Here is a 144,179-nt window from a genome sequence, read left to right on the forward strand (position 1 = left end):
TGGTGAATCACAGTCCGATTTGTTTTATAGGAGCAATTAAAGCAGTCGATTTTAGGGGGTCATCGTGCCCCTTCTTGGGAAAGGGGATGGAGAGCATGTTATTTTCTGACAGTGGATGGATTTTTGGTAGTATTTTAAGTGAATGATTTGCTGTGAATAGTCCATATTAATACACATTTTAGAAAGGGGGCAGAAGAAAGGTTAGGCCTATACATTTTGACCTGACGAGCATTATAATAGAGAAAGTAAAATGTTTAATATATATATGCGATATCAAGGTTATAGAGCATGCAAGACAAAAAAAAACTTCCATAACCCTATGAGTATTTCTTATACGGTTAAGCAAACGAAGCGAGCAATAAAAATAACTATTTAAAATAGAAAAATTGGAACAAACACTATGTTAAATAGTTTCCATCTTGCAAGCAAGTGAAGTGAGCGCCGTGAAAATCATAATGTTACTAGTACTTGCTATATATAACGAAAAGCAAAATGGACCAATCAAGTTAGTGTACTGGGGAGCGTTTCATCAACCATTAAGACTAGTGGTCACATCAGGGTCCTGTCTTACAAAGATTTATGATTGATCCAATCAATCTCAAGTATCATGGAAATCCATTTTTTCCTTTGAAAATTTCCTCAATCATTGTCCTTTGAAAACTAAAAGAACTTCTGAATTGTCAAGAAAACAGTGTATGAATATAAGTCATGTCTAGAAAATATTGTTAATAATGTATTTTACATGTTGACGTTGCTGGCTTTCCATAGTTGTGATTGATCGGATCACTCACAACTCTTTGTAATATGGGACCACTAGCGTACCTACGGAGGGGGGCACGAGTCACAACCCATGCAAGGGACGCATCTTTGCCCCCCCCCCCTCCCCTGACGATTTTTTTTTATGGTACGAAGTCCTTGTGGTTGAAGACCTTTTTTTTGCTTGTCAAATTTTTTGGCGGACAAATCCCCCCCCCCTGTGGAAAATCCTAGGTACGCCACTGGATGGGACCCTGCAGATAAATTTCCTTGATTTTGATCGGATGAGGATCAGTTCTTTTGTGGTAACTGTGGCAGACTTTGTCGGATTAAACATCCGACAAGTCCTTTCATGAAAGCATCCCCCGATATATACATGGAGGCATATTCAGGGAAGTTGTGTGTCCTGGTGCCCGTTGCTGCAGAAAGAGTTGCAATCAATCGCAACTCTAAAAATCATGCGAAACTTGATTTTTTTTTACCAATCAACAGCGCGCATTTGGGACTTGCATGCGATTGATTTTTTGCCTTGCGTTTAAACGCAACTCTTTCTGCAACGGGCCCCAATGACTTTGCTGTCATCAGCGTCTTTTGGTGACAATCTTTCATCTGCCTCTCAACCTCCCGACCACAAACGATCCAAGGAAAATGATTTTCAATCAGTACTCCAAATTGGATGGATATTTTTTTCCATTTGAGAACGAGACAAAAAGAATCATTAGAACTAACCGTTCAATCAGTAGCAAAGAATGATGAACGAATGTCAAGCAAGAATTTATCTTTCTTTTCCTTATTTCTGTCAATGTGACTTTAATTTGACATCTTATTCTGATCCGAATCCATACTGTTATAGATGATACGAGTGAGTGAAGCGAGAGAGAAAACCCGCTAATAACCAATTGTTTTTTTTTCGGTTACAGTAATTCATTGCCATAGGATGCATTCTATCTGTCTCTATCTGGGCGATTCCACACGTGTCGTACGAGACATTTTGACAACAATTATTTCTCGTCTCTTTGCTGATCGCTTGAGCAATATATAATTTTCTGTCAGTAATAAAGTTATAGTAGGTAGTCATCTGAAAAAATGATTACTAACAAAAAAATGTTTGATTATGGGTGAATTAAAGGTGAGAATGTTGTGTGTCGTACGAGACTCAGAAATGTCCCGTACGCAACATTTTCACCTCTAATTCACCCATGGACAATGTATTTTTGTCGGTTGTCATTTTTCGCATGACTTTCCAGTATACTGTATTATTACAACAAACAAACTTAAGTTCTTCGTTTGTTTGGACAGTAGGTTTAAAAATGTTGCGAAAATGGCTGATTTTTTTTTTCTAGCAATTAGGGAATCGCCAATTTGCTGCACTAAGTCACAGACATTCACTGTACGTACAAGACCTTATAAGCACTTCTATGGAATTGAGTTTTGAACACAATGAATTACTTCAAAATATGAGCGAGCAAAGGGAGTAAGCTACAACTATTGGCAAATAAAAACATAACCTGTTGATTTGTATATAGGTGTAAAAAAATAAAATAAGGTAGATACTATAAAAAAAATATTTTTCAAAAAAAAATATGGTGTTGACAAATTAATTATGTATATCAGACAGCTAATGCCCGAAAATATCCAAATGGATTGCTGCAATTTCTTTTTAAAAATCCCACATGGATGCGAACTCATATCGAAGGAAAGGTATATGTGGGGTCTTCAAAACACGAGGACTTTGTCTAATTATCTCCTAACTCATTTGTCGACTATGCATGGATCTAATTTTAAAATATTTAGGGGAATATTGGATGCACAGATTATGACCATCTTACATAATCATAATGGCGAGACGCAAGACTCTGTTTCACTTTTCCTTCTTTTTTTTTATAGTTTTTTAAATATTTGTTTGGAAGTGAATCTCGGTTTTTAAAGTGTCCATCTCGTGAAAAATCGGAATCTCCAGGGCCCCGTTTCATTCTTATGAGGGGGTGATAGAGCCCCCCCCCCCCCCCGACAGAATTTTAATGATCTTCATTAGATTTGAATATTATTATATTTTACTTTTGCTTTTCGGAAAATTGTGGAAGGAATTAAGGGCGCTTTCGAAAGTGGTAGTCATTTTATTTATTTATTTATTTATTTCGGTATAAAAAAACATTGAACATAGCAGCCTTACGGCTGATTTGGGTACAATTTACAAAGATACAAAACACAAACAATAGTTGATAGAAATATAAGATATTGAAATAAGACATACATAATTAAACTCTGATCTATAATCAATAAATCTATGATTTAACAAATGAATTTACTAATGAATATTTTATGATATAATTCGAAATGGTTGCTTTGGGATGTATATGTCAAATAAATATGCCATCTTTGATATAATTCATGTACCCATTAATGCAAACCAATCACATCTGTTGCAATGATTATATTATATGAAGCCAACTGGTCTGCGTGTGTTATACGGCCATTTTTCGGTGCAAGTATAGGATTTTGGGATACAAAGTTTAAGGTAATATAATTCATACAATATGAGTGTAAATGAAAATATCAACAAAACACTGTTGAATTGCATTGGCAAACATAATAACGACTTGCGATATATCCAGCTTGAGATGTATAGAAGGGGGAAAAACTGTGTCCAAGAATATTAAGATTTCTCGTTTGAGCATAATTTAAAATATAACCTCTTCAAGTAGTGTAAGACACTAATATAGATTGAACCTTGTGGAAAGCTGCTTTGCCGAGTTCGAGAGTTAGTCTACGCAATATGAATTACAACAAAAATATCAAATAATAACAAATACTATTCGAATTCTCAATTAAAAAAAATGTCTTTACTTATACGCAGACATCATAACATGACGCAAATATCGTACAACGAAAACAGCGCTTATGCTAAATACGTATTTAAAAATCCTAAAAAAAAACCCAAAATAAATGCATTCACTTGGAATATAAAGTTGATATGGTGCATGTAAGCAGATCATCAGTTACTATAGATACATGTATACATTCAAAATAACCGACTCAGGGAGGAGGCTAAAATGATGATAAAAGTTTTCAACCTTTGTTGAATATGTCTATTAGAATACGGCGAAATGGAATGTTACTGTGTGTTAGAGTGATATTTTTTTAAAGAAACCCTGTCTGACAGATACACGATATGAAAATGATTTAGTGCAAGTTCACTCTCCTCAAGAGTTAAAACAACTTAAAAGGTGTATTAGTAGTTGAACTGTTTTGTATATACTCTTCAGGGTTTTATTTCTCAAGATTATATTTCTGCTACTATGTTCAATGTGGGGGGTTGTGTTTTAAGGGCACCGCCGTCCATTAAAAAATACGAGGGAACGTAATGACCAAGGAGAAAAATTTCAAAGGTGAAACTTGGTATCTTGGCATTTGGAGCACTAAATATAGACCGACAATATTTACAAACTCCTGACTTGGATATTCATCATGTGAAAAGGGACATGTCTAGGGTAATGCCGCCCTAAAATACTCGAGAAAATATTTTGTAGAAGATAATTAAAACAACTTTTGCATTGGTCAGTAAGAATAAAGCGACCGTTAAGTTAAAGGATAATTAAAATAACTTAAGTCTAGGTCAGTAAGAATACAGCAAAAGTTCCGTTTTAACAGAGAAACTACGCGCATTGCAACGATTCAGAGCGCTTTTCATGATCAAATTATAGACATGGTTGACAAATTACGACACATATAGTCAAGATTTTCACGGTTTGGAAGAGAAGGATTATACATTTAAAACAAGAAAGGTTTGCTCCTTATTGTATTGCTGACCCTAGACCATATCCCAACAGGGTGTTTGCACCGCATTAAATCGATAAAACATGCACTTAATGACGTTCAAGGGGTATAAAGGGAATATACATAATAATTAATAGGAAATAAATAAGTACGTAGAAATTTTTAGTAATTTTAGACATATGTTTACAGAAAAAAATCCAAGTCAACAATAACATCAAATACATAAATCAATACCAAAAAAATCACACTATAGGCATGATAGGAAGACTTTCTTCCTGGCATTGCAATGATTACAAAATATTACTCCTAATATACAAACGCTTCATAGGTTCTTCTTCTTATTTCAAAGAACTCATTGAGCAGTATGAATATCCACAGGGACTAAAATAGCAAATCTTATATAGCAACTTCTAAACTCAGTTCTGTGACACTTATTCTTTGAAAATTAGCCTTACAATACATGTTAGTGATTGCCAAAGCTAGTACACAATTTTATATTTATTTCACTCTTCAAGTGTCGAAATGGAAGCTGACTTTGGAGTGCAACTTTTTACCCTGAAAAGCTTTTTGAACCATCAGGGTACATTTTGTAACCTATTATAGGCAAGGTGAGATCTAATCGCCATCTGAATACAAAAAGTCCCGGACCTTTAAAGTGCAAACTTCTACGATTTGGGATGTATATCAAAAGCAATCAAAACAATGTGGAGTGCACGAGATCATCCGAAAAGATGCTATACTAGTATTTTAACAGGAGATCCCTAATTTCATCTTGGAAAAATGGAATGGTCCTGCATGGAGGTTTAAACTATATACACTGCGGGCACAGACCCTAATTGACAGTAGTTCAACAATAGGGGGTCTTGAGACAAGATTACCAGAAGTACGACTTGCTGTAGTGTCAATTTTTGAATGATAGTGCTCATACACAGATCGGAAGAGACCTTAGCTTGCACATTCAGACCAATTTCCTCGAGAAGGGGTCTCTCACAGCGAACACGAGTAAAGGCTTAAACAGTGACATCATCTTCTTTACCGGTGTCGCTGTTGGCGCCATCTTGGTCGCCAAAGATGGCATCTAGGTCAGGGCAACCTATGGATCTCCAGTATACGGCATCTGAATAGCGAAAACGAAAGCTAGGTAAATTACAAAATATATTGTTCTCGAATACTACAAGGCAAAAATTCATTGCAAGGAATTTTGTCTGTACCCTGAAAATAAAGATAATAGGTAGAAAGATGAGAAATTTTACCCCGCCGCCCCCTTCCCATTAAAAGAAAAACACATTGATTCCCATTCCATCACCTCTCTGCTTTTCCTTCCTTTTCTACCATTTCCTTTCATTTTCCCTTTCTTATTATTCTATTCTTTTTATTTTTCCCCTACCCTTCTTCTTAATAACTTCTTTTCCATTATTCTAAACTTACCAGCATGTCATTCTCCTTCCACCTTCTCTTTCCATGTTAGTGCTCTTTCTTTTACCCCATTCCACCATGAAAAGAATGGTGGAAAGGGTAGAATGAAGACCCCCTTATTACTCCTTAGATTCAGGGGAAAGAAACGAATGGCCGATTTCACTCGTTTTTTGCTTGGGAGAATTACCAATGTGCCCTTGCTGACCCCCCCCCCCCCACAAAAAAAATATATTTATTCCCACCTATGAAACGAAGCTTACCTTTGGCAGTTGTTTCGAGGGTGATACCGCACATATCGGATGAACACTTCGGACCGGCTCCATCATAAAACTCCCCATATCTCACCTGCAAGTTAAATGAAATGACGATCTGATTTCGTATATAGGAACTTGACATTATAAACAGAGAAGGCATTAGTATTTCGGGATTTGTGGAATGATGCTATAGACAGGGCAATATAGTTTTCCCGCAAACATGATTAATGGTCAAGTCCAACCCAGAAAAATGTTGATTTGAATAAATAGAGAAAAATCAAACTAGCATAACGCTGAAAATTTAATCAAATCGGATGTAAAAGTTATGGCATTTTTAAGTTTCGCTTATTTTTCACAAAACAGTGATAATTATGCACAATGCAGTGACATGCAAATGAGACAGTCGATGATGTCCTTCACTCACTATTTCTTTTGTTTTTTATTGTTTGAATTATACAATTTTTCATTTTTTACAGATTTGAAAATAAGGACCATCTTGACTGAACCATATAGTATTAAACAATGCTAACTACATATATTCAGAGAGGAATTGATCGTTGTTTCACTTGACAATGAGGAGAAAATTAGAATATTTCATATTTCACATAAAAAAGTACAAAAGAAATATAGTAGTGAGTGGATGACGTCATCAGTCCCCTCATTTGCATACCGACCAGGATGTGAATAGAACTGTTTTTGTGAAATTAAGCGAAAGTTTAAAATGTCATATTTGTTGGGGTGGACTTGTCCTTTAAGGGGGTCATCTTTGATCTTGAAATTAAGGTACCAATATATCTCTATTTATTTCTTACTTGGACAATAATAAACACCTTTTACACAAAGCGATTCCTGTAAGCAATAAAATCATTTATTTTATTTATATTCGAATATCTATATCCCCGCTCTATTATCAATGATTATCTGTGCTTGCGAACGTGCGATTTGGCTGAGTGGGAGAAACTGTTTCGGCCAAATTCAATTAAAACAATAATCCAATCTTCTAAATCGATTTACTTTTATTTACAAACAAAGGTTTAGTTTTATTTTTCAATTTTTTTTTCACAATTTTATCATTACTATCATTTTTTTTACTTTATGATGACCTACAGTATTCACTCCCAATAGGGCTTTTAATGATTCGATGTTTCGGGTTATGGCTATGATCTTTTGTTCCATTGCCAAGAATTCGACAAATAAATAGCTTACATAAGAATGAAAGGGGAATGAAAGGCTATTATTATTTTCATTATTAACTCAGCTCCAACATGTTCCGCTCATTCACATAACTCCACATTGACTCACCACTTTGTCGGGTGGTACCAACGTGACATAACCGGTATCCCTACCGACATCTACCATGTCTACTGCGTTGTAAACCTCCCAGTCACAGGGCAGATGGGGTCCTGTAAACCTGTTAACCGATATCGACAAAAAAAAAACGTGATACTTCTTTTATTAAAACGTTAAAATGAATATTTTCCTCTTTACATATAGGCCTGTAATTGTGATGCCCTGTGTTCCGTTTCATGAAGAAGTTGCGATTAAGGGAAATGTGGTAACTATATAGGTACTATGGTTACATATTTCATCATACAATAAAAAATCAAGGTTTTATTGGTCATAATCATAATGGTTATTTCATCATAATTATTAGGTTTGTATAAAAGACCACAATTCATTTGCATATTTCAGTGGGGCAAAGTTTCAATGTATATAGTGAGTACATGAGATTTGAGAAACTTGTGAGCGGGAGCTAGATGCCATAGCCTACAGGGCTGTGATATTTTACTTTGTTTGTTTTAGAGTGATAGGGAGAGAGGAATGTGTACTGAACAACTACTATCATGGTTGCAATGACCATGCTGGATAATGTTTTAAAGTTAGCCGTTATACAGTAGAAAAAATATCACGCTGTTTAAACCCCTCATTCTAACAAGTTGTTTCAACTTTTACACAATTGTTTAAACTTTTTTAAAATTCTTTAAACTTTTCAACATATTGTTAAAAAATCAAGCTTTAAAGAATTGATGTTTGAGTGACGGGCTTAAACAACCTGCTTGGAGGGCGTATTTACAGTGCAGGTCTAACTGGAATACATAGATCATAATTTATGTTAAGGACGTTCCACAGTTAAAATGAAGTCCCATGTCCATGTCATTTTCACAAAATTTTAGAGAGTTACTTTGCTATCTGTGCATTATGAAAATGCAAAAAATAAAATAGGTTCATGTGCTTATTTTTCTACGGGACTTCAGTGATTAACGTATTTGAATGATATGAAATGTTGCACAATCAAGAGATTTATGCCTCTCTTAGACGTCATGAATTCACCAAATCTCTGCTCCGTCGATATCGCATCAAACTTCATCAAACTTTCAGGATATGTATCTCAGTAGATACCAAAGCATAGGGGAATATCTTTTTATTGGCAAACTATATCTATTTGGAGTCAGCAGCGCGCTCATCAAGAATAGTGCATAAACTTAAAAAAATCCTGAAAAAGACGTGAATCTACTCGAAATTAAAAAATACATATAAAGCTTAAGCTGCACTTTATTCAAAATCCATGTCATTTCATCAAATTCTGCAAAATTGTAGAGGAGTGCATTACGAAGGTGTAGGGAAGTTAAAAATATGGGGTCCAAAGTGTTGCGAGTTGGCTTGAAAATCGCCTAAAACGCGTCGAAAACATGCAAACATCTCTACCGTCCAAAATGTCTAATGTGCGAATGATTCCGTAGCTCAGCTCACAAACATTAAAAATCCATGTCATTTTCATCATACTCTCTAGATTTGTAGAGGAATAATTTCAAAGACGTAAAAATATCATAAATATGGGGTCCATGTGCTCTTTTTAAACTATCAGTGCCTAAAATGTTCGAGTTGGCTTGAAACAGCCCAAAATCCGCCGACTAAAACGTGCAAAAGTCTGATACCGTCTAAAATGTCTAAAATGTCTAGAATACGAATGGTTCCGTATTTCCGAGCCCAAACATTTAAAACCCATGTCATATTCATCATACTCTCTAGATTTGTAGAGGAATATATTCTGAAGACGCTAAAACATTAAACATATGGGGTTCATGTGCTCGTTTTCACATCATCAGTGTCCAAAACAATGCGAGTTGGCTTGAAACAGCCCAAAACAAGCAAAAGTCTGTCTGATACCGTCTAAATGCGAATGGTTCCGTAGTCTTGCTCCCAATCCAAGTCATTTTCATCATACTTTGCATATGGATACCTCAGCACCAGAATATTCAAATTAGGCAAAAATCAACATGGGTCCATGTGCTTTCTTTTTTGCTAAAGAGCTTCAAAGTTCACCCAAATGGATGTTCTTAAGAATTGCGCATTCACAAGAATTAGACCTCACGAGATCACAGCAATTAGTTAAAAGTTCTATTACTCAGTCAAAATCCATGAAAATTACATCAAAGTTTGCAATATAAATTAATAATTGTATCGTTGAGATGGATAATCTACTTACATTGCTATTAATTGTTTGCTCTTTTAAGTCTAACAGCACTCTCAGTTCTTAGAAATTGAAAGATAACAAACACTCAATCTCAAAAATGTGAAATTTCAATACCAAACTTAAGTACAATAACTGCTGCACTTTATTCAAAACCCATGTCATTTTCACCAAAATTTGCAAAGTTGTAGAGGAAGGTATACCTAAGAGGTGCAAACATTAAAAAATATGGGTTTATGTGCTTGTTTTCAAACTATTCAGCACTCTTATTAGAGCGAATGTGCTTTTTAAAACACCCCCAAAACGCACCTAAAGCTATGTATCTATGTGAGGAAAAATTCCAAGCCACTTTATACTAGTTATTCAAACTTGGGATCATATTCGTCATACATTACAGCACTACAGAGTAAAGTATTTTAAAATTGTAGAGGTATTTTAAAAATGGTAAATAGAATAATTCCAGTTAAAAGAGGAGCTTATCACCTTAACGAAAACTCCCCAGACGAGCCATATGCAGAGGACGCCATCCCAAGCACCTTCAATGCCGCCTCTTTGGTGAGTTGTAACAAGGAAAGATCAATGGTAGACAACTGGTCGTGATTCACACACGCATCGGCAAAGGCACCCATTGCTTCCAGCCCGACTGGTTCAGTTTGGAACTTCATTTGGTACGGATGAACCCCAAGAAAAGTCAGCTTGGTCCAGACAGGCAGAGCAAGGGCTAGGGTTTGAAGCAATGTGTCATGTAACAAATGAACTCGGAAGACGAGGTGTTCAAGTGATGGGAGGCTGGCAATTGCTTCAACTACCTTTCCAACATTCTCCGTGATGCCAGAGTCAATCCCAAGGACAAGAAGCCGGAGATCATTTCGTTCGCGGATTGAGTCGCTCAAGTCGCCAATGATCCCATCATTGACAGAGAATGGCACTTGACATGACACCAAGTTTGGGAAACTGTCGAAAAACTGACGAAGTCCACTGGCGCACTGTAGAAAGAATCCAAGTAGCTGGAGGTGACGAACGGTTGGCATTTTCGGACATTCTCCTAGATTTAGTGTCCGGAATGGAAGATTGATGAGAGAAAGTGAAGTTAGGTTCTGAAATGATGAAAGGAACGAGAGGGTGGTAGTTACTGAATTCTGCACGCAATTCAGCGTCACTAGGTGGTTTGCCATTGTGTCCGAGAATTCTGTAATTGAACAATTCACTTCTAGTTGTGTCGCTTTCATTGCAAGCACTTCGGTAATCAGGCTCCCGGTGCTACTGCGGTAAGGCTCACATTTGATCATTTTCAATGACTTGACATTGGGAATGTACAGTAGGATTTGCCTGAGGTCTTCTCTATTCTTGCAGATATTTCTCAGGGTTGCATGTTCGACCATATGATTGATTGATGATACTGACACTTCCGCAGCCGTCTTGACAGGTCTAAATTCTAAAGAAGTATCAAGTGTGAGGTCCTGCAGGAATGGCGCGTATGATGCAATCATGGTCATCAGGTCGTCGGAGGAGAGTGGGTTGGACACGTACTTCAGGTCTAGGCCTAAGCATCTAAGCTGTTTCATGATCTTTCCACCACCATGACTTTCTAGATGAATAAGTTTGTCTCCAACATGTCCAACGCTCACTTTCAATTCCTTGAGAATTGGGCAAGTTTGAGAAATGAGGTCGAAAAATATGCTCATAGGCGAATGTTCACATTTTAAGTTCTTGATGGATAGCCTCATCAATGATGCAAGGTTTATAGCATGCATTGTTGTCTTCGGCCATATTTCCAATGATGCCCCCTCAATTTTAAGGTCTTCAACATTAGGAAATCGATCACATGCAAATGATAGATTTCCAACCAGCGAATCCGTGGAATGATTTTGTAATGTCAAATCTTGGATGGATGAATAGATATATGAACCCAGAGCTTTGTTCAGCTTGCTGACGTGGGTTGATTCGTTTACTGACAAAGACAACCTACGGAGATGGTGGAAGGATTGCAGACATGTCAAGAAACGCAGATAGTCTTCCTCTTTGAGATGGGCCACATCGAGCTTGAGTCCAGTAAGAGAGGTTGCATTCTTGTAGGACATGAAGTCAAAGAAGATGTGGAGGTTTGTCTCTTTAGAGATGCACAGGTCACAATCCTCCAATGGCAAGGACTGTCCAGAGGACAGCACATATTTGTATGCGACAGCAATGTGTGGCTCATGCTGAAACGGTGACACCCATATTTTCAGGTTACTAGACTGCAAGAATCTCTTCAGCTGGGCATTCAGTTCACCGTCACTTTTGCTCTCTAAATTGCACAGCAAAGCGATATCAGGTGTGTTGTTATTGGTGTCCCAAAGGTACACCCACTTTTCTTGTAGAGCAATAAGATGATCAAGAATCAAACGAGCAGAATGGATTCCCTCACCGCAGGTAAAAAGTAGAACATTCTTATACTCTAACAGTTGGGTACGGCTGCATATTTGTCGGATATATTGCAAGAATGCCATTTCGTCTGTTCTTGCTAAGTGCGACAAATAAACGCCCGCACAGTATTCCTGGCTTAGTTTGTGGAAGAATGATACAGCATGTGACTTTGTTACAGTTCTCTGTCTTAACTTTGTCTTTAGTTGCACTTGCCGTCGATGCTTCGAGAGGATGCCGATCTTGCACGCCAATTCCTCTACCTCTTGATCGTACGATTTTTCGTCTTCGTGTCCTTCTGAGAGTATGAAATCCGAAGAATCAAACAATAATTTCTTCTCTGGACTGAAAAGACCATCAAGACCTACTCTTCCTAGATGCAAGAGTAATCTGGTCAAGGTCTTCTCACTTTCTTCTTGAGATCTTGAAGTATTTGATTTCGTATCGTAGTGGCCCCACAGGTAACTCGTGAAATACCTGAACAGATCACTCAATGTGTCAAATTCGTCAAGGTCGTCAACAGTGGTCTGAATTTCATTGGTCAACTCGCAGAGCATAGCAGTGAATAACGGTATTCCTGACAGAAATTCAGATACAAGAGGATGCTGTCGAATATACTTTAAGACATGCTCTGCCTTTTCATCCTGTTCCTTGAAAAAGAACTTAACATACTTGTCCGTTTCTTCTTTCTGAAACCCTTCAATTTCAATCCTCGTGTAAGTACGGAGACAGCTTTTGAAATCCACCACTCTCCAAGGTCTGGTAGTAACTAAGATCTGGTTTTGACGCAGCTCCTCGTTTCGAAGAATGCATCCAATGCGACCAGAAGCTTTTGCGTCTGCAATGCTGAACTTAGCCTCATCGTATCCTTCTAGGACAACCTTTGCGGCTCCAGGGTTTGATTTCATGTAGTGATCGATCTGCCTCGCTGTTATTTTACTGTCCGAAGCAAGGAGACACTTACGGACAGCATTACCAATAGACCATTCAGGATTCCACTTTCTGAACGGGATTGCAAGGAACAATGGGATGTCTTTCAGCGGCGAAGAATCAGTTTTTATTGCCCAATCATAGGCCAATTTAGCAACTAAAGTTGTTTTTCCCATACCTGCTTCACCCTCTAAAAGCAATCTCATCGGTTGCCGATCGTTGCCATTACTAGAAGAAAAGATGCCATCATGGGAATCTTGAAGGGGTAGGAAGGTCTTCGGTCCGTTCAGAAAGGTGCTTGCATTCTGCATGACGAGGGACAACCGGACATAGAACTTTTGGAGATCAACGTAAGATTCTTCATCCCAAGGGATAAACTTGATCTTGCACATGTCTGAGAGGTAGAAATTGACCAGTTCCTTTCTTAACTGCTCCAAATCTAAATCGAGTGAGTGTGACGTGACAACTCCTGTGAAAGATAAATTAAACAGTTTTATATATATATATATTTATATTATTTATACAGATTACGACATAATTAAACATTTTTGAACGTCTGATACCCATCACCAAGTCCCCAACCAATGTTTTCTTTATTTCATAATACTTAAGCCACAAATATTACCCATTACCCAAATGAGCTTTCTAGAAATAAAAGCAGAAGCGAACTGAATCAGAACGTACAGCAACCCTTTTATCATTTTCGAAAAGTCTTTCCAGGTGCGAAGGGTTGGACGTATAATAACCCCAAGATAAACTCATTTTGGTGGAACCTATAAAGATAGTATAGACACCCAAGATTGTGTATCATAGGTATATTTAAACATAATTTTATTTGTTTAAAAAAATACAATCACCAATTCGGCTAGAGGCTTGGGTTGGCACCAAAATTGCAAACATTGGCTATATCAGATTGATACACGTCTGTTAAACCCAAACTATCATACATTCTCCCGATTTTCAAATTGTGTGTGTGAATTTTTTTTTAGATACAAGTAATAGCGTAATTACGTATAAATATTCACCATCGTCTATAGTTTCTGCAATTTCCTTTAACCGTGTATCAAGTAGGGCTTGCAACAGCGCCTCTCGCAGCGTCTCCCCTGAGTGATTCCGTCGCCATTGATGCAACATGTCATATATCGCCCTCTGCGGTGGTTCATGTTTATTGTTATGACGGATGCATTCGAGTTGCACACCATCGAACCCAAGACGAAGGCCTAACTCTTCCCAGCGATGTCGGGGGATCTTTTGCGAGATTAAATTGAGTTCCAGATCTGAGAGGGTTTCCGATGGACTGTCATCCCGGGTATCTTCGCTGCTGAAGTTAAACGGAGAGGAGGGATAAATATATGCTCACGAATACAAAAAGTTTATATGTATTCAAGAAGTCGATTTAAAAACTCCACTTGATCATTATCATTGATTGATTGATTCATTCATTCATTGGTATTAGTTGTTGAGTTGGTTGGTTGATTGATTGGTTGATTGATTGATTGATTGACTCATTCATTTATTCATTGGTAGATTGGCTGGTTTGTTGGTTGTTTGGTTGGTTGATTGATTGATTGATTACTGATTGATTACTGATGGATTGGTTAATAGATTGATTAATTGATTGATTGATAGATATACAATTGGGCACTCGCCCCCTCCAAAAAGACCGAGATAATAATAATAAATAATAATAGACAGTTCTTGCATAGCGCATAACACATTATAAATAACGTCTCTATGCGCTTCCAAAGGACTTGGATATTATTACCCTGGCTTTAGCCAGGGTGATGATGAGATGATGAGAAATGAGTGAAAAACTAAGAAAAAAAAGGGAACGGTTAAAATATGTTTTTAAATTGATGTTAAAATCTGTCAAAAGATAAAAAATATTCATTTAAAAAGGTCGTATAGTTTGCTCACTTCACTCGTACGACTATCAAGACCCCCCCCCCCCCCCTCTTAACACTTTTCCAAAACTTGAGATGGGCTTTAAAATAATTGAAATGATTCATCATTGCATAACAAAAATTAGGGTGATAATTGAAAGAAATCAATAAAAAAAAGATGCTCTTCAGGGGGGGGGGGCGTGTCAACATCCCTCGAATGGTGTGGGGTCGTCTCACACGGCTAGCACAGCCTGCATAATTATCTCATTATTCTGACATTTATAAAAATCAAAGGAATAATCAAACGAAATTTAACATGTTAAATGAAACTCAAATTTTCAAGGTTTTTTTTTATTCCTTTTAAGAAGGATAGTAAATCATTTCAGAGGGAAGATATTCCACTCAGGACTCGTATTTATGGAAAAAAATGTTTTGTTAATGCTTACCATGATGGCGCCGAGATATCAGAATTTGATTCGTCAGGATTTAAGTTAGCCATTCCTGTTAATCCAGTTACTTCAGCACAATGACCTGTTTAAGATCCCCATGTCTTGCTCTGTTTAAATCGATCATTGATATAACTATATGTTAACATTCATAATTCAAAGCAAAATATGGAATTTGTACCAAGATGTTGGTCGTAAACCCTCCCTCCCCAAATTGTTTGATCAAAATAATACACCAACTCTCATTAAAAAAATAAGATTCACTTATTTTTGTAAGATTAGAATGCTATATAGATGATCCTCAACGAGTACAATTCACACTACCGAATTTATCAACACTTTAGGCCCGAGATACACATGCGTCAGGTTCAAAGCCGCCTCCAATGCCGGCCTCGAGCCGGCATCAAGCCTGCAATTTTGGTGCTGTTGACAAAATGGGTCAGATGCATAGAAAATAGTAATTGCTTTTGCTAGGCTTATATGCTTGGCTCAGTGGCGTAACCACGGGGGGGGGCATGGGGGCGTGCCCCCCCCCCTCAATCAGCTGGCAAAAAAACCCCGGGAAAATGAGAAAAAGAGGAAGAAAAGTAGTGGGGAAAGAAGAAAATTATGATGTTATATCACATTAAAAAAAATATCTTTATAAAACATAATTTGCGCATATCCTATGTATTCATTGTTCCTGCTGCTCGCATTGTCTGTTTAACAAGATATATAATCCTAAAAACCTCCCTTTTTCAAGTCAATATACATAAAATATATTTCCTCGCATTTCGAATTATTGTTTCATGTAGTGGCATATGCTTCTATTTCATGACTATTTTTAAAATGATTGCCCCCATTTTAAGGTCGATATAAACCATTTCCTGTCCGTGCTTACGTTCGCATTCGTGAATTGGTGAGATATATTTGTTCTTCATGAATTCCTAAAATCAGTCCTTAAAATGTCCCTTTTCTGATCTGAATATCAAAAATTTCCAGCTTGCGCTCGCATCATTTGGTTAGTGAAATGCGTATATTGATAATCATGATTACAATGACTAAAAAACTGCTTAATGTGTCAGTTAGATGTAATTCTAGCAAAATCAGCATGCGCTTGGCCCTCGCATCAGATAGCTATGGTGAGGTATGTGAACTCGTAATGGATTCCTTAATAAGAATAGTCATTATATCCATGCTTGGGGTCAATATATGCGAAACTTTAAGCTTGCGCTTCGCGCTCGCATATTTTTGTTAGTGAAATACGTATAATCTTCGTGGATTCCTACAAACTAGCCTTAAAATGACCCTCTTCAGGTATAAATTTTCAGCTCGCACTTCGCGCCCGCAATATTTGATTATAGTGAGATGCGTAAGTTAATCATTACAATGACTCCAAAAAGTGCTTCATGTGTTTAGATGTATATTGATTATTCTAACAATATCAGCAAGCGATAAGCACTCGCATTAGAAGACTATGGTGAGATATTTATACTCTTAATGGATTCCTAACATATAGTCCTTAAAATGTCCCTCTTTGGGGTCAATACATACAAAAAAATTTAGCTCGCACTTCGCTCTCGTATTGTTTGTTTAGCGAGGCAGGTTTGTATTATGATTACAAAAAATTGCTTTTAATGTCCCTTTTAGGTCCGAATTTCAAAAAATTTTAGCTCGCGCTTCGCGCTCGCATTAAGTGATCAGTGAGATATATATCCGTTTAATGGCACTGTCCTAAAATGTCAGTATACAAGTCCTGGCGACTGAGCTCGTTTCGCGCACTCTTTAAGTGACTCAAAATTTTTGCTGGTGCCCCCCAATGCTGTGACCCACTGGCTTGGGTCACACTAATATTGTACATTACTAATATTGTACATTAAACATTAAGAAAATCTGACACTATAAACCCCAGTAATTTTTATACGGCCTGTGTTTGAGCTGAAAATGAAATCAAAATTATACCTTGTGATCCATGCTGTGTGTTTACATCAGTTCTGCAAGGTTGGAAAAATTATAGTTCTCAAGCCACGTCAAGGATCTAAAAATGAAGAGTATCAAAAGATTGTGTTTTATTAAACAGATGCTAGCTAGTTACATAAATACATGCGTATAGAGGAAACAGAACACAGATAATAAAGAATAGCCATTGGTAACATAGTGTGTCTTTATAACGTGTAATTATAGGCAGGGAAGTGGGAGTAATTCCCTGATAGGCATAGACCTGTTGTATAAGATCTACCATATCTACCAATCTATATAGTAACTACCAGGCGCGGATCCATGGGGGGGGGCCGAGGGGGCCTTGGCCCCCCCCCTTCGGCTAAAAAAAAGAGAGAGGGAAAGAAAGAGAAAAAAGGGGAAGAGGGGAAAGAAAAGAAGAAAAAGAAGAAGGGAAGAAAAAAAGAGAGGAAAAGGGGGGAAAGAAAAAAGGAAAAAAGAGAGGGGAAAAAGAAGAGGGTAAAAGAGAAAGGAAGAGGGGAAAAAGAGAGAGGAGAGGGGGAAAGAAAATAAGAAAAAGGGAAGAGGGGGAAGGAAGGGAAGGAAAAGAGGGAGGGGGAGGGAGAAGAAAAAAAGAGGAAGAGGGGGGAAGAGAGAGGAAAAGGAGAAAGAAGGAAAGAGGGAGAGGGAAGAGAAGAAAAAGAGAGAGAGGAAAAAGAGGAAAGAAAAGGAGGAAGAGAAGAAAAGAAAGGGGGAGGGAGAGGGGGGAAAAAGAGAAGAAAAAAGAGAGGGGAAAGAAAAGAAGAAGGGAAAGAAAAAGGAGAGAAGAAGAGGGGAAAGAAAGAGAAAAAAAGAAGAGGGGGAAGGAAGAGAAGAAAAAGGGAGGGGGAGGGAGAAGAAAAAAAGAGGAAGAGGGGGGAAGAGAGAGGAAAAGGAGAAAGAAGGAAAGAGGGAGAGGGAAGAAAGAAGAGGGGAAAAAGGAAAGGGGAAAGAAAAGAGGAAAAGAAGAGGGGAAAGAAAGAGGAATGGGGGAAAGAAGAAAAGAAAACGGAGGGGGAGAAAAAAAGAGGAAGAGGATGAAAAGAGAGAGGAAGAGGGGAAAAGGAGAAAGAGGAAGAGGGGAGAAAGAAGAGAAGAAAAAAGAAAGAGAGAAAGGGGAAAGAAGAGAAGAAAAGGGGAGAAGAAAAGGGGAGAGGAAGAGGGGAATGACGAGAAGAAAAAAAAGAGGAAGAGGAGGAAAGAAAATGATGTTTGAACCAAAAGGGCGCTGAAATGATGTTCGAAGGAATGTCAAAATGCTGTTCGAACTGGGGGCAGAATTGATGTTTGAATCGGGGGGGGGGGGGGGGCGAACTGATGTTCGACGTAGGGGCGCCAAATTGATGTTGGAACTAGGGGCGCCAAATTGATACTCGAGCTAGGGGGGGGCAAATGGTATTCGAACTAGGGGCGCCAAATTGATGATCGACCTACATGTAGGGGCGCCGAATTGATATTCGAACTAGGGGCGCCAAATATATGTTAGACCTACATGTAGGGGCGCCGAATAGATATTCGAACTAGGAGGGCGCCGAAATGATGTTCGAAGGGATGTTAAAATGATGTTCGAACTAGGGGCGCCAAATTAATACTCGAACTGTGGAGGGGGGCGCCACTTGATACTCAAACTAGGGGGGGCGCCGAATTGATGTTTCCAACTAGGGGGGCGCAAAATTGATACTCGAGCTAGGGGGGATGATATTCGAACTAGGGAAGGCAAATTGAGTTCGAAGGGATGCCAAAATGATGTTCGAACTGGGGGCCGAATTTATGTTCGAACGGGGGGGGGGGGCGAATTGATGATCAACCTACATGTAGGGGCGCCAAATTGATGTTGGACCTACATGTAGGGGCGCCGAATTCATATTCGAACTAGGAGGGCGCCGAAATGATGTTCGAAGTGGGGGCGCCAAATTCATACTCGAACTAGGGAGGGGGGCCGAATCGATGTTCGAGGTAGGGGGGCGCCAAATTGATACTCATACTAGGGGCGCCGAATTGATGTTCAAACTAGGGGGCGCAAAATTGATACTCGAGCTAGGGGGGCGAAATAATATTCGAACTAGGAAAGGCATATTGAGTTCGAAGGAATGCCGAAATGATGTTCGAAGTGGGAGCGCTACATTGATACTCGAACTACATGAACTAGGGGGCGCCGAATCGATGTTCAAACTTGGGGGGCGCAAAATTGATACTCGAGCTAGGGAGGCGAAATGATATTCGAACTAGGGAAGGCAAATTGAGTTCGAAGGGATGCTAAAATGATGTTCGAACTGGGGGCCGAATTGATGTCCGAAGGGGGGGGGTGGGGGCAAATTGATGATCGACCTACATGTAGGGGCGCCGAACTGATATTCGAACTGCCGCCTTGTTGTTGGCTCATTGTTCCATATATTGAAAGTTTGAAATGCCTTGGCCTTGAGGTTTTTAGGCCTTGGGTTTCCATGACTTGGCCTTGGCCTTGGGGATTAAAGCCTTGGTCTTGGGTATTAAAGCCTTGGCCTTGGAGGTTTGAGCCTTGACTTACAACACTGATGGATATATAGACAGATATTATTTACAGAAATTTCGAAGTTTACTTGCACACACTAAGAAATAAATGTTCAGAATTGAACCCCGATAGGTTGATGCAAAATCAGCACCCTATGGGTTAAAAAATTGAACCCCTGATTTTGGGTTCAAAAGTTGAACCCTGCGGTTGGGGTTCATTTTTGCACCCTGCGGGTTCAAAATTACACCCCTAGGGGTTCAATCTGAAATTTAGGGGTGCAGATTTGAACCCCAACCGCAGTGTTCAATTTTTAAACATAATCAGGGCCTACTCTGATGAGAATTTAAACGAAATTGAAAGCATCAAATGGTTAAAATAGAAATCGATCGAGTTTCCCGCTCGCATTGATTATTTTTTAAAGTGATATTACATTTATTCATGAACACATCATTTTAAAACCATTATTCAATTGCCTCTTCTTCATGCATAGGCGGATCAAGGTGGGGACCCGAGGGGCCCGGACCCCCCTATGGGTAGAGCAAAAAAAAGTGGGAAAGAAAGAAAAAGGAAGGAAAAGAAGAGAGAAAAAAGGAAAGGAGGAAGACGAATTAATAAAATAAGATGAGAGGAAGACTTGGACAAAATATTTTATGTCACTATATAAATTTTCGCTCGCGCTTAGCGCTCGCATTGCCTGTTAAGGTATCCACATATCTTGTTCAACACGGAGCTTAAATATCAAGTTAGGAAGTCAGTATACAAAACATATTTCTCCTTGGAAATCGAACTTTCATTAATTTTTGTGATTTATATATTGATTTTTAAAAAGTGCTCTGTAAAAATGTCAGTTTTATCGTCTGAATATTAACATTTTCCAATTGCGCTTCGCGTTCGCGAATTGTGATGTATCAGGTACCTATTATTTTCATGTATTCCATAAAGTTTTCAAAATATCCCTTTTTAGGTCTGATTGTCAAAACGCACCAGCTAGCGCTGCTATGCTTGCATTTCTGATTGGCGGGTTATGTATGTCTCAAATTGATTGTATAACAAACTACTTAAAATCCCCTTTTCATGACAGTTTATCAAACATTTCGGCTCGCGGTTTGCGCTCGCATTAATGGTTAAAAATATATCAACTAATTAATGATGCATCCTCTTCATAAATAAAAAAGGTGCTTGAAATGTTCAGTGTTCAGGCCATAATATCATCAGATTCCGCGCCCTCATTATGCATTAATACTAATATATCAATTTAATAATTAAATTGTCACTTTTGTTTTATCTCGCGCTTTGCAAGATGAATAGGAAGATATACAGTGCGTATCAAAAAAAAGTTTACACTTTGAAAAAATCCTGTAAAATTATACATTTGTAATATCCAGAAGAATTATCCACATTTTAACATTGGTACAGATCATTTTCAGCAAATGTCAATATAACTATCGAAAAATATTTCCGCTTGAGTGAGCACCACTTACTGTTGAAAAGTTAGTGAAAAATGATTTGCGCAGAACTTTGAAATAGCTATGCGAATAAAAGTAAACCTTTATCATGAAGAACACGTAGAATTTAGCAAGTAAAATTGATTTGAAGATATCTTGGACCTCTTTTAACTTTCCTTGCCCAATACACTTTGAAGAGTGCATTGTGCCCCGCCCCACTCCCCCACTCACCAAGGCCATCAAGACGATATTTGATTTACACTGAGCTGTGATTTGCATAAAATGAATTAGGCTTGATTTTCATTATGTTAATCATTGTCAAGCCTTTGAAAAGTGTGGATAAACAGTATTAAATGAAAAATTTAATGTCAACCCACTTTCAATAAAAAAAACTTAGTGAAAAGGTGCTGGAGATGTCTGATGTAAACTTTTGTTCAGATTCAGTTATGTCATCAGATCCAGCTGGCACAAAAAGGGTAAAAGTTGTGCTTACTAAGTGTTGTAATTTCAATTTGGGTAGCAAATTTGTTTAAAAATGCTTGAATGTATCTGTTTTATCTTAATTGACTAAAAGTGCAAGGGAAATGTAGGAAAATGTATCGCAGGGTAAGTTTGATTTCACCCTTTCCCCTTAACACTGCGTGAAAACGAGCATTTCTGCGCAAACAGATTTCTGTGAGCTTTACAAAAATGGACAGTGCTCACTCCAGTGTAACATTCTGTCAAAACTTTTTACTTTCATTGAATAGATGAGACCCAATCCCAAGATTATATGTGAAAAAATTACCCACATGTTGTATATTTTTAAATTCCCAGAGCTTTTTCAAAGTGTAAACTTTTTTTTTGATACGCACTGTATAGTCATCATATTCATATGATAACATGTCCTAAGGATGTCAAGGTCCTATGTCTCAAAATTAAAGTAATAATGAAACATATCAGCTCTTTATCAAGTGCGATTTATATCCACCTTACAAGTTTCCTACAAAGTGTTTGAAATATCAGATCGGAATATCAAATATTTTAAGCTCGCGCTTCGCGCTCGCTTTTATTTTCATGATAAAACATTGTTTAGAATGCCTAGATTCTAGGTCTAAATCTGAAACACGCGCGCGCATTTTCATTCAGTTATCCAGTTTCAGATCACAATATCAAAAAATTCTGCTCGCGCTTTGTGCTCGCATTATTAATGTAGGAAGATCCCCTTTATCACCCCTTTCATGATTTACAAAACATGAATAGAGTATCCCATTCAAGGTCGAAATCTCGATTTTTTTTACGCTCGCGCTTCGCGCTTGCATAATTTGATTGTGAAATATGTAATGTCTTCGTGGCTGCAAGCAGTCCTTAAAAGGCACTTTTCGATCAGTTCAAAACGTATATAAACATTTTCTGCTCGCGCTTTGCGCTCGCATTATTAATGTAGGAAGATCCCCTCTTTTTCATGATTTAGGAAACACGAATAGAGCGTCCCGTTCTAGGTTTAAAACTAGAATTTTTCCAATCGCACTTCGCGCTCGCATCAATCGTTTAGTTATATAGCTTACTTGTTCATGATTACAAAAACTGATTAAATTTTTCCATTCTTTATGTAGAAATGTCAAAAATTTTCAGCTCGCGCTTCGCGCTCGCATTATTTGATTGATGAAATATGTCATGCCTTCATGGCTAAATGCAAGCAGTCCATAAAAGGCACTTTTCGATCAGTTAAAACGTATACAAACATTTTCTGTTCGCGTTTTGCGCTCGCATTATTAATGTGGGAAGATCCCCTCTTTTTCATGATTTACGAAACATGAATAGAGTGTCCCGTTCTAGGTCTAAATCTAGAATTTTTGCGCTCGCATAAAATTGTTTAGTTATACTGTATAGCTATCCTGTTCATGATTACAAAAACTGATTAAAGTTTTCCATTCTTTATGTAGAAATGTCAAAATTTTTCAGCTCGCGCTTCGCGCTCGCATTATTTCATTGTTGAAATATATAACGTCTTCATGGCTAACTGTATGCAATCTTTAACAGGACTGTTAGGCCTAGCTTTCCGATCAGTTCAAAACGTTTATCAAAAATTTCTACTCGCGCTTCGCGTTCGCAGTAATTATTGCAGGCACATCTTTTTTCAGAATGTTCAAATTTTAAGAAAAAATAACTACAATTTCAAAAAAAAAATTGCTCGCGCTTCGCGCAGGCATTATAAAATAAGGATAATGATAGTATACATTTATGTTGATTTAAAGAATAAAGCTAAGAAGTGACTTATAGGACTACCCCCTTCAAAGAAACAAACGAAAAAAAAAACATCTTCGAGCGGCCGATCGGAGAATATGGCTGAAAAAAAATTCAGAAGGCTGGATCCGCCCCTGATTCATGTGCCTATGAAATAAGATAATTTAACATGCATTTAAGGCACTTATGATTGCCTGGGGGAGGGAGGGGCCGCCAATTTCCCGAAAATTACACAGGGGCGCCAAAATCAGGTCGAATTTGGGCCCCCCTCCCTACGAAATCCTGGATAGGAAGTAGCCGCGCCTGAACTAACTACTGAGGAACATTATAAAGAAGAGTAGTACAGTTTTGGGTCGGTCGCGTACACAAAAGAGGTACAGAAAAGAGGAGAACATGCTTATAAAAAAAACGGAGTAAAGAGAAAGTAAAATATACACGATATACGGAATATTTAAAACGCGAGACTGAGGCTAGCTGTGAGCTGTACGATCGTCTGTGCGGCCTGTGTGCACTGAGCATGCTGAGGGGAGATGTGTGGTGATGCGTGCATGTGATTGAGCGGAGGGATATTGGGTCAAGGGCTATGGCCGGGTCGGGGTGAAGCTTAAAGGTCAAGTCCACCCCCACAAAAAATGTTGATTTGAATCAATATAGAAAAATCAGGCAAGCAAGATGCTGAAAATTTCATCAAAATCGGATGTAAAATAAGAAAGTTATGACATTTCAAAGTTTCGCTTATTTTTCACAAAATCACATCCGATTTTGATCAAATATTTATAGTCACGTGCAAATTAATGAGAGAATCGATGACGTCCCTCCGACTCACTTTTTTTTATTGTTTGAATTATACAATATTTCAATTTTTTTTTCTTTCTTATTTCACATCCGATTGTGATCAAATTTTCAGCGTTATGCTTGTTGGATTTTTCTCTTTTTATTCAAATCCGTTGGAGTGGACTTGTCCTGTAAAATGATCCATTATAATTTGTTCTGATTTTGAAAAATTATGGCTTTGGTTCTTAAAAATTATGGGCTAAACGTTATAGGCTTATAGGGTAAAAAAATACCCCCGGAGTGTTAAATACATGTAGGTATTGTACAGACAAGTCATGTGTGATAAACCCCCCCCCCCCCCGCTTTTTCAGTTTTGGACGCGGGCCAACACCAATTTCACGAAAAGGGGTGGTGTTAAAAGACTGGTCAATGGTCAATCGCGGGGTCAAACGTATTTAGGGTATGTTTTTTTCTCCAAATTAGCCAAACGTGTTCTTAGGGTATGTTTTTCCCCGAGTTTGAAGGGGAGTCCAGCCTTGGTCATAAAATATTGTGTTGAAAAAGAGAAAAATAAATAAAACAGAATGGTTTGAAAGAAATCGGACAAGCAATAAGATATATATATATGGCTGCTTTAAAATTGACATCCTAATACTTTGTTGATTTCATATTGGCAACTTGGTAAGTAAATTATGACAAGAGGCATCCGCATGCAAGGGCAACTTGAATTTCCATAGGCCATGTAATTAATTAACAGGGATTTGTGGTTTTCTCTTAAGTACCTATTCCACTGCATGGGGCAGCAATATACCAAGGTAGTATATTGCTTTATGTCCTCACGAAAGAAATTTATTATTAAAAACTTTTGAATAATATGACATTTTAGCCATTTTATGTATACATGGAAGAATGGTCCTTATTAGTATAATTATACATCTCTATGACCTTGCCTATAATATGTTCAGCCTATTTGAAGTCTCCAAAATGGGTATATAAATGATAACCAATTTTTACAACTTCTTAAATTCATAACAGCACTTTCTTATTGTTTGTCCGATATTTTTCAATCTTTCACCTATCAACTTGTCTGATTATTCTCTTTCGTCTAAAAACAAGTTTTTATATGGATTGGATTCGGGTTATTGGGAAATCTTCGCCCGTAATTGCATTTAGGAACTTCCTTCCCTCTCTGACAAGTCTGTGTGTGGAGTATCTCTTCGAAGGACATTAATCGAAGCTGGATTGTTCCGTATTTTCATGTTGTTCTTTTTGTTTGGGGTCCCCGGAAAAGACTATAGCATGTGACGGAGTGTGCGTTCACGTGACATGTCAACTACAGGGGTGGGCCGGGTCTGGGAAGTTTTTTTTTAGATCTTGTGATTGTTGTAGAGTTTATGAACTCTACCTATAGGTGCTTGATGATTTTGCGAAAGTTGGGTATGTCGGGACCGTAATGACCAATATAGGATTCGTTCATATTTGGGGTTTCCTTTTTTCTTCAGAAGATTCTCTCGGGCAACTTTGCGGGTAAGCTGCAGGTACAGACCCGGATTGAAACTTTGATCAACGAGTGTGTCTCCACATACAAAACTTGCTAGAGAGCGAGTGCCTTCAGCACAGAAGGCATGAGTAGGCTGCACATTCAGACCCTTAACTCGACTGAAGGGTTTGCCCATGCAGCAGGTACGGTCGATTTCATGTTTGGTGAGTTTAATTCGGATTGCTTGACTGTGTGGGTTGCTCCAGAATATAAGGTGGGTGGCGGGAGGCGATGGGGAGGGGAAATATATTATGTGGGAATCTGTTTCTTTGCTGTATATAATAGACAAGAGATATGTAGGGAAAATGTGCATCGTAGAGACGTTTTGGGGTAAAAGTGGGGAACAGTTTTATTGCTCACATTGCAAAAACTCCGGTGTTGATTTAACACTAGCCCGGAATCCCGGGGGGCCACTTACATTGACGAGTGGATACCATGCGCGACCAAAAAAACACGTAAAAAGGATGTCTTTTTCACGATAGGGCACGTTACGTACGTAACGTGATAAGGGTGTCAAAAACACAAAAATAATGAAAAAAGGATTTCGCTAGGAAAATTACGTGTTAAGGGTCAAATTTGCGGGGATGATAAAACAAAATTAAAATGTTTTGTAAAGGATGTCCTTTTTGCCCCAACACTTCGTGTTTAGAGTCCGATTTGCGCGAGGTGTAGAAGGTGGGGTCGTGCTAAACCAAATAAGGCAAAGCCGACGACCGAAGGACCCATAACAATAAAACATTCCTGTACTTGTAGGGGGTTCATTTCAGGGAATATTTGCCAAGAGTCTCGTCGTTTCCCATAGGCCTACTTGTTAAGGGTAGGGCTTCACACGCCAATACTTGTTAAGGGGTGCATTTTCAGAATATGGAAATTACGTGTTTAGGGTGCTTTTCGAGACCCCATGGTCGCGCATGGTATCCACTCGTGAATGGAAGTGCCCCCCCCCCCCGGGCCCGGAATCTATATAGTGCTATCAAAAAAAGTTTCCACTTTGAAAAAGACCTGGGAATTAAAGAATATACAATATGTGGGTAATTTGACATATCCCACATATGATCATATAACATTTCACATATCTTGGGTTTGGGTCTCATCTATCTAATGAAAGTAAACGTTTTGACAGAATGTTACACTTGAGTGAGCACTGTCCATTTTTGTAAAGCTCGCAGAAATCTGTTTGCGCAGAAATGCTCGTTTTCACGCTGTGTAAAGGGAAAGGGCGAAATCAAACTTACCGTGCGAAACATTTCTCATCCGTTTTCCTAGCACTTTTAGTCAATTGAAATAAAACTGATACATTCAAGTATTTTTTAAAACAATTTTGCCACCAAAGTTGAAATTTCAACACTTAATATGCACAACCTTTACCCTTTTTTGTGCCAACTGGGTCCGAGGACATAACTGAATCTGTAAAAAACTCAGTATGTTAAAACATCTCCAGCACTTTTTCACTATAAGTCTGTATCATTTAAAGTGGGTTTACATTTCATTTTTCATTTAATACTTGTTTCTCCATACTTTTCCCAAGCTTGACAATGATTAACAAAATGAAAATGAAGCCATTTAATGTAAATAACTGCTCAGTGTAAAGCAAATATCGTCACGATGGCCTCGGTGTGTGGGGGAGTGGGATGGGATGCAATGCACTCCTCGAAGTGGCTTGGGCAAGGAAACAAGTTAAAAAAGGTAAAAGATATCTTCAAATCAATTTTACTAGCTAAATTCTACGTGTTATTCATGATTAAGGTCTACCTTTATTCGAATTACTATTTCAAAGTTCTGCGCAAATCATTTTTTTCAATATATCACTTTTAAATTAAAAGTACACTGAAAGTGGTGCTCACTCAAGCACAAATATTTTTCGACTGTTATATATTCATTTGCGTAAATGGATCTGTACCAATGATAAAATGTGGAAAAATCTTCAGGATATTACAAAATGTATAATTTTACAGGATTTTTTTTTCTAACTATAAACTTTATTGGGATCCGCATTGTAGTGTGATTTTTATAGTATATTGGTGTTATGTATTTGATGTGTTGACTTGCAAATGTGTCTGTAAACATTTCTGAAATTATTAAAAATGTCTACGTACTTATTAATTTCCTATTAATTATTATTTTGTTGTATATTCTCTTTATACCCCTTAAACGTCATTAAATGCATGTTTCATCGATTGAATGCGGTTTTTCGAAGTGTTTTGAGCAAGGAAACAAGTGAAAGGTAAAAGATATCATCAAATCAATTTTACTATATAGCTAAATTCCACATGTTCTTCACGATTAAGATCTACTTTTATTCGCATAAATATTTCAACGTTCTGAGCAAATCATTTTTCACTAACTTTTCTAACTCAAGTTAGTGGTGCTCATTAAATTTATGCGGAAATATTTCTCAACAGTTATACCGTCAATTGCTTAAATGGATCTGCACCAATGTTAAAATGTTGAGAAAAAAACTTCTAGATATTACAAATATTTAATTTTACAGGATTTTTTCTAAGTGTACATTTTTTTTATACGCACTGTCCACACCAGAGATAATAATAATAATAATTATATTTGCTTATATAGCGCTTAATACTTATACTTTGTCAGAAGTCTCTAAGCGCTCTACAGTATATGCAGCATAATTACCCTGGCTTTAGCAGTGCAGCTGTGGATCAATTTCTTGCTGAAGGAAATTACGCCATGGCTGGGATTCGAACCCACGACCCTCTGTTTCAGAGTCCGGAGACTAATCCACTGGGTCACAACGCTCCATGGAGATGTGTTAAACAACACCGGTTTTGGTATTATAGTCTAACACCAGATAGGTGTTTTAACAACACCAATTAGTTTTAAAACAGCATCGGTTTGATTCCAAACTGGTGTTATTTCAATACTTCTCTTGTGTGGACATATAGATTCAGAGCTGGTGTTAAATCAACACCGGAGTTTTTGCAGTGTGCTGTTATGAGACCTGTCCCCAAGACGATTTCCGTAGTTTTGACCCTCTAATTTGCATTAACAAAATGGCTGCTAAATTGACCATTTAACATTTGTTTTCACAGACATGGAAAATGCAAAATCTTACATGAACCATGCAGAAAAATTGGTTGTTCTATTTGTGGTTGATTAATTTATGCGCATTTTGCAATGTTTTGCTATGATTTGGTAACTTATGCTCAAAATTATGCTATTTTTGGTATAATATATAGCATTCGCATCATTATACTGCCTTTGAAATATAATGCCTCTTACAGTCAGTGCTTATGTATTTTATTGTTCTTCGAATTTATTATGTATTTCTTTGTATTTTCTGCCATTTGTTGTGTACATTTTTTGTTACGAGATCTTCCGACAACTGCTTAACAATGGCAGGCAAATATTAAGCTTCAGTTATTAAATGAGTTGATAATCGTTTCTACCAAAATTTATAATTTTTATTCAGGAATAAACAATGACACACGCACATCCACACCCATCTGTATACAATGTATGCTTGCAATGTGCATTAGGCATGCTGAAGGTCTAAGCACATGCACTGATGCTGATCCTATATCACGACAATGTTCAAATTCCATAAACATACAACAAAGAAAATAAATACATATTGATAAACTAATCATGCGGATATTTGATTTCTTGAATGTGAAATATTCAGTTATTTCATATTATCATGTCCATAGATAATAGATAGGCCTTCTTTAGTAATTATGATAAACGTTTCAATTTCAATTCAATTCAACTCTTTTATTTCATTTCCATTCGTTTGACTTATGGAATGTATAATTTCCTTGTCTTTATTAAAGGTTGCTTCCGTTCTCATCAGACCGCAATCATTGCAGCTAACTATACAAAGTAAAATTAAGCCAGTTCGTAGTTCCTTAATGCGCATGATCAAAAGATTCTACGCATGATCAGAAGAAGGTCATTTGTACTAAAGTGACATGGTGCTTTAAAATCTAATGAGATAAGCACTTTGATGTCTTGATTATTCATATATTCTTTTGAAATGTTTTCATTTACATCCACAAATTTAAAACAACAATGCTTCCACGAACGACTGGTATTTCACAGTTTGTCAAGTACATTGTGCAACATGCTAAGATATGCATTCAAAGTAGGAATGCAACAAAATACCTTCATTAAGTGTTCATTGGTGTGCTATTCTAGTCACCTTGTCTATTCAATTTCTTCATCCTGCTATGTAAGGCAAGCTTACGTAATATTTTGCTTTGAATCTGCCTATCATGATGAAAGAAATGAAATGATATTGCAGAAAATGGACTCTGGATCTACTACAGCAATGGTCCTATTAGATCTGTCTTCGGTAATAGTCTTCTCCTTAATATACCTAACTCCAAAATTACCCGACTTCAAAAACTTCAGAATTCAGCAGCTCGCATCGTTTCTCTGTCAAATAAACGCGATCACATCACTCCTGTTCTTAAAGACCTCCATTGGTTGCCCATAAAGGATCGCATAGTTTTCAAAATTCTACTTTTGGTCCATCATATCATCAATGGATCCGCACCCGATTACAACAAATCTCTTATACACCACTATCTACCTGCACGCACACTGCGATCATCCCAATCTACTAGTCTCTTGCATATCCCACTATCTAAAAAATCCTGGGGCGATCGAGCCTTTGCTCATGCCGGACCAGCCCTGTGGAATTCACTACCACAGGAGCTGAAGAACTCAAACTCTGCAACATCCTTTAAGGGCAACCTAAAATCGCTTTTGTTCACCAGCAGGTACTAGGTTTGAAGACAGTAATTTTTCCTCATTTTTAAATTTGCCCTCTTTTTGTACTTCTCTTAGTTCTCTTTACTTTTATGTCTTACTCTCTTAAGCGCCTTGAGCATTTAATCAAAATGGAAAAGACGCTATATAAATTATATGTATTATTATTATTATTAAAGGTCATTTGACCAAAATTGCCCATGAAGTAACTACGAACTGGTCTATTTTGTTCACCGGAGCATTCACTCATTTTCTTGCTCATTATCCTGATTTTTATTCATTTTTTTTTCTGAGGAAACTTTTCCACGAGTCACTATCAAATTGACAGCTGAAGACTAGAGCTTCTAGAGCAAGCTATTTTCCTATAAAAAATGAAATAAAATAAAGAATATAGAAAATGAAATGATAAAAACATGGGCAAGAACACGCAGGTTTCCAGCCAAACTTGTTCTGAGTAAATGCCCGGGGGGAGGCAGTCAAATATATTGCTGTACCCATGCGTGCCCCCCCCCCCCCCGTACCACTATCCAAAAAAAACAAAAAAAAAAAAAACGCGTTTAAAAGGGGTGGTTTTTCAGTTTTGGACGCGGGCTGCGCGTGCACACGTTAAAGGTCAAGTCCACAGAAAAACGTTGATCAAAAGAAATATCAAACAAGCATAATGCTAAAAAATTCATCGAAATATGTATGTGTATATATATATACATATATCATGTTTTAGATATCGTGAGAAAGTTTGTTTCTCTGGGCTTGCCGATCATAGTGTTGTTGTCTACATTCAACTCCCAGCATTGAGGAATATATTTTGTGGTGTGGTTCACTAACCATGCTAACTTTTTAGAACAACTGTATATGTAGCAAAATAAACAGAAGAACAGTAAGACATGATTGGAACAGGCAGTGAAAAACATGAAAAACGGAGAGTACGGATGTCAGAAAAGAAGAGTAGACGGAGATAAGAGGATATATGAAACTAGTTACAATTGACATTTTAAACAATTATCAGTCATTCCATGAATAACACAAATATCTAATTACAATGATATCATCTGAACGGGTACATTCTTATAAGATAAACAATGTATATCCATTTTTTTTGGGGGGGGGTGGGTTGTTGCTCATAATGCCACTGCTACCAGGCACGACCACACAAGCGAATCCGATTCAGAACCGCATGCAAACGCACTGGCGCATATTGGATGGGGGCTTGCCGCTTGGGGGCCATGGATCCCAAAACATTTCCACGGCCACAAAAAGGAGGAAAACAATAAACAAGAAAATGAAAGGTAAATGGGTGAGGTATGACTTTATTTTCTGAATGTGAGGTCGATTTTCTTTTACAAAACTTTATTTTTGTATTGAATAGGTTTTTAAAAAGCGCTTTGTAGAAATTATGCTCACGCGCCGTGTTTGGCAGGGCTGCCCCTAAATATAAATATATATTTATGTTATTTCATTTGATTCATATTTTTGTGGGGGGGGGGGCTTATTTTACGCTACTGCACAATTGCTATCACATTTTCCGTCAAATTTTCAATACCAAACCATCGGTGTGTTTGAAATTAGTGTAGCATTAGGCTTATAGACTATGATATGATGAATATGTACACAACAAAAAAGTAAGTCCCCTCTTAAACAAACATCAATAATTTCCGAACCAATGCGAGTTTTTGATATATTTTTACATGAGCGTGTAGGTAATTTTATAAGCTACCCTCTGGGTAAATGTTATGGACGCATTATATGCTTCAGTGAGCACCATCAGAAGGCAAAAATTTTACTTTTCAAAAGTCACACTAAGCCAAATATCATGACTTTGATTCCATTTTATTGGAACTAATTCCACATTCTCATTATGAAAAAAAGTCAGAAGGCTTGTGAAAGGTACTTTGTAAAAGTCAATACAACTTTTTTGGCTAAATTTCACGGTTGAATAATCACAAGTCCAAATTTGCTATAATTATTGGATTTTTACACATGTTTATCAATAAAAATGATCGAATATGATGACAGTTATTTTTGGGAAGAGTATCGTCAACAGTATTCATCGTTTCACGGTTCAATAAACATTTATTTAAAAAAAAAAGATTTTCAAATATCATAGGCAAGTATTGTTTCATTGCTTTTTTTTTACGGTGGCCTGAAAACTCCTTGTAAGCACCATGAAGCGCAATCCATTAGTTTCATCCTCAAGGAGGAAGAGCCGTAAGCGTCACTTCAACGCCCCGTCCCATGTGAGGAGAAAGCTGATGAGCTCACCTCTCTCCAAGGATCTGAGGCAGAAGTACAATGTACGCAGCATCCCCATCCGCAAGGACGATGAAGTCCAGGTAACTCGTGGACACTACAAGGGCCAGCAGATTGGCAAGGTTGTACAGGTTTACAGGAAGAAGTTTGTGATTTACATTGAGAGAATCCCGGGGGGGGGGGCACTCGACCAAAAAAGTGGTAGGGGTGTGCCGCGGGCGAGACAAAACGGGGGCTTTGGAGCGGGCTTTATGTAAAAAGGAGGGTCCTCGGAACGGGCTTCTGAACTACAATTTTGTGAAAACGGGGGTCCTTGGAACGGAGCGTATGCACCCCTATGGAACGGGAATGCGTGCACGAAGCAGCTATTAGCGCGGCCTCCGCCGGGTGCGCTCGCGCAGAGACGATGGTCGGACAGCGCTCGGCGGCCGCTTTTCACCAAAATTGCAGCAGATCGATGCGACCGGAACGACGTAACGAAACATATGCGGAGCTTTGGAGCGGATTTCTTTCTTCTTTTTTCTCGATAAGAACAAAATGCTATGCCTTGGAGCGGAAATTTGATGGGGGTCCCCTCCGCGGCACATACCCACTATGCATTATATACTGAGTGCAAGGCTAACGGTGCCCAAGGGGAGCGTTTCATGAAAGTCCTTGTCCCATTTTATCCGACAAGTCCCATTTTATCCGACAGTTACTATAGTAACACTGCCTCTCAGCCAATCAAAATCAAGAAAAGATTTTTAGATCTGACAATTTGTCGGACAAAAATATTGATGAAACACCCCCCAGGTCTATGTAGGAATCCACCCCAGCTAGGTTGTTATCACCAAACTGAAGATGGACAATCAGTTATATCGGGAGGAGAGACCTGCGGGTCATAGTGATTCAGTTCGCTTTTCGCCTCCCAGGCACAGGTGACGCCAAACAAATAATAATAATAATAATAATAATAATAATAATAACAAGGACCGTTAGCTCATCCTGGACCGTAAGGCCAAGTCTCGCCAACTCGCCTCAGACAAGGCCAAGGGCAAGCATACAAGAAGAATCGGTTGCCATGGCTACGGAATAGATCCTACTCTCAAATCACAGACTCTCTGATATCTTCTGGAGACACATCAATACATATCCCACAAATATTTCTTTACTGGATTGCTTCATGGCATCTGCTTATTTTGTCATACCACTGCATGTCTGCAACCTTGTTATAATCAGTTATGTTAATGTTATGTTAATCATCATAATTATACATTATTATTATGTAAAATTCAATGTAATCAATTTTGTGATGGTTACACTATGTAAATTATCATGACATGCAGAAACAAACAAATAAATAAATAAATAAATGGATCGGTCAAGATCTTGATACACACACAAACTCTTTGGTTGTTGTCTTGATATGGTAGGCAATAAAGTATGGTCATCATCAACACACACACAAAAAAGTATTGTTTCATTTTGGTAACTGAAAATGATCTTTTCTCAACTCTTTCGTAATGTTCATCATCATGACAAATTAATATGCTCCAATGACTCAAAGGCGTTTAATTAAACATTCACGCTTGAATGAACATGTGGAATGTGATTAACTCTTTTTTACGTTATTGGAAAAAATGCAATTTGTAACTATGGATATCTGTCACAAACCTCTTTGCATAGTTGATTTGGTTTGATGTAATCAGTGAGCACACAATATTCGAAAATTATGCAAATGAGAAGAAAGTTCAAGGCCTTGGCCCCACTCTGTACCATATCGAATGGTTATTTTGGTGTGCGCGCCTTTTGGATAGTGTTACTCTGAAGCCATGTGCGAAGTTTCATAAAATAACTGTTGGCAGAAGTAACAAAAACCGTCCATGAAACAAACCCTCATTTCACATTTGTTAAAATTTTGACTTCCTCTATCATATAGACATTGTTTACATTATGGGTGCATATAAGTAGCCCCTTTTTATTCAATAAGGTGGAACCTTTTTTAAGGCTGTATTTAGCAATGTCATTTGGCAGTAATGTTTATGAACCTATGGGCAGAATTCTGTGCAAACATGAAATAAATTTGTTTTTTTTTTGGATGATTGAGCATGCATCATAGTGGGAAAATTGGTATTTTCAATGTCACAGACTCATTTTAAAGGGTAATGAAGTGAATATTGGGGAAATATTCGGTTTCAAATGTGACTTTAATTGCTGCTATTTTGTCATCCATCATTTCTATCACCACACACTTTCCGAACTTTTAACAGTTTCATGGTTGAGCGAGCACATTCGAAAACTTAGGAATGAATACTTTTTAAACTGCATAAAATTTTATTTTCCTAACAATTTCTCAAGATCATAGCTTCATTTATGGACAAATCAGAGGTGGATCCAGAATTTTAAAATGAGGGAGGGGTCTATAATCGGGGAAGCCACCAACATTTTCAAATTTTAACATGATCTTAACAAGTTGTAGAGGATAAACCCCTATGATGATACGTCACAATATAGTATACAGGGGCCGCGGAACGGTTTTCAAAGTGGGGTGCTGAGCCAAAAGTAGGGGGGGGGGCTGACCATGCAAAAAAATCACAATCGTATGGGCATTTTTACATGTTTGTACATGCTTTTGGAAGGGGGGCTGAAGCCCTCCCCCCGCTTCCGTGGCCCCTGCAATACATTTTGCTCACTCAAACATAAACATACTATATCAAAATTGTGTGTGGAGTGGCTAAATGACGGAAAGTAAAACAGCAATTCACCTAAAAACAACTTTTGCCCAACTTCGTATTTGCACAATCTGAAAAACGACTCTTGTGACTTTCAAAAATGGTCATTTTTAATTCAATTTTTAATTACTCATGCATGACTCAATCGATCAATCTCATTTTTTCCCCAGGAGATGCCTATGAGTGTAGAAAACCAGCTTCGAAATATCATATCTCAAAATAATTCCATACCAAAGTTACAGCAATTTGATTTAGGGGGGACTTACTTTTTTTGCTGTGTATGTAATGTCATTCGTAAATCGTTACCAATAAATAATGACATTCATAAATATCTTACCTTACTGATCAATCGATGATGATTAAATTGTTGGAGTTATGACACTTGTTACAGCTCCATAAATCCCAGTGAGATCCCATTCCAGCTCACGCAGAACACTGTCTCCGTTCCTCGTCGAGTATTAAACAGAGAAAAGACAATATAGTTTCGTATCATCTTTGAACAAAATTGCAAGCGACCAAAGTCCAGACAGAAGAGAGCGTACTGCAAATAAGCTCACTATGCCTTGGAAAATAACTAAATGGATTTCCGGGGTGTGACAGCATGATTTTCTGGTATAAAAGACAAGGCGACCAACATTACATGCCATGGCTACTATACACTGCATGCAAAAAGTCGGTGTTACTTTAACACCAGCTTGGTAGTTATATCGGTCCACATCAGAGAGGTGTTGAAACAACACCGGTTTGGAATTAGGCTAACACCAATTTGGCATTTAAGCAACACCAATTAGTGTTAAACCAATATCGGTTTGATTAACACTTCTCTGGTGTGAGTGATAGAGATACCAGGCTGGTGTTAAATTAACACCGGTGTTTTTTTTGCAGTGTATATCTCACCCTGCATAAGACTAGGGATATTTTTCTGAGCATGTTTTGGGTGATTTGATTGAATCAAATCCGCCGGAGGGAGCGGGAGTGAGGTGAAACTTGCATCCACCCCCCCCCCCCGACATTACGAAATTTCTACACACAAATTGTAATGTTAGTGTATAGAGTGCATGAATTCTTATTGTTTTGTGCGTCAGTAGTCAAACAGTCAACATATTTTTACAAGCTGAATCATATTAATGAACAAAAAGCCTATTTTCTCGTGTTCACTTGCTATTAATTGTTCTCTGTTATTTGCAGAATCATAACTGACATGATGATGAGTTGAATGGATCCGATATTTATGTATAATAAAATGAAATAAAATAGGATGAACACTTGTAATCTATGGTCAGTTATCGCATTATTTCTGCAAGTCACTATGAAGGCCTATGCTGCCATGGACATGATTTGGGTCACGGGGAGGGGGCATTGGCGGCGGAAGCCAAAAATTTTAGGAGGGGACAACCCAAAAAAATTTGACAAGCAAAAAAAAAAAAGGGTTCTTAACCCCAAAATTTTAGGGGGGACGTAGGAAAATAAATTGACAAGCAAAAAAAAAAAAAAAAAAAGGTAATCAACTAGAAATTTAGAGGGGACCGTCCCCCTCCTCAAATTTAGGGGGGACACGTCCCCCCCGCTTCCGCCGCCTATGGGAGGGGGTGTTTTATTTTCCACATATAGCCTGTAACGAATCCGCGTCCACAAAAGCGTCGATAAGTGTCCCGTATCAGGCACCGCGGCGTCGACGTCTTTTGGTAAAAGAGTTGCTTCCTTTTTGCCTCTTCAGCACCATTCGATTGATATCGCCTCTTAGAATCAGTCGTCATAATTGCCCATTCTGAAAATTTTGTATGAATTATCAATGATTTAATTATAATACTATTCATAAAGTATTTATGAACTATGTGGAGAGTGTCTCATCCCATGATATATTATTTCATTTTTTTTTCTTAATATATACTGCAGCAGCAATGATGACAATATGCATATAAGTGAGGAATTGCTCCTGCTTAAAGTTCACTGAAGATATAAAGAGAATAGTTGTGATATCACCTCAGTCACTCATGATTACTCACAACAACATTGAACCAAAATTATGCAAAACAATATACCACATCACTTCGTTATATTTCATCCATGTAATTTTGCTGAAGCTTTAAATTAATTTTACTGTATTATCTCAACTCATATGATTTCCAGGCTGGAGCCCTTTAAGAAAAGAATGAAACCGAAAGTATAAAAAACAAACAATGGTGCATGAAGCGGATTGTTGATTTATCAATTGCTCAATAATTCTCACTCACGGATATTATTAATCTCATTGCCAACATGTGCAGTTCCGGAACGACTCCTCGCGTGCCAAAATATGTGGGTTTTGGCAGATTATTATTTCAAAGTCGTAATCAGAACATAAATAATTGCTTAATTTATCATTATTTTGCATTTAGAACATGATTACAATGGATATGAAAATGATAAAAAAAGGCGCGAATGTAATTACCAGGATATACACCAGTAATGCTTACTATTGAAATACTTTTTTTATCTCAGTGAACGCTGTTGACCATATATTAATGATTAATAATAATAATAATATAGGATATTTATATTGCGCACATTTCCACCTCGTTAGGTGCTCAAGGCGCTCCTATATTACCCGGCTAAGCTAGGCGTTCATAGCGCACACAGCTTCTTAAGGAATTACTTCCTACCGGTACCCATTTACCTCACCTGGGTCGAGTGCAGCACATCGTGGATCAGTTTCTTGCTGAAGAAAATTACGCCATTAACACAAAGTTTTATTGAATAAGCAATTACAATGGGACTCGGACCAATAGTATTAAGCCTGGAGCGGAGTAGGGATGTAAGTCAGCGCCCCCGCCCAGGGACCTGGAAACGATTTTTTTAAGGGGTGCTGATGTAAATTTGACCCCCAAAAAGTCTCACTATGTACACTCTAAAAAAAGATTGACCCAATATAGGGTAAAATGGTAACATGCATGCTGGTTGTGTCAAAAGATAGCCAATATTTTGTAAATTTTACACAATATTGCGTTGAAATAGCCCAATATGGGTTAAAATTATACCCATGAATGATGCATGTTCCCTTCCCATCCAATATTGGGTAAAATTTTACTCACTGTTTTTAGAGTGTAAGTGATTTTGCTCATATTTCTCAATTTTTCTACACCTACCAGATTTCCAGGGATGTTTCCTATGGAAAATAACACACGCAGCACCCCCCCCCCTTCCAGGAAAATCTTGGGGTGCTTCAGCACCTCCGCTTCCCAGGGCCAAGTCCCCGCCAAAAGAGCTGTGTGCACACCACGAGAAGAGGTTCGATTATAGGCAATATGCCTTCAAAGTTATTTCCAGATAGCGCCCTCTCTCGCAGTATGAACCATTATCATGTCGTTTACAACATATTCAATAAATGACTAGGCTTTTTATTTATGATCAAACCCTCCCGGTTTTCAACAAAATTGATAACAGTAAAATAATAAAAATAATAAAAGAAGCGAAATGTGGCTTTGAAAATTTTGCCCAAATCGGATGCAAAGTAAGAAATAACATGACACTTAACATTATTCTATTTGACCAAAACAATATGCATAAAATAAATGAAATGAAAAGAAGAAACATATATGCCTGTCAATGAAATAATCATTTGATATAGATTTGATGACAAGGGGTCACTTGATTGAATCGCAGTTTGTTACGATAAAATTTATCAATGGTTTGTTTTGTTTGTTTAATTGTTCTCTTCTACATACATTCAGATAATTGTTAGTGGCTTGAATTATAGAATAAATGTACTAAAATATTTATTCATCATTTATTATTATTTTATTCGGCACTTCAAACATGTTCAAAATTATAAAGCAATATCAAACATTACATTAAGTCATTATGTTATTGTTTAACACACACAAAAGTTATACAACAATGATACTTACAATATATTATACATTTACAATTAGCAGAAGGATTGTCATCGTATAAGCAGACTGCTTGAAAAAAATTCCCGACACGAAATTCAAACTTATTAAATTGATTAAAACACAGCAGCATGGGCGGAAATCCCAGGGGGACAGGGGGGACGTGTCCCCCTACTCAAAATAGTAGGGGGACACAATATCAAATGTCCCCCTACTATTTTGGGTCTTCAGTGGTGATGCTATAAGAAATGTGTATAAAACATGCTTTTTGGACGAGATGACCCTTTTTTTTTGCTTGTCAAATATATTTTCGTCGAAATGACCTTGAATTTAAGGTAATAGCCTTTTTTTCTTTGTTTTTGGGTTGTCAAATTTTCCAGACCCTTGTCCCCCTACCTTTTGGGAGAGATTTCCGCCCCTGCACAGCAGTATAGACATATTTTTATACAAAGAACATGGGTTCACAGTGAAGATGGAGATGGTGACCATGGTATTAGAAAAATGGCAATAGAAAATTATATATTGTTAAGAAAACTAAAAAAGTACAATTTACCTTTGAAGGATTTAGTGACAATGTGGGTTATATACGACCAATTTTAGAATATTGTGCTCCAGTTTTCCATAGCATGCAGTCTTACAGCAAAACAAAATAATACTATTGAAAGAATACAGCGGAGAGTATACTATGTAAAATTATCCTATATCATACTATATGGGACATAATTACATCACACACAAATGCATGTCAGAGAAGACTGACAAAAATCACTTTCAACTCACCCTCTGTGTAAGACATGGCTACCTCGGAAAAACATAATATCTCTTCGTCGTAAAAACAACTATCAACAATTTCAAATAAGAACAACAAGATTTAAAAACAGTCCATTGCCTTTTTTGGTTGACATACTCAACAAAAGATGAGTGTGCCGACCAGGAAAGGCAATGCAAATAAATTGGTCATCCCCATTACCCCACCATACATTTATTTTTGTCATTTAAATAAGTGTCAGTCTCCTCTCCTTCAAGTCTGCCATTATTGTTCATTCATCATGTTCATTGCCTATTATGCTTTATCTAAATTGCATTAACTTTTAAATGTAGCCTTTTTAATGCATTTTACTATGTTTTTTACTATGTATTTAATTGTGCCGACACCAACTTGTAAACATGATTTGTCCAGCTCCTGCTGTTTTTTTTCATGTATGATTGTTAACATGTTTGATTATCAATAAAAACAATTTTTTAATTGAATTGAATTGAATTGAATGGTCAAGATGAAAGCTATGGAGATGTTCATGATGGTAATGAAAGAGACAATGATGATGATGCTTAAATCAAAGGAATTCTATGTCATGTTCAAAGTTCCACATGTTTTACAAAATAAGAGTAAAATAAAATATCATATACTTCATGATAATAAACTACACAAGAAAAATGCATATCTATGTGCGACCTCCTCTGTTCCATCATATTCATGCCTCCAGTTTTTAAGCATATTAAAAAAATGCATGGAACTTATAAGCGAAATTTTAATAAATATACATTTTTATACTTGATTTTGTTTTTGGTTTTTAATTTCAAATAAACTTGTAAGTTGTTTGGTGGACCGTCGAACAAGTCTCGTCAGCACCAGGCTGAGCCCACCCCCATCCCGACCGTGAAAGTGCAAAATGGCAGTGATCTTTGACCCTTTTTATTTTTAGTTATCAGAGAATTTTGACGGGAAAGTCATTCCTCCGGAAAAATTGTGCACATTGAAGACCTATATTTCATTCCTCGTTTTTTTTTTGTGGTCCCACCTGAGGAGTTCTTTTTTCCCGGTACGTCAGAGTGTGTAGTACTGAAGAAGTGTCAAATGATAATAATGTTGATGCTGCTGATACTGATAATATTAATAATGACAATAATGATTACAGTAGTAAGGATAATGAAAACAAACATCATCATCAACAACAATAATAATAATATCAATAATACAAATAATCATAATGATAATAATAATAAAAATGATGATGATTCACGATTTTTTTTTAGCAGCACGATATAGTTTGAAAATCGATCGGTAGGCATATATAATTGCGTCCCTAATTTGTAATTTCTTTTTTATTTTCATCATCGTTGTTATTACTGCGATTCTTTTTAAAATGATAGCAACTACTTCACTTACAAAATTGTGATCATAATATTATACGTGGTTTGAAAATAAAGGCTCACATTTGGAATCTTCTATTGACTACGATAAAAAAACATATTTCAGATTTCAATCTCACTAATTTTCAAAAATTGTTTGGTGTATCAACGGATAGATTTGTTACTTACCTTTTACTATTGGCCAAATATTATATTTATATTTGTAAATTCAAGAACACCTTACCAAATGTGGATTTATTTAAAAGTTTTGTGAAGAAACAAAAGGAAATTGAGCATCACCTAGCCAAGAAAAGAAACAAACTCACTGTACACTTTAAGAAGTGGCGATTTGATATATGATTTTTATTTTAGATACAGGTAGTTCCCCTTTTCCATTCTATTTGTTTTTGTATCTTAAATTGAGACTTGTACAATGCACAGAGTAATATGCTACAATAATTATACATGTAAATTTATCTCGATGTGTATTCCCTTTAGAGTAACCTGTATCGTCCAATGTTTTATTTTGATTTATGTCACCCTTTTTTTTCCATTTATTTTTTTATTTCATCTTTGTTTTGTGATTTTACTGCTTTTGAACTGTTTCGAATCATTCCAATTACCTGTAAATATTGTGATTATATGTGATTTTGAATACCAATAAAACACATAATAAAAAAAAATAAAGGCTCTCGGAGATCCGTCGGAGATCACACACGACCTTCGCATTATTTTTGATTAGCAACAAAAGTAGGCACGTGGCTATACATGGAATATGCATTATTCATAATGTGCATTGTTGGAGAACAGGTCAGAAAGAGTTTTTACACCATTCACCTGTCAGATCCATGACCCTCCCTATGAATAATCTTCGGGGTTAATTTATTCGGCGCGTGTGCAATGCACGCCTATCTTTGTTTTGCACTGTACCGTACGTCGCAATACGCAATAGGGGAGCGAACTGTCTGCAGATTTCGCAAGTTTTCGTAATACAAAATTCGGCATTACATCAGATTTGTTCAATCATCAGAATATTTCACTGTTGGACTGGATCTGCCATAAAATAGTCTGATGCGGAAGATCTCATGTGGTTTGGAAAATTTATCTGCAATACAGTATTTGTTTTTAAAGCTGAAGAAAGAGGAAAACAATTTCCAGATAAAAAATTTTCACCTAGTAACCGCCCAGCTGATTGTTGACAGCTGATCGGTTCGAGCGAACACGTTGTGTGTGTACGTTTTCCAATACACGAGGCGAATTAGGCGCGGCGCGGATTTGAGTCAAGCAAATCCATTTGTATTCTGCGCAATAGATGTTCCGCCACTTAGAAGATGACGACGTTATCTCACTTTCAGGACGATATGAATTCTGGCATGGATATGAGCATGGATGCCACAACAGCAGCAGAATGTCTTCTTGCAATAGCAGCGTCAAAACCGAGCAGTAAACCCCCCGAATTTATGGAAACATGCGACGAGGAAGGGGTATTTTCGCCAGACGGAGCGAGCACGGGCAATCACCACATGTCGGACCCGTCCGGCCTCCATCCACACAGTCACAGTTCTTTGTTCATGGTGGCAAGAATTTTAGCCGATCTTGAAAAATACAGACCAAGACAGGAAATTCCATCACCAATTAGTGACTGTCCAAGCCCCCCACCTATTATAAATGGACCTTATGATGGACTCAGCAACGCCCTTGCATCGAATTTTGACTCTTTTGCACCAACTCCACAACGTGGTGACTACACGAATCAGACGCAGGCAGGAAAACAAAGAAACAGGCGATCAAAGCCGTCACAAAATCTCAATTCCGTCAAGAAACACCACTGTCACTACCACGGATGTGAAAAAATATATGGGAAATCATCACATCTTAAAGCTCATCTCAGAACACATACAGGTAAGACAATTTTTAATTGATTTTTCACCACGTTTCTTTGTTTCATCCCACACGTGTTTTATGTTGTTGTAAATCCCCCTCGTGGGGCCCCAATCCAGCCAGCCGGTAGTTTTACGCGGGCATACAGTCCGTCGACACACCCCCTGTGAATAGGTAGCGATAAAGGTTATTGCCTTCGAACAAAGAAAGGTTCGCACGGTGCGAACCATTGGGCCTAGCAACAACAAATGGAAAACACACATGGGGAAATCCCATTCGTGTGGAGAGATCACTCTTGCACATACATTGAGTAATGTTTTCTGGAAATTTATTAACTAAAAAAAAAAAACCCAGTAAAAACAGGATATTGCCATCTTCCATGTAGTTGCTGAACAGGCTTTAAATTGAATTGATGAGAGAACCATACTTTTTTACTAGACTTCATTTTACAGACTTGTTAAATCATCTTTCTGATATTATCCCAGGATGTGTGAGTTTATTAGAGACAGAATTGTGATTGATGGGGGACATCTTCCACAGATGAATTTTTAGTGATGATGGTGATGAAAAATACTTTAACAAGCAGTGACATGGTTGGTGATAATGATGAATTGATGATTATGATTATTTTTCATGATAATTAGATTTTGTTGATAGTGACATTGATGATGATAACAAATTCACTACATGTAGATTCTATAGATCTAGTACATGTATTTATGGCTGAGCTGATGATAGTGATTTGATTTAATTTGATTTGAATTTATTCAGACAAATAAAATGTCTGATGATGTTAATGGGGTAAATTGTCACGGTGGTCTACACCTGTCTGCTTCCGATTTTTTTCTCACATGTTCTTATATTCATATTTTGTATATAACCAGCCAGGCAGCCAGTTCATCTACTAAATTTAAACTAATAATTTGGTATAGACTAATTATCATTTAGTCAATTACATTCTGTCCAATTTCCAGTAAGACCATGAAGCCCAAGACTTTTTAGGTGAACTGTTTGTTAAAGCAATTTCTCATTCAACAAATAACAAAATGATAGGTACAAGTAGACATATTTGAAAAAGGTCCATAGATCTGGCTTATTTTGCTAAATGAGAATAGAATTAGACCAAGTTGTGGTTTGACGTAATAGTGTGAATTAATAGTAGACCAAAATGGATACAAACCACTGATTGTGCCTTTTTTGCATTAGTATTAAATGTACATCCAATTTATGACAGTGACAGTAGTGATTTCCTGACATTTCATTATTGATGCCTGTATTGATGATGATGACAGTGATGATAATAATGATTATGATGGTGATGATGATGGCAATGATTATGGTTCTGGGAGGGGTGATTATGTCATGGTCATGGAAATGTTTATTTTAATTCATTCACAAGCCAGGTCTGTGTGTAGTGGTGGCCATAATCTTCCCAATAGATTCTGTATAAATTGACCTGACCTAAATGCAAGCATGGAACCCTGGTTTTAAACACACACAAAACTATGCTGAAACGTCAGATTCAAACAGCAATTGATTTAAAAAAGATTTTTTCCCCCCAATAGACTTGTTTTGTGTTTTCTTAATTATAGTAGATTAAGGACATGCACAGAGCTACCAAGTCTCACGCATTGTGCGTGAGACTCACGCATTCAGGGTCCGTCTCACGATCTCACGCATGGCACCCATTTTTCTCACGCATATCGGTACCCAACAGAAAAAAAGAGGAAAAGTAGCATTATTCGCCAGATTATACGACTGGCTGACCGCCTTCGCGTCTAGCCCGGCACACGAGACGAATCAAAAGTGCAGTCAGCGCACAGCTAGTACGTGATACGATGACTAGCGTGCGTGCATCGCATAGTTTTGAAGCCCATATCTCATGCGCGCGCGCGTTGCGCGCGCACCTTTTCGCAACGTACGAGTGTAAGTACTGGCCGCGCGCGCTCAGAGACGTCGAGTCATGAAAATCTCACGCATTACATTTTTTTGAACTTGGCATCTCTGCATGCACCAAATGTATGTGTCTACTACTAGTACTAGTCCGATATTATTGGAGGGTGTAACTAAAATCATGCGAGTTTTTAATAGAAGGGGTGGTGGAATATCATAGGCCTACATGTACACGTACATGTAATGTAGGCCTACATGTAGTACACTGCGTTTATGAAATAGCACATTAGATAAGACCATGACTGTAAGCAACCGGCACCGCCCACCTTGTGTTTACCATTTTCAATATCATTCATCATAGGGCCGTCATAGACTAGTATTGTGAAGAAAATCCCTTATTCATCATTAGTACCTGGTTTGCTGTGAGCGAACCCCTGCAATTGATATTTTACATGTAGATTAATGAAAGAATATATTGCTACATTACACTTCTCTACATAGCCCTCCATAGAAATGTGTAAACAATACAATGTGCGTGCATTTCAGACTGGCCTTGCCTTCAGTATATTACCCTAACACGATTTGTGTGCACTAGCACTGCATTGCATTGAATGCATATGCACATGCAGCAAGTCGATCGCCTGGCTTTGTTGGTGACGTCGTCATGACCGAGCGATGCCCCCACATCGTGGTATCAGTGCCCTACTTCTGTGTCGATTGTGCCTTTGTGTTCATGCGAAGGGGGCGTGGCAATCCCGTTACCATGGCCGATAATGCCGGGTTAGGTGCAAAATTCCCAGGAAAATATGTTTTGTGTACAGCGATCATCTTAATTTTATTCTCGATATTATGTCCCTCTATTTTTTAGCAAACGTAATTTCGGCAATGAAACAAAAGATAATTAAAACAAGTTTCGAAGTTATTTTTACTAACATGTATATTGTCCTATGTATGTCCACATGTTTAATTGATATGATGATAATCGGCCATTGAATATTTCAGTTTATCTAATAGGAAGTTTTTGAACTCATTATTTTGGCGGGGAGGGGGGGGGGGTGAGAGCCTGACGTGGTGATCTTTACAGAAACCATTTTAGCCTATATTTTTGTTTTGGTAAGAACTGAAATTAGGCTTGTTGATGTTTGCCTGCTTATGTTGTGTGGAGTTCTTTTTTAGAGAGTTCTAACTGATTTAATTTACATGTAGGTGTGTCCTTGTAGTATATCCTTATTTGAGTGCACATGTACGTGAGTTGACGGTAATTAGATTGAGCACAGCGATGACGATCTGTGAAAGATGGGTGTGTCTCTATACAGCGTTCTAAAAAAAATATGATTTTTTTAGTCACGAGGAAAGGGTTCGGTCAATTATATCTAATTGAGAGTGTGGATTGATAGACCCTACCAAAATAATCTGTTTTAATTTTGGTTGATGTATAGTTTTACTATTCTTTCAGTCAGTTAAAATATTTAACTTCCTACTTGTCGACTTGTATAACTTCCTTTGTCTGTAACCTTATCGCTTTGAGAGGTGACTCAAATGGTCGGTTCCCGCCGCAGATCTTGTTTTCGTCCCAAAACTGGGGACAAACAACAGCATTATTGGGTGTGTATTTAGGAATGGCCTTTGTTAGGTGACAGGTAAATAAAGTTTAGTTACGGGACGAAGGATTTATCCTTACATTTCCTAGACCATATAGGGCAAAGCTTCTTAGTCAAACCTTTTAAGAGGCCCTTTAGAATCCTGGCCGAGTCTTTGTTTGGAACTTTTGGAGAACGTCAGAATTTCAATGCTTTGTTTACTGGTGGGAAAGGTACACGTGTAGTCGAGATCGCTCTTTGTGACGTTTCGCAATACAACAATAGCCCAAGAGAACTGTACATCTAGCCGAGGGGTTGGTCATTGTCGATAGAATATCGGCTTAGCAGTTTCTTTTACGACGATGTAAATGTACCTAATTACCTGCACCGATAGACCTACTTGTTCGGAGGCAAGACAGAAGCCGAATGAAGGGGTGTTATAGTTCCCAATTAGAGCATGTGTTGGTCCCACAAATTATTCTCGTCAGAGAGTTCTCAAGTGTAATATAGGCCTGTGCCTAATGTCATTCAGATTGGATTAGGCCTAAATACATTTATGAAGAAATAACTACATTACTACTACTACTACTATGACTGAGGCGATTGGGGCAGGTTATACATGTACATTGCAGCAGGTGAATATTCGAATCACAAACCTATAGATATAGGCTTTTTGCTATGTACATGTACTGTACATTTAGGCCTACAACCCTATACACTCATTGCTTTTTCTCGGGAATCATAAGACTAGAATAATCACTTGAGTAGTTGCTTAAGCCTTAAAAATGGTGATAAAAATTCGCCTTGTTTTCATATTGTAATTGCGGTAGAATTTGGAATTCTCCTAACCTACATAGTACATGTATATGTAGCTTTGGGAAAATGGGAATTACACGTAAATGTAAATAGAACATGCTAAGAAAAACACACCTGTCGACATAAAGAAGATCAGTTATCAATTTCTATCCTAGTACTATACTGTAGCTATTGCCTATTGGTGTTGAAAAAAAAGAATAATAGAGTATATGAATATAGGGATTGCCTCTCGGCCCTCTCCCCCACGTTGTGCAGTTTGTATCGGGAATGCCATTGTTTAGTTATTGACCAGTCGTTCTTTGTGCCCCCTCGTTTAACTTTTGTCAAAATACCTTGATCGATTTGTCGAGCGGTTTAAAACCCTCTGCAGCTTTTCATTTCTCATGGTATCAGTAGGAATATTGCAACACTGTGGCCACATTGCATAGTGTTCGCATGCAATACATTTTGTAATTTGTTTTTAAGCCTTGTAACATTCACCAATAAAGATGTGACTATTAAGGGGGGGGGGGGAGCGATTGTCTTCAGGAGGTCGGAGGGTAGTTCATACAGTAAGAAATATGTTTTGAGCCCCCCCCCCCCCCTCCCCTCTTGGCAACTGGCTATTGCCAAGAGTCAATGCAATAAATCCTAGTTCTTCTTTTTTCTCAAGTACTGAATATGATTTCAAGTATTATACACTGCTCATCTCGGAAAGCAAAGGCCCGGTAACGGACGCGTTTTATACAGATGCAAGCAAATTGAATACCCGTAAACATACGAAATTGGGTTAGATATCCGAAAGCTAGCATAAATGCCTACATGTACATGTTCCAATTGCACTCCATGAATGCAGGCCTAGATCTATATGTGAAAAAATCCCTCTATTATTTCCGTCTCGACTGAATGCTAATTATTATTATTGACATTTGCCAGGGAGACGCATGATAATTACTCGTCTAGATTACTCGTAGGATAGATACATGACTTGTCTATCAGATGTGGCTCCAAGATCGAATTAACATGGGACCTGCGTTCTATGATATTGGATGCGAATTGACGATAGATAACACGTGTAATGTGACCCTCGATCTATGCTAGTAATTATTTCAAGTCTAATATTGTGACTCTATTCCGTTCATGCAGTGTTCACCATTTCGTAACATGTCTCGTATTGTATTCTTCACATTGTTCAACCAGTGAATGTATAATGTAATTATGATTTAAATAGAACCTATATATTGCAGGTGACTGATCCAATAGAGACCACTAAAAGTCATTTGGGGAACCGTTGGAACTTTGTTAGAAGAACAACGGTGGCTATTTCAAAACATTCCTTGGTCGATGATAATGATGTTAATGACAATAGGCTAACAAGTGTCTGAAAACGAAACGTAAAAAATAAACTATTAATGACTTGAAACACGCTTTAAAAATGATATAATTTGTAAGCGACATCTTGATAAGAAATAATAGTTGTGTCGCGCATTGTGCAGAGCGTGTGTGTGTTTTGTTTTGTTTTTGTTTACATTCTAGTTTCGGTGCGTGATTGTTTTTATAGGTGTCTAGTCTAGTTGACTAGAGAATGACGTTCGACCTTGTGCAAGTCCTCGTAATGAATTGCACTGTCAACAAATAAAATAAAGTTACTGTCACGTAATATGACTTTTTTTTACTGGTGCACAATATATCCCCATTTTGTAATGAAATTCTACTAGGTCGTTTTGTATTTTGTTTTCTCGTGGAAAAGAGAAGCTCCATGGTATAGGAGCAGGCAAAACCTAAACGAGTATTGTAATTTATTAATTCTGTAATCTGCATCAGCTCTTAAGTTTTCCGATTCTGGCTCGTTCCGTGTTAGTTAATTTTTGTGACGTTTATTAACAGGTTAAACATGTAGTTTGTCTCATGATGCCCCTCACTTTGAGCATTTCCCTCAACAACAGAGTCATGTAGATCGACTTGAAACCGTGATAATCATGTATTTATTCAAACTTCCAAAGTTTTTCATCCTAATTTACATGTAGATGTACACAGCCATTGCACTTCAAACGATTAGAAAAATCCATGAGCTCTGCGTTTTACCCGATTATGATGACGAGAAGGGGCGGGTCCATTACCGATTTCGATCAATAAAAATAGACTGAGATGCGTGCCACCGTGTTAATTAATTTGTAGACACAAAAGTTGTTCCTTATAAACCCGTTTCATGCTTACACTCACGTAGAGCATGGACCTACCACTCAGAGTGGTAGGTCCATGCGTAGAGGAAGGGTGGAATACGGAAATGCCACGCCCATCTCAAAACAATCAATTTTTACATGTCGTTATACTCCGACTGACAGAAAGTTTTGATTGTCAATTGTTCTCGTATAATGTAAATAGAGTTTCTTTCCTGCTGCTTTCAAACAATGGTTTGATTTCTGATTCTCTTATCAGATCATTTCAACTTGCAATTATTGTTTGTAAACGTAGACAATATGGCAAAGTGCCCAATTTGTTGTGTTGCTTGCTATTCATTGGGGTATAAGACTAGTAGAGTAGTGTTGTTTATATCTTGCAAGGAAAAAGATATATATAAATAACGAAAAAAAAATCACGCTAATCGCAAAGTCTTCTATTCTTGATTAACCAACTTCTCGTAAAATCATTGATCTTACTAGAACATTAAAAAAAAATATGCTCTATATGCTATCATTCAGCTTCCGAAATTATTCATCAAATCTTGCATTTGTGTCGGTAATGTCCTAACCAGACCTCATCGCAAAGTTCATTGTTACCATCAGGTAGTCACCGACCCTTTAACAAAGAAAGTTGACTAACCCTCAGAGGGGGGGGGGGGGGGGGCTTGCCTGCCATCCATTATGAGCTCAAGAATGACTTGAAACCATTAGGTTCAGAAACTCCAGATTTAGCAAATCTTGATACGCACCGTTGGTATGCCAATACTCTCCCTATTTTGAGCAAAATACTTCCATGGCATCGCTTTGTGAACAATACGAACTCGGCTCCCGGCACGCGACTTGGGGACAAAGAAACCATAAAGGTCAAACGAACAAACGGCGCGTGCCCCAAATTTGGCGCCAAACGAGAGGGATTTCTTTGTACCTTATCAGAGGGATTTCTATAGCGACCGGGTGCACCTGCCGATTAACAAATACGATGACTCGTAAAGGGAGTAAATCTTGATATTTCAAGGTTTATGGAGGTTTTGTCTGACGTGATCTTGTAGAGGTCAGCGGAGTGTCAAACATGAAATTGCAGTAACAGGTGTCTACTTTCAGTTTTAGAGAATGCATGGAACTGTGAAAACATGGGGCTTCTATAAAAGTTCTAACAGATCTAGGTTAGATGAAGAAAAAAAAAAACAATGGTTCATACATTTTCACTTTGTCTTGTTAATCCTCACTTTCATTACCCCCATTACCCGTCTTTCTGTCTCTTCTCCTACCACACCCCTTTCTCGATGTGTCCACCTGTTTACAGTTTGTCCACCCCTCTTCCAAGCCTTGGACCTTACCCCCACCACGCCCCTTTCTCCCTGCCCCCACTTTACTCGAGACTAACAAAGAACGTGCGTGAAAGAGAAGACTGGAGTGAAATTGTATTGTGATGAAATGATAAACATGTGGTTACTTACCGGAAGTAAGAATTTTGTAACTGTCCGTTCAAAAGGTCGAACAGTCGGCATCGTTGAACTTTTGAGGATAGATGTAGAAAAAATCTGTCAATTGTGTCGCGAGGCTGACTTCACACTAGTCTTGATTCATAAAACGGAGACGGCACGGCACGCCTTGCACTTTTCCAGTATTTTTTGTTTTCCAGTGGCAACGTTCAAAGTTGTTTTTGTTGAGGGAAACTTGTTATCAGTTTTCGCAAAGTATCTAGTACATCAATATACCGGAGAAGGGACGGAGACCCATGTTGAGAGCCAACCCAGAAGCAGACATTGCTACATGTAAATGCATGTCCCCTCCACTGAAATCATGACCTTGTTGGATGGGGGTCTGGGGTGTCGGCCTGTATGTTTCTATTTAGGTGAAAATCATCAGTGATCAGGCGATCTGTTTTTTGTTTTTGTGATTTATGTTTATTTTCTTTAGTTTTCCTGTTGACACTCTTTGGTATATCCAGCAAAATCTAATTGCTCTTTATCTCTTTTGAAATCTATTCTCCAGGTGAGAGACCATTCCCCTGTAATTGGCAAGACTGTAACAAACGTTTTGCAAGATCTGACGAGCTGGCCCGTCACTACCGAACACACACTGGAGAGAAGAGATTTGCATGTCCACTATGCGAGAAGAGGTTTATGAGGAGTGACCACTTGATGAAGCATGCCAGAAGACATGCAGAGTTTCATCCGAGCATGATCAAGAGACCAGGAAGCGCAGCAAGTTCGTTAGCCAGCGAGGGAAGCCATTCCCCCTGCTCCAGTCCTGCACATTCCCCTTGAAGAAGTCCAGCTCAAAGACACTATCGTTAGAAGCTCTTGCAGACATCCTGGAGACAACCATGGGGTGGTGTCCGGACTGACAGCTTTCAGATGCTGGGAACAGTATCTAAGGAGTCTTTGGACAAGACTTACATCAGGGTAGACAGTCGTTTGTTGTGTGACCAAAGTCTTATCACCCTGCTGAGCCAGACTAAAGGGACTTGATAAACCACAATATGCCAGCATGACATGTATACTTCTTTGATATGCAGTTGCTACAATTTTTTGATCACTTTGATGAGTATGAAACACGTGATGTGTGGTCTATCTACTATTTATCTATGATATTATGATGCACTATAATATATATATTTATACATTTGACATTTACTCATCCTTTGTAGTTTGTATTCTTATTTATGCTAGCCAGTAGCCAAGTCGATAACCTACACATAATATAGATTTCAAATCCAAAACTTTGTTCAAATATTTGAATTGGTCAAGGATTTGATATTTGTACATTGTAGTTGAGTACATGTACATGGTGCAAATAGTCTTATTTGCAAGTAATATTGATATCATTTTGGGACATTCATCCCGGAGCAAGAATTGCGATTTTACAATCTTTTATCGTGGTGCTATCCTATTATACAAAGGAAACCAAAGGAATGGGTTTCATGATGTGGTGAAGAATTATTTGCAATGGAGTATTCAAAGTTGACAGAATTAGCAAGGCAATAATTTCCGGGGGGTGAAAAGAGGCAGAGGTTTGAAATTATTCAATAAAGCTTGGTTGGCAGGACATTAATTCCTTCATTATGGCTTTTTTTCATTTGTTTTACACTTTGACGTGCAAAAAAAATATGTCTGTAAAATTATTCACTTTAAGTCAATATAAGTCATCCAGGCCTGGTCATCAAATATATCTTTACCTATCAATGGTCCGTTTTTAGAGTTATTATATGTTATGGTCTGTAATTCCTTATTATATGATGTATGGCTCTACAAAGATGTATTCACAAAGTATTTTCTAATAGTTGAAGGCTTTGAGGCACATCAATGTATAATTTTCATAACTTATTCCAAACCAAAAAAACTAATGAAACGCTTGCACATGCTCCGATTGTATTGTTGCTACTTAAATACATCGCTTTTGATTTCTAGGCCAGCACTTTTTTATGCGAATCCATCGAGGAATATTTTATGCAATTTTCCGAAATTTTTGAAGAAATTTTGTCGTTGTAAATACTCTTAGAGCTTGGATAGAAATCTATATTATCATTTAAAACAAATCATACAATAGTACTGAATAGTCTTGAAATATGTTTACTTGCATATTATAACTTCATTTTTGATTGTTAGTAAGTATTCTGTAGAGATGTATATTGCTTATAGTGCCTAAGGGGACAGTGACTAGACAGAACAAAGTCATAAATGCTTTTTTTATATATACAATTATACGAATAGAAATGACAGTTGCTTATTTTGCAGCGTTGCTTGAGGTATACCCGACATGTTTTGCACTTCTGACAAACACTGCTCGTTTTCCATTTTTCCAGTATTTTCTCTCTTTCTCCATGAAACATCTTTCCAATATAGCTTGCTTCTTCCTTAATGATATACATAAAATCTTTCGTGATATATATCTATGCTCACCGTTTTTTTGTTGTATTTTGACTTGTTAAACAATGCATTGAAGGGGTAGTGTGGTGGGTGTATTTATCTATTTAATGTTTTTTTTTTGCCAGGACGTTGTTAATACATGTAGTCATATTTATTGTTATGCATCAATCAGTATTTAGCCATTTGATGGGAGATTTAGATAATGATCGCTGGAAAATAAGATGCCAAAAAGAGAAAGGGATGTGTTCCTTTTCCTTTTTCATTCGCTCACAGAATTATTTCATTTTCCTAGATTCAAACGGTTTATTATCAAGATGTTTAAAATAAAATTGAGGCTGAAATCATAACTGAGAAGACGTTTATTTCTGACTGGAAGATTCATAAATGAAATCATTGATGTTATTTTTGTAATTAATTGAAAATGCATCCTGATTTACTTTTATTTCTATTACATGGATTTTATTTATGTGGCAAATTGTCACAAAGAACGGCTATGAACTTAAATAATCTTATTTTCCAACGATATATTTTTTGTGCAAGTGAGATAATCATTAATCTTTGTTTATACATGTGATATATATATTTATTTTTCAAGTCGTATCTTGCAGTGACGTACATTTAATCGTTCGTTTTCTATTTTGTTTTGTTTTGCCTGCTTGAAAATTTTCTAGACAAAATCGCTGAGCGAGTTTTGGGCTAGAAAAGGGCATACTAACTTATGATGCCGTGTTTATTTGTTAAAGAGTAGTGGAAGTGTAGAATGTTTCGTATTCTTGTTTTCTTTGAGAATGAGATATTGATTGGTGCCAAATATTTGAAACGGGATGCAAAATTATTTTGCAAGTAGATGGAGCTGCAAGAAAAACTGCATATCGCTATGAAAAGCTATTGCACAAGAGGCGAAGGGAATTATTGATATCATAGTGATATTGAACAGTGTTTATGTATTTCAATTTCGCAGAATGCTACGTACATGTTTGTCTGTTTTTACGAATGGCTCACGCTTGACGAGAATTTCAGTGAACATGGTGAAGAAAATACGGGACGTGACATCGGACTGGGGCAGTAACCAACGACAGAGGGCAGTATGTGACCAAATACGTTATTGCCGTAAATACGTTTCTCCCTCTCACGTCCCTGTTCTAACTATACCGTGTTCGATTGTTATCAAATTACAGAGCTTTTAAAAAGTGATAGAAAAGGTGTTAAGTGGCCAGAACTGTATCAAAACTATCAACCATACCTTATTGCTTTAATGTACAATATTGAAGTCTATTTGTTTGGATGACATTTTTTTGTTTATTTTTGTAGTGTCATTCAATGATATACGTTTAAGGCTTATAATAACAGTACTCGGTTTTCAAATAGATGTATTAATTTCAGATCTACGCGTTTATATCTCATCAATGTTAGAGTGTCATATATGAATTAAACACATGAATTTTTAATATTTGGTCTATAAACAGACCCTTGGTGTCTTTAATAGTAAACCTTCATGTAACGAGTTGTGTTACAGCAAAATATGACATCTTGCTTGTTATAAAGAAGGGCAGTATGCAAGAGTCGGTCTTTTGGTACACGAAATTAATTTGTTACAAATCGTATACCTTTATTTTGCTGTGCCAAAGTCTGAAAGGGTCAACGACATACAAACACAATAATTAAGTTGGATTTAGAGATAAACTGTGATCATTTATTGCGTGGTGGAAATAATGAGAAAGGTGTATGACATGTGAGACGAACTGTTATGCAACACCATTACAATAAATCCACACAAACCTTGTGAAACAAATACCTCAAAAGATGCTATAAATAAATTCAAATAGAGAGTTCTATGGACATGGACCTCGTATATTTGTAGTGGCTGGGATCAATAACTTTATGCGTTATTTGAAATCTTTAACTAGAATTGATTTTTTTTTGTAATAAAATGATAAGCATGTATATGGATGGCGCAGGAAGCAGATTTTATGTATGCGGAAAGAGTGTTGTTATGCTGCACCGGTATTATGAGGAAGTTTATAGAAGATGAATAAACTTTGAAAAGTCGGTTTTACATTTCATAAGAAATAGTTATATCTGTTTGTTTGGTTTATTTTGTGTGACATTTTGGATGTGTACTTGTATGCCGGGGATGAATGTGATTCCGAGTGAGAGACGACGCCTGAGCAAATTTTACAGGTGGCTAACTTTTGTCAGATTTGATATTAATGAGAGATTCAAGGAAAGGTTTACTCTCCAGAAAATCAAATGAAAATTAGAGAAAAGGAGGGTGAATGAAATGGTAAAAAAACATGACGTTTGATTTACGCACCCCGAGAGATCAGGGGTGGGGGATGGGCGAATAAAAAAGAAACTGAGAAGTAACAAAACAACGTTTTGATATACTCACCCGAGAGATCATAGAGAGGGGTAAAGAGATGGGGGAATAAAGAAGTGAGAATTAACAAAACATTACGTTTTGATATACTCACCCGAGAGATCATAGAGAGGGGGGGGGGGTGGAGATGTGGGAATAAAGAAGAAAGTGAGAAGTAACAAAACAACATTTTGATGTACTCAACCGACAGATAATAGAGAGAGGGGAGATGGGGGAATAAAGAAGAGATAGAAGTAACAAAACAACGTTTTGATATACTCACCCGAGAGATCATATAGAGAGGGGGAGATGAGGGAATAAAGAAGAGAGAGAAGTAACAAAACATTACGTTTTGATATACTCACCCGACAGATCATAGAGAGAGGGGGAGATGAGGGAATAAAGAAGAAAGTGAGAAGTAACAAAACATAACATTTTGATATACTCACCCGAGAGATCATAGAGAGAGGGGGAGATGAGGGAAGTAAGAAAACACAACGTTTTGATATACTCACCCGAGAGATCATAGAGAGGGGTAAAGAGATGGGGGAATAAAGAAGAAGTGAGAATTAACAAAACATTACGTTTTGATATACTCACCCGAGAGATCATAGAGAGGGGGGGGGGGAGATGTGGGAATAAAGAAGAAAGTGAGAAGTAACAAAACATAACATTTTGATATACTCAACCGACAGATAATAGAGAGAGGGGGAGATGGGGGAATAAAGAAGAGAGAGAAGTAACAAAACACAACGTTTTGATATACTCACCCGAGAGATCATAGAGAGAGGGGGAGATGAGGGAATAAAGAAGAGAGAGAAGTAACAAAACATTACGTTTTGATATACTCACCCGACAGATCATAGAGAGAGGGGGAGATGAGGGAATGAAGAAGAAAGTGAGAAGTAACAAAACATAACATTTTGATATACTCACCCGAGAGATCATAGAGAGAGGGGGAGATGAGGGAATAAAGAAGAAAGTGAGAAGTAACAAAACACAACGCTTTGATATACTCACCCGACAGATAATAGAGAGAGGGGGAGATGGGGGAATAAAGAAGAAAGTGAGAAGTAACAAAACATAACATTTTGATATACTCACCCGAGAGATCATAGAGAGAGGGGGAGATGAGGGAATGAAGAAGAAAGTGAGAAGTAACAAAACATAACATTTTGATATACTCACCCGAGAGATCATAGAGAGGGGGGGGGGGTGGGAGATGGGGGAATAAAGAAGAAAGTGAGAAGTAACAAAACATAACATTTTGATATACTCACCCGACAGATCATAGAGAGAGGGGGAGATGAGGGAATAAAGAAGAAAGTGAGAAGTAACAAAACATAACGTTTTGATATACCAACCCCGAGAGATCATAGAGAGTGGGGGAATGAAGAAGAAAGTGAGAAGTAACAAAACATTACGTTTTGATATACTCACCCGACAGATCATAGAGAGAGGGGGAGATGAGGGAATAAAGAAGAAAGTGAGAAGTAACAAAACATAACATTTTGATATACCAACCCCGAGAGATCATAGAGAGAGGGGGGGGGGGGGGATGAGGGAATGAAGAAGAAAGTGAGAAGTAACAAAACATAACATTTTTATATACTCACCCGAGAGATCATAGAGAGGGGGGAGGGGGAATAAAGAAGAAAGTGAGAAGTAACAAAACATTACGTTTTGATATACTCACCCGACAGATCATAGAGAGAGGGGGAGATGGGGGAATAAAGAAGAAAGTGAGAAGTAACAAAACATTACGTTTTGATATACGCACCCGACAGATCATAGAGAGGGGGGAGATGGGGGAATAAAGAAGAAAGTGAGAAGTAACAAAACATTACGTTTTGATATACTCACCCGAGAGATCATAGAGAGGGGGAGATGGGGGAATAAAGAAGAAAGTGAGAAGTAACAAAACATAACGTTTTGATATACTCACCCGAGAGATCATAGAGAGAGGGGGGGATGAGGGAATAAAGAAGAAAGTGAGAAGTAACAAAACATAACGTTTTGATATACTCACCCGAGAGATCATAGAGAGAGGGGGAGATGAGGGAATAAAGAAGAAAGTGAGAAGTAACAAAACATAACATTTTGATATACTAACCCGAGAGATCATAGAGAGAGGGGGGGGGGGGGGGGGGTGAGGGAATGAAGAAGAAAGTGAGAAGTAACAAAACATAACATTTTTATATACTCACCCGAGAGATCATAGAGAGGGGGGAGGGGGAATAAAGAAGAAAGTGAGAAGAAACAAAACATAACATTTTGATATACGCACCGAGAGATCATAGAGAGGGGGGGGGGGGGTGGGAGATGAGGGAATAAAGAAGAAAGTGAAAAGAAACAAAGCATAACGTTTTGATATACTCATCTCAAGAGATCATAGAGAGAGGGGGGGGGGGGGAGAGATGAGGGAATAAAGAAGATAGTGAGAAGTAACAAAACATAACATTTTGATATACTCACCCGAGAGATCATAGAGAGAGGGGGAGATGAGGGAATAGAGAAGAAAGTGAGAAGTAACAAAACACAACGCTTTGATATACTCAACCGACAGATAATAGAGAGAGGGGGAGATGGGGGAATAAAGAAGAGAGAGAAGTAACAAAACACAACGCTTTGATATACTCACCCGAGAGATCATAGAGAGAGGGGGAGATGGGGGAATAAAGAAGAGAGAGAAGTAACAAAACATAACGTTTTGATATACTCACCCGAGAGATCATAGAGAGAGGGGGGGATGAGGGAATAAAGAAGAAAGTGAGAAGTAACAAAACATAACATTTTGATATACGCACCCGAGAGATCATAGAGAGGGGGGGGGGGGAGATGGGGGAATAAAGAAGATAGTGAGAAGTAACAAAATATAACATTTTGATATACGCACCCGAGAGATCATAGAGAGGGGGGGGGGGGGGATGAGGGAATAAAGAAGAAAGTGAGAAGTAACAAAACATAACATTTTGATATACGCACCCGAGAGATCATAGAGAGGGGTGGGGGAGATGGGGGAATAAAGAAGAAAGTGAGAAGTAACAAAACACAACGCTTTGATATACTCAACCGACAGATAATAGAGAGAGGGGGAGATGGGGGAATAAAGAAGAGATAGAAGTAACAAAACACAACGCTTTGATATACTCACCCGAGAGATCATAGAGAGGGGGGGGGGATGTGGGAATAAAGAAGAAAGTGAGAAGTAACAAAACATAACATTTTGATATACGCACCCGAGAGATCATAGAGAGGGGTGGGGGATGTGGGAATAAAGAAGAAAGTGGGAAGTAACAAAACATAACATTTTGATATACGCACCCGAGAGATCATAGAGAGGGGGGGGGGATGTGGGAATAAAGAAGAAAGTGAGAAGTAACAAAATATAACATTTTGATATACGCACCCGAGAGATCATAGAGAGGGGTGGGGGAGATGGGGGAATAAAGAAGATAGTGAGAAGTAACAAAATATAACATTTTGATATACGCACCCGAGAGATCATAGAGAGGGGGGGATGTGGGAATAAAGAAGAAAGTGAGAAGTAACAAAACATAACATTTTGATATACGCACCCGAGAGATCATAGAGAGGGGTGGGGGGATGTGGGAATAAAGAAGAAAGTGAGAAGTAACAAAACATAACATTTTGATATACGCACCCGAGAGATCATAGAGAGGGGGGGGGGGATGTGGGAATAAAGAAGATAGTGAGAAGTAACAAAATATAACATTTTGATATACGCACCCGAGAGATCATAGAGAGGGGTGGGGGAGATGGGGGAATAAAGAAGATAGTGAGAAGTAACAAGACATTACGTTTTGATATACGCACCCGAGAGATCATAGAGAGAGGGGAGTGGGGGTGGCCGGGGGGAGTGGGAGATGGGGAAAAAAGGAAAGAAAGAGAGAAGTATAAAAACACCTCACGTTTTTATATACGCAACCCGAGAGATCATATAGAGGGGGGAATAAAGAAGAAAGTGAGAAGAGCTGCGACAAAACGAGGAAATGTGAGTTAGGATATGTGAGTAGGAGACACGGGATGGGCCAACCCGGGTGAATTGAGCAATTTTTTTATACATGCATAATGACTACTTTTAGAGTCTGACTCTGTTTTTTACTGTTGCAAAAGTCACAAAAATGAATTCGACTCCAGACCGATAAAAGCTAAATAGTATTTAATATCATTATCATCGGTCCGTTTGGAGTTTTTGTTTGTTGGTATGACTGTTGCATTAAAGGGGAACTTCACCCTGACAGCACAAAATAACTTTATGCGTTATTTGAAATCTTTAACTAGAATTATTGATTTTTTTTTGTAATAAAATGATAAGCATGTATATGGATGGCGCAGGAAGCAGATTTTATGTATGCGGAAAGAGTGTTGTTATGCTGCACCGGTATTATGAGGAAGTTTATAGAAGATGAATAAACTTTGAAAAGTCGGTTTTACATTTCATAAGAAATAGTTATATCTGTTTGTTTGGTTTATTTTGTGTGACATTTTGGATGTGTACTTGTATGCCGGGGATGAATGTGATTCCGAGTGAGAGACGACGCCTGAGCAAATTTTACAGGTGGCTAACTTTTGTCAGATTTGATATTAATGAGAGATTCAAGGAAAGGTTTACTCTCCAGAAAATCAAATGAAAATTAGAGAAAAGGAGGGTGAATGAAATGGTAAAAAAACATGACGTTTGATATACGCACCCCGAGAGATCATGGGGGGGGGGGGGGATGGGGGAATAAAAAAGAAACTGAGAAGTAACAAAACAACGTTTTGATATACTCACCCGAGAGATCATAGAGAGGGGTAAAGAGATGGGGGAATAAAGAAGAAGTGAGAATTAACAAAACATTACGTTTTGATATACTCACCCGAGAGATCATAGAGAGGGGGGGTGTGGGATTAAAGAAGAAAGTGAGAAGTAACAAAATATAACATTTTGATATACGCACCCGAGAGATCATAGAGAGGGGGGGATGTGGGAATAAAGAAGAAAGTGAGAAGTAACAAAATATAACATTTTGATATACGCACCCGAGAGATCATAGAGAGGGGGGGATGTGGGAATAAAGAAGAAAGTGAGAAGTAACAAAATATAACATTTTGATATACGCACCCGAGAGATCATAGAGAGGGGGGGATGTGGGAATAAAGAAGAAAGTGAGAAGTAACAAAACATAACATTTTGATATACGCACCCGAGAGATCATAGAGAGGGGGGGATGTGGGAATAAAGAAGAAAGTGAGAAGTAACAAAACATAACATTTTGATATACGCACCCGAGAGATCATAGAGAGGGGTGGGGGAGATGGGGGAATAAAGAAGAAAGTGAGAAGTAACAAAACATAACGTTTTGATATACTCACCCGAGAGATCATAGAGAGGGGGGGGATGAGGGAATAAAGAAGAAAGTGAGAAGTAACAAGACATAACATTTTGATATACTCACCCGAGAGATCATAGAGAGGGGGGGATGTGGGAATAAAGAAGAAAGTGAGAAGTAACAAAATATAACATTTTGATATACGCACCCGAGAGATCATAGAGAGGGGGGGATGTGGGAATAAAGAAGAAAGTGAGAAGTAACAAAATATAACATTTTGATATACGCACCCGAGAGATCATAGAGAGGGGGGGATGTGGGAATAAAGAAGAAAGTGAGAAGTAACAAAATATAACATTTTGATATACGCACCCGAGAGATCATAGAGAGGGGTGGGGGAGATGGGGGAATAAAGAAGAAAGTGAGAAGTAACAAAACATAACATTTTGATATACGCACCCGAGAGATCATAGAGAGGGGGGGATGTGGGAATAAAGAAGAAAGTGAGAAGTAACAAAACATAACATTTTGATATACGCACCCGAGAGATCATAGAGAGGGGGGGATGTGGGAATAAAGAAGAAAGTGAGAAGTAACAAAACATAACATTTTGATATACGCACCCGAGAGATCATAGAGAGGGGGGGATGTGGGAATAAAGAAGAAAGTGAGAAGTAACAAAACATAACATTTTGATATACGCACCCGAGAGATCATAGAGAGGGGTGGGGGAGATGGGGGAATAAAGAAGATAGTGAGAAGTAACAAAACATAACATTTTGATATACGCACCCGAGAGATCATAGAGAGGGGGGGGGGGGGGATGGGGGAATAAAGAAGAAAGTGAGAAGTAACAAAACATAACATTTTGATATACGCACCCGAGAGATCATAGAGAGGGTGGGGGAGATGGGGGAATAAAGAAGAAAGTGAGAAGTAACAAAACATAACATTTTGATATACGCACCCGAGAGATCATAGAGAGGGGGGGATGTGGGAATAAAGAAGAAAGTGAGAAGTAACAAAATATAACATTTTGATATACCAACCCCGAGAGATCATAGAGAGGGGGGGGGGATGAGGGAATAAAGAAGATAGTGAGAAGTAACAAAATATAACATTTTGATATACGCACCCGAGAGATCATAGAGAGGGGGGGATGTGGGAATAAAGAAGAAAGTGAGAAGTAACAAAATATAACATTTTGATATACGCACCCGAGAGATCATAGAGAGGGGGGGGGGGATGAGGGAATAAAGAAGAAAGTGAGAAGTAACAAAACATAACATTTTGATATACGCACCCGAGAGATCATAGAGAGGGGGGGATGTGGGAATAAAGAAGAAAGTGAGAAGTAACAAAATATAACATTTTGATATACGCACCCGAGAGATCATAGAGAGGGGGGGATGTGGGAATAAAGAAGAAAGTGAGAAGTAACAAAATATAACATTTTGATATACGCACCCGAGAGATCATAGAGAGGGGGGGATGTGGGAATAAAGAAGAAAGTGAGAAGTAACAAAATATAACATTTTGATATACGCACCCGAGAGATCATAGAGAGGGGTGGGGGAGATGGGGGAATAAAGAAGAAAGTGAGAAGTAACAAAACATAACATTTTGATATACGCACCCGAGAGATCATAGAGAGGGGGGGATGTGGGAATAAAGAAGAAAGTGAGAAGTAACAAAACATAACATTTTGATATACGCACCCGAGAGATCATAGAGAGGGGGGGATGTGGGAATAAAGAAGAAAGTGAGAAGTAACAAAACATAACATTTTGATATACGCACCCGAGAGATCATAGAGAGGGGGGGATGTGGGAATAAAGAAGAAAGTGAGAAGTAACAAAACATAACATTTTGATATACGCACCCGAGAGATCATAGAGAGGGGTGGGGGAGATGGGGGAATAAAGAAGATAGTGAGAAGTAACAAAACACAACGCTTTGATATACTCACCCGAGAGATCATAGAGAGGGGTGGGGGAGATGGGGGAATAAAGAAGAAAGTGAGAAGTAACAAAACATAACATTTTGATATACTCACCCGAGAGATCATAGAGAGGGGTGGGGGAGATGTGGGAATAAAGAAGAAAGTGAGAAGTAACAAAACATAACATTTTGATATACTCACCCGAGAGATCATAGAGAGGGGTGGGGGAGATGGGGGAATAAAGAAGAAAGTGAGAAGTAACAAAACATAACATTTTGATATACTCACCCGAGAGATCATAGAGAGGGGTGGGGGAGATGTGGGAATAAAGAAGAAAGTGAGAAGTAACAAAACATAACATTTTGATATACGCACCCGAGAGATCATAGAGAGGGGGGGATGTGGGAATAAAGAAGAAAGTGAGAAGTAACAAAACATAACATTTTGATATACGCACCCGAGAGATCATAGAGAGGGGTGGGGGAGATGTGGGAATAAAGAAGAAAGTGAGAAGTAACAAAACATAACATTTTGATATACGCACCCGAGAGATCATAGAGAGGGGTGGGGGAGATGGGGGAATAAAGAAGAAAGTGAGAAGTAACAAAATATAACATTTTGATATACGCACCCGAGAGATCATAGAGAGGGGGGGATGTGGGAATAAAGAAGAAAGTGAGAAGTAACAAAATATAACATTTTGATATACTCACCCGAGAGATCATAGAGAGGGGTGGGGGAGATGGGGGAATAAAGAAGAAAGTGAGAAGTAACAAAACATAACATTTTGATATACGCACCCGAGAGATCATAGAGAGGGGGTGGGAGATGGGGGAATAAAGAAGAAAGTGAGAAGTAACAAAACATAACATTTTGATATACGCACCCGAGAGATCATAGAGAGGGGTGGGGGAGATGGGGGAATAAAGAAGATAGTGAGAAGTAACAAAACATAACATTTTGATATACGCACCCGAGAGATCATAGAGAGGGGGGGATGTGGGAATAAAGAAGATAGTGAGAAGTAACAAAACACAACGCTTTGATATACTCAACCGACAGATAATAGAGAGAGGGGGAGATGGGGGAATAAAGAAGAGATAGAAGTAACAAAACACAACGCTTTGATATACGCACCCGAGAGATCATAGAGAGGGGGGGATGTGGGAATAAAGAAGAAAGTGAGAAGTAACAAAACATAACATTTTGATATACGCACCCGAGAGATCATAGAGAGGGGGTGGGAGATGTGGGAATAAAGAAGATAGTGAGAAGTAACAAAACATAACATTTTGATATACCAACCCCGAGAGATCATAGAGAGGGGGGGGGGGGGGATGGGGGAATAAAGAAGAAAGTGAGAAGTAACAAAACATAACATTTTGATATACGCACCCGAGAGATCATAGAGAGGGGTGGGGGAGATGGGGGAATAAAGAAGAAAGTGAGAAGTAACAAAATATAACATTTTGATATACGCACCCGAGAGATCATAGAGAGGGGGGGATGTGGGAATAAAGAAGAAAGTGAGAAGTAACAAAATATAACATTTTGATATACCAACCCCGAGAGATCATAGAGAGGGGGGGGGGATGAGGGAATAAAGAAGAAAGTGAGAAGTAACAAAACATAACATTTTGATATACGCACCCGAGAGATCATAGAGAGGGGGGGATGTGGGAATAAAGAAGAAAGTGAGAAGTAACAAAATATAACATTTTGATATACGCACCCGAGAGATCATAGAGAGGGGGGGGGGGATGAGGGAATAAAGAAGAAAGTGAGAAGTAACAAAACATAACATTTTGATATACGCACCCGAGAGATCATAGAGAGGGGTGGGGGAGATGGGGGAATAAAGAAGATAGTGAGAAGTAACAAAATATAACATTTTGATATACGCACCCGAGAGATCATAGAGAGGGGGGGGGGGGATGTGGAAATAAAGAAGATAGTGAGAAGTAACAAAATATAACATTTTGATATACGCACCCGAGAGATCATAGAGAGGGGGGGGGGATGAGGGAATAAAGAAGAAAGTGAGAAGTAACAAAACATAACATTTTGATATACGCACCCGAGAGATCATAGAGAGGGGTGGGGGAGATGGGGGAATAAAGAAGATAGTGAGAAGTAACAAAACACAACGCTTTGATATACTCAACCGACAGATAATAGAGAGAGGGGGAGATGGGGGAATAAAGAAGAGATAGAAGTAACAAAACACAACGCTTTGATATACTCACCCGAGAGATCATAGAGAGGGGGGGGGGGGGATGGGGGAATAAAGAAGATAGTGAGAAGTAACAAAACATAACATTTTGATATACGCACCCGAGAGATCATAGAGAGGGGGGGATGTGGGAATAAAGAAGAAAGTGAGAAGTAACAAAACATAACATTTTGATATACGCACCCGAGAGATCATAGAGAGGGGGGGATGTGGGAATAAAGAAGAAAGTGAGAAGTAACAAAACATAACATTTTGATATAGTTACGCACCCGAGAGATCATAGAGAGGGGTGGGGGAGATGGGGGAATAAAGAAGATAGTGAGAAGTAACAAAACACAACGCTTTGATATACTCAACCGACAGATAATAGAGAGAGGGGGAGATGGGGGAATAAAGAAGAGATAGAAGTAACAAAACACAACGCTTTGATATACTCACCCGAGAGATCAGAGAGAGGGGGGGGGGGGGGGGATGGGGGAATAAAGAAGATAGTGAGAAGTAACAAAACATAACATTTTGATATACGCACCCGAGAGATCATAGAGAGGGGGGGATGTGGGAATAAAGAAGAAAGTGAGAAGTAACAAAACATAACATTTTGATATACGCACCCGAGAGATCATAGAGAGGGGGGGATGTGGGAATAAAGAAGAAAGTGAGAAGTAACAAAACATAACATTTTGATATACGCACCCGAGAGATCATAGAGAGGGGTGGGGGAGATGGGGGAATAAAGAAGATAGTGAGAAGTAACAAAACACAACGCTTTGATATACTCAACCGACAGATAATAGAGAGAGGGGGAGATGGGGGAATAAAGAAGAGATAGAAGTAACAAAACACAACGCTTTGATATACTCACCCGAGAGATCATAGAGAGGGGGGGGGGGGGGGGATGGGGGAATAAAGAAGATAGTGAGAAGTAACAAAACATAACATTTTGATATACGCACCCGAGAGATCATAGAGAGGGGGGGATGTGGGAATAAAGAAGAAAGTGAGAAGTAACAAAATATAACATTTTGATATACGCACCCGAGAGATCATAGAGAGGGGGGGATGTGGGAATAAAGAAGAAAGTGAGAAGTAACAAAATATAACATTTTGATATACGCACCCGAGAGATCATAGAGAGGGGGTGGGGGATGGGGGAATAAAGAAGAAAGTGAGAAGTAACAAAACATAACATTTTGATATACGCACCCGAGAGATCATAGAGAGGGGTGGGGGATGGGGGAATAAAGAAGATAGTGAGAAGTAACAAAACATAACATTTTGATATACGCACCCGAGAGATCATAGAGAGGGGTGGGGGAGATGGGGGAATAAAGAAGATAGTGAGAAGTAACAAAACATTACGTTTTGATATAATCACCCGAGAGATCATAGTGAGAGGGGGGGGGTGGCCTGGGGGGGGGGAGTGGGAGATGGGGAAAAAAGGAAAGAAAGAGAGAAGTATAAAAACACCTCACGTTTTTATATACGCAACCCGAGAGATCATATAGAGGGGGGAATAAAGAAGAAAGTGAGAAGAGCTGCGACAAAACGAGGAAATGTGAGTTAGGATATGTGAGTAGGAGACACGGGATGGGCCAACCCGGGTGAATTGAGCAATTTTTTTATACATGCATAATGACTACTTTTAGAGTCTGACTCTGTTTTTTACTGTTGCAAAAGTCACAAAAATGAATTCGACTCCAGACCGATAAAAGCTAAATAGTATTTAATATCATTATCATCGGTCCGTTTGGAGTTTTTGTTTGTTGGTATGACTGTTGCATTAAAGGGGAACTTCACCCTGACAGCAAAAAATAATAATAACAAATATTGGTGAAGGTTTTAGGAAAATCCATCAAAGATTAAGACAGCTTTATAGAATTCTGATACTTTTAAATCTTTGATGGATTTCCCCCAAACTTTCACCAGTATTTAAAAAAAATTGCTATTTTTACAAAAAGCTTTCCGTCAGGATGAACTTCCCCTTTAAAAGTTATTAGACTTTCATTTTTTTTGGGACGTCACATACGAGCAGCTTCTCATGTATCATGAACTTAAAAAAATCACTAAAATGTCAATTTCTCAACAACAAAAAATGAAAATGGGTTTTATTATTCCTTTCGTACATCAACAGACAAACTATTTCTCACCCGATCCTGAAAGAAGAAATTGAATTTTAGCCATCATGAACCATCAAAAAATATAATATGGGGCAGCTGCTCGTATATGACGTCACAAGTTACCCCCCCCCCCCCAAAAAAAAAAAAAAAAAATCTTTAATCAGTTCCTCAAACCTTCACCAATAGTTTTTAAATTATTTTCTGCTATTATTATACTAAACTTTTCGTCAGGGTGAATCTTCTCTTTAAGTATGATTTTATTACGGAGAGCCAATTGGAAAATGAATCCCGCAAAGAATGTTTGAATCATCAACATTTTACAAATAAAAATCACATCGATAAATGGTAATTGTCAATGAATTAAACTTTCACTGATATGTTTCGTAAATTCTTTTTATTCTTGTATAATATCTCATAACCTCATTCTAGAAGTAAATGTTAAACAAAAAACAAAATGAAACTCCGGAGACAACAATTGAAAGAGATATCAGCTAATTTTGTTTATAATACATAATTTTTACATTTTGTTTATAATATATTTTGTTTTATAATACATATACATTTTGTTTATAATACATATGTTTTATTCATTGACGCTACTTGAACACGATATCCTTTTTCATATTCACTTGTTTAACGGTTTCATGTAAAACATGTACACATATTGAGAAATTCAATTGCTTCTGATTGTTTTACCCTCTTAAAAATGAATGGGGAAAACGCATACCGCTGAAACAGTGTATTACAGCAACTGACTGGTTATGAATCTCTTGTATCAAAACTGGTATATCAATCATCTCAAAGTCTCGAATATAAAATAAGGCATGTACTTAATATCAAATTGCTTTATTGAAAAATTGTTGATCTGACACATAAAGCTGAGTTACCGGCATATAACTGATAACTACAACTATAAATCGCCAACAGAATGCGATACAAATTTCTCGTCGTTCGCAAGATAAGCGGGGGTGTAATGCGGTGGCATATAATATGCCCAAAAGCAAATATTGAAAATTGCAAATCCAATTGGGAAAAGCCATCTACAAATCAAATCGATCAGGTGCGCTTCTCCAGGGAGGGCGCGACAGTGGTCCAATGCCGATGCCTCTTGACCCCGCTTGTCAGAGGTATCCTTCCCTTGCAGCGACCCATCTAAACGACTCGTCGGTCTCGATGTCGTCTGCAACGCCGGTTGTGGTTTGTTGTCGAGAGATGGCGCTGTTGCTAGTGTCCGTAATTCACCGGTTGTTGCATCTCGCCGTATGAGCTGATTTTGTGAAGGTGTTGGATGAGACGACGAAATGTTATAGAGTGATCCATTGTTAACCACCGATATATTCTCTTGATTTGGAGGATCCTGAAATGGTAATCATGGTAACGATAATAAAAAAAAACCGATCATGAACGAACTGGAGGATTACGTCCACATTCAGCATTAAGTTCCTTTACAGTCATGGCAACGATAGCCCATCGAGGTCATTGGTTGGTTGGTTGATTGATTGATTGATTGATTGAATGATTGAATGATTGAATGATTGATTGATTGAATGATTGATCGATTGATTGATTGATGTGAATGAGGGACTGATTAAAATGTCGATTGATAGAATTGGTAGAACGTTGACTGTAAACTGATTTAGAATATAATTCATAATTCATTTTCAAAAGATGTTTGTTCATAGAGGCGCGATAGACAGATGAATCGATATAAATAATTGACAAACCAATGAATGATTGAATAAATCTATTAATTTACTAACTGCATGGGCGGAAATCCCAGGGGGGAGGTGTCCCCCCTACTCAAAATAGTAGGGGGGACACAATATCAAATGTCCCCCTACTAATTTTGGTCTTTGGTGATGCTAAGAAATATATCACTCAAAATGTGAATAAAACGTGCGTTTTGGAACAAGATGACCTTTTTTTTTTGCTTGTCAAAATTTCCAGACCCTTGCCCCCCTACCTTTTCGGAGAGATTTCCGCCCCTGACTAACTGATCAACTGATGAGCAGATTCGTCAACATAGTTTTAAGAAAAATGATCAATCAAACATGAATGACGTTTGTTCATAAAGGCTGGATAGACAGATGAATCGATAGAATTATTGACAGATCATTGAATGAATGAATTAATGAATGATGAATGAATAAATTTATCCATTAATTTACCGACTGACCAACTGATCAGTAGATTCGTCAAACAGTTAAAACAGTGTATTGATCAAATATCAATTACTTCATCCATCAATATCATTCTTTGTAACTGCTGAAGGGGAATTAGTCATCAAGGTTGAAATATATTCTTACCTGTTTTGGTCTGACAGCTAAGATTCTCTGCTTGGTCTTCTTTGGAGAAAGAGAAAGATGATGAACCAAGGCGTATTCGAGGAGGGAACCGATGACGAAAAGAAGACATGTTGTATACCATACATCAATCGCCTGTAGAATAAAATGAAGAATCATTTGTTAATAAATACAGGCAGGTAACAACGCAGGACTGTATAATGGATGTGGTATAATGCACCGGAAGCTAGTGAGGGAATGCGTTAACAATTAGTCAAAAGTACTTGGGACTTGTGAAACTGGTCTTCAACCGTACAGCAGCTAAAGTTGATGTCGTGTCATTAAGAAAGTCCCATCCTATCGTAACACTGTCTTCATGGTCTTGATAATGAAATAGGTCTTAGAATGGGTCTATTGATCCGTGCTAAATCCCCGGCTAAATCTTCAAACTTTGAATTCATAAATAGAGGTAGTCACTTATAACTGCATGTCAGTAAAAGTTGGAAGCCCCTCTTCTATTTTCCTTTCCACCTATAGCTGTTCCTCCCTTCCCTTCTACGTTTATCCTCATTCCACTGCATATAACCCACCGTTACCTACTTCTCCACCATGATCCCCGGGTCCCCGTCCTCAGTTTTCTACTGATCCTCCTCCATTCTTCTTTCACTTCTCTGTCTCTTTGTGTACCAGCTACATAATACCCCCATCTCACTAGATGGCGATTCCGCTGCGATCGTCAAAAATCGACAAAGCGTGGTATATCGTAGCTTGAACGTGGCTTGATCTTTTCAATCTTCTCCGTCGTACCTTGATCTTTTCTGAAGCGGCAAGGATCGCCACCATCTTCCTGGTCGCCACAAAATTTTGAACATGTTCAAAACTTACGTAGCGAGATCGCGGAGGTGCTAAAGCGCATCACAATCGAGTCAAGAGCGTATTACAAACGACATATTCGTAGCTGTAACGGAGCTCCAACGCATAAAGCGTAGTAGAAGCGCATTAAAAACGGCACCGATCGCCCGTGATCGCCCGTGTTTTCAGGCCCGTTCCCAATGTTGCCCACAGTTCTGCTACGCTGCTTCCGTCGACACGCTTCACACCGTTTCCACCGCGACGCTTTCCCTTTGGGTGGCATGTGGCACACGTTCTCAGCCCGCTGCAGGCATTCGCGTTGCGCTTTTGCTGCGCCGCTGATGACTGAGCAGCGATTGAGCAGCGACCGTCCGCGCTGCTATAAAACACCGTGCCAATGGTGGCGGATTATTATATTTTCAACAGATTACGAGGCGACAACACGACGTTTTCAAATATACCTCCCAGAAAAAGGACCAAAAGGGGAAGCTGCCCAAGCTGTTATGCAGGCGGTCCAAGAGAAGAACAAGAGGTTATGGTGGTGGTGGAGGAGGAGGAGGAGGAAGAGGGGTTACAGGAGGATGAAAATCTTACTGCTGAGCCTTGATGACGAAATAGGTTACCTCCGCAAAAATATATGAATTGACTATGTTTTAAAATTAGAATGAATTGTAACTACAGTGACAGACAATATTAAATTTTGTTAATGATTCGATCACTGATGTATTGAATAGGAAAGCACACTTTATGGGGATTCTTGCATTGTGCCCCCCTTCCTTTATGAGTGCTCTCACATCAGTGGACTACTTCTTGTAAGAACATTTGAAAGGAATTTACCTAACAATTTTGAGTGACAAACTTTTTTGGAATAAAATAAACAGAATATCAAAGATTTTATGCTCTTTTATGAACCCTCATATTAACTATATTAGGCTCATCGACATCCTTTCGGAATGAAATTTAATAAATATTGTATATTATGACTTAAGTGAGAGCCAGGATTGGATCCAGTATCTTTTCGGCCTCTTTCTGTCCTCGTATCAGGTCCTTGTATTCCACTTCTAACTGATGTTGTTGTATAATGCTAAGATGTATAAGTCCAACCAAATTCTGGACATCCATATCTTGGTCGGAGGTTGGCAATCGACTGAAAAATGTCTCATGTGCCGCGATTAATATGCCGATTGCTCGAAATCGTTTCAAGAGCCCATCATGAACGTAACACAATCGCTCCATTCGTAGCACCACCGTACCGAGGTCCTAATTAGCGTATGAGCCTCGTTGTAAGGTCGCTTTGATCGCAGTAGCAGCGCATCATATCTGCCTCAAATCGTAGCAAGAGAGTGGCAGCGTCGTACTATCAGCGTATTACCATCGCCTTCAGCGCAGGTCCGTCGCAGTGAAGTTGCAGTGCAATCGCCTCGCGGGCTAAAAATAGAATTCGAGGACGATTCTGCTACGCTTTGCGGGATTTAGACAGATCGCCATGGTCGCCATGATCGCCATCCTAGTGAGATGGGGGCCTATTAAGGTTTAACTGATTTGGATAAATTTCATATGTCGAACCAGGGGAGGGGGCATTGGTTCTCCGAAACAGTCCCCCTTCCCTCCTCCCGTGCATTCCCGTCCACAATGCTACATACCTTGAGATATGATACGGGCGGTATATCGAGCCTGACACCATTGGTCTTGGAGATGACGGAGAGAATGATGGTGACACCGAGACCTACCCGAGCTGGAGAGGCTCGTACATCGATCCAGAAGGTTACCCATGATACCATTACCAGGGAAATACTCGGGATGAATGCTTGCAGCATGTAATACCCCAGGGTGCGTTCCATGGTAAACTGGGCTCGGATACAGGAGAATATCCCTATCCCGTGTTCAGAGAGAAGAAGAATTAACAAAAAGAAGGCATAAAAATGGTTACAATAGGAAAAAATGCAGTCTTGATGATGGTGGTGATGATGATGATGATGATGATGACGATGATGATAAAGAAGGAGAAAGTGGTGGTATGGAGGTGGTGATAATGACGACGACGACGACGATGATGATGATGATATGATAATGATGCTGCTGCTGATGATGTTGATGATGGTGGTGGTGATGATAATATGATGATGTTGATGATGAAGATGATGATGAAGATGATGATGATGATGATGATGATGATAAAGAAGAAGAAAGTGGTGATAATGACGACGACGACGATGATGATGAAGATGATGATGCTGATGATGATGTTGATGATGGTGGTCGAGACGATATGATGATGATGATGGTGATGATGATGATCGATGATGATGCATGCAGCATTTATATAGCGCCATAATCTGTCAGAGACATTCAAAGGCGCATTTTTGGGCGAGTCAGCCAATCTTGGTCGCCTATATAATGACCCGCAGGCCTCCCCTCCCGATATTACTGGTTGGGGAATGCAGGAGGACCACTACACCGGGGTTTCCCCCTACTCTTATTCTAATAGTGCAGTGGGTTCTTAACGTGCAAAGGTGGTGACTCTCCTCTACACGGGGCCTCCATTTAACGTCCTATCCGAGGGATGGAGTGTTTCCACTGTAACATAACCTGCATCCATGAAACAGGGGAGAGACGTTTACACACACATATGGGCGGAAATCCCAGGGGGACGCGTCCCCCTACCCAAAATAGTACGTGAAAACAATGTCCCCCGGCTATTTTTTGTCTTATATGATGGAAAGAAATCCATCATCCAAAAGCCAATGAAACATGTCGTTTGGACGAGATGACCTTACTTCTTGGTGCGATTACCCCCCTTTTTTGGCTGGTCAAATTTATTTTGGTCAAGATGACTGACATTTGGGGGTGATAACCCTTTTTCTTATATGTTTCTTCTGCTTGTCAAAATAATTTTCCAGCCCCTGGCCCCCTACCTTTTGGGAGAGATTTCCGCCCTTAGTGTACACACAACGCATTGTCTTCAGTCGTCCGCCCGGGGTTGACTCGAACCCACGATTGGTTCGACCATGGACCTATTTGTGATAGGTTCATTCCACGCGCGGGCAGACATTTACCGACTGAGCCAACTTCGTTCTGATAATGGTTATGATGATACATCAATCACTTCATCAGTCCTGTCGGAGACCATTATCGAAATAAAAAGGTATATCCATAATAAATTGGGATAAATTGTTATGAAGGCTTTGTTTGGTCCGGGGGTATTTGGCTTTATGATAGAATCGAGTAAGTTGCCTAAAATAGATGAGCGCCATCTAGCGTCTATTCCATTATAGTTGACATAGATAGCAAAAAAAAATCGAACACGATATATTATGTGATTACTAACCATTATAATGCTGTTCAGTACAATCGAAGAAATCTACACCAGTCAAAAGGCCCTATTTGGTTCAATTTAACAGATGGGCCGCGGAACTTGAATGGGGCCTGAGTCGAAATTGGGGGGGGGGGTGTCCAAGCAACAATTTCAAGCTTTCACCTTACGGGTGATAGCTGGCCTCTGCATTTAAATTTAAACAGTAAATCTTTTCAAAATGAATGAATCTTTGTTCACCTTTCTTCAAATATTCTTCATGTTCACTCCACAATATTTATTTCACATTTTTGCACGTAACAACCACTTTTATCACTTGTTCTCTCATCTACACATTCTCTCCAATCACTCTATTTAATGACTATTGGCAATTCAATGTATGTTTGCAAGTCTATAACAATAAAAGAAACAAACGGAAACAGCATTTCAATTAATACAACCATTTAATAGGAAAAACAGATCAAATAAATATATCATACAAATCTATTTCAATTGTACGGATCAGTTCATCCTGCTGATACAAGGATTAATTTATCTTCATTTTAAAACTACATTAGGATAAATTTATCTTAATTTCAAGGCCACATGAGGATAAATTTATCTTAATTTCAAGGCTACATGAGGATAAATTTATCCTAATATCAAGGCTACATGAAGATAAATTTATCCTAATTTCAAACCTACATGAGGATAAATTTATCTTAATTTCAAGGCTACACGAGGATAAATTTATCCTAACTTCAAGGCTACACGAGGATAAATTTATCCTAATTTCAAACCTACATGAGGATAAATTTATCTTAATATCAAGGCTACATGAGGATTAATTTATCCTAATTTCAAACCTACATGAGGATAAATTTATCTTAATATCAAGGCTACATGAGGATTAATTCATCCTAATTTAAAACCTACATGAGGATAAATTTATCTTAATTTCAAGACTAAATGAGGATAAATTTATCTTAATTTCAAACCTACATGAGGATAAATTTATCCTAATTTCAAACCTACATGAGGATAAATTTATCCTAATATCAAGGCTACATGAGGATAAATTTATCCTAATTTCAAACCTACATGAGGATAAATTTATCTTAATATCAAGGCTACATGAGGATTAATTTATCTTAATTTCAAGGCTACACGAGGATAAATTTATCCTAATTACAAGGATACACGAGGATAAATTTATCCTAATTTCAAGGCTACATGAGGATAAATTTATCTTAATTTCAAGACTACATGAGGATAAATTTATCTTAATTTCAAACCTACATGAGGATAAATTTATCTTAATATCAAGGCTACACGAGGATAAATTTATCCTAATTACAAGGATACACGAGGATAAATTTATCCTAATTACAAGGATACACTAGGATAAATTTATCCTAATTACAAGGATACACGAGGATAAATTTATCCTAATTTCAAGGCTACATGAGGATAAATTTATCTTAATTTCAAGACTACATGAGGATAAATTTATCTTAATTTCAAACCTACATGAGGATAAATTTATCCTAATATCAAGGCTACATGAGGATAAATTTATCCTAATTTCAAACCTACATGAGGATAAATTTATCTTAATATCAAGGCTACATGAGGATTAATTTATCCTAATTTAAAACCTACACAAGGATAAATTTATCCTAATTTAGAACCTACATGAGGATAAATTTATCTTAATTTCAAGGCTACACGAGGATAAATTTATCCTAACTTCAAGGCAACACGAGGATAAATTTATCTTAATATCAAGGCTGCATGAGGATAAATTTATCCTAATTACAATGATACATGAGATAAATTTATCCTAATTACAAGGATACACGAGGATAAATTTATCCTAATTACAAGGATACACAAGGATAAAGGCTACATGAGGATAAATTTATCCTAATTTAAAACCTACATAAGGATAAATTTATCCTTATTTCAAGGCCACATGAGGATAAATTTATCCTAATTTCAAGGCTACATGAGGATAAATTTATCTTAATTTCAAGGCTACATGAGGATAAATTTATCCTAATTTCAAGGCTACATGAGGATAAATTTATCTTAATTTCAAACCTACACGAGGATAAATTTATCTTAATTTCAAGGTTACATGAGGATAAATTTATCCTAACTTCATGGCTACACGAGGATAAATTTATCTTAATTTCAAGGCTACATGAGGATAAATTTATCCTAATTTAAAACCTACATGAGGATTAATTTATCTTAATTTCAAGGCTACATGAGGATAAATTTATCCTAATTTAAAACCTACATGAGGATAAATTTATCTTAATTTCAAGGCTACACGAGGATAAATTTATCCTAACTTCAAGGCTACACGAGGATAAATTTATCTTAATATCAAGGCTGCATGAGGATAAATTTATCCTAATTACAAGGATACACGAGGATAAATTTATCCTAATTACAAGGATACACAAGGATAAATTTATCCTAATTTCAAGGCTACACGAGGATAAATTTATCCTAATTACAAGGATACACGAGGATTAATTTATCTTAATTTGAAGGCTGCATGAGGATAAATTTATCCTAATTACAAGGATACACGAGGATAAATTTATCCTAATTACAAGGATACACGAGGATAAATTTATCCTAATTTCAAGGCTACGCAAGAATAAATTAATCCTAATTTCAAGGCTACACGAGGATAAATTTATCCTACTTACAAGGATACACGAGGATTAACCCTATCTAGGCCGGGGGGGGGGGCCTCGGAGGCCCCCCCTCAACAAATCGCGCAATATTTTCGCCGCGCGAAATTTTTTGACCGCGCCACTCGCTGACTTTTTACTTTCAAGTCTTGCGCAACTTTTGAGACCAACTTTGCGTCCTCCGGGTACGTGGTTCCGAAATTACGCAACATTATGTAAGTGCATGTCAGACCGAAAATTGCTCAAAACGTGATTTCGTGTACAAAGTCAATGCAAATTGTGTTTTCAACCAAAATTCATAAATGTATGATTATTTTTAGTTTTGCTGCTCTAAATGTATTTATTTTATGCTTTTTATGATCACAGAAGAGTCCCCAACAAATTTCATTGAAAAAACAATGAAAAACAAAAGGTCAAAAAACAAAGAAATACATAAGAAATTGCAAAAAACAATAAAATACATAAGAAAATGATTTGATATCGCAATTTTTTTCATGTACACTTGCTAAGAACACCACAAAGAGTTTCTATACCAAAAATTAGTACATTTGGAGCTTTATTTAGGGAGTTAGAGGAAAAAGTATGATTTCGCATACTAATTACGCATAAATTAGCATAATCACTTAATAGCGACTCGCACAAAAAAAATTACTATACAATCTTGGAGATTATGTCCCAGGCAACCAGCATGCCAATTTTCGGCGCGATCGCGCGGTCGACGGCCGAGATCTTGGGGGGGGCCTGGGAGGCCCCCCCCCCCCCGGCCATATGAACTCTCAAAATACCCCGGCCTAGATAGGGTTAATTTATCTTAATTTCAAGGCTGCATGAGGATAAATTTATCCTAATTTCAAGGTTACATGAGGATAAATTCATCTTAATTTCAAGGCTACATGAGGATAAATTTATCTTAATTTCAAGGCTGGATGAGGATAAATTTATCCTAATTTCAAGGTTACATGAGGATAAATTTATCTTAATTTCAAGGCTACATGAGGATAAATTTATCTTAATTTCAAGGCTGTATGAGGATAAATTTATCCTCATGCAGCCTTGAAATTAGGATAAATTTATCCTCATACAGCCTTGAAATTAAGATTAATTTATCATGTAGCCTTGAAATTAAGATAAATTCATCCTCGTGTAGCCTTGAAATTAAGATAAATTAATCCTCGTGTATCCTTGTAATTAGGATAAATTTATCCTCGTGTAGCCTTGAAATTAGGATAAATTTATCCTTGTGTAGCCTTGAAATTAGGATAAATTTATCCTCGTGTATCCTTGTAATTAGGATAAATTTATCCTCGTGTATCCTTGTATTTAGGATAAATTTATCCTAATTACAAGGATACACGAGGATAAATTTATCCTAATTTCAAGGCTACACAAGGATAAATTTATCCTAATTTCAAGGCTACACGAGGATAAATTTATCCTAAATACAAGGATACACGAGGATTAATTTATCTTAATTTCAAGGCTACACGAGGATGAATTTATCTTAATTTCAAGGCTACATGATAAATTAATCTTGACTTGAAAACTACACAAGGATACATTTATCTTCATTTCAAAGCTACACGAGGATAAATTCATCTTAATTTCAAAGCTACTCGAAGATAAATTTATCTTAATTTCAAAGCTACACCATCACATCATCTACATCAATAACAATGAAAAACAGAAGAAATAAATATTTAAATACTTGAGGTTAAGATTTCGATATTGATTCCCCCAACATGGTCTAAGTTCATTGACACTAAATGACCTTTGACCCTGGTCATGTGACCTGAAACTCAGTCAGGATGCTCAGTAATACTTGATTGCCCTTATATCCAAGTTTCATGAACTGGGTCTACACACTTTGTAAGTTATGATGACATTTCAACGAGTGGAACGCCTCTGGCAGTCTCGCCTGCATCGCAATTCGATATAGCAGCAGTTCTTCCTTTGAAAACAGCTAATGAATAGTTATTCACAGAAGAAAACACCAAAATTATATAAAAACACTATGTCCATTGACCCAAAATGACATTTGACCATGATCATGTGACATAAGAAATGTGCAAAACAATCATTCATACTTGATTACCCTTCTGTCGATGTTTCATGAGCTAGATACATAAATTTCCTAAGTTATGATGCCAATTCAACACATACTCCCAACACGGCCAGAGTTCATTAACCTTTGAATGACCTTTGATCTTGGCCATGTTCCTGGAACACACACAAAGTTTCATGAATTAGATCCATAGACTTTTAACCCTAAATAGACTGGGCTATTTCGACGCCTAAAAAGATGGGGGAGGCTCATCCAGCCCCCCTTATGATCTCAGCCGCCGAACGCGCGATCGGAATGCAAATTAGCACGCGCATTACCCATGGCATTATCTACAAAACTATAATATCAAATTCTGTCAAAAGTCTCACTGCTCATTAATTATGCTAATTCAAAATCATAAGTTGCTCTAATTAATGAAATAATTCCCCTAAACTTCTAATTTTGGTTTTATAGACTCTAGATAGGCATCTGATCAAATTTAATTTTTCAAAAATTTCAACATCACATTTATTTTCTTATGTATTTTTTTATATATGTCTTATATATATACACATATATATATATATATATTCTATTCTAAATTTCTTATGTATTTTTTGTTTTTCGACTTTTTATTGTTTTGTCAATGGAAATTATCGGGAACTTTATTTTGACCATAAACAAGATAAAATTAATTGATTTTAAGCAGTAAAAGGAAAAATAATGATACATTATGAATTTTGGGCTAAAAACATTATTTGCATTGGATTTGTACACAAATTCACGTTTTAAGTAATTTTGGGCCTGCATGCACTTACGAAATCTTGCGTAATTTCGGAACCGCGTTCCCAGGGTCACAATTTTGGTCTCAAAAGTTGCACGAGACTTGAAAGTAAAAAGTCAGCGAACGACGTGGTCAAAAAATTTCGAGTGAGGGATTTATCGCGAAAAATGTCGAGGGGGTGAATCAGCCCCCCCCCCCGTCTTCTTAGGATGATGGCAATTCCTCCTATACCCCCAATATGGCCAAAGTTTGTTGACCCTAAGTGACCTTTGACCTTGGTCATGTGACCTGAAACTCACACATAATATTCAGGGATACACGGTTGCTCTTATGTCCAAGTTTCATTAACTAGATCTATAAAGTTTTAAAGTTATAATTCCTGAAATAACCCCAACATGGCCATAGTTTGACCCTAAGTGACCTTTGACCTCAATCATGTGACCTGAAACTCAAGGAAGATCTTCAGTGATACACTATTACCCTTATGTCTAAGTTTTATGACCTAGGTCAAGTTATGACAACATTTCAAAAACTGGACCTTGGTTAAAATTTCGATATTGATTCCCCCAACATGGTCTAATTTCATTGACCCTTAAAGGTAAATGCTAGTTTTGGTAACGATATCAAAATGAGTTCGTACAGAATCCAATGAAATGACCACCAAAGTGTCTGTTTGTATAAATAAAACGCATGTGCCAAAGAATTCTGGAAGAAATTGTGTAATTGCTGAGAAATCAGCAAATAAGCACAGGAATCGGGTAGGACGCCCTAAGCAATAATTATACATTGTCCCAGTGGGCTTATCTGTGTTGGGGATCTTCGGTGTGAACATTTTTCAGCATAGATTTCAAGATTTCACAAAGTTCAGTTAATGTAACTGTACCAGATCTAGATCCTCGATGATATACTGACAATTAAGCCTTGTTTTACAGACTTTCTCATGAAATCAGTGTTTACTGCAACTACTGGAATTTCTCTTTAACCCTATCTAGGCTGGGGTATTTTGGGAGTTCATATGGCCTGGAGGGGGGGGGTTTCCCAGGCCCCCCTTGAGATCTCGGCCGTCGACCGCAGGCAGGTTGTCTAGGATATAATCTACAAAAGTGTATAGCAATTTATTTCATGTGAATTGTTATTACGTAATCATGCTAATTTATGCGTAATTAGTATGCGAAATCATACTTTTTCCTCGAACTCCATAAATAAAGCTCCAAATGTTCTAATTTTTGGCATAGAAACTCTTTGTGATGTTCTTAGCAAATGTACATGAACAGAATTTGATATCAGATCAATTTCTTATGTATTATGTTTTTTGCAATTTCTTATGTATTTTTTTGTTTTTTGGACCCTTTGTTTTTCATTGTTTTTTTCAATGAAATTCATTGGGGACTCTTCTAAGATCATAAGCAGCATAAAATACATACATTTAGGCCAGCAAAACTCAAATTAATCCTACATTTATGATTTTTGGTTGAAAACACAATATACATTAACTTTGTACACGAAATCCTGTTTTTGAGCAATTTTTGGTCTGACATGCACTTACATAACGTTGCGTAATTTCAGAACCGTGAACCCGGATGACGCAAAATTGGTCTCAAAAGTTGCGCAAGACTTAAAAGTAATAAGTCAGCGAGCAGCACTGTCAAAAACTTTTGTGCGGTGAAAATATCGCGCGACTCGTCGAGGGGGGCCTCCGAGGCCCCCCCCCCCCCCCGGCCTAGATAGGGTTAAAGGACAAGTCCACCCAACAAAAACTTGATTTGAATAAAATGAGAAAAATTCAACAAGCAAAACACTGAAAACTTCATCAAAATCGGATGTAAAATAAGAAAATTATGGCATTTCAAGGTTTCGCTTCATTTCACAAAACAGTTATATGCACATCTCGGTCGGTATGCAAATGAGGAACTGATGACATCACTCACTCACTATTTCTTTTGTATTTTATTACCGGGTATATGAAATATTTTTATTTTCTCGTCATCGTCATGTGAAATAAGGTTTCATTAATCCCTGAACACGTGGAATTCCATTATTTCAACATTTTGTGCTTCAGGCAAGGAGGTCCTAATCGTCAAATTTGTAAAAATTGAAATATTGTATAATTCAAACAATAAAAACAACAGAAATAGTGACATAATCGACTCTCTCATTTGGAGAGAACTGGCTCGTTCATATAACTATTTTGTTAAAAATAAGCGAAATTTTGAAATGTCATAACTTTCTTATTATACATCCGATTTTGATGAAATTTTCAGCATTGTGCTTGTCTGATTTTTTTCTATTGATTCAAGTCAACATTTTTCTGAGGTGGACTTGACCTTTAATGACCTTTGACTTTGGTCATGTGACCTGAAACTCAAGCAGGATGTTCAGTCATATTTGATTACCCTTATGTCCAAGTTTCATAAACTAGGCCCATATACTTTCTAAGTTATGATGACATTTCAAAAACTTAACCTTGGTTAAGATTTCAATGTTGACGCCGCCGCTGTCGGAAAAGCGGTGCCTATAGTCTTGCTCTGCTATTTCAGATGGTTCCAGTTGATGTATAATTTCTTTCTCACATAGTCTGACTTTAAATTTTTGTTTGAGAGATAACTGACATGTGCCATAACAGAAAATTGTTATTTGTGCCTGTTCAGTATACGCAAATGCTGCATAATGAGTTCCATGGTAAGGAGCTTACCTCTTGAGCACTGGGAGGGTAAACTTTCCATTGGCAGTGGAACTTAACCCTAAAAAGACGGGGGGGGGGGGGCTGATTCCGCCCCCCCTCCCTCGACATTTTTCACGATAAATCCGCCGCACAAAATTTTTTGACCGCGTGGCTCACTGACTTTTTACTTTCAAGTTTCGCGCAACTTTTGAGACCAAAATTGTGACCCCCGCGTATACGGTTCCGAAATTACGCAACATTTCGTAAGTGCATGCAGACCCAAAATTACTCAAAAAACATGAATTTGTGTACAAATCCAATGCAAATAGTGTTTTAAGCCAAATTCATAAATATATCATTATTTTTCCTTTTACTGCTTAAAATAAATCAATTTCATCTTTTTTATGGTCAAAATAATGTCCCCGAAAATTTCCATAGAAAAAACAATAAAAAACAAAAAGTCGAAAAACAAAGAAATACATAAGAAATTTAGAAAACAATAGAATACATAAGAAAATAAATGTGATGTTGAAATTTTTTAAAAATAAATTTGATCAGATGCCTATCTCGAGTATGTGAAACAAAAATTTGGATTTCAGGGGCATTATTTTATTAATTAGAGCAAACTTATGATTTTACGCATAAATTAGCATAATTAATGAGACATGAGTTTTTTGGCAGAATTTGATGTTATAGTCTTGTAGATAATGCCATGGGTAATGCGTGTGCCAATTTTCGTCGCGATTGCGCGATCGACCGCCGAGATCATAAGGGGGGCTGAATCAGCCCCCCCCCAGTCTTCTTAGGCGTAGCAATAGCCCAGTCTATTTAGAGTTAAATCATTACCTACTTCAGGTACCAACTCTCTATCAATCATTGTGCATTTATCTCTTCTAAATGTAGATACATGTAGGTGATCAAACTCATGTGAAGATAAACCCTGGAAATTATCCCCATATCCAATGTGGAAAAATACAGGTACATTGTAATATCACAAAAACACATAATTCAAGTGGCTTCCATATAGACATACAGCTTTTGAGTCCTGGATAAACAAACTCATTCCAAATTGGTATGAATACAGTGTATGTTCATACAGACCTAACATGCAAAGTATTCTTCACGTGACGCTGGATATCCTATGGTAATTTGTTTGTTTTAGTGAGACTGTAGGGGAAAGAAATGACTTCTTGAAGAGAGACTTCTCCCGTGTACGGCTGACCCTTCTGTCCTCGAACTGATGTGGTAGGCGATATCCACGTGGACGTTTCTGATCCTGAGTACTAATGCAGCTTCACACTGTCTCCGGTCATTTCTAACACTTTGCTCACTCACGGCCACTCATTACTGAACTCTTCTAAGTAGACTGCAACCGTATCTCCCAGTTTTAATAATGGATGTTGAGGCCTTTTCTGCTTAGTACCTAGATGGACCTGAAATATTACAATGAGAAAAATCTAAATATTTATTACAAAGGCAATACAAGTTAACAGTGGTATAGTGCACATGAACATATTATGGGATACAAGTGATTAATTCTGAGTGTTTGGAATCCCAGCTATGGGTTAACTTTCTTCAGCAAGAAATTGAACCACATTATGCTGCAATCAACCCAAATTAAGGAAAGTGGGTACTGGCAGGATTAATTTGGCTACTTTTACACATTTACTTACCGCTTAAATAGGTTGTTGTTCATAATTTGTTTTTGCCCTCTCAACATCTTTCATGATAAATCTGTTACTAGAAAATATTGTGCTGCGATGTTTCATGACTTATTTCCTTTAAAAAGCCTCATGCAACTTTTAAGACAAAATTACGATGTTACGTAAACATTAAGTGTATGTAAGAACAAAATTTGCTTAACCTAAAAAGACTGGGGGGGGCTGATTCAGCCCCCCTCGACATTTTCCGCGATAAATCTGCCGCGCGAAATTTTTTGACCGTGTCGCTCGCTGACTTTTTACTTTCAAGTCTCTCGCAACTTTTGAGACCAAAATTGTGACCCCGGGTACGCGGTTCCGAAATTACGCAACATTTCGTAAGTGCATGCAGACCCAAAATTACTCAAAAACGTGAATTTGTGTACAAATCCAATGCAAATAGTGTTTTTAGCCAAAATTCATAAATGTATCATTATTTTTCCTTTTACTGCTTAAAATCAATTGATTTTATCTTTTTTGTGGTCAAAATAAAGTCCCCAACAATTTCCATTGAAAAAACAATAAAAAACAAAAAGTCGAAAAACAAAGAAATACATAAGAAATTTAGAAAACAATAGAATACATAAGAAAATAAATGTGATGTTTGAAATTTTTTTGAATAAATTTGATCAGATGCCTATCTAGAGTATGTGAAACAAAAATTAGCATTTCAGGGGCATTATTTTATTAATTAGAGCAAACTTATGATTTTACGCATAAATTAGCATAATTAATGAGACATGAGATTTTTTGCAGAATTTGATGTTATAGTCTTGTAGATAATGCCATGGGTAAGGCGTGTGCCAATTTTCGTCGCGATCGCGCGATCGATGGCCGAGATCATAAGGGGGGCTGAATCAGCCCCCCCCCCAGTCTTCTTAGGTGTCGAAATAGCCCTGTCTATTTAGGGTTAAGATGTGATTTCATGTACAAATCAAATGCAAATTCTGCATGCAGCTAACATTAATAAATGTATCACGATTTTTATTTTTACTGATTAAAAGCAATAGAATTCATGTTAGTTATGACTGAAAAAAATTGCAGATGATTTCCAATGAAAAACAATGAAAAACAGTAGTTTTAAAAATTTCCATTTTTAAACCATTTCATAATAATCCTGTCTAGACTGCCCAGATCAAAATTTAGCAGTTTCGTGGGTATTTTTAAAGATTCACAGCCAACTTATGATTAAATGTATTAATTACGGTAACATATTTAATTGATTAAACATAAATTTGAATTAAGTTTAGTACAAATGACAATCAAATTGTGGAGATTACTTCTTGCGTGTGTGCATGCAAATTTTTGTCGCGATCAAGCGGAATGAACATCCGAGGTTTGAAGGGGGAAAGCAAAAACAGGTCTGTCTCCCCGGGCTATGCCATTCTAAATTAGCCCAGGCGAAATAGGGTTAAGATAATAAACATAATTAAATGGAACATTGTCAAAGAATAGCGGCCCAATATTGAGAAAAATATTGTCCTGAATTCATATGTCATATTTTCAGTGATACTTGATAACTATTTGTTTTTCTATAATTCATGGAATAAGAATGTACACTTTTTTTGTATTGAAAATGCAAAAACTTAATCCTAAAGGGGGGGGGGCTTTCCCAGACAATTTTACATTATATCTGTAACATGAAAAGCTGGTGCTGACTCATTCTAAGAAAGTTTTTTTCAAGTCTCGCTAAACTTTTGAAACCAAATTTGCAACCCCTTAGTCAGCGCACAACATTTGTAAAGTGTGCATCAGGCCCAAAACTGCTCCAAAACAAGATTTCCTCTACAGATCCAATGCAAATTGTGATGTAATGCCAAATCAATAAATATATCACCATTTCTACATTTTCTGATTACCAGTAAAAGTAAGTGATAATATTTTCTTTATATTCTGAATAAATTGTAGATGATGTCCATCGAAGATGCAAAACAAAAAGTTGAAAAAAACAAAGATTTTACATAATAAATTTAAAAAAGACATCAGAAAAAAATTTAATATCAATTTTTAGCTCATTACTCTTTGCCTGTTAATATATCATTTGCTGTTTACAGTACCAATTTTCTAGCTACAACAATGACTGAAAAGAAAGGAAAGTTGCTTTCGCTGTGACTGTATGACTTTTTTCCGTTTAACCTGCACAATACTGATACATAGATCACATGGTTCTCTATGCAATGTTGCTTCCAAACTGTATTTGTTTTCAAAATTAGAAAAGATAATCATTCTCTACTTATTAAAACAAAAAAGCTTCATGAAATTTCTGATAGAAATAGGAATTGCAAATTCTAGAATACATTCTGTTAGATTACATGATGGACATCCAGGATTACATATGGTGTTGAATGTTCTCATCCCTGCAACTTTTGCGTACCACTGAAATGTGAATTTAAATTGCCTCAACATCGTATCTCTGCATATACTTTGAAAATACCACATTTACACAAAAGAAGAGGGAAGAAAGATGGCAAGTGAATAAAGATTGATAATTGTGGAGGCTAGTCTTCCGGGCTGACATCCATGACATATAAATAATACTTATCCTGGAAGACTGTGATGATTAAATCTAAATACATGTACATATACACTATTAAATATTTCATTGAAACTTACTTTTGCTGGAAAAGGTGTGACTCTCTTTCTTGCAGTAAAGTTTGTCTCTCTTCTCTGCCAGTTGTCTTCTCTAGGCAAGATTTCAGTTTGGTGCATATGTCGCATTTCAAAAACCGGTTCACCTGGAATGAACAAATAAAGAGAAAAATTACACAATGTTTATTTTCTTAGTTTTTCGAGGAACAGTAGTTAACATCATCATAGTTGGGTGCTATACCATTGTAGCAGCTGCACTGCTAAAGCCAGCAAAGTATGCTCTATTATTGTAGATCACCTAAAGACCTGTGTTTATGTTGGGGAATACATAGTCAAGTATATCAAATCTACTTGGTCTCAAAATAGCTTCATGAAATGTGATAGAAATAGGAAGTTATTTCAAATTTTTCAATAAAATGCAAAATCTCTGGTTTTATGATTAACCCTATGATTCAGATTTCCCCTCAACATTTTTTTGTGATATATCTGCCATGCGAAATTTTCTGACTGCGCCATTGACTAAATTTTTATTTTTAAGTCTCACACAACTTTTGAGAATAAACTTGCAACCCACATGGTTCCAAAATTACCCAATATTTTGTAAGTGCATACAAACCCCAAAACATGAATTTTTGTTCAAATCCAATGCAAATAGTGTTTTTAGCCCAAATTTATAAAAATGTATTACCAACTTTCCTTTCACTGATTAAACATAATAAATATCATGTTGTCCATGATCAGTGTAATAAAGATTTCCATCATAAAAATCAATAAAAAACAAAGAAATCAATCAGAATTCTGGAAATGATATATACAAAAATAATAATTGCGATATTCAATAATTTTTAGCAAAATTTAAGGGCCTTATTTAGATAGTTAGAAGAAAGGTTTTTATTTTATGCATAAATTAGCATAATAAATTGGCAGTATTTATTAGCAACGTAATATTTTTGAAAATTAGATTTTACCATTTTTTAGATTATGCCATGTGTAATGTGAGTGCAGATTTTCATTGCGATCAATGGCCAAGATCATATGGGGGGAGTGGCTGAATCAGCCCCACCCCAGTCTTCTTAGGTATCGAAATAGCCCAGTTATTTATGGTTAAAGGTATAATAGTTAATATTAGTAAATATACAGTGCAAATACTCACGAGAATCACCTACCTTTGGAATGGTAACATGAGACATTTCCATTCTCCATTTGCGGAAGAAGTATTGCTGACTACAAACAGAACCTCCTTGCTCTTCTACATCCTCCTTCATAATCCGATACACATTTCCATGTATAAGGCATGAAGAAGATGGATTTTGTTGTTGGTTGGCAGTTTCTCTCCAAACTTATCGACAAATTCACTAAGCCACACCATTGACATCATCACAGACAAAGAACAAAGTCCTTTACGATGGTGATTTGATGGACGAGATGTCACCAATCCTTCTGAAGGTTAAATGAATACCGAGGTGGTACATTTAAAGCAAAGGAAACTATAAATATGTATCTTCTACAATATTATTATCAATAGAAACATAATCATATTATTTCCTGAGCTAAATTTACACTGGTCACATGTACAACAATCACTATCGCTTTAAAATTGTGATCACTTTAAAATGTAAATCAATTAATTCTGATTACCTTTGATCCTTCAATCATATCCTGCCTCCACGTATTTGAACTTGGTAACACTTGTACATGTACTTGGTCATTTTTACCCTTTGAAATTCTATTTGGGTGAATTATCTACGTTCTAAATTCCAAGCCAAGCAATGGAAAGACCGAGTTAAGAAATAGGTGACCACATTTCTGGTGGTGAAATGTTGGGTGTACTAAATTTTGATATCCAAGGTCTTATATATGTCCAATTTCAATGCTTTAAAGTCCATTTTTTAGACCAGTATTTGTCGAAAAATTTGATATTAATGCACCTTTCATTGTAAGGAGGATTTTGACTTTCTGTATCCCCACAATCAAGCCTCCTGCAGTTGTCTTATCATATCAGCACTCCTCTTCATTAAATGTACATGTATCTTTCTTTCCAGCATGCACATATAACAATAAGTTAAGGACTTGTTTGAGATTAAAACAAGCAGACTCCCCTTCCCCATCTCCTAAATGAGCACAGAGACCCATTTTTCACATTGAATTTGTGCTTGAATAATTGTAATGTTTGGGAAAAGACATCTGTGACTATCAAGTGAACCAAAAAATTGTCCTCTATAAGCTTGCTGGGTTTAGCTCCTGCACCAATGATAATAGCAGAACCAGATCCTAAGAGACAACATGTAAAACTATAATCCCTTATAAATAAATTAAGTGAAAAAAAAGAAAGTTTAAAGTACGTATGATGATTTAATTTTACAAGAATGGTACTAGTCATGTTAAAGGACAAGTCCACCCCAATTAAAACTTGATTAGAATAAAAAGAGAAAATCCACAAGCAAACACTGAAAATTTCATCAAAATCGGATGTAAAATAAGAAAGCAATGACACTTTAAAGTTTCGCTTCATTTCACAAACAGTTATATGCACATCTTGGTCAGTATGCAAATGAGGGAACTGATCACATCACTCACTCACTATTTCTTTTGTATTTTATTATATGAAAAATGAAATATTTTGATTTTCTCATCATTGTCATGTGAAATGAAGTTTCACTCCTCCCTGAACACATGGAATTCCATTATTTTAACATTTTGTGCTTCAGGCAAGGAAGGAGGTCCTAATTGTCACAAATTCGTAAAAATTGAAATATTGTATAATTCAAACAATGAAAAACAAAAGAAATAGTGAGTGAGTGACATCATCGACTCTCTCATTTGGATGTAACTGGCTCGTTCATATAACTATTTTGTTGAAAAAAAGCGAAACTTTATAATGTCATAACTTTCTTCTTTTACATCCGATTTTGATGAAATTTTCAGCATTGTGTTTGTCTGATGTTGCTTTGAATCAATTGATTCAAATCAACATTTTTCTGAGATGGACTTGACCTTTTAAGGATACCTCTTGAAACATTTACCTGCTAACCCTGACTCCATCTTCCATAAGCGGGTCATAGTAATCCCAAGGATGAGTCTCCATCCATGTTTACAAAGTTGTGATGTTCAATAAGGTACTGCAAAATCCATAGCCTCTGATCTGCTAGAGTCTTGTTCTGAAATCCTCTGCGGGCCTTGCATCTATTCTTTATATCTTATGAAGACAATAACTTCTGCAGCATTTCATTCTCAGTATTGCCGCTAATTCCAGACAGGCTGCATTTCGCTCTGTAAAATCATCAAAAACATCAGGGCATGAATGTACCAGGATGTTCAGTAATACTTTATCCACCTTATGTCCAAGTTTCATGAACTAGGTCCATATATTTTCTTAAGTTATGATGACATTTCAAAAACTTAACCTCAGGTTAAGATTTTGATGTTGATTCCCCCATCATGGTCTAAGTTCATTGACCTTAAATGACCTTTGACCTTGGTCATGTGACATGAAACTCTAATAGGATGTTCAGTAATACTTGATTGACCTTATGGCCAAGTTTCATGAACTAGGTCCATATACTTTCTAAGTTATGATGTCATTTCAAAAACTTAACCTCAGGTTAAGATTTGATGTTGACGCCGCCGCCACCGCCGCCGCAGTCGGAAAAGCGGCGCCTATAGTCTCACTCTGCTATGCAGGTGAGAAAAAAACCAAGGACAATGCAGATTTTGTGTATAATTGCACTCAATTCAACACATTCAATGAGAAATGTATAAAAGTAAATGCTCATTTGTGGCAAAGGGCACTAGATCTATATGGTTGTTGCCATGATTTTGAAGATTGGCAGGAGCATTTTCTGTGCATTATTGAACCTTTCTCAGTGTACCTGCTGAATGAGCACAATTGTACAGAAAGTCTGAACAGGCCTTGGCTATTCAGGCAGGATAGTATACATTAAGTTTTTACTATTTTGAATTCCTTTTTTTTATATTTTTTTTTGTTCTGGAGTACCATTATTGCTGCGGGTGTACAGCTGCGTATAAAGTGTTAAAGGTCAAGTCCACCTCAGAAAAATGTTGATTTGAATCAATAGAGAAATATCAGACAAGCACTATGCTGAAAATTTCATCAAAATCGGATGTAAAATAAGAAAGTTATGACATTTCAAAGTTTCGCTTATTTTTAACAAAATAGTTATATGAACGAGCCAGTTACATCAAAATGAGAGAGTCGATGATGTCACTCACTCACTATTTCTTTTGTTTTTTATTGTTTGAATTATACAATATTTCGATTTGTACGAATTTAACGGTAAGGACCTCCTTGCCTGAAGCACAAAATGTTAAAATAACGGAATTCCACGTGTTCAGGGAGGAATGAAACTTCATTTCACATGACAATGACAAGAAAATTAAAATATTTCATATTCATATAATAAAATACAAAAGAAATAGTGAGTGACGTCATCAGTTCCTCATTTGCATACCGACCGAGATGTGCAGGTTTTTGTGAAATGAAGCGAAACTTTAAAATGCCATAACTTTCTTATTTTACATCCAATTTTGATGAAATTTTCAGTGTTATGCTTGTTCAATTTTTCTCTTTTTATTCAAATCAAGTTTTTGTTGGGGTGGACTTGTCCTTTAACCAATATAGGCTATATTGCATGATCAACCAGTCTTAAACATATGATTTCAATTGTTTTGAGTAGATATGAAGGATTTTGTTTTGATGATATAACGTTGATAAAATCTTTCTAATTTGAGTAAAAAAATATTACTGCCACATGTCAATCATCTGTACATGTTTCAATGTAAGTTATTTAAAATCAATGATTTTTTAAAAATCATAGTGCAAGTGGAGTAAGGGGCGAGTGTTCATCACTTTATAGGCTATAATGCAATATTATCCTGATTTTAATGACATGATTTCAATTGTTTGGAGAGTAGATATGAAGGATTTATTCATGTCTTGATGATATGAAGTTGATAAAATCTTTCAATTTTGATTACCGGTAAAAAGAAAATAGCCACAAATAAAAAAATTGTCAATCATTTGTACACGTTTCAATGGAAGTGATTTAAATCATGATTTAAATCAAAGTGATTTAAATTAGCCAACCCTGACCCTTTCACAATCAATAATAGCAGAAAACATTAACAAAAGAAAAATGTGCATACATTTATGTTAGCAATTGAAGGTCTTACATGTATGTGCTTTCAAAATGTTGTGTTATTTCTCAACCGCATACCCAGGCATCACAAAAGATGTGCAATATTTAAAAGAAAAAGTCAGGGAGCAGCGCAGTAAAAAAATTGCGCAAAGCTCTGCATAGTGAAAAAAAAATTGTTGGGGACACCCTCCAAGTCCCCCCCCCCCCCCCCGTTAAATGCGAGTTAACCTGAAATGACCTTAAATTGTGATATTGTGACATGGACATAGTTTAAAATTAATTTCCCAAGTGTTGTGACAACATAAATATGAAAATGCAATGACTACCAAATCAAGATTACTCTTGTCAGTCTAACATACGGTTAAATCTAGATTGACAGTTACAAATTAAGATTCCAATTGATTTATCAAACGACAAATGCTCTCATTCGTTCCTTAGCCCATAGTAGCTCATTTAATAACTACATGTAGGGTAGCCTCTCATGCAGTTCCAAAACCTGATCTCCCTGCGGGCCCTGCTGTTATCGTCATTACCTTACAAGTTACATTGTGGTTTGTACAGGTAAAAAAAATGGCAAAATGTAACATAAAATGATCATTATGTGAAATTTTAATTTAAAAATAGCTTACTTTTGCTGAAGTTCCTTCTACACGTACATGATACAGCTTCAGAGCAATGAGAGGAGTCAGACTCTGTCTCTATGTCAGCAAAACATACCATCTGACGTTTTCTTCCTCAGGGTTGACCTTGAATAGATAAAATACAAATTAAAATCACTTATTAATACGTCAGTAGATCTCAGAACTGTTGAAAGAAGTCTAACAAAATTATTGCCTAAAGCTTCAGATCTACTGTATGGTTTAGTGGGCTTAATCATTCATTCAGAGATCCCTATGATATCAACTAGGTTTTGGTAACCTATTAACTAAGCATTCTAAAAACCTGCCTTAAACAATTTAAGGATAGATTTCCATTTGTATTTGCACTGATCTTAACCCCCTTGCCTTCAAACCTCTCAAAGAGCATTTTTCTACTGAACAAAAAAAGCATTATGATGCCATGGCCCTGGGTAGCAGAGGTGCTAGATTTGCCTTGGAGTGATTCATTTATTATTCTCCACAGGCAGCACCCCTGGAATTCTGGAAGGTGCTATAAAATGGAGAAATATAACCAAATATTTTCTAAGAATTAATCATACAAATAAGTGTATGAAATTAAGTAATATCCTTAAACTCACTTTAAATTTATGTAGCTTAGTGAAATGGTAATATTTGGGGAAATATCAATTTTGACATTGCTACAAAGTACAAACCCCACAAAAATCACCAGAAATAAATTTTCAGTTGAATATGCCAACAGAAATAGGGGAAACTTAGCTTCATAATGATATATATTTGACATCTCCCTTCTATGTCGTATTCGTATTGCAATATATGTTTGAATTGTTTATGTGTATTTTTTTTCCAATATATTCGCCCACTTTATCATTTGTGTTTGTACAATTTATATCATTTGTATGTACAGCCAGTGGAGGCCAAATTTCTATGTATTTTATCATGGAGAGTCAAAAGGGGCTTAAACTTTTGATCCTAGCAGAATCTTCTTCGGAGGCAAAATGACAAACATATAAAGTGGAGCCAATTATCATGGATCAATAATAAATGAATCTGAATCTGAAGATATGAGTATTGGATGTTTTCAACATCATTACCAAGAGAAGAACTTTGACTCCCACAGATGTTTACTTTTGACAAAAGAGGGATTAAATTTGGGAGTCTATTGAGGCACACTTACCCTCACACTATTGTACAAGGTGACAAAAAGAGGATTAGAACTCATTCAAATCAGCTTAGAGCAACTTTGACACAGTAATTAGGCACTTCCTGTCTTGATTGCAGAGAAGTATCAATGAAAGGTTTTATCAAGTTTTAAATTTCCTTGAATACAAAATTAGGAAAATACTCTTGTTTTGCATTTCAGGAAGAACAAATTCCAAAATAATTTAGAGACAAATATCTGTCTAAATAATACTTTCAGAACATCAATATGGGTTTATTTGATACATCTATTTTGTTAATGGGTGGTCATTGGATGGCACATGGTCATTAATACCACATACACAACTTAATGAATCTGGGTTTCTGTCAAATGATACACAAGACTATTCCCTTATTTTTTTTGGGAAATATTTCCATTCCTACTTTTCATACACTAATGATGCTAGTAGTAGTAGTAGTTGTATTACATGTTATCAGGCCAAATCATAAAATAAGGTTACTTCAGCAACTGGTGGGCTTAATCATTGACTTTAAAAAGGTAAATTAATACAATACTAGCACATCAATGATGTGGAGCTCATCCGCCAACTCGCAAAGAAATTTAACGCAATTTTTAACTTCAGCCCAGTTGACAATGTAGTGAATTATATTGGTGCACTAGCATACATGTACCTACAAGCCACAACCCATGCAAAGGACGTATCCTTGCCCCCCTGATGAGCTTGAAGATCTCTTTTTTTTTGCCTGTCAATTTTTTTCTGGTACGAAATCCTTTATTTGTAATTGAAGACCTTTTTTTTTGCTTGTCAATTTTTTTGGCGGACGGTTTTACCCCCCCCCCCCCCGTGGAAAATCCTAGGTACGTCACTGTATTGGCGACATAAATTGAGGAAACAGAATTGAAATTGATGAATAAATGAAAAAAACATTTTTTGTGATTTGTGAAAAAAAATTGTAAATAAAGCATAAATAATTTTTTAGTCAAAATTTTTGAATTCTGTGTAAAACCTTGGTGAACCCCATGTAGCTATCAGATGGAACAAAAAAATTCAAATTCGGTTTCTTGAGTTTTGAAAAACATGCATGAAAAACATGTAGCATATTTAATGAGTTTCTAATTTTGCATCCCCCACCTAGAGCTATCATATAAAGCAAACAAAATTGAAATTGACAAATGAAGGAGAAATAAGTGTTTTTTGTGATTTATTATTAAATTTTGCATAAATATCACATAAACTAGCATTATTTTCTAGTCAACATTTTAAAATTCTGTGTGGAAGTTTGGTGACTCTCATGTAGCTCCACCAGATGTAGGAAAAAATAAAAAGTTGACCAACTAATAAAGCATTTCTTGGTGATAATGAATAAATTTTGAATAAATTACCAATTTTAAGTAATTTCCTAGTCAAAATTCTTTGTTGAAGTTTGTGAACCTCATGCAGCTACATAGAAAAGGCAGAAAATATCATGAAAATGATTTTCTTTCTTGAATTAAGTTGATTATTTTTATATGAATAGATTTCTTGACCTCATAATAGATGGATTTGGTGTCAAAATCATGATTCTAGGTTACTCAGAAGCTGAGTAAAAAACTCTGTTTTGGGCGACCATTTTGAAAAATCCTAGATGGCAGCTATATAGGTCACAGTGCACATGGAAACTTTATTATTCTAACCTTTCCTTTAATTTTCAATTTCTTCAAAAAATATCCGGCGAAGATAAAATATGAACTAATTTTTCCCTGAAGCTAGTGGTGGGTACCAATGGGAGAAACTCATGTTTACAAGAGTCTTCAGGAAATTGGCAGGCTCCAAAAATGAGATACAAATTCATACACATATATCATGCAAACTATAGACTGCAATCACTGCATGTATATGCAAATGTACTTTGTAATTGTATCGATCTTCATGAAAAAGTTTTCAAAGACATACCTGGTGAATTAAAGTTAATATCGACTTCAGAAATGTAACAATCCGACTTTTTGAAAGGGAAATCTACTTCTGTTGAGTAGCCACCTGTAAGCATGTTTAAAGAACCAAAAATTAAACAACAAATTCAATCATTTTTAGATCAAACCTTTTCCCATCATTCATTTAGAGATAGTCCTCCAATAAATGTTAGCAGAATTTTAAAGAGGTGGAACATCATAAAGAATATAAATCAGAGAGGGCTCTATAATATGCAAATAATTGCATCAGTACCTTTTGTTTAATAAAAGTTTAAAGGGGAAAAGAAATCATCTAAATCCTTCAACTTCACTTAAGACCATATAAAAACAACTAAATTGCTTCCATAAATACAATGTTTACAACATGTTAAAATTACCTAATATCAACCTCCGTCTTTTTAAAATCGATTTTTGTTTGAGTTTGCTTGCCCTTGATGCCACATTTCAGGAGGCAATTTTATATGGATTTGTAAACTACTCAAAACGTATAATATACCTGCTTGAATCTCAACTTCACTTGCATGGGGTTCATGTTGTAGTGTACATGGATGTACTTTCTCTCTTTGAACAACACTGCTTTCACTGAACACTTCAAGTTCCACCTGACAAAAGATAAAAAAATCCAGACTTCAGAAAGGAAAATTAGAATAATTACATCATACAATGTACCGGTACATGTAGCCTAGGTAGGACCAAGGCTAACCTTCTTCTTTCTTTTAATACTATGCTTATCTATGTATAAAAGTATGCAAATATTCAGGCTATAGGTTCATTCCAGTTAATATAAGGCGATAACTTGATTTACCTGGGATATAGTTAATGTAATTCTAACCATGCATTCACTTTTGCATGCATGTGGTAGGTAATTAAAACCTGTACGTAATGTGTAACTTTCTAAATATGATAAACAAAGGAAAAGCATGTAAAGCTTATCTTCAGCTTGGTTCATCTCCCCAAAGGGAATGCCTCTAGACCCCATTTCATATCATTACAAGATTATCTTCCCCCCAAAATAGTTGTGGTGTATAATCTTAAAAAATTGTTTGAATGTTATTTGATAAATATGCTAATTTTACATTATCTAATTTTACATTATCAGATTTTACATTGATTGCTTGACTTTTCCATTGCACAAATCTATTTCATTCATTAAGACACACATAGTCATAGAATTAGAACACAGAGTAGAGAATAGATCCCTCTAGGCCTAAAACTGTTTCACCGGTATAAAACTCCCAGTTTATAAAAATCCTGTGTAGATCACTCGCATTACAGTTTTTTTTTTCATTCCTTGAAATATCACTTTTGAAATAAAAAATGGAAAGAGTTCCCTATGCACCCTACACCAAAAATAACAAGTATTTAGACTTCTCGTTCATTCACTTCAAATTTATCTATTGATTTTTTAATGTTATTATCATTTGCTTGGCATCACCTAGCTGTGCCATGCCTGGTACTGCTGGTAGTCTAACAGTGAACTGAAGGGGACATCCCGATAGACCGCGGGTCCGATAGACCGCGGGTCCGATAGTCCGCGGGTCCGATAGACCGCTGGTCCGATAGTCCACGGGTCCGATAGACCGCGGGTTCGTTAGACCGCGGGTCCGATAGACCGCGGGTCCGATAATCCGCAGTGCGTGTCAAATTATGATCAGATATATCAAATGTCATCGAGCGGTCCAAAGGTCAAATGATACGAGACCATGGGGTTCTATCAGGTGCGGATCCAAGGGGGGGGCAAGGGGGAACTGCCCACCCATCCCCCCCTCAAGAAAAAGAGGGGGAGAGGGGAAAAGGAGAGAATAAAAAGAGAGAGGAAGATGGGAAAAGAAGATAATAGAAAAGAGAGTACGAGGGGAAAGGAAAGACAAAGAAAAAGGGAGAAGAACAGGGAGAAAGAAGAGAAAAAAAGAGGAGGGAAAAGGAAGAGAAGAAAAGAAAGCTAGGAGAAAGGAAAAGGAGGAAAAAGAAGAAGAAAAGAAAAGAGGAAGGAAGAGAAGAATATTTAAATAGAGAGGAAGATGGGAAGATAAGAAAAAAGAGAGATAGAGGAAGAGGGGAAAAGAAGAGAATAAACAGAGAGAGAGTGGAAGGGGAGGGAGAGAAGAAAAAAAATAAAAGAGAAAAAAGGGGAAAGGAAAGAAAAAGAAAGAGGGATAAGTAATGGGAAAGAGAAAAAAGAGGAAGAGGGAAAAGAAAGAAAAGAAAAGAAAGGAAAAGAAGAAAAAATAGGAAGAGAATAATATTAAAAAGAGAGAAAGATGGGAAGAAAGATAAGAAAGGGAGAGATGGAAATGAATGTCGAATGTCCCATTGGGGGATTTGAAATCTCATCTTTTTAGGTTGGAATATCAAAAATTTTCAGTTTAATCGTTGCAATATGTATCGTCTTGATGACTAACTTTTCGACCAGTATTTAACATGGTAATTATCTAGTTACATACGCGTCCTGTTCAGGTTCTCAAACATTGCCCAGAATGTTAAATTTTCAGGACGATATACATGAAATTTAATTTTTAGCTTGCATATGGCTTATGAGATTATAACACATTTACGTTGCTTATAAAGTAAATCTAGGAAATGACTGTTAGGACATGGGCGTTTGCCCCCCCCCCAACAAAAAAAAAGAGAGAATCAAGGCTAAGAAAAAATAGAGAGAAAAGGAAAGGGATTAGGATGAAATATACTATTATTTTCCGAATATTATGTCAAGATCTATCACAACCTTGTATTTTTGTAATAAAAGTGTCAACATATTTGCTTGCTCGCTTCGCTCACTGCCAACTTCTTATTAATTTTATGCGATACGCCATATCAAGCCCCCTCGAAATTGTTGGCTCATTACACTTGGGCAAATCAACTTTGAGCGGCCGATCGGGGAAAATATGGGAGAAAAAAATGGCCCCTCCCCTATTGGCGGAAGCTGGGTCCGCCCCTGAATTAGGCTTTCAGGATAAAATACAGGAAAAAAAAAAAAATCCGATCACGCTTCGCGTGCTCATTATTTATTTAGGCCTTGTGAGATACCTCAATGTGTTTTTTAAGAATAAAATCTCAGATTTTCTTTAACGTCTACCCCCACCCCATTTCATTTATTTTTTTATCTTGGTGCCCTCGGCCCCCCCCCCTGCACCAATGCTGAATAAATACGCCACTGATGAGGATAATTAGTCGAGATTGCATATTTCCTAGAGGTTATCATTGATAATATTGAAGGGTATACTAAAACAATAGTACAGAAACTACAGCTCCCGTTCACAATATTCTAGTAGGGCCTACTCTGGTGAGAAGTTAAACCAAATTGCACCCCCCCCAATCACTCGTGCTTCGCGCTCCCATTGATTTTACAAAATGGGCGGAAATCCCAGGGGGGACGTGTCCCATGCACCTACTCAAAATAGTAGGGGGGACACAATATCAAATGTCCCTACTATTTTGGTCTTTGATAATCATAGAAATACATCATTCTAAATCGAAATAAAACATGTATTTTGGGACAAGATGACCTTACTTTGGCGTTGATAACCTTTTTTTCCGCCCCTTGTCCCCATAGACGGATCCAGGGGGCCGAGCTCCCCCCCCCCCCTTCTTGGCGGAGCAAAAAAAGAAAAAAAAGGAAAGAAAGAAGGAAAAAAGGAGGAGAAAGAGAAGAGAAAAGGAAGAGAAGGACGACGAAGGCATAAAATAAGATGAGGGGAAGACTTGGAAAATAAAAAGAATCTTTCGTGCAACTATATAAAACTTTCGCTCGCGCTTCGCGCTCACATTGCCTATTAGGTGATTTACATATCTTGTTCAATATGGAGTTCGAATATCAAGTTTGGAAGTCAATATACAACACATATTTCACCTCGGAAATCAAACTTTCATTATTTTGTGTAATTTACAATTGGGTTTTTAAAAAGTGCTCTGTAAAAATGTAAATTTTATGGTTTGAATGTTAACATTTGCTGCTTGCGATACGCGCTCGCAAATTTTGATTTATCAGGTACCTATATTTTCGTGTAATCCATAAAGTTGTCAAAATATCCCTTTTCTGGTCTGATTGTAAGGCGCATCAGCTAGAGCGCTGCACGCTCGCAATTTGATTGGCGAGTTTTATAAATGTTTCAATATTGTTTATACAACAAACTACTAAAAATCCCCTTTTCATGACAGTTTATCAAAAATTATAGCTCGCGACTTGCGCTTGCATTAATGGTTAAAAATATATAAACTGATGCATCCTATTCATAATAACAAAAGTGAAATGTCCAGTTTTATGCCATGATATCATCAGATTTCGCGCCTTATTAGGCATTAATAAATATGATATCAATATAATAATTAAATTCTCCCTTCATTTCATCTCGTGCTTATCAAGATGAATAGGAAGATAGTCATCATTTTCATATGATGGCATGTCGTAAGGATGTCCCGGTCCTATGTCAAAACTCAAAGTAATAATAATATCAGCTCTTTTTTAAGTGCGATCCATATCCACCTTACAATTTTTCTACAAAGTGCTAGAAATATAAAGCTGAAATTGACTCTTTTTTTCAGATCGGACTATCAAAGTTTCATGATTTTCATGATTAAAGTATTTAGAATGTCTAGATTCTAGGTCTAAATATGAAACACGCTCGCGCATGTTTATTCAGATACCCAACTTGTTCTGTAATTTAAATCATTATCTAGTGTCAGATCACAATATCAAAAATTTTCTGCTCGCTATTTGTGCTCGCATTATTAATGTAGGATTCTAGGAATACGCCATATTACTCATCCTTTTGATGATTTACAAAACATGAACAGAGTGGCCCACTTTTAGGTCAAAATCTCGATTTTTTTTCTTCTCGCACTTCGCGCTCGCATCATTCGTTAAATTACATAGCTATCCTGTTCACGATTACAAAAACTGATTGAAAATTTCCATTCTTTCTTTTAAAAAGTTCAAAAATGTTCAGCTCGCGCTTCGCGCTCGCATTTTTTGATTGTTGAAATAATTATGTGACGCCTTCATGGCAAGTGCAAGCAGTCCTTAACAGGTACCAGTTTAAAACGTATAATTTTTTTTGCTCGCGCTTTGCGCTCGCATTATTAATGCTCATATTTTTTAAGATTTACAAATCATGAATAGAGTGTCTCGTTCAGTAAATATTATAGGACTAAATCTAGAAATTTTCCGCTCGCGCTTCGCGCTTGCTTTAATCGTTTACTCATATACCTATTCTGCTTGAGTTTAAAAAAGTGCTTAGAATTTCCTTTCTTTGGGTGAAAATTTCAAAAAGATTCAGCTCGCGCTTTGCGCTTGCATTGTTTGATTGTTAAATGCTACTTTAACAGGTATCTTTTTCATCAGTTCATTTCCCCTCGCGCTTTGCGTTCGTAGTTATTATTAAGTTGCATACATGTCTTTTTCATGATAACAAACATTGCCCAGAATCAGTTCGAATTTTAGGAAAAAAATACATAAAATATCCCCAAAAAAATTAGCTCGCGCTTCGCGCTCGCATCATATAAATGAGGATTATGATATTATGTATTAATCTATAAGAATAAAGCCAAGAAGTGACTAATGAGGACTACCCCTTCAAAGAAACAAACAAAAATTATCTTCGAGCTGCCGATCGGGGAAAATATGGCTGAAACAAATTTCCGCCCCACCCCCTGCCCCCCTATTGGCGAAGGCTGGAACCGCCCGTGTCCCCCCTACCTTTTGGTATTTTTGTATTCATAGATTTTTTTTTCAAGAACACATTAAAAAGTGGTCTTTATTTTTTTTTATGTGATTATAAGATAATTTAAGTTAGCCTGGCCGGGAGGGAGTGGGCGCCATTTTTCGAAAAGTACACATGGGCGCCATACATCAGGTCAAATTTGCTCCCCCTCCCTCCCCTTGAAATCCTGGATCCGCGCCTGCATGGGTTCTATAACAATAACCCAATTAGGGCAATCACCCACTGACAACTACTTCAAGGAAAATATTATCCCCATATTTTTTTAACGCCGGGGACTGTTACCCCCCCCCAAGAGATTTACTCTCCAGACAATAAATTTTTTTTAACCCCAGATAATTATGAAAATAATCATTGTGAAAATGCCTCAACGTGACGACATGGCGTGGTACTTACCATGTTTTAATTAATCATTGGCGGCCGAAGGCAAAACATTTAGGGGATCCACCTGAAATTTTGGGATGGACACAGGTAAAAAATTGACAAGCAAATCAACCAAAATTTTAGGAGGGACCACCAAAATATTTTGACAAGGAAAAAAAAAGGTTATCAACCAAAATTAGGGGGGGGCAAAAATATTCTAGGGTGGTCTACCTCAATTTAGGGGGGGGCGTAGAAAAGAAATTGACGACCAAAAAAAGGTTCTCAACTAAAAATTTAGGGGGGACCGTCCTCCCACCTCAAATTTAGGGGGGAAAGCCCTCCCCCCCGCTTCCGCCGCCTATTAAAGTAATTAATAAGCTTATTATTTCGACATAGCGATATATTCTATCTTGTCAAGTCGATATGTCCACATGGCGAGATATGAAGTGTACAATTTCCGGCAAGCTAGAATCCCGATATATCGCCATGTTGACATGTAACATAATTAAGTCGACTTGGCAAGATACAATATCTCGCCATGTTGACATATAACTTTTTATAAGTGGACTGACTTGGCAGGATAACGTATCTCACCATGCGGACATAATAAGCTTATTTAGTCGACATGGCAAGATAAAGTATCTCGCCATGTCGTCAAGTCGATGGCATTTTAGAGGCTCCGTATGGCGTCAAGAGGGCATTTTTCCGGGGGGGGGGTGGGGGTGTAGTCCCCGACGATAAAAATATGGAGATGATATTTTCCTTGAAGTAGACGTCAGGGGCCATTTGTCCTGTGGGTCATCGTTATAGAACCCCATGGACTCGTATCAATGACCTTTTGACCTATTGATGACATGGATTTCACTATGTTGTCCTGATCATAATTTTACACACACCGCGGACTATCGGACCTGCGGTCTATCGGGCCCGCGGTCTATCGGACCCGCGGTCTATCGGGCTGTAACCGAACTGAATCACTGTGACCTGTAGCTCTCTCCTCCCAATATAAAGCTAGTGTTGCTTACCTTGCTTGGGACTCTAATTCAACTCGTTCCAAATGTAGTCAAAAACTCATGCCGCTGATGTCTATGAACAATATCACCAGGGGGGGGGGGGGGGCAGTCAAATGTATTGCTATACATCTGCGTGACCAAATTACATGTATTTCCAGACACCCCCTAAACAAGTTTTACACAGGCATCATTTACACATTTTGGGCCCTAAACAAGTTGTTGCCAGAATGACCCCTAATGGAAACTAAGTGTAAAAATATTTTTTTTAATTTCTCTGTAAGTGGATCGAGCCAACACTCACACTGTCACAGCCACAGGCCCAACACTAAACAGTAATTGGTGGCGGAACAACCAATTTAACAGAGACCAAAGTTTTTAGTATAAACTAAAAATAAAGCCTAGGCTTAGCCTTAGGCGCGCCTTACCTCTCTCTGCACCAACGGGATCTGCTCGAACACAACGTCGTTGCTTGCTGCAATCTTCGAACCCGTAGCTGATGTCAAATCGCCAAAACTCGACTCAATAATGATATAATCAGACTGAGAGTGGGACTGGGCCTGGCGCTGGCCTGGAGCCGTACTCCGGCTCGTAGTAGACTGGTGGCCTCTTCATTTGTTGCAGCATTTTCCTCTTCTGTAAAATAGAGAGCTTTGAAAAGCTGTCGCGCTTCGTCGCCATCGGAAATTCTTCTTCGTTTAAATTAAGTTCACATTGCAAATGTGTAGTTCGACTGTTCGAGATGTGTGGTAGAATTACACACGTGCTCAGCGTCAGCTTTGTGTACAAACAACACACATGTGCGATTGATTGCGAAATCAAATTTCTTGCACTGGCCGTAGGCTAGGCATAGCCATAGGGCGGCATAGGGTGTAAATGCTGGACAGGTCCTGTGTGTGTTTTGTGTGCTGGACATAGAGGTCCATGGTGTGTGTGTAAGGGTGCGTTTGTGTATCGTGTCGACATGTCTCGTATTTTTTTCTTTGTTATGTTACTGGTCTGGGGTCCGTTGCAGAAAGAGTCAAAAAATCATTTGCAAGTCAAAAATGCGCGATGTTGATTGGTTGAAAATCAAGTTGCGCGTAATTTTTAGAGTTGCGTTTGATTGCAACTCTTTCTGCAACGGGCCCATCATGGAGCTATACGATGTACGGTTCCGTTCATGTATTGTATGGGCATGTCCGTAATAGATGGGAGCGGGGTGGGGTGTGTGTTAAAGTGTATACCTTTTTAAAAGAAGGGAAAGTTCACCCTGAAGAAAAGTTTGTTGTAAAAAGTAGTACTAAAAATTGGTGAAGGTTTGAGGAATTCCGTTTAAGATTCACCTCAAACGAGGAGCACCATTGTAATAAAACAGGCGCGTAGCCAGCTAGGGGGAAGCGATGGGGGCGGTCGCCCCCGGCAACAAAAAAAAAACCGCACCAAAATGAAAGAGGGGAAAGGGAGGAAGAAGAAAAAGGAAAAGCGAAGAGAGTGATGATGGGTACAGCCCTAATGTTTTCTATTTTTTTTGTCAAAAGAATAAAAACCTAAATGAGACGTTCTTTTATAATTCATACAAAATTTTGCTTTCGCGCTCTATCCAAACTATGATACGGTTTTTCCCCTTCCCATTTATGGGATTTGTATATTCGTGCCATAAATCGTAGAGTATACATGAATTTAAGAAAAAAATATGATGATTCTTTTTTTAAATTGCCTAATTGACGCAAAATTTCGGCTCTTCTGTTCGGAGCGGGTCAACACTCCTGCCACTCCCAGAGTTCCCAGATATCTTCCACTTTTCAGTGAGTAATTTGTGGCAAAGTATCTGCTCAAAAGGGGCTCGAGGCATTATAAATTCGTGCCGTGCTATATACGATGAAACTTTATTCTGTATTGCTTTTACACCCTTCTTTGATCTTGTTTGGTACGATTTATTTGAAATTTTGAATATCACTGAACTTTCTAAATCATACAAAATAAAGCGCTTAATAATGAGTGACTTTATTACACCTTTTTTCTCCCGAAATAAATCACAGACATGACAGATGTTACCATGTTTCGCGTGGAAGGGAAATGAAAAGTCCCTCTTCTGGCTTGCATCAGGCCCTTTCACATTTTGAGCTCCCTTTTTCTTCGTAATCCATTTATTATCTAAGAAATATCAAAATAAGAGCAGGTTAAAGTTTCAATTCAGAACTTCAAAACCATTCGCGCCGGAAGGAATATTTACTGGCCTTGCATATCCGTCTTCTATACTACTGTGATTTAAAGTCATCTAAGGTGGCTAAAGTTTTTATCATCAAACATGATGCGACCAAGGTGGGCATTTTATGCTATATCTGTTCTTAAAAACGTTTTAGCCGTTCAGCGCTTCGTTCGGTATTATTTCATTCAACGGTTTTAAAAATCTTTTCCCATTTAGGGGACGCTCGTATCTTTTAAATACATTTGTTTTAATCACAGCAAGTGGGGCGAGTTGATAAGGAAACTAGAGATGCAAGAGACGTCTTCTTTCAGATATCAAGAACTTTCCCCTCCCTACACCCTCAAGTTCCTTCGAGAGTGCGCTTCGCGTGCACTTACAGCCCCTCCAAAATTAAATCTTGTCTACGCAGTTGATATAAAATACATGACTTTCATTTTTTATTTCTAACTTATATTTGTTTTCTTTTCGTGATCGGGTGTGTATGTGTCAGTCATGGGACACTTTTTATCATTTTATGATGGCGCTATCAGGCCCAACGAGCAATCTAAAAAATGATTTGCCTATTGATACGAAAAAGGTACAGAATAACCCGTTTTTCAGAGAAAAACAAAAGATATTGTTACTATATACCATGTAAGGTTTGGTGTCCCCCAAATGGCTTACATGGGAAACACCGACTTTTGGGTGTAGAATCCATATTATCTTTCTAAAGAATTTTTTCTGGTAGCCATTACATAGTATTATGCTTAGAAAGAATGATTAGCAATAACATAAAAAATAATGAAAAGTATGGCCATTATTGTATTTCGTAGATGATTTTGGTGACCCCCCAAATATTACGTTGTGACATGCATTGCTTCAATTAAATCTTATTTTATGTTATTGCTAAAATTTATACTTAATTTATGTATTATCTGTGGTTTCTATTTAAACTTTAAGTGTCCACTTCAAAGTACACTTTGAAAATATTTACTATTTTCTATTTACATCAGAAACATTGAAAAGTATTTTTTCGGCATTAAGTTCTCAAAAAAGTATTTGATTTGCTAAATGGATTACTGACTTGCATTATGACCACTCTTTCTGAAATGCACAATAAAAATAACGTGCGCTGAAGTTTCTAGAGTACTGCAAATGGAAATTTTGCATTTTAAGGTCTCCCTTTACACGAGAAACAAAATTTTTTCCCCCTAAACCAAAGTATTAATATATCTTTTCTGCTCTGATTTAAGTTCTTCATGATATCACAGCCATTTTGAAGGAACTTCCTCAAGGCCTATCATTTTCAACCAAAAGATAATTAACTCATTTTAGTGTCAAAACAGGCGTCAAAAAATTGAATGCCTTACTTAGGGGGAAATACTCATTTCTTAGGTGAAGACAGTCTGATGACAAGATGTGCGCTCAGTTAAGTTTGTGGAACTGATCGAAAGGACGAACAAAAATGCTTTGCGAAGGGGCGTGAAAGAATACTCAGCCCATAATGTGGCGTAAATTTTGACTGAACATGACATGTAAGCTATAATAGCAATTCTTAATTTGAATAGTCACATATTCGTGACCTACCATGCACACAGCGTATATCTCTTCCCGTATTTTGGTGATGAGAGTTGAGGCCTTTCACAATTTTTTCGATGGCTAATATTTTTTAAATATGATTTAATGATCAAATATGATTTAATATGATTTGCAAGCAATATAATTCATCCACGTCTCACCTGAATAACGTAAAGTAGGCCTACTATGTAAAAGCTATACCAACAGGGGCGGAAGCGGGGGGGGGGGCACTTTTTCCCAAAACTGTGTACACAAATGTAAAAATGACCATAAGATTATGATTTTTTGTATGGTCAGCCCTCCCACTTTTGGCTCAGCCCCCCTCCCCACTTTGAAAACCGTTCCGCGGCCCCTGACCAAGAGCCTGAGGTCCCCCTATGAAATAATAGCATCCGCGATACAAAATTAATAAAATGCGCTACAAAATTTAATGCGTCAAGGTTATAATATAAAGAATATCAGATAAACGTTTCAGGATAACTCTGGCTCAACCCTCAATTGCTGCTTTCCCTATAAACAAACTTGCCAAAACAGCATAAACGAAGCTAATTTAATAAAAAAAAACCTTTATAGCTCTTCTATTAATTGCTGATCGGCAATTTCCCTTACCTGTGGATCGGCCCATGCAGGGTCATTAGGGGGAGTGTAATCCCTTCCCTTCGATTGTCTTCACATTTTTCATCCTATTTTTGTAGGGGGGGGGGGGGGTCGATGGAACCCGGACCTCCTGGCCATACGGACTTGCGGATCATATAGGACTGCATGCAGTTTTTTTCTTTGTATATTTCATTTTTTTAATACCTCGTTGTTACTATGTAATGTTTATGTTGTATTATTTTTTTCTTATGTTTTTTGTTTTTTATGATGATCTTTAAATGTCAGGATATCATTAAACTTTTGAATTTTTGCTGTTTTGTCAATCGGGCCATGTCTTGGGTGTCGATTTTTGTTCAAGGTTCGTGGTATGACCGTGATCGTAAATATTTTTTCCCGGGGGAGGGGTATAAAAACGTACACATTTTTTTTTTAACAAACTCGAACGAGAGGGAGTGAATGAGCTTGCCACGGGGCATGGACCTATCCATGGAGGAGTATTCTATTGTTACTGGGGCGCTGAGCATTGTCACATCACCCCCAGAAACAATAGATAATCCTCCGTGGATAGGTCCATGCTAGTCTGCAGGCACAGACCCTGATTCGAACTTTGATCAACAAGTGTGTCCCCACGCAAAGACTGGCACATACAAAACTTGCTGTTCCAATACAGGGCGAGACAGCCTTCAGTACACAAGGCATGAGTAGGCTGCACATTCAGACCCTTATCTCGAGTGAAGGGTTTGCCCACCAGATCTAGGTCCATGCCATGGGGCGCTCTGGCATTGTCTAAAAGAAATCGAAGGTATTTGTTCACATTATTATGATTGATTTTGTTTCAATTTCCAATTTCCTAAGTAGAACATTTTCGGTAGGCCCTATTCATTTTTGTAGGGATCGAGGAAGTACCCCCCCCCCCTCCACTAGCTGCTTCGAGGGCAATGGAATGACAGACCAAACTTTTGTTCTCTGTGAGGGATTTTTTGTAAGTTTGATAGAGCCGGGGGGGGGGGGGGGATGCGTAAATTTTGCGCGGTCCAGACATAACATTATGAGGCAAAATCTATTTTAGAAAACAATGAGAAGGCGAAGCGAGCGAGCAAACATCACCTTTAGGGCCTATATTGATCAAATTCACCCCTTTTCTTCCATGGTCCCTAATATATAGCCCAACATCATGCACGCCTGTAGAGGTTGCAATCCTTATAAGACTACAAGATATATAGCCCCCCCCCGTTGTATATGATATACGACGGGGGGGGGGGGTTAATACCCACACCTCCGGGATCGACACCCATGCAAAGATCTGAATGTAGAAGGACGAGTCAACAATTTAGATTTTAAAGTATAGGCTAGCTATATAGCAGTTCATCTACTCCAACTCCGTGGTTTTATCCATTCGATTGTAAGGAATAAAGGCAAAATATGGAAGATTGACAATGTCATGTAATTTGCATGACTAAAGTAATAGTGGCACAGGTTTGTTTTAATATAAAAAATGATAAAACGTTAATGTCAGAGATGATAGATATCACCCTTAAACATCACAAGACCACGGATTTACTCTTTTGAACAAACCCTTTTTTTTACCAGTGCCATTTTTTTTTCAAGGACGGTCAATATTAATGCCCAGTATTTCATTTTCCATACTCACGGTCATATATGCTATCTATCATGAACACAAGTTCGGGGCACATTGACAATACTAGTAGTATGATGTATACACAGACGCATTTATACTCGAGCACAAGCGAATTGCCGTTAAATTATTTATTCCAGATCATCCACAAAACATGTGGCGTACCTAGGATTTTCCACAGCCGGGGGGGGGGGGCAAAACCGTCCGCCACAAAAGTTGACAAGCAAATAAAAATGTCTTCAATCACAAAAAAAGGATTTCGTACCATAAAAAAAAATTGATAAGCAAAAAAAAAAGGTTTTAAGCTCGTCAGGGGGCCAAAAAGGTTTTCGATCAAGCCGTCAGAGGATGGGGGGGGGGGAGGGATACCCCGGAGGGATACGTCCTTTGCATAGGCTGTGACTCGTCAGGGTGGCAGAGTGCCCCCGGCTCGACCCCCCCCCCGTAGGTACGCTAGTGCCTCATGCATGTATTTAGGTAAAACAAAATGTTACTGTGAAAAGTAGGCCAGTTAGCCGGACATTCAAATACAAAGAATGTATACAGCTCATAGGCCTATCTACGTATATATACGCATGTCATCTTTATGATGCAGATCATGATATAGGCCTAATACGACTATGGGTTCTCGATCGAGCCTAGGCGTTAAAAGCAAAAATTTTCCCCAAAATTTTGAACGCGCCCGCGAATTATGCCATATGCAAAACATGTCTCGTACTAGATTTCCCTTTGGAAATTGGAAAATAATGATATATTATATCATGATTTTCCAAAGGTAAATTTCTTATATTAATTTCTTCTGGCGCACCATGCTATAGGCCGATAGCTTATAACTATTTAATACCCAAACTTGTAGTTTAGTTGATATTATATTAATTCATTTTTCACATTATGATTTCGGGATATACTCAAGTCATAGCAAAGGAATATCGCTATACATGTATATACCGTATATATTTTTTGCAATATCAGAAATAATTTGACATACTGTAATTACTTAAGGGTCTCGGTTCGTAGAATAGCTGCAACCCTAGCAGTAGCATTGCAATTGCAAAACAAAAGCCACAGTCAGGGAATGGAGATTAAAAGTTTATTGAGACCAGCAGAATAATAGCCCTTCTCGCTCTAACAATAGGGGATGTGTCACGCAAGAACGCCTAGCTAGCTACACGTACACGTACACCGGTATTTGCCTTTTCACATCGTGACATTACAAACCGCTCTCGATAACCAGGTCCTTGTTTAAGCCAAAATAGCTCTTCTCGACATTGTTTTTGTTTTGGATCACGTTTTGGCTACTGTTTGAGTGTTTCTCTCTTCAGAAGTTCTCTTACGCGTTATTATTGACATTTTTAATTACGAGTTAAAACTAGGAGTTTCATCTTCTTCAGTTGGTAGTGGTACGTGGTACGTAGTGCCGTACTCGTTCACTGTCCGTGGTTACTCGCTCCCGCCCGGGACCCGGGCGCGGCCGTCCCAGCTGCAGAGCCAGCCAAGCAGTTCGAGTGAAAGCGACGAACTCGGAGTCTACACTTTGTTTCTACAAGTCAACGGGCAACTTGCTCAATCGAAGAGGACTGGGGAAGTGTACAACAGGCCTGTCGTTTCCGTCCGGCGAAACAAAGAGATCATGGAGGTGAGTTATTGTACATTTTAATGATAATGTGTGATGATAATGTGAGACACAAAATCGCCTATATCGATACTATGCCTTGTCTTAGTTTAGAAAATCGCTTTGCAGAATACATCTCACACTACCGTTGTTGAAATTTTGTGCTCGTTCAACTGCATTTTTTTTTGGGGGGGGGGGGGTGGGGTATACAAACATCTGGCCATGGAGTAGCCACAAGAGCCCATCTTAAGGTTAACACTAATAACAGTGAATGTGATGTAAATAAAATTGATTACCATCAGTACAGATCATGAAAAACCTTTGCATTTCAAAATTTGACATAAAAAATAATTGCTGTATAGAGTTAAAATATTTTTTTTTTCTTAAATGTCATTACAGAACCCAGAAGTACAACAACTGAATTGGGAAGGACAGTGAGAAGTCTCTGGAGGACAGGATATGTGTGTGCATTTGAGTTTTGTCAGATGTGTATCAATCAGATTATTTACGTCTGGGACCGACCTTTTACATCACAATCTGAAAGACGTGACCAGGGCTCGAAACTCTGCATCAATTTGTAACTTCCCCACAGCTTGGATTACAGGCGCAAGCCACAACGCCCAGGACAGGAGAGCTGTCACATATTATTTTACAAATTTGTTATCCCAGGTACTGAACTAGCTGCATTCATGTTGTTTACATAATTTTGAACATGCACCACAGGCCACAAGTTAAACGACAAGTCCATCCCTACAGGGAGGAATTAAGTTGTTTGTATAAAACGAGAAAAATCCAACAAGCATAACATTGAAAATTTCATCAAACTTGGATGTAAAATAAAAAAGTTACGACATTTGAAAGTTTAGCTTAATTTCACAAAAACAGTTATATGCACATCCTGGCGGGTATGCAAATGAGGAGACCATGATGTCATCCACTCACTATTTCTTTTGTATTTTATTATATGAAATATTCTAATTTTCTCATTGTCAAGTGATACAACGATTAATTCCTCCCTGAACATGTGGAATTAGCACTGTTTATGGTTCAGTCAAGTTGGTCCTTATTGTCAAATCTAAAAAAATAAATATTGTATAATGGATGGACATCATCGACTGACTCACCTAGTCGTGCATATCACTGTTTTGTAAAAAATAAGCAAAACTTTAAAATGTCATAGATTTCTTATTTTCCTTCCGATTTTTATGAAATTTTCAGCACTATGCTAGTTTGATTTTTCTCTATTGATTTAAGTCAGTATTTTCCTGGGTTAGACTTGACCTTTAATAAAAAACTTACTCTTGTCTACAAATCCAATGCAAATTTAATCATAAATGTCAGTTGCCACCCAATAACATAACCAATTGTCAAATATTTTAAGGTGAATTGTGTAATTGCTGTGGCTTTGAAATTAAGATAATTTATCCTTGTGTAGCCTTGAACTTTTAATGAGATTAATTTATCTTCTTGCCGCTTTGAAATTAAGATCAATTTATCCTTGTGTAGCTTTGAAATTTAGATAAATTTATCGTGTAGCTAATTTATCCTCCTATAGCTTTGAAATTAGGATAAATTTATCCTCTTGCAGTTTTGAAATTAAGATAAAATAATCCTCGTGTAGCCTTGAAATTAGGATAAATTTATCCTTGTGTACCCTTGGAATTCAGATAAATTTATCCTCATATAGCCTTGAAATTAAGATAAATTTATCCTCTTTAGCCTTGAAATTAGGATAAATTTATCCTTTGTAGCCTTGAAAAAAGGATAAAATTATCCTCCTGTAGCCTTGTAATTAGGATAAATTAATCCTCGTGTATCCTTGTAATTAGGATAAATTTATACTCGTGTAGCCTTGAAATTAGGATAAATTTATCCTCGTGTATCCTTGTAATTAGGATAAATTTATCCTCGTGTATCCTTGTAATTAGGATAAATTTATCCTCATGTAGCCTTGAAATTAAGATAAATTTATCCTCATGTAGGTTTTAGATTAAGATAAATTTATCCTCATGTAGGTTTTAAGATGATTTTTTCCTCATGTATTCTTGAAATAAGCCTTGAACTTTTAATGAGATTAATTTATCTTCTTGCCGCTTTGAAATTATGAGGATAAATTTATCTTAATTTCAAACCTACATGAGGATAAATTTATCTTAATTTCAAGGCTACACGAGGATAAATTTATCCTAACTTCAAGGCTACACGAGGATAAATTTATCTTAATTTCAAGACTACATGAGGATAAATTTATCCTCGTGTAGCCTTGAAGTTAGGATAAATTTATCCTCGTGTAGCCTTGAAATTAAGATAAATTTATCCTCGTGTAGGTTTGAAATTAAGATAAATTTATCCTCATGTAGCCTTGAAATTAGGATAAATTTATCCTCATGAAGCCTTGAAATTAAGATAAATTTATCCTCATGTAGCCTTGAAATTAGGATAAATTTATCCTCATGTGGCCTTGAAATAAGGATAAATTTATCCTCATGTAGGTTTTAAATTAGGATAAATTTATCCTCATGTAGCCTTGAAATTAGGATAAATTTATCCTCGTGTATCCTTGTAATTAGGATAAATTTATCCTCGTGTATCCTTGTAATTAGGATAAATTTATCCTCGTGTATCCTTGTAATTAGGATAAATTTATCCTCATGCAGCCTTGATATTAAGATAAATTTATCCTCGTGTAGCCTTGAAGTTAGGATAAATTTATCCTCATGCAGCCTTGATATTAAGATAAATTTATCCTCGTGTAGGTTTTAAATTAGGATAAATTAATCCTCATGTAGCCTTGATATTAAGATAAATTTATCCTCATGTAGGTTTGAAATTAGGATAAATTTATCCTTATGTAGGTTTGAAATTAGGATAAATTTATCCTCATGTAGGTTTGAAATTAAGATAAATTTATCCTCATGTAGTCTTGAAATTAAGATAAATTTATCCTTGTGTAGCCTTGAAGTTAGGATAAATTTATCCTCGTGTAGCCTTGAAATTAAGATAAATTTATCCTCATGTAGGTTTGAAATTAGGATAAATTTATCCTCATGTAGGTTTTAAATTAGGATAAATTAATCCTCATGTAGCCTTGATATTAAGATAAATTTATCCTCATGTAGGTTTGAAATTAGGATAAATTTATCCTCATGTAGCCTTGATATTAGGATAAATTTATCCTCATGTAGGTTTTAAATTAGGATAAATTTATCCTCATGTAGCCTTGAAATTAGGATAAATTTATCCTCGTGTATCCTTGTAATTAGGATAAATTTATCCTCGTGTATCCTTGTAATTAGGATAAATTTATCCTCGTGTATCCTTGTAATTAGGATAAATTTATCCTCATGCAGCCTTGATATTAAGATAAATTTATCCTTGTGTAGCCTTGAAGTTAGGATAAATTTATCCTCGTGTAACCTTGAAATTAAGATAAATTTATCCTCATGTACATGTAGGTTTGAAATTAGGATAAATTTATCCTCATGTAGGTTTTAAATTAGGATAAATTAATCCTCATGTAGCCTTGATATTAAGATAAATTTATCCTCATGTAGGTTTGAAATTAGGATAAATTTATCCTCATGTAGCCTTGATATTAGGATAAATTTATCCTCATGTAGGTTTGAAATTAGGATAAATTTATCCTCATGTAGGTTTGAAATTAAGATAAATTTATCCTTATGTAGTCTTGAAATTAAGATAAATTTATCCTTGTGTAGCTTTGAAGTTAGGATAAATTTATCCTCGTGTAGCCTTGAAATTAAGATAAATTTATCCTCATGTAGGTTTGAAATTAGGATAAATTTATCCTCATGTAGGTTTTAAATTAGGATAAATTAATCCTCATGTAGCCTTGATATTAAGATAAATTTATCCTCATGTAGGTTTGAAATTAGGATAAATTTATCCTCATGTAGTCTTGAAATTAAGATAAATTTATCCTCATGTAGCCTTGAAATTAGGATAAATTTATCCTCGTGTATCCTTGTAATTAGGATAAATTTATCCTCGTGTAGCCTTGAAATTAAGATAAATTTATCCTCATGTAGGTTTTAAATTAGGATAAATTTATCCTCATGTAGGTTTTAAATTAGGATAAATTAATCCTCATGTAGCCTTGATATTGAGATAAATTTATCCTCATGTAGGTTTTAAATTAGGATAAATTTATCCTCGTGTAGCCTTGATATTAGGATAAATTTATCCTCATGTAGGTTTGAAATTAGGATAAATTTATCCTCATGTAGCCTTGAAATTAAGATAAATTTATCCTCATGTGGCCTTGAAATTAAGATAAATTTATCCTAATGTAGTTTTAAAATGAAGATAAATTAATCCTTGTATCAGCAGGATGAACTGATCCGTACAATTGAAATAGATTTGTATGATATATTTATTTGATCTGTTTTTCCTATTAAATGGTTGTATTAATTGAAATGCTGTTTCCGTTTGTTTCTTTTATTGTTATAGACTTGCAAACATACATTGAATTGCCAATAGTCATTAAATAGAGTGATTGGAGAGAATGTGTAGATGAGAGAACAAGTCATAAAAGTGGTTGTTACGTGCAAAAATGTGAAATAAATATTGTGGAGTGAACATGATGAATATTTGAAGAAAAATGAACAAAGATTCATTCATTTTGAAAAGATTTACTGTTTTTATTTGTTATTGTTTACATGAATTATGTCTATATCTACTTAACTACTATACAATTGTCACTTTGTAACTTGATCATTATGTATATTGATTTCATATCGTTGTTATAAATTTGTAATTTTGATTTATTAATAAATTCAGAAATACCTGCTTTAAAAAAAATCAGATGGAAGTTTTTACATTTGTATACACTTTTTTTTAATGTGAGGGCTGAAGCCCCAGCCCCCCTTTATTTCACGGCCTCTAGCACATTATCTGCAAACTTCACATACTGTATAGGTACATGTAATAGGGAATAACTTTTCAAGAGTTCGTGGTATACTCACAGCTTTGTAGATCCAGGTTGCATTTTTGGTAATCCATTGGGAAACGATGAAAATCCATATTGCATGATAACTTCAGAGATAATCTGTATATATTCAACAACAAAAAATCTAAATAGCACCAAACATTTTCATTTTACTAGAACTACGATTCATTGTAAGCATGCTGCTGTCATGTTAAACATTTCACAAGCCATGTAATTTTCAGAAATACGATATTAGTAGTGATAAAGTAGAGAGAAAGTGTCAGCAGAGTCGAGAAAAAAAGGCAATATGAAAAATTCAAGACCCCATTTGCAGTGAGGCAATTTTTTCAATTATTTATTATTATCACGATAAGTAAACGTGTTTCTGTCTTTCTTAAATGCCTTTCATTAGGCCTACTTGGCCTTAACCAGTCATGCCAGTACCGTACGCAGAATTTTTGAGGGGGGAGGTTCAACCTGAATGAAAAGTTGCACAAAATAATAAATAATTCAATTCAAATAAAAACATTTATTTTCTTCCATGTCATTACATTTTTTCTACTTTAAATAAGAAAATAAAATAAGAAAATTGAAATGATGTATTCAACCAAAATCAAGGTAGTTTCGTATCCCCCCAAAAAATGACAAGCAAAAAAAAGTCTTCAGCACAAATTGGAGCTCGTTTCGTACCCCCACCAATATTAGGGGGTGGGCACCTGTAACCCCCCCCCCCTCCACTGCGTACGCCACTGGCCTTATTAACTATACCTTTGTGAGAAAGTGACGTTCCCTCCCGGTTCAATTGTGACCAACTGGTTTAGATGTGAGATGTGATGGAGAAGTGTTTCTTTGGCGTTACCGATGATGAGATTCGGGTGCCATACTCTGTCAACCAGATACGCCGAGGGGGGTAGTGTCAAAGTTCGATTGAAGGTCAACCGGGGGTCATACCATCTCTGGTGAATGGTTGCTGTGATCGTGTAGTCCTGACATTAGAAAGATGATTATAAGAATTAAAAGCCACGTCTAACTTCATTTACAGCATAACAAATGACAACAATGAAAATGCTACCAAAATCGGATGTGAAACAAGAAAATTGGGTAATTTCTAACATTACTTTTACCCTTGGTTTCACCTATGTATTTATTTCTTCTGAAAATTTGCGGCCTTTATGCTACAATGCCACTGGTTTGCTGTAAAGTCTCATATCATAGAATCATGATTAAGCTTGTAATACTAGTTTGTTAGTCCATAAACCATGTCGACGTTCAAAATGCTGAATTGGGTGAGACACAAATACTTAATTATCGTTTGCTTTTTACCGAATACAATGAAATATCAATTTGACCATGTAATCTTGTTATAGTTGTTGATTATGGTTTCATTTTTGCATTTTTCAAGAGAACTTTCATTGGCAATTTAAAGCTACATGCAGTTCCAGGTGAGGAGGTTCACATTATTGTAATTTTGTTGTCACATATTTGCCTTAATTTAATTGTAGTATTAATAATTTGAAGTGAAATAAATTCTCCATCAATCAATTATTTCATATTTCAACCAACAGGCATACACGAGGAAGGTCGATTGTTGGTCGAAAGCTTGTGAAAATTAAATCAATAGGCACACCCGTATAGGGTCCAAATAAGCTTGGGCTTTCTTCCCCCATGAGTGATAAACGTCATCAAATTCAGTGTCCTGCTTAAAGGTCAAGTCCACCCCAGAAAAATGTTGATTTGAATCAATAGAGAAAAATCAGACAAGCACAATGCTGAAAATTTCATCAAAATCGGATGTAAAATAAGAAAGTTATGACATTTCAAACTTTTGCTTATTTTCAACAAAATAGTTATATGAACGAGCCAGTTACATCCAAAATGAGAGAGTCGATGATGTCACTCACTCACTATTTCTTTTGTTTTTTATTGTTTGAATTATACAATATTTCAATTTTTACGAATTTGACGATTAAGACCTCCTAATTGCCTTAAGCACAATATGTTAAAATAATGGAATTCCATGAGTGCAGGGAGGAATGAAACTTCATTTCACATGACAATGACGAGAAAATAAAAATATTTCATATTTCATATAATAAAATAAAAAAGAAATAGTGAGTGAGTGATGTCATCAACTCTCTCATTTTGATGTAACTGGCTCATTCATATATTTGTTGAAAATAATGCCATAACTTTCTTATTTTACATCAGATTTTGATGAAATTGTTAGTGTTATGCTTGTTGAATTTTTCTCTTTTTATTCAAATCAAGTTTTTGTTGGGGTGGACTTGTCCTTTAAAAAAAGTTTTACCTGTGGAATATTATACATGCCTGTGTGGGCGTGTCCGGGGCGTGGTGTGTATGTGTGTTCTTGCTGTACATTCAGTGTGGACAGTGGATGTATTCCGTGGCCTATGAGTGTGGATGTGGGCGTGGATGTGTATGGTTGCGGGTATTTCAAAGAATATAAGAGTCCTACTTGCGAGGAGGGGGTGTACTGGTAACCAATCAATAAACCAAGCAGAATTCACGTAGGGTCCTATCCCGCAGGGGCCGCGGAAGCGGGGGGGGGGGGCTAGAGGGCTTCAGCCCCCCGACCCCCCCAAGTTTTTCCAAAACGATGTACTAAACGTAAAAATGACCAACTGATTGTGATTTTTGCATGGTCACCCCCCCCCCCACTTTGAAAACCGTTCCGCGGCCCCTGTCCCGGGCGCGGGAAGGGCAGGGGGCTATAATAATGCTTTGTAAACTCCTATGCCTTATCTCGATCTGCTTTTGATTGGCCCTCATTTAAACAACTCGTTTAAAAGAAAAATGTCGATTGTAATGCTTATATTCATTTTCCGATGTGCAATACGTCGTCCTTGTTCATGGAATTGTTTTAAATAGTATAGAATGGTTCATTTTCCAGTGCAAGATTTTTTTCCTCTTCTAATTCTTGGAGTTCTTATCTCATCTACACGGCCCGGAACGTCTCCTCACCGCACACATCGGACTCGGAGACCGAGCGCGGTCTGGGTCACCCGATCAGCCGTCATCTCTTTACAAATCGTAGGCGCGGATCCCCAGACAGCGTTATGAATAGAAGGGCTATTATCTCACGATCTAGAGGGTAAGATATGGAATTTCATTTTTACTTTAATACCTTATGTACTAACCAAAATAGTGTTTTAAATCAGTAGCTAAGTTTATCCAGCTGGATTAAGATTGACCGAACGTCGCTGTATACTACTGTAGCTCGCGAGCACGGTATACTTAACTACACAGCAGCAGCATTTCGGTAGACGTATACAAAGCATTTCCCCCCTGGACGTACACTGTGTGCTGGCTGCATGCCGCTGTAAACACGGGAGTATTGTAGCCATTTCGAGCTAGGAAGATTAGGGAAAGCAGGAAATTAGGTGTTTGGCACGCTGGTCATGTAATGGAAAAGTGTAGGAAAACTAAACGGGGCTGTTCCCAGTATGGTGTCTGCATAGCTCGTGGATGGTAATTCAGACCACTGTGAGGACCCGCAATCAATGCATTATCATTCCGTTAACCGTGCGAGGCAGTCTACCTATATACCTCTGCCTATATATATCACGCTTCTTATTTTTTTAATCGTTCGCCGGGAGCTGAATTCGTGTCCTTCAAACTCTCTTACCTTCTTTCTAGAATTACGTGCTCATCAAAATTTAAAGTGTTGTGATATTCCCTCCCTAAATATCTGAGACTAATAAGCTATACTCCCTCCTATAAAATTTATGATAGTTTTGATAGCACATATTTATGAAGATTTGAATTGCCGTAATAATTTATCTGAATTGAACACAAAAAAGGAAAATCCGATTTGATTATTTGATATTGATTCGTTATCAGATTTAGATGAACTTAACAGCATTTTACCTCTTTTATTTTGATTATTATATTCACCCCGGAGTACGGCCCCTTTAATTTCAGTGCCGTTGTGGAAAGCAGTTCTTAAACTGACAATGCCACCCTTGCAGTATAAATAAAACAACAAAATAAATAAATAATTTGAACATGACGATTGACGATCCTTGATTCTTTTTATTTTCCACATTTGGATGTTTGGCCTTTCACTTTTTCATCGCATCATGATATTTCCTTTATTCATAGTGTATTTTATTTCAATTTTCCTAATATAGGGCACTGATGTTTTATATCCTTGAATATATAGCAATATCCAATATTTACCAGTACATGCTAATGGTTTGTCCGTGTCGTTGCCTCTTTACATAAGAAAGTGATATGCGATCCATGCATGATTTTTGAGCTCTTACATCATGTATGTAGGTTAATGTATATTTTTTTCTGCGACGACCTTCGTTCTCTTATTATGCAGGTAGTTTTGTCACAATTACTGGTATAACAAATGCATCTCAAATGTTTCAGTAAAGGCATAGCACCAAACCTAATCGATTCCAAGAAACGTGTATTAATTAATTAATACACAGTAGCTCCACGAAGTGTCATCATGAGAAGCAAAAATGAAGTGTTTATAACAAAAATGAATTTCATTTTTGTTATAAACACTTCATTTTTGCTTCTTTGATTTTCGTTTGAACTCAAATTTTGATAGAAGAAAGGGTGGGTAATTATGAATCGAGGGTATTTGACCAAATAAAAATAACATGATAATTTTGATTTGCTGATGCATTTAATGGAATGAAAGGCGACGGGAGGGGCTGTAAATACTTCACGGTTGTGAATTTCCAGGGATATTCTCGCCCAGGCGGGAAATACTGAGCAAAACTCACAGAATCTAGAACGTAATACTCGAATATCCACCAGAAACACCTGTGCAATACCTGAAAATATGCCAGTAGTATTTCCCTGCATTTCCAATTATTTCCCATTTCTATAATCGAGACGGTATTTACCGATAGGCCTATACAGTATTTCCTTCTCCGGACAACCCCGCGATACATTCAAGGAAAGAACGGGGTTCTGTTTCATATCGTCACTTATTTGTTGCACTCAAGCATAGGACTAAAGTTTTTGCGATAAAGGTAAAAACGTTTGAGTGGTTTCTTTAGGCCTTTACCATTTTGTTATTAAGAACAAAGGTGCAAAGATCAGAAAACAAATCATGGAAACAAGAGAACATGTTACCAAAGTTGCTCGTCCTCATCCGTTTGTATACTAATGTCAATACGATGATCTCATTGCTTTCTACATTTACATTCTGGACTTTTAAAATTATATTATTGGGAGGGTGTCACCAAAAATACTGATTCACGTCTCTAATAATTATAATGATCAGAAACAGACAATGATAAAGTAATAGAGTCAAGGACCAAGGGTAACGATTATCAATTATGGCCTTATGCTCTTGAGCAAGGCACATTATTTTATAATTGCTCCAAGTATATTATGTATAACTTAACGTACGAGTGTGTTTTTTAAACTCATATCCACTGAGATAATGATGAGAAATCCACTGAGATGATGGGAATAATAACAGCAATAATAATATTATATAAATAGTGTACAATCTATTGTACAATATACTGGATTATATGTACGACAAATATAAAATTATCCCGAGTGCAGGTTTATTTCACCGAGGCCGAAGGCCGAGGTGAAATAGGCTTGCACGAGGGATAATTTTATATTTGGAGTTCATATAGTCCAGTAATATTGTATGATAGAAGTTCACTATTTATTATAGTAAATAGATCCCTCAATCTAAGCCCCCCATCATGGATTTTACCATAGTCTAGATCTAGATGGCATACATTCTTCTTACCTTATATTTGTGAAATTCCAATTGAACACGATGTTCAATTTGTCGTCTGCTGCAAGGGGTTAAACCACGTAAATTTGTATTTCTATCTGCTATCGGAAATTATAAAAATGCTACTTTGGGAAATCGATATACAAATATATCGATTGAAAACAAATTAATCGACATTCTCCCCATTCATTTAACACGGGTTTTGCCATCCAAAAATTGAAAGTTATATTGTACATATGTACAATATAACTTTTTGAAGGGAGGTCACGTGGTACCAATCCAGCCAATCACAGCTCGTATTTTACTACCACTATTTACTATAATAATATATAATACACATATATGTAATCTGTCATATCTCCCTTTTTCGTCTAGTCTACTTACCAGCTTTTTCTCATTGATGCCATCTAAGCTTGCTAGGAAAACATCGATGTATATGTTCACTGGATCTCCTATATATAAAAACAAACAAAAATAACTTTTATTTATTTATTATATCCAGCAGATATGTAGAAGTATACATGGAGCCAGTGGGTACCGTTGGCCACGGCATGGGGGGGGGGCACCAGCAAGAATTTTGAGTCACTTACTGGGCGCGCGAAGCGCGCTCAATTGCCAGGTATACTGACCTAACAGAAGCATTTTAAGGACTGTGTCATTAAATAAATATGTATCTCATTGATTGAATAATGCGAGCGCGAAGGGCGAGCTGAAAATTGTTGACATTTAGACATGAAAAAGGGAGATAGGCATTTTTTTGTAATCTTGATACGTATCTGTCTCACTAACCAAACAATGCGAGCGCGAAGCCCGAGCTGAAATTTTTGTATTTCATATTAACCCAAACAGGGACAAAATGACTAGTTTTAGGGAATTAATGAAGACAATACATATCTCACCAGTCGTCTAATCCGTGCGTCATATGCTTGCTGATTTTGTAAGATTTACACCTAAACATATGAAGCACTTTTGTACTCATTATTATCATGAACATGATATGCATCCCACTAATTAAATACTGCGAGCGCGAAGCGCGAGCTGAAATTTTTTTAATTCAGACCTGAAGAGGGTCATTCTCGGGCTTGTTTGTAAACATTCACTAAGACCGTATATACTTCACTTACTAAATGATGAATTTCTGATAAGAGTATTCAGACCAGTAAAGGGAAGATTTTAAGGACTGTTTTCAGGAATTCATGAAGAGCAGACATATCTCACCAATCCGCTAATGCGAACGTAAGAACTAACTGGGAATATTTTAGATTCAGACTTTAAAAGGGGCAATCTCTTTAAGGGGAAGTTCACCCTGACAAAAAGTTTATTGTAAAAATAGCAGAAAAAATAATGAAAAATATTGCCGAAGGTTTGAGAAAAATTCATCAAATAATTAAAAAGTTATTAGAATTTCAATGATTTGATTTGTGACGTCATATGCGAATGGTAAAAAATCAAGGAAATGTCATTTTCTCAGAAAATTGAAAATGGATTTCACTGTACCTTTTGTATACCAATAGACAAATCATTTCACACCCAATCATGAATAGAAAACAAAATTAAGTCATCTGGAACCATACAAAATTTGAAATTCATGCATTTTATATTACATAACAAATGGGGCAGCTGCTCGTTTATGACGTCACAAATCCAAAACTTTGAACTCTAATAACTTTCTTACTCTTTAACGGATTTTCCTCAAACCTTCACCAATATTTTTTACTATTTTTTCTGCAATTTTTACAACAAAGTTTTCCCCAGGGTGAACTTCCCCTTTAAGTAGTCATGAAAAAGAAGCATGCCTCTACATAAAACAATAACTTGAAGTGCGAGGAAATACTTGCACATGGTGTATATAGATTTGAAAACGGGATGTTTTAGTACAACTGGATTATATTTCATTAAACAGAAATTGCGAGCACCAAGAATGATGAACACAATGTCATAGGCCCTTCGAAAAATATGTTTCATAAAGTTATGAAAAAATATTCATGCAATGTAAATATATTGTAAAATAATATATATAACTTAATAGAATATACACTAGTTTCTTCTTCCTCTACTACGTCTCTCTTTTTTTTTTTGGGGGGGGGGGGGGCCCCCCATGCCCCCCCCCCCCGTAGTTACGCCACTGCATAGAGCTACAAGTTTGTCTAATATCTCCATGAGAGAAGTATATATGTAGTCAAATAATGACGATGATGATAGATGAAATTATCGCAAGAATTATACTGGCACTACTACTCTCATTACTACTTCTATCATACTTTTTTTTGCTCTAATTCACTAGTTAGAACTACTTTTTGGGTAAATATTTTTTATATCATTCCCAACAATTGTATTGAAAATGTCTCGGTACAGAAATCGATTTCTTATGTGGTTTTATTTATTTGTAAAGTTCTTATTTGTTTTTTTTAACTTTTTTTCTTGTTTTTTTCTCAACAAAATTCGGCGGCGACAATATTTCGGTCATAAATAGCAGGGTTTCCCCAAATTTGAAAACGGAATTCCATGACTTTTCCATGACTTCCTTTCTGGCATGGTTTCCAAATTCAGACACGCTATGATGGCCCCCACCCTCCACCTTCCCTCATGAACACCAATTATAATAGCAGAGTATGATCACAGAGTGTGAGAGTTGCAAGACACGACAAACTGGAAAGCTGTCATAGTCAAGAGATAAATGCAAATCCATGACTTTTCCATGACTGTGGGAACCCGTTGTCAATAAAAACAAAAATTATCACCCATTTATGAAATGTATTGACTTTGTACATGAACTTTTGGTATGGCAAATGCTTACATAATGATAATTAAGGTAGCCACGTCAGCTCTTATGACCTATTCACCAAGCGGGTCCTGCAGATGTTATTATTACCCTTCTCCATTCAATACGTCAGCCCCATGACTCGGCCGGGGATTGAACCCACGACCTTCAGTTCATGAGGCGGACGCTCTACCACTATAACATTGCGCATATTTCGTAACTGCAAATTTGGTATCAGAAGTTGCGCAAGGCTTGAAAGTAAACAGTCAGCTAGCGGCGCGGTCAAAAAAAAAAATCTCGGCGAATATATCGAGTAAAATGTCGAGAGGGGCCATAATAGTCCCAGTAACTATTATGGTTAAAGGACAAGTCCATCCAAACAAAAGTTGTTATGAAAAAAAAATCAAACAAGCATAACATTGAAATTTCATCAAAATCTGTTGTAAAATAAGAAAGTTATGACATTTTTTCAAGTTCAAAGGACAAGTCCATTCCAACAAAGACTTGATTTGAATAAAAAGAGAAAAATTCAACAAGCATAACACTGAAAATTTCATCAAAATCGGATGCAAAATAAGAAAGCATTTTAAAGTAGCGCTTCATTTCACAAAACAGTTATATGCACATCTCGGTCGGTATGCAAATGAGGAACTGATGACATCACTCACTCACTATTTCTTTTGTATTTTATTTTATGAAATATGAAATATTTTTATTTTCTCGTCATTGTCGTGTGAAATGAAGTTTCATTCCTCTTTGAACTCGTGGAATTCCATTATTTTAACATTTTGTGCTTCAGGCAAGGAGGTCCTAATCATCAAATTCGTAAAAATTGAAATATTGCATAATTCAAACAATAAAAAACAAAAGAAATAGTGAGTGAGTGACATCATCGACTCTCTCATTTGGATGTAACTCGTTCATATAACTATTTTGCTAAAAATAAGCGAAACTTTGAAATGTCATAACTTTCTTATTTTACATCCGATTTTGATGAAATTTGCAGCATTGTGCTTGTCTGATTTTTCTCTATTGATTCAAATCAACATTTTTCTGAGGTGGACTTGACCTTTAAGTTATTTTCACAAAATAGTTATATTTTATGCACATGCAAATTAGGGGATTGGTGACGTCATCTCCATATCCACTCATAATTTTTCTTTTTATTTTTCTATATGAAATATAATTTTATCTTCATTTTCATGTGAAACAAAGTTTTTTTTCTCCCTGAACATGTGGATTATTATTGTATTAACATTGTGGCTCAGTCAAGTTGGTCCTTTTTGTCAAATCTTAAAAATTGAATTATTGTATAATTCAAGCAATAAAAACAAAAGAAATAGTGAATGAGGGACATCATTTACTCTCTTATTTGCATATTCCTTGCAAAATACTATTTGTGAAAACAAGCCAATATTTCAAGCCCCATAATTTTATCATTTTACATCCAATTTTGATGAAATTTTCAGCCTTATGCTTGTTCAATTTTACATCAACATTTAGATCAATATTTTCCGATGTGGCCTTGACCTTTAATGTAAATTACGAACATAGACAAATTGAACTTTTACAGTCAAAGCCTTCCAAACATAACCACCAGATCATTTTGTAACCTTATATTCTATGTGATTTTAAACAAACGGAATGTATGAGGTGAAGATATTAAATTTGTCAGAATATGCCATGTCACAAGAAGTGTTTTAAGGCGTTCCTGCCTCTTTTTCAAGAAAGATTAAAAGTCATTAATTAAGAAAATAAATAACAGCAAAATCCCCGTTTGGTCTGATTTTTCCTGAATTGTCATTATTTCCCCATTACCACATTTCCGATGCAAAGTGTTTCGAAAAGGGGTTGTAATTTTTAATTCCTGGAAATGTAGACTTTTGTTCTATTTGTTTCATTTGGGTAATTTTATTTGATACTTTTAAAACCGCACTCGGTCATGCCTTCCGTTTTATGACGTTTATATTCATATTGTGAAATTCGTTTCCTTGGCAATTTAATAACATGCAAATCGAGAAAACAAAATAACATAGTGAGACAATATCATTACAGAAACATATGTCTATATTTATTATTCAAAAGAGGAAAGATTGCAAAGTTTATTTGAAATAACAGGACTTGGATCGTGTGGAGTTCGTCAAATAATTTTGAAATACCAATTATCAGTCTTTCAGATAATCATAATCCATCTAATATTAGTCCATTCTATCTACCAGCCAATTCACTTTTATGATGTTACTAAATAATGTCAGTGATGTCAGTGACCTACTATTTTTTGTTTCAATAATGAGGGAGGGGCAATTCTCTTCTGCAGCGCTTAGAATCGTCCTTGCCATCTTTGTCATTTTGTTCTTATCGTGTTCTTTCTATCATTTTGTCTGTTTTTCACGCATTAAATGACATTTTGAATTAGGTTTTGGACGATATTTATTATTGTTGATACTTATATTTTTTAAATTAGAGCTAGGGCGGATGGGATCGTGTTTTTATGAGATTGGTCCGTTTTTGTCTCACCTGCATAGCAGAGTGAGACTATAGGCGCCGCTTTTCCGACGGCGGCGGCGTCAACACCAAATCTTAACCTAAGGTTAAGTTTTTGAAATGACAGCATTAGAAAGTATATGGACCTAGTTCATAAAACTTGGCCATAAGGTTAACCAAGTATTACTAAACATGCTGCCTGAGTTTCATGTCACATGACCTAGGTTAAAGGTCATTTAGGGTCAATGAACTTAGACCATGTTGGGGGAATCAACATCAAAATCTTAACCTAAGGTTAAGTTTTTGAAATGTCATCATAACTTAGAAAATATATGGACCTAGTTCATGAAACTTGGACATAAGGTTAATCAAGTATCACTGAACATCCTGCATGAGTTTTATGTCACATGACCAAGGTCAAAGGTCATTTAGGGTCAATGAACTTTGGCCGAATTGGGGGTATCTGTGGAATTACCATCATAACTTTGAAAGTTTATGGATCTGATTCATGAAAATTGGACTAAGAGTAACCAAGTATCACTAAACATCCTGTGCGTATTTTAGGTCACATGACCAAGGTCAAAGGTCAATGAACTTTGGCCAAATTGGGGGTATTTGTTCAATTACCATCAAGTTGAAAGTTTATTGGTCTATTTCGTTAAACTTGGACATAAGAGTAATCAAGTATAGCTGAAGATCATGTGTGCTATTTAGGTCACATGACTAAGGTCAAAGGTCAATGAACTTTGGCCATAATGGGGGTATCTGTTGAATTATCATCATAACTTTAAAAGTTTATGGATCTGACTCATGAAACTTGGACATAAGAGTAATCAAGTATCACTGAACATCCTTTGCGAGTTTCAGGTCACATGATCAAGGTCAAAGGTCATGTAAGGTCAATGAACTTTGGCCACGTTGGGGATATTTGTTGAATTACCACCATATCTCTTTAAGTGTATTGGTCTAGTTCATAAAACGTGGAAATAAGAGTAACCAAGTATCACTGAACATCTTGTGCGAGTTGTAGTAGTTTTCAAAGTCAGCATTGCTGCTATAATTATGGAATCGCGTGATGCAGGTGAGACCGTCAGAGGCATTCCACTTGTTACCCTTACGACCGACTACTAACATGAACATCCCAAGAATATCTTGCCCTCAAATCTAGTTTCTCCGACCTGGGTCCACTGTGTTTCTCTTGTCAATGTCAATGTTTCTTATTTTTTAAATATGGATCTCACAAAAACATGATGTAAATATTAGCATCAAAATGTGATTCCATGCAGAGCAGCCCAGATATCATTACATTAACAGACATGATTGGTTAACAATGCAAATATGCTATCTAAATATAGCTGCAGTATGGACATTCTAGAGGGTGTTGAAGTATAGCGAAATATTCTCATTGGGTATTTTAGAGAGGAAAGAGTATTAATTATTGATTACGCCAATTTGATCGTATTTAATTTATTGTTTCATATTCCACAAAAATACATCTTTTAGCAAATGAGAAAACAATACATTCACTTTTTTTTGTAATTCAGAATCATGTGAAATATGACAAACCCATTAAAAAGCATTGCTTGTAAATATACATGTAGGTTCCGAGAAAGAAAAAAATAATAATAAATATTCCTATCGCAGTGAAGAAATACACCAATTCACATTGCGAGTGTGTTCTCTCTGGTGCTGTATATTGTCTTTTTTCTACAAGTTTCGCGAAAGTGAGACAGTGGGAGCTGTGAACTCTTTCAGCGGGTCGTCTCGCCCCCCCCCCCAAAAAAAAGGGACCAAATGTCACGAAATCTTCGCCTATAGATTCAGTCAATGATCTGTATTCGCGCCCTGGACCACATCTTTCGGATGATTAATCGAAGAAATAATACTATACACACATTTCTTTTTTATTTAAGATATCCGATCAGATATTTGTTGGTCATATTGTTGCTGTTGCGGGTAATCGCAAACTGACAATTGCCAATCTGGGAATTACCTTGGTCAATTCAAGATCATAGTTGCATTTGCATTTTGCTCAAAAGACTGGTCGATGCCCAGTTGCGTAATGAGTTTTTTTTAAGAGGAAAATGATAATAATGATGGGCAGACAATGATCATTACAAACATTCAATTTTTCATTATATTGTAAACTATACATTTACAGACCTATTCACTGTTATACGGACACCATTCTTTCAAGTGCTAATAATGTTCATACTGCAGTGATAATGATACCATTGCTGCCATAATGCATTAACCGCGTTTATTGAAATGATTGCTCATTGGGAGGGGCGTTACCCCCCTGGAGCCCCCCTCGTCGTATTTGCATGACATCATGTTGACCGTATCGTGTTTGGGATTTGGTTAGGGGAAATCCCTTTTCTTTTCCCAGTCCGCTGGCTTTTTCAAAGTCGAACATAGCGGAAGGTTTATTGTGAAAATCAAAATGCATACCCTGGATGTAGATAGTCTTAAGTAAGGCTCTGAATTTCCCATTTCAAGTTCATATTTGTTTTTGTTTGTTGCAAATAAAATCAAAGGTTGAGTTTTAGTAAATACTTGTCATCCCCATGACTATTATTGGTGACCCCTGTCCTTTTAATGTTCCTATGTGTGTCACTCCAATTCGATGTGATACCGAAGGACGTTGAATGATGACATCACAAAGATTAGTGGAAATCATTGCCTCTTTACAGCTAAAATAAGAAGAGAAAGTGTGAAGGAAGAAAGAAAAAGTAGAAAAGACAAGAGCAGTTGTCAAAACAAAGTGCCTCACTTGTAATGTAGTTACAAGAATATTTCAATGTCTGATATAATTTTACGGCTATATATTTTCATTTCATTTTTTCATCCCTATAATATCTCACCGCCGCACTTTAAATCAAACATCTCCTCCCCTTCTCTCCCTCTCGGAATCGGAAAGGAGGTGGCAATCTTACATAGGGCCTATTCATACTCGACGTATCACTGAAAATGTGGGAAATAATATGAGCGTGTGTACTTCAGTTGTAACTATTCTCTATCATGATTTTGTTTATGTCCGATTCATGGATTTCAAAATATCAAGTAAACACTAATTGATAACTTACGGTGCTGAATTGAACGTTAAATCTATATTTTTAAGGTAAATAACCTCCTATATTCCTATATAGTGCTTCCAGACATAGATTATCATTGGTATTGATATTAATATCATTTATATATTTGTAGCATTTGCTTCCATATCAATACAATAGATTGAGAGTGACAAAATGGACATATATAATTTTCTACTGTACGAAATTCGATTTCGATGGGTCCCACCCCCACGGGATCGCGTCTACTCGTTTGCTATTATTTACTCATCGATCTTTCTTTTACAGAATCTACCTTAAACATTGTTAAAGTAAAATAAAACCTTTGAAGCAAGATAGCTTGTGCAAAAACAGAAAAATCAAAGAAACAGATAAACGAAAGTTTGTGAAAAATTGAATAAATTAATAATAAGAAAGTTATGAGCATTTTAAGTATATATCACTATTGTAATGTAGATCCTCCCATTGGCAATGCGACAAAGATGAGTGATGTCACATATGAACAACTTTCCCATTATATATATATTTCACTTTAATTGCCTCTTTTATCACATCTATCAATAGATCATGTATTCTTTCTAAAGGAGGGCATGTAATGGAGATATAAAAAAAATACGTTATGGATAAAGTATTTGTATCACCCTAAGAAAGAGCAAAAATATACATTTTCGGGGTATTTTATAGTCCATCAGTGGGAAAGTTGTTCACATGTGATTATTTGTCGCTTTGGGAGGATCACCATGGCGTTACTGATCGCAATATTCGAATGCTCATAACTTTCATTATTTGTCCGATTTCCCTCAAACTTGCTTTGATCTTATTCTTTGATTTTTCTGTGTCCACAAAAGTCAACTTGATCCAAAGGTTTCATTCCCTTTTAGATATCGGCTACTTAATATATCTGAAAGATTTGAAAAATGTAGAACACAAATTATTTCCGATCATGAATTTATACTCGCAGTTACTGTCCAGCTTTCTGCAAAGACTATGCATCATAATAGTACATTATACATGTATGCTCATATATCTATTCATTCCTGGAAGGCTGGGATTTCCAGTGCATGGGAAATTTTGCCGCCAGCTTTCAGCATTTCACACCAACAAATAGAAACAGATTCCATCCATGTAAAATTGATAGTGAGATTGTGTATGTAGGAACAAACGAACCCGTTTATTTGTAATCAGAGGGAGGTTGAGATTATCTATTCAAATCTTCTTATTCATAATAAAAGGCAGTGTATTGAGATTTTATTTAGTCAAGATTCCTTGTAAATAACCGCGAAAAGCAATGATGCCAACGTGAAAGGCGGGATACGTAATTAATTGCGATTTGTGGTGCATGTGGGTGCGCATGTGAATACAATTTAATACTTTACTCTCCGTTGTTATTCTTGTTGATGACTTCAAAAGTTTAAAAAAGGTTGACACGTCATCAAAACCGACATCTCTATAATCGATGCGACTTTCATTTCGAATGTGAAGAGGGACTTGGCACTGGCCCAGGGCTTGGGTTTTCCCAACTCCACTGCATTGGGAAACTTTGACCCCCGAGCTGAGTCTATCTTTCCTTTCTCTTCAGACGGCAGAGCGTATCTCAAATTATTTTCCTTTTATGGTGTTGGATGGGAACGATGAAACGCTTCGCATAAAGATAGTAAATAAGATGTAAGATAGTGATTAAGAATGATCGGCTTAGCGTCGTTGTGTTAATAATCTAATCAATAAGTGGTCAAGTATAACCCGGATTCGCATTTGAAACTGGAGCGTGAATAGAATATTGTGAACATTGTGAGCTCCAATCGCTGGAATCCCGAGATGCATCATTTGATTTTTACTCTTGGAATTATTAAGAAACAGATGGAATTTCTTCTGAATCAGATTTTATGATGCATGCATCTTGTAAGATTGGCTGAAGGTAGGGTGTATTTCTTTCCGAAAAACTAAATGTTGATTTTTTTTTGTCAATCAATAATTTCCTTTGTCTTTTCACAATCATGACCCTGGGAAGCGAGGGTGCTGAAAAAGCAGACCCCAAGGATTTTCATTTCTGGGACTGCTACTAGCACAGGCAGCGCCCCCCGGAAATTACATGTAGATTGGTATGCTAAAATGTAGATATTCGACACAAACCACCTTAATTTTGTAACGAAAAATGTATTTATTCGCTCCATTCGTATTATTAATCTGATTATATCTCGAGTCTTATTCATGAGAAGAGGGGGTATACACACTGTAAAAACTGCGGTGTTAAAACTGACACCAATTTGTGTTAATAGAGGACCACACCCTGAGGTGTTAAAATTCCACCCTAGAGATTAAACATAACACCAAAGAGTGTAAATGTAACAACAAAATGTGTTGTAATAACACCTATAGGTGTTAGTACAGGCAGCGCCCCCTGGAAATTACATGTAGATTGGTATGCTAAAATGTAGATATTCGACACAAACCACCTTAATTTTGTAACGAACAATGTATTTATTCGCTCCATTCGTATTATTAATCTGATTATATCTCGAGTCTTATTCATGAGAAGAGGGGGTATACACATTTCAGGAATCATCTTGAAAGGAATTTAATGAAAAATAGACAAATGTTTAGTTTAATCTATTATCGATAAAAATGAAAAGAATATTTTCCCATCTATTAACTTCGTTTTTTTTCTAAATTAATCTATATCTTCAATCACATCTTGGTATGATTAGCAGGAGAAATCGGAAGAGTGTTGAAGCTTTCTTACATTGGAATTATTACCGCCAAACAATGCTGTCGCCACTTATGCTATTACCCTTTAATTTTACAGTTTATTTTTGTAATTATTATTCCCTTTTTGTGAATATCAGAATCTTTTTAATTTAATTACTACACTGTAATGCAACAAAGACTATAAAGTTTTGATTTTACTACTTGTAGCTAATGAATCATTTTACTGTCCATGGGGATTCGGGAAGTTGAAGAAAAATAGATTAATATGATTTCAAACGATACTTTTTTAAATCTCCTTTTAAAACCACAATCTTAATGTAAACGGTGCTTGTTTTCAAACTTTGAAAATCTTTTAAATTGTTGCATTTTATTATTATTTTTGTCAATTCTCTCAGATACTTAACATTAGCATACAAGGCCATGGTGTTATAGAGGATAGTGTTTTCTACTATGTAGGAAATCCAATCACGAAACGCTTGAATTTTTCAACACCATTATTTGGTTTAACATAACTTTTTAAAAGCGTATAACCTTTTTCTTCTTAATGAGCAAAACTCAAACTCCAATTAAGTACATTCCCAATGAATATTATATTGGCCTAAATAAATAAAATAGCAAGATCTGGAATCGGTAATACCATATATCATGCTTAGTTTGATATTATTCTTGAAAGGACAAAACAGCATGCACTGCAAAAAACTCCGGTGTTGATTTAACACCAGCCCGGAATCTATATCTGTCCACACCAGAGAAGTGTTAAACAACACCAGTTTGTTTTTAGTCTAACACCAGATATATGTTTATACAACACCAATTAGTATTAAAGCTGCATCGGTTTGATTCCACTCTGGTGTTTTTTCAATACTTCTCTGGTGTGGACAGATATAGATTCCGGGCTGGTGCTGAATCAGCACCGGATTTTATTGCAATCAGTTTTATTTCATTGATGATATCAGTCTGAATATGATATGAATATTTTTATTTGCGTGGATGCAGTATCGGACACTACTGAAGGTGTTTTATAAAGAATTATGATATATCAGATTACATATTGACTGTTACTTTGATTTGGAAGAAAATGAAGAAAAGAATGTTAAAAATAATCTAGTCTCTTTGTTAATATTTGAAAACAGCATAATACCCAAACGTACCAAAAAAGGTGACATATAGGCTGGGTATGAAATTAACAAAAATTATGAAAAGCTCCTGGAATTTCAAAATGAACAAGTAACAAAGTGACGTTTTGTAGTTTTGAAATTTCGCCCATTTTCACATTAGAATATCCACAATATTTCACTTTATTTTCCTCCATTATATCAGAAGTGTCTTTTTGGTGCAATTCTGTTAAAATTTATTGATTCAATTCAGGGATAGGGCCCCTCGTGTATTTCTATTCGTTGAAAACCTCGGTAAATCGGAGCAAGAAAATTCAATGAATGAATTGATTGGGTCAGACAAAATATGTTTCCTCTTTATTTATTCGGGAGCATTCAACGTATAAAAGTAATGAAGCACTAGTTATGACGTGTGGATAATTCAAAGTTGAATGACTTAACAAGCGTGGGCAAACAATTATCATTATCAAAGTGTAATCCAGTAATGTACTGGGTGTGCTCAATATGATATGCAATTTTTTTTAATTCATTTCATTACTATTTTAACGCTTTTAATTATTTGGTTTGATATTTGTCAAACATGAGAGCATTCAACCCTCGGCCATCGGAATGTATATTGAAGATGAATAGATACCCCATTTAAAAGAAGTATTAAATGTCCAATTTAGGTTTATAGAGTGATTACTTTCAAATGGACAATATATTTACGAAGTTGTTTACGAAAAGAAAACACGGGTGTTTTTTCTTTGCCAGCATCACATTTTTTTCGTTATACATGTGAAAGAGGCAATCAAAGAATATTTCAAATTTTCTGAAATCTCTTGTTCGATTTCAAATTTTTATTAAAGCTAAATACATATGACATGCAGGGATGTCAATCCATGTTTCGGATTTGGAGGGGATGGGGCAAAGTGAAAAAAAATGTCCAAAATTTTCGGCGCCAAATTATCATACATAAGCTTGCGCTCTCCAAAATTGACAATTTTGTTCGTATTTTGTTGCCAAATTTAATGATTTATAGTGTTTTGCAATGCTTTTTAAAACATAATTATATTTGCATTCTATCATTGTACATGTTATAAGTTGTAAAAATTATTATGTATGTTTGCCTTCCCTTATATCTTCATTGGGGCGATCACCCCCTGCCCCCACCCCAGGATCCATGCCTCTGATTCCATGCTAATAACGATAATCATTATTTTTTTAAAAAAATTCTAAAGGTTTTACAGGTTCCTGTCATTGGGAATAATAGATTTCAATTATGTACAAAATTGAAATAAAAATCATTGGAGGGTAAAATAAAATAGCAAGTTGATATTATTGAGTTTTCTTTCATAAAACGCCTTCACCATGCACGCATGTCAATGCCATAACTATAATATGAAATTCAAATCATATTAAGTGGGATTAATAATTAAGTCAATTCATACCTGAAAAAATACAATAATCTGTCCGTTCAATGTTTGCAAACTGAATGTTGGACGTGGTTTCCTTTGCTGCCTATGTGTGATAATTATGACATGATTGTAACTATCAGTTCATTAGTAAAATACCCTTTGCTAACAAAGAAATTGGATTTTGCAACGTGGTGAGAGCGTGATGAATGTTTTAGCTTGATTTTGTGAACGTGCTTCTTCTTACTACAGGTAGCGTCATTGATGCTAATTTCATTAAAAGTAACAAGAAGGCCAACTAGCCCCCCCCCCCCACTCTCCATCAAAATACCAAGGCGCCGCCCCTCCTTGGTATAGGTATATATAGACAAACGATTCAGCGTAGAAGCTCGTGGAGCTCATGATAGTAGAGTACCCATGCTTGAGAATCATAGCCCATACGCCACAACGAATCTTGCTGATACAATCAAGAAGTCGCGTTTCTGAAGTAGTCTGCTATTTTTCGATTATACCATCTGAGGAAATCCTGAAAAACTGGTTTGACCCAATCACCCCTAACTTTTCTTACATCTGTTACTGGTGGAGAGAATTGAGAAAGAGAAGGGGGAGGCTACCACCCCATTAAAACACTCGCAGTGGTATTTTCATCAAGATCATGGTGCTTTCAAAATTATTTTTCATTTGATTCCGACCGTCCAGGTTGACTTTTTATTCGTAACAAATGTTATGAATGTTAGGTATGTCTGCATTATTTACTCGTTCGTAAATTTTTCAAAATAATGCATGTTTCGTAAACCTCGCCAAAACGTATAACTGCTTATGCCACAGATTAACTAACTGTATTAGTGATGTTATTACCCGGTGTTATTGAGTACTGGATATGGTGCAGACTGTAGACTTTAAATTTTTCAAATGACTCGCAAAGTCAATTTTCATCTATAAAGATAAGTTGGTCATTATTTGCTCCCTTTGATTGTGTCTATTAATTATTGGAAATTTGAAATGGTTGTGAGGATATTTATTCTGTACTTGTTATTCTTCAGGTCTTTATTTAGAAATATCTCGCGTCTAACGTCTTATCACTTTCTAGTTAAAAAAGACGTTTATAATGAATCATCTTGAGAGCGGAGGTGCTATGGTGCTAGAAATAAGTGCCGGCCGCACAGAAACGTTTTTGGCCTAACAGAGCGCTTAAAGTAAGCCCAGTCACATCTTTCTGATTGTGAAGTCAAAACATTTAATTCAATGTGTAAGTAATGCATTGTTGTAACAGCAGACATCGCTGCCAGAAAAATCCTCTGCCTTTGTTAGCGCTAAAAACTTTTTTGTGCGTTCAGTACAGGTTTGTATGCTAAAATTTAGAGATTGGACCCAAATCTCCTTCATTTTGGGAACGAGAATCCTTAATTATTATTATAATTTTTTTTTTTTTTGGGGGGGCTTGTCAAATATTTGTTTTTAACAAAATCACCTTCATTTTAGAGTGAAACCCCCTTTTTCACTTTGCTGATAACAAACCAGCACTCCCTCTCCAATAATCGTGCCCTAATCCCTGCAATTAGGTTGTTCGTAGAGTTACGAACGGCGGACGATGTCTCACGTCGACGTAATACACCGTCCGCCGTTCGTAACTCTACAACTCTCCGGCGGGAGTACAGAAAGTCAGGAGGTATTTCATATCAAAGCTGGTCGAAAGTCATGAACGAGTTTATGAGCGACTCGACTATGTATTGCCTGTGAGAGGAACGAATTTACTGTTTGAAGTAACTAAGAAATTCCTGCTAATGTAATAATCCCTATAAGATCGTGGAAAACATTGTACTGCGCATTTACAAAGTGATTTAGTCAGTTTCTACCCGGAGTAATGTTATATTAGGGTCGTAGTCATGCGTATCTTTACGTAGGCCTACTGCTTCGTGACATTACCCAAGCAAAAATTTTTTCTCAATATTTTTAGTTTCATTTGAAATATGGAAACATTGTAAACGTGCAATTTAATTGCGAACATCCCCTTGGCTCAGACTTATGTAATCTGCCGTCAGACCTTGGCAGTCAAATTACATCGTTCGTAATTTAATGGTCTTATAATTATAATCACATAATTTTAGTGTCCAATTAACACAATTGGTATACACGTCTTTTCGTACATACAGAAGCAACAGGATGCGTGGTAAATCAGTGGTGTGGGACCACTTCAACTGCGAGGATGAAGAGGGACAAGCAACCTCACCAACCGGTGGCAAGTGCCGTCCTGCTGCCTACTGCAGTTACTGCAATCTCAAGTACACGTTCCCGAATGCCACCAAGATGATGCGACACTTGCTGAAATGTTCTCTTTGCCCGGATGCCACCAAGCGTGAGTTGGAACAGAGCGGGTTTGGTGAATACCGGATCGATCACAACGGTAGCTCCATGAACAATTCACATGATGATGATCTCCATGCGGCACCTCCCTCTATGGTTCGACCGATGATTCATCCAGTGTATGTGGAGAACGAGAGTCCAACGCCAGGGACGTCGGCATTGTCACCGCACACGGGGCTCCTTGTCGTTCCCAATCCGCAACATCGGAACGACCATCATGAGATTAGGACTGGCCGTCTCAGCGGAGATTCTAATAGGATGGAAGACCAGGAGCAGTTCTCGCCGACAGACAGGGCTCTAGCAAGAGCGATATTCTCATCAGACGTTTCGCTAGATATTGTAGAGAATGTTCATTGGCTAGAGCTGTTTCGCCATCTTCAACCAAACTATGCCTTACCGTCCAAAGAAGCTCTCACTGGGAGACTGCTCGATGAGGAATACATGGTGACATTCGATAAGGTATCAACCGAAATCAGCAAAGCAAAGTTCGCTGCTGTGTTGGTGCAAAGTAACCACGTTAATAGCAGGGTTGACCTCCACGCGGAAAGACAGAGCAGGCTTTACATAACCACACCAAAGCCTTTGTTTGTTGGATGCATGGAAGCTGAACAACAGCAGAACTCGTCCGTCATTGCCGAAGTAATCTCGGGCGTCATCGCCAAAACTGGCCCGGGCCAGGTGCTTCTTGTCACCACAGACTTAACCAAAAACTTCCGCGGTGCCTGGCCAATTATTACATCACGGTTTCCAATAATAACCACGGCAGGTTGCCCGATTGAAGGACTTCGAATGATACCCAGCACCATCTTGGCGCAGGACAGGATACTCGGTATGGTAAAGCGTTCCTTCAAATTGTATGAGCTCTGGAATCGGCTTGTGCAGAACAATGAAGCGCTCAAATGCATTCAGTTACCTTATTCATCTCCGGACAAAAACGGAACCATGGATGCCAGAGAGATCATGAGTGCTCTAGAAAAGTTAAGAGGGTGCAGAGATAAATTGGAAGAATGCGTTCGTTCAAAAACAGTGTCTACGGACTCGGAAACCAAAGATATTGTTCTTGATGAGTCTTTCTGGGACATCGTAAATCTCAGTGTTCAGATGTGGGACATCATCTATGTCTGTATATCCAAATTGGAAGAAGAAACAGCGCGGTTGTCGGACGTTGTCGTGGAAACCATGAGGGCCGACAAACTGCTGGCAGAGGCTCTTGGGGACTCATGCTTAGAAGCAAAAGAGAAGGGACCCATTCTCCAACAGTCGTATGAAGTTCAACGGAACTGTTGGACCCACCTTCATTATGCCGCCTGCCTTGTAGATCCGAGATACTGTGGGAAATGCTTGCCCGAGACCGCCACCAACGATGCCATTCAGTACATTGTAGAGTTAGCCAAGAATCTTGGACAAGACGCTGGTCGCATTCTTGCAAGCCTTGCTGAGTTCCGTGCAAAAGAAGGACGTCTTTGGTCGCAGGAGTACGTCTGGGAAGCTTCCTCACATGTGGCCCCGGCGACATGGTGGAAGGGGATCTGCGATACGCAACCGCTCTCCCAGATCGCCTCAGGGATTCTCAGTCTAGCTGTAACCTCGTCGACAACGGAGACATTTTCGTATCGCCGCGAGGAGAACTTAACATCTGATCAGGCGCAGAAGTTTATGTTTGTTCGCGCTAATAGTCAAGTGATGACGACCCCTAATAATCATCCCGATATGATCATGGTACCAGGTGGATATTAGATCTTGATCATCTTTAAAGACGAGTTAACTTTTCCAATATTGTACTGAATGGCATCGTTTGTCTTTTCCGCCTTGGTATTTTGCCCCTCTGTTGTTATTGATAGAGGTAGGGTTAGGGGCGGGCTTTCATGTCATTTGCCCACTTCTTGTTTGAATTTGGCAAAGTATTTGATTTGTGGATAACTGAATTTCCTGCTACCTGTGTAGTTATTCGGTCAAGAGTATATTATTAACTTATAAGCTATCGGTGATATTACATTGTGATCATTTGATCATTTGAACTGACAACAAAAAGACATGCAACAAATTCCCAAATCCCAGGTTGTCCGAAAATCCACGGATATTCATAATCTCCGTACTCAAAACCGTATGCTACCGTCAACGAATCCCGTATGAACTTTTTTTTAATACAATTCATTGCTATATAAAAATCGTTCGTCCGGCGTCCGTAAATGTATTTGTGACCGTAGCATATTATTAGCCAGAAAAAAATCAGCATAGTCAGAAATCTGTGTGAACTATACGCCAAACGATTTCTTAGAAAAAAAAATGATCATGTTTCATACGAACTCTTGCTGAATTTCAAGCTGTAGGCATGTTTTCTCCGTTACTATTAGTTTTTGCTGTTTCCTTTTTGTCTTGCTTATTGTGGTAAAAAACTTTTACCATTTTCTGGTCACCCACTCCCGAAATGGAATTGGTTCGATAAGTTAGTCACATATTTCCTGGGTGTATTTAAAATTGGTCAAAGCCGCACGCATTAATAAAATCCCAATTTGAATGTAAACAAAAATATGCCTCAAATTCTATTGGGTCATCTGGATTCTTGAATTAAGAACTGATGTAACTAAATTTTAAAAGAGGACCCTATTGCCTTTGCAACATGTCTGTTTTCGAGAAATTTAGACAGTTAAAGAAGTTTATCGAGGAAGTGTGTTTTTTCTGTTCTGCTTTGTGTTTTCCAGATATTTTACTACACTCTTATGTACTCAGAATTGTTTACTTTATTTTCATAAAGAGAACACACCACAGAAACACCATTGTATTTGTAAACGTTATTTCTCTTGCGCTTGAATTTGTTTAACAATTTTACTGTTTAATCTACCAGTTTATTTTTGAGTGTGATTAAAAAAATGATGATGCATTTGAAAACATTTAGATGACGATGACAGTCACGCAAATTTAGCACGGGTCCCGTCTCACCATGGACCTGCAAGTAGGTCCATGGTCTCACAAAGAATTTGTAGTGGACTCAAATCAGGTAAATCAAGGGTGATTTTTAAATCACGTTTTGAAAGGGCTGGTACATTGATATTGATCTCAATTGGCGTTTGATGTTTTATCCATCGAAAGGATAGGCTTCCCTGTTTTGCAATGTGACCCAAATCAATCGGGTGTGAAGAGTTTATAAGATCACAATGTCACAAATAGTAAAATAGTAATTGACTGGCTGTAGATGTTATGATAGTGATGAATAATTTCTATTCAAATGACCGGGAGTGTGGTCAAAAGTTTGATCTGCCGATCAAGTCAATTTGGGTCTCAGGACTGGTCAGTCTGAACTCGAATCCTGCATGGCGATACTGACTTTTACTGTACAATTGAATTTCCTCAGTCTGTTAATAACAAATCTAGACATCATTTTATAATGGATATGGGTGCTCCCGCATCAGTTCAATCATGTTTTTTTATTGAGCAGAGTTGAGAACACGTTTCTAATATTTTCCCTATTTAACATCTCCAAACGCTTTTCTTGACACTGCTTTCTGTCTAATTGCATTGACTTGTCAATAGGGAATGTGTGCTCCGTGACCTCCGGCATGTTCAAGAACACAGTTAATTTTTGAAAATACTATCAAAATGACAAAGAACAGCTGGGAGGGCTTCGTCGAAAATGGATTAGAGCATTTTCCTCCTAAAGTTTCAGAGTTGACGAAAAATTGCAGATACGTCGTTTGTCCAAGATGCTGTTTTATTCATCAATTTTCGACAAAGACCTCTTGGTTGTTCTGTGCCATGAAGGATGTTTGTCAATGTTCACTGTTCTTGAATCCTCCGTATGTAGTGGAGCAAAAATTCCCGAAAGTCACGTGTGGTAGGTCCTGACAGAGAGATGAGTTTTCGATGTAATATGATGCATCGAACATAAAATTAATGAAAAGGCGTCAGCTTTGTTTGCTGTACATGTAGTTGTGATGATTGTAATAAAATCTACTTCGATACGAATAATTAGATATTTAGTATGTTTTCTCTGTCCCGTATATGTTTTAATAATTTACCTTTTCATTTGAAGAGAAAAGCAAATCTTGATCTCTAAAACTTACCTGTTGATACACCGGAAAATTTCCGATTTTCCTAAATTTTAATGGAAAGCTACCCCCCCCAAAAAAAAAATATATATATATATATATCTTCCAACATGTCTGACTCCCCATAGCGTAATTACGAAACAATTGAAAAATAATAATAAACACGTGTATTTTACGTGCAAATCATTTACAGAAATGTATTCTTTTTTGGGGGGGGGAGGGTGAGGAAAAATAAAAACTGAAATTGAAGTTAATTCTATTGAACTTGCTATTGATTGAATACAAATGAGAGCAGGTGGGTTTTTTTTTAAGAGAAAATGTGTCTTATCAAACTTTTTCCCTCAATTTTTTTGGGGTTTATAAAATGACAAAACAATCTGAATTTTTTTCTGTGACATTTTTCATATCACAGATCTCGATATTTCCTACTGTCAACATAATTTTTCATCATCTGCATCATCATCGTTGTCTTCTTCATTAAACCATAAAATATATCAGAAATGAAATAAATAGCATTTCTGCCCATGCAGGTTACAGTATAAGTTCATGGATTTGGTCAAGGAAGTAAATGTCGGTCGATAATTACAAACTTGTCCAGAAAGACATTCTTGTCATTGATTCCTCGTGTACTTTCATAATAAACGTTAATTTGATAATACACACGAAAAAGATACCTCAATCTATCCCTGCCACAGACTATTCTATTGTGGTCATCCCTTATACTGAATTCATTTTTAAAATAGGGCTTATTTTCATTTTTGGCGTGAATAAAGGCATTCGGAGAGGTGGCGAGTTATTTTGGAATTTCAGCGCTAAAGATATTATTGTTGGCCTAAACAAACTCCTTGATTTCTAAAGTATTGAAAGATGATACGTGAACATAGATCCGGGAGAAGGAGTATTGTATTCAAAGTTCATTTGATACTTGCCGAGTTCATAATTTTATAGAACAGGACGAGGCCTATTTTGTAACACAATTAATGAATGTAGAGTTGTTGTGGCTCAGTCGATAATTCTTCGGACTTTGAACGACAAGGTCCGGGGATCAAATCCCACCGCAGCACTATAGCGTCCTTGGCAAAGCGTTAATCTACATTTTACAACTCTCGACCCAGGTGTAGTGAATGGGTACCCGGTAGGAAGGAATTCCTTGAATGCTCGATGCGCCCGATCAGGCCTGGGGAGCCGGGTTAATAGTATGCAGCGCTTAGAAACATTTGTATTAAGCGCTATATAAATGTTGCATATTAGTATTATTAATATATCTATAGCGCCTATTCTACGTACGATTATCTAATTGAATTTACCGAAAAAGGAAGACACGTGGAGGGAGGGGGGGGGGGATGAAGTAGGAAGTGGCTACCGTGTGCGTTATAGGTACACTTTGATTATAATTAGTTCATGGTGTAACATGCTGCTGCTGATGATTATTACCACGATTTATTCTTTAATTTTTACTTAATATTTTTTATTATTGTTATTATTATTATTATTATTATTATTACTATTATTATAAGGATGATGATGTTGATGAGGATAACTTTTTTTTTAATACATGCAGGTAGCCACTACCAGCGGGCCTGCATAATATAATAATGTTATTATTACCCTTCACCAATCTAAATGCTGGACGCCTAGCAAGAAGGCAGAAGGTCCCATTTATGTCTAAGTCGTTGGTATCATGACCTGGCCGAGGATCGAACCCACGCCCTCCCGTTCATGAGGCGGGCGCTCTATACCACTGAGCTACCACGCCCGGTTATGATGATGATGATAATGATGATGATGATGACGACGACGACGACGATCATGATGATGATGATGATAAGATGATGACGACGACGACGATGATGATGATGATGATGAAAATTATTATTATCATTTATAATTACTAATATCACTATCGTCATCATCTCTACAGTGCGTATCAAAAAAAAGTTTACACTTTGAAAAAGCCCTGGGAATTAAAATATATACAACATGTGGGTAATTTTTTCACATATAATATTGGGTTTGGGTCTCATCTATCCAATGAAAGTAAAAGTTTTGACAGAATGTTACACTTGAGTGAGCTCTGTCCATTTTTGTAAAGCTCGCAGAAATCTGTTTGCGCAGAAATGCTCGTTTTCACGCTGTGTCAAGGGGAAAGTGCGATATCAAACTTACTCTGCGAAACATTTCTCATACATTTTCCTTGCACTTTCAGTCAATTTAGATAAAACGGATACATTCAAGCATTTTGTAGCAATTTTGCCACCCAAATTGAAATTTCAGCACTTAGTAAGCACAACCTTTACCTTTTTTGTGCCAGCTGGATCTGAGGACATAACTGAATCTGAACAAAAGTTTATATCAGACATCTTCAGCATTTTTTCACTAAGTTTTTATCATTTAAAGTGGGTTTACATTTCATTTTTCATTTAATACTTGTTTCTCCACACTTTTTCAAAGCTTGGCAATGATTAACAAAATGAAAATCAAGCCTTAGCCATTACATGTAAATCACAGGTCAGTGTAAAGCAAATATCGTCACAATGGCTTTGGTGTGTGGAGGAGTGGGGTGGGGCGCAATGCACTCTTCGAAGTGTTTTGGGCAAGGAAACAAGTTTAAAAAGGTAAAAGATATCTTCAAATAAATTTTACTAGCTAAATTCTACATGTTTTTCATGATTAAGGTCAACTTTTGTTCGCATAACTATTTCAAGGTTCTGCGCAAATCATTTTTCACTAACTTTTCAAAAGTAAGTGGTGCTCACTCAAGCGGAAATATTTCTCGACAGTTTCATCGTCATTTACTTAAATGGGTCTGTACCAATGTTAAAATGTGGAAAAGTCTTTAGAATATTACAAATGTATAATTTTACAGGGTTTTTTCTAAGTGTAAACTTTTTTTTGATACGCACTGTATATCATTCATAATAACTTACCGTTCACACATGGTGGAACTCTTGAATCGTATCCATCAGTCAGCTCATCAAACAGTAACGAGATTAGTCTTTCTTCGGAATCTTTAGCTGTGGAATCGGTGGATCTGTTAAAAAATCGTTAAGATCTCTAGTATTCCAGCAGTTGTTTTCTTCTGAAAAAGTTTCAAAAACTATTTCGAATGCATTGCATACGTTGTCAGAATTAAAGCATTGAATATTACAGAAGTTTTAGGTCTTTTTCTCAGCGGCAGTTTCAAAGATTTCCCATAGGGAGGGGGGGGGGGGTTCAAGGGAGCAGGGTGACCATTTTTTCTTCTGTGATATGTTACAATAATGTCCTTCCAATTACTTTGGGTTTTTTTTCCAAATGTTCACATTTCGGATGATTTCCCCAGGGGATGGGTGGGGTCATCAGATATGTCTTCGCGTATATCAAAGGAAGAAAGCTATGGGTGCATAATTATGTTGGAGAAGAAGTCCCACGTACG

The 144,179-nt window shown here is 37.1% G+C and overlaps 4 protein-coding genes and 1 long non-coding RNA gene across 7 annotated transcripts; 2 read left to right on the forward strand and 3 right to left on the reverse strand.

The window, feature by feature from the left end:
- Positions 1-4,094: 4,094 nt before the first annotated feature.
- Positions 4,095-35,975, reverse strand: LOC121415716. The gene is made up of 8 exons (XM_041609037.1): positions 35,799-35,975; positions 17,279-17,354; positions 15,338-15,447; positions 14,034-14,326; positions 10,159-13,477; positions 7,506-7,614; positions 6,210-6,294; positions 4,095-5,650 (listed from the first exon to the last, which is right to left on the reverse strand). The coding sequence occupies exons 3-8, from the start codon at positions 15,388-15,390 to the stop codon at positions 5,544-5,546; spliced, it is 3,966 nt and encodes a 1,321-aa protein (XP_041464971.1). The 5' UTR covers positions 15,391-15,447; positions 17,279-17,354; positions 35,799-35,975; the 3' UTR covers positions 4,095-5,543.
- Positions 35,976-42,395: 6,420 nt separating this feature from the next.
- On the forward strand, positions 42,396-55,723 carry LOC121415717 (Krueppel-like factor 9). Its single transcript, XM_041609038.1, has 2 exons — positions 42,396-43,362; positions 51,788-55,723. The coding sequence occupies exons 1-2, from the start codon at positions 42,792-42,794 to the stop codon at positions 52,060-52,062; spliced, it is 846 nt and encodes a 281-aa protein (XP_041464972.1). The 5' UTR covers positions 42,396-42,791; the 3' UTR covers positions 52,063-55,723.
- Positions 55,724-68,190: 12,467 nt separating this feature from the next.
- Positions 68,191-74,153, reverse strand: LOC121415718 (glycine receptor subunit alpha-2-like). Its single transcript, XM_041609039.1, has 4 exons — positions 74,114-74,153; positions 72,429-72,658; positions 69,958-70,089; positions 68,191-69,008 (listed from the first exon to the last, which is right to left on the reverse strand). Exons 2-4 carry the CDS (start codon positions 72,624-72,626, stop codon positions 68,562-68,564), a joined length of 777 nt encoding a protein of 258 aa, XP_041464973.1. The 5' UTR covers positions 72,627-72,658; positions 74,114-74,153; the 3' UTR covers positions 68,191-68,561.
- An 8,915-nt stretch (positions 74,154-83,068) lies between these two features.
- Positions 83,069-103,467, reverse strand: LOC121415719. Of its 3 annotated transcripts, none has more exons than XR_005970037.1 (8): positions 102,968-103,467; positions 95,946-96,051; positions 95,433-95,516; positions 92,350-92,466; positions 89,588-89,834; positions 87,718-88,004; positions 86,589-86,710; positions 83,069-83,708 (listed from the first exon to the last, which is right to left on the reverse strand). It is a non-coding gene; the product is annotated as an uncharacterized LOC121415719 (long non-coding RNA). The 3 variants fall into 3 exon arrangements; XR_005970035.1 differs by having other exon boundaries at positions 87,731-88,004; positions 102,968-103,449; XR_005970036.1 differs by lacking the exon at positions 95,433-95,516 and having other exon boundaries at positions 87,731-88,004; positions 102,968-103,448.
- Positions 103,468-117,404: 13,937 nt separating this feature from the next.
- LOC121414945 lies at positions 117,405-138,932 on the forward strand. Its single transcript, XM_041607990.1, has 3 exons — positions 117,405-117,529; positions 118,025-118,192; positions 136,508-138,932. Exons 1-3 carry the CDS (start codon positions 117,405-117,407, stop codon positions 138,453-138,455), a joined length of 2,241 nt encoding a protein of 746 aa, XP_041463924.1. The 3' UTR covers positions 138,456-138,932.
- The last annotated feature ends 5,247 nt before the right edge of the window (positions 138,933-144,179 follow it).

Source organism: Lytechinus variegatus, chromosome 5 (genome assembly GCF_018143015.1).
Source record: "Lytechinus variegatus isolate NC3 chromosome 5, Lvar_3.0, whole genome shotgun sequence".
In the NCBI taxonomy this organism is placed as follows: Eukaryota; Metazoa; Echinodermata; class Echinoidea; order Temnopleuroida; family Toxopneustidae; genus Lytechinus; species Lytechinus variegatus.

Excerpts from the sequence above, each read along its gene's own strand:
- LOC121415716 (XM_041609037.1), bottom strand. The coding sequence starts at position 15,390 with ATGGCTAACTTAAATCCTGACGAATCAAATTCTGATATCTCGGCGCCA. Across the intron at positions 14,327-15,337 it reads GATATCTCGGCGCCATCATG|CGAAGATACCCGGGATGACA; the intron begins GTAAGCATTAAC and ends TAACTTCAGCAG. Across the intron at positions 6,295-7,505 it reads TGGTACCACCCGACAAAGTG|GTGAGATATGGGGAGTTTTA; the intron begins GTGAGTCAATGT and ends TTTAACTTGCAG.
- LOC121415717 (XM_041609038.1), top strand. The coding sequence starts at position 42,792 with ATGACGACGTTATCTCACTTTCAGGACGATATGAATTCTGGCATGGAT. Across the intron at positions 43,363-51,787 it reads TCATCTCAGAACACATACAG|GTGAGAGACCATTCCCCTGT; the intron begins GTAAGACAATTT and ends TCTATTCTCCAG.
- LOC121415718 (XM_041609039.1), bottom strand. The coding sequence starts at position 72,626 with ATGGAACGCACCCTGGGGTATTACATGCTGCAAGCATTCATCCCGAGT. Across the intron at positions 70,090-72,428 it reads CGCCCGTATCATATCTCAAG|GCGATTGATGTATGGTATAC; the intron begins GTATGTAGCATT and ends TTTATTCTACAG. Across the intron at positions 69,009-69,957 it reads TAGCTGTCAGACCAAAACAG|GATCCTCCAAATCAAGAGAA; the intron begins GTAAGAATATAT and ends TTACCATTTCAG.
- LOC121414945 (XM_041607990.1), top strand. The coding sequence starts at position 117,405 with ATGCCTGTGTGGGCGTGTCCGGGGCGTGGTGTGTATGTGTGTTCTTGC. Across the intron at positions 117,530-118,024 it reads GTGGATGTGTATGGTTGCGG|TTCTTATCTCATCTACACGG; the intron begins GTATTTCAAAGA and ends TAATTCTTGGAG. Across the intron at positions 118,193-136,507 it reads ATTATCTCACGATCTAGAGG|AAGCAACAGGATGCGTGGTA; the intron begins GTAAGATATGGA and ends TCGTACATACAG.